We start from the raw sequence: 141,405 nt of genomic DNA, 5'->3' as shown, positions 1-141,405 counted from the left end.
TATGCCAGACGATTGTAAAGTAATTGTACAGAACACTCAGACCGTTGAGCCATTCGGCGAATTGTTCCATGCCCCAGTGATGATCAATGGCGCAGCTCAGCTGAGAGGATTGCTGGATACGGGGTCAATGGCCTGCACGATCAGTGAAGAAGCAGAGCGGAGACTCGTATCAGAGAACGTTTTAACTCAGCTGCAAGCACCAACTGAGCGCATCATCCTTGTAGGCTGTGGGGGAGTACAGGTGAGCCCCAAAGGCATGTACGACATGGAACTGAGTCTGTATGGTGTGAAGTGCACAGTCCCGGTCCTGGTAGTGCCTGGCCAGAAAGATGAGATCATCGTGGGGACTAACATGTTAAAGTATGTGCTGCACCAGCTTAAAAATGACAACAACTACTGGACGCTTCTCTCACGTAACACACAGGAGTCTGCTGAGTGTGAGTCGTTTTTGGAGATGTTGGCCGGCCTCACGAGGTGGAGGGGTGCAGATGTGCCTGAAAAAGTGGGTACCGTGAAGCTGACCCAAGCCGTGACTCTCCTCCCCAGACAAGAGTACCTTCTGTGGGGCAGGCTGCCCAGTAACGTGCCGATGTCACCCGGGAGCACAGTCATAGTGGAGTCATCTACATCCAGGTGTGTACCTCGAGGCATTATGGTCGGCAGAGTGATCACGCCTTTGTGGGGGGATGGCTGGATTCCAATGAAAGTGACCAACATCACCGACAAACCACTTACCCTGAGAAAGAACGCCAAGGTGGCCGATGTCTCCCCATGTGTAGCAGTTGAAGATGTCTCACTATTTCAGGGCAATTGCCAGAGAGAGAATGACCCCGTTAAGATCACTCAAGCCAAACACCGCAACGACTCAAATCTCAAACAGCGACTTCAGAACTGTGGTTTGACAGATGTTGATGTTGACCGCTGTGAGACGAGCCCTTCCACAAAGGCCCAGCTGGTTACGTTGCTTGAACAGTATCACGACGTCTTCTCAAAGCACCACCTGGATTGTGGTGAAGCCAAAGACTTTGTGCACCGGATCCGACTCACAGACGACCGCCCCTTCCGTCTTCCATATCGCAGAGTGCCACCAGCACACTACCAAAAGTTGCGGCAAGTTCTCACTGAGATGGAAGAGCAGGGACTAATTCGCAAGTCTATGAGTGAGTACGCTTCCCCCCTCGTAATGGTCTGGAAGAAAAATGGTGACCTTCGCCTATGCACAGATTTCAGATGGCTGAATGCAAGGACCATCAAGGACGCTCACCCTCTGCCTCACCAGTCCGACTGCTTGGCAGCCCTGGGTGGAAATACGGTCTTCAGCACCATGGACCTCACCTCAGGTTTTTATAACCTACCCATGCACGAAGACGACAAAAAATACACAGCCTTCACAACACCCCTAGGCCTCCATGAATACAACAGAATGCCACAGGGCCTTTGCAACAGCCCAGCCTCGTTCATGAGGATGATGTTGAGCATCTTCGGCGATTTAAACTTCAGTAGTCTGCTGTGCTACCTGGATGATCTGTTGGTCTTTGCCCAGTCCGAACAAGAGGCCCTCGAAAGACTGGAGATTGTCTTCCAGCGGCTCAGAGAGCACAACTTGAAGTTGAGTCCCAAAAAGTGCCATCTCTTGCGGCGTTCTGTGAAGTTCCTTGGGCACATCATTGACGGTGAGGGTGTTGCTGTTGACCCAGAGAAAGTGGAAGTCATTGTTAAGATGTCGAAGACGGACCTGATGGAAGATGACGGCTGCACTCCTTCAGTCCGCAGGATCAAGTCCTTTCTGGGGATGGTATTTTATTACCAGCATTTCATACCTCAGTGTTCTGCCATAGCCAAGCCACTGTTTGCCCTAACAGCTGGTCAGAAACGTAAGGGGAAGACAAGCAAGTTTGGTCAGAATCCTGGCGTCTTCAGAAAGCTCAGGCCTGCGGACTGGACAGAGGACTGTGACGCCGCCTTCTTCAGTCTCAAGGAGAAGCTTCTGAACTGCGCAGTCCTCACTCACCCAGACTTCTCTAAGCCACTGGTCTTGTCCATTGATGCCTCTCTTGACGGCCTCGGGGCAGTGTTATCTCAGGTGCCAGAAGGAGAGAGTAAGGCACGTCCAATCGCCTTCGCAAGTAAGACTCTGGCCGGTTCACAGAAGAGATACCCTGCCCACCGTCTCGAATTCTTAGCACTGAAATGGAGTGTGTGCGAAAAATTCACTCACTGGCTGAAAGGTCACTCTTTTACGGTGTGGACCGACAATAATCCTTTAACTTATATTATGACAAAACCAAAACTTGATGCTTGCGAACAACGGTGGGTTGCGAAGCTGTCCCCATACACGTTCAGTCTTAAGCACATTCCAGGGCCAAAAAACGTGGTGGCAGATGCCCTAAGCAGAGACCCTTTCGCGAGGTCAGTGAGTCAGAGGTTGATCAGTGAACCCTATGAGAGTCTATTGGCAGAGGCAGATGGAACAAAAGAGGATGGGGTGCAGGACGTTTTCCGCTGCAAGGTCCAGTGTCTTCAGGCCTGCCGTGCGGCCACAGGCGCTTCTCAGGACATGCCATCTCACTGCCATGACTCTTCTGAGGTGAAGTCTGCCTGTGACTCTCATACCGAGTGGGAATGTGGTGCACAGTTGAGAGCAATGCAGTATCTGAAGGCTCTACCTCAGGCCGCACTTTCAGAGCAAGATGTACCTGCGGCTTTCTCCACTGATGAGCTGCGACGGAGCCAAGAGGAAGACCAGGTCATTCGGAGTGTCTTGCCATTTGTCCTGGGTGACCGGCCGCCACCTAGACGGGAGAGAAGCAAGTTAGCTCCAACCGCCCAGATACTTTGCAAGCAGTGGCATCAGTTGAAAGTCCTGGATGGAGTCCTCTATCGGGTCACCAAAGATCCCTCAAGCCGTGAGAAGAGGTTCCAACTTGTTTTGCCTGCCAGCCTGAAAGCAAAGGCCCTCTCCGGTGTCCATGATCTCGCTGGGCATCAGGGGCAAGCCAGAACAGTGCACCTTGCCAAACAGCGCTTTTTCTGGCCGCAGATGGAAAGAGACATCAAGGACTATGTTAAGTGCTGTCAAAGATGTATCCTTGCAAAGACACCTGAACCAGCTGCCCGAGCACCTTTAGAGAGCATCCGCACTTCTTCTCCCATGGAGTTGGTGTGTATTGACTTCTGAAGTGCTGAGGACAGTAAGCAGAGATCAGTTGATGTTTTGGTCATAACCGACCACTTCACAAAGTTAGCTCACGCATTTCCCTGTGTCAACCAAACGGCAAAGCAAGTCGCAAAGAAACTATGGGACAATGTGTTTTGCATATACGGCTTTCCAGAACGAATACATTCAGATCAAGGAGCCAACTTCGAAAGTAAACTCATCGCCGAACTCCTCAGCCTTGCCGGGGTCAAAAAGTCACACACAACTGCATATCACCCCATGGGAAATGGGCAAACCGAAAGGTTCAATAGGACGCTCGGAAGCATGTTGCGCGCTCTCCCTCTGGCAGCAAAACAACACTGGGCTCAGCAGATACAGACTCTGACGTTTGCATACAATGCCACCATTCATGAAACGACTGGTTACGCCCCGTTTTATTTGATGTACGGTCGAGTCCCCAGACTCCCAGTAGACATGGTCTTTAAACAAGTCTTGAAGGACCCAGTTGTTACTGACTTCAATACTTACGCCGACAAGCTGATGGCAAACCTCCACGCAGCAGCCACCATTGCTCAACAACATACAAGGAAACAGCAACAGCATCAAGCCGATGGATACAACAAAAAAGTCCGTGGCACTCACCTGAACGTTGGAGACAGAATCCTACTGGCTAACAAAGCAGAAAGAGGGAAACGTAAACTCGCAGATAAGTGGGAACCCACCATGTATACTGTCATCGGACGTAATCCTCAGACTCATGTTTACCAAGTCAGGGATGAGAGCGGGAGAACTAAAGTTGTCCACCGTAACCTGATGCTGGATGTCAGCTTCTTGCCCATCGTCCAACCAGACAGTGAAGAGTTAGAGGCAGGTGCCTCGGATGCGGTCAGTGAGTGCGACCCCTTGTCCCTTGATGCTGTGAGCAACCTGGCCGTGGACACCTCTGAGGACCGTACCTGCTCATGGATAAATGAGACGCCCGATGCCAACTCTCTTTCTGGTGAAGATGATGTTGACGAGATGGAGGATGAGTTGCCACACTCGTTGCCTGGTGCCCCTGATCAGTTGACAAATCCCCCGTCTTCAAGAGACGTGCCCAGTCCCTCAGGCCCAACTGACACTGACCCTCACCCTGTTGACACTACTGACTTAGACAACACAGGGTCCCCCAACATCATTTCACCCACCCCAGTTACTGATAGTCAGAGCACCACACAACACGTAGGACCTGAGAGACGTACCCGCACAGGCAGAGTTGTTAGAGCAGTTAACCGTCTGATTGAGAATATGGCTCAAAAACCTTTAACAAGAGAGCTTATGGGGTCTAATAGGTCAATGTCCTTACTTTCATTATTTTAAACAGTAGGAAATAGCAACAGGACTGTTGTAGTGTATCGTTCTGAATGTTGAGTTACATTCCAAGGTTTGGTATGGTGTAGAAAGGCACCTTACTTACTAGAAGGAATAATAGTCTGATCACCTATTGTTTACTTCGAACTTATATCAAGTAGCTATATATGCTGTAAACGGGGAATACGGTCCCGTGGTTACCTTGGGTAGGGAGAACATGAACGTGGTACACTTATGTTGGGTTATTTCACTGGGCCACCCTCTTAGTATCCAGGATTTGGTGAAATTAAAGAGGGGTGAATGTAGCAGTGAAGATAAAGCCTGCATATATATTTCTATTTTCTTATTTTCATGTCATGTAAGATGCCACATTTCCTTTTATGTTGGTGTTTATTTCACCAAAATCCTATCCCTTGGATGTAGTTTTGTTCATTTGCTGGTATTGGGAGTTTTGCTGTCTTTTTTTTTGTTATAGTGCCCTCTGGTGGCGTGCGTGACCTATGTCTTGTTTTACTCGCGTCCCCTCTCCAGTCACTAGCAAGCTGAGCTGGGAGAGGTACGTATTTCACGGAGCTCCAAAGTGTATTAATTAATCCGTGAGTTGCAATGCCACTTCAATTGCATTTTTCGTTTCTCAATGTAATATAATCATAAGTTGTATGTAAAAACTGTTGTCATGAGTGTTTTGTTTTGTTTGGAAAGTGAACTTTGAGAGCACAAGTTAGCTATCAAGCTAACCACCTCGTTTTAGGCACTGACTAGCCTTTTGTCCTCGGACTTGGCGCCTGTATATTTACCGTGCTGTGTTTTTATGTTAGGCGGGTTGGACAACGTGTGACATGTGCCTTATCTCCCATGTGTGCTCTCTCCTTTCTTTTTGAAGGTATGTGTACTCCCAATGCCGGTGAAGTGTTTTAAATATATGTTTATATGTTTATGTTGTAATGAAAGGCTGCATTTTGGTTATTATTATGAAGTAGCTTTACTATAGGAGTTTTGTTATAAGGCATGTTTCAGCCTATGAATATATATATTGTGATCGAAGTGCATTATTTTAATGCAGGAGTTTTATTTTTCTGTATACAGTAGTTTTACACTGTTGTATTTTGTTTTATCGAGTCACTAGCAAGCTGAGCTGGGAGAGGCGGGTTGGACAACGTGTGACATGTGCCTTATCTCCCATGTGTGCTCTCTCCTTTCTTTTTGAAGGAAAATAAAGAAAATTGCTGAGGAATAGTACAACATTAGTGTCTCTTCTTTGGCACCGGAACACAACGCAGGGGATAGCCGGGACAGCAGTGTGTTCCGGCTACATCAACACCAATAAAACACTTCTTTCTGTGGTAAATTAATAAAGAAAAGAAACCTTATATACACTTACTATATCAACTTTTACCATGTACAGTATATCAACATCAGTATGTTATTCATGGGCCCCACTCACACACGCATTCACTCACTCACTCAGAGTTACCACGTGGCTGAAAGCGTTGCAGGCCTGATCTTTCTCCGCAGTGCTTTGCAACAAATCCTGGTTGCTCCAAACCGAAACAATTAACTGCGCTGCAACTGAATACTTCCCGGCTGGTTATTCCTCATTGGCTAACAGGAACACAGCTGTGCAGAAGGTCTTTCGGTGTCGTCCTCACCCACATGTAACTACGGAGCCCCTTGAGTCTTAAGGTGAAATATATTGGGGTGTCGAGAAAGCGTGCACCCGTTTTAAAAAGCGCGCTCTCATTTAACCAAACCGTGCTCTCCTTAAAATATAGCAAGCGCACGTTTACCTAAATCGTGTGCTCGAATTACTAATGTCGTGTACTCGCTGTAATACAGTCGTACTCACGTTATATCCCTCGTGAGCACAATTTACTGAAACGTGTCTTCACTTTGCAAAGTGCGCTCTCATTTAACCAAAACGTGCTCTCGTTGAAATACAACATGTGCACGTTTACCTAAATCGTGCGCTCGATTTAGTAGTTTCTTGCTCTCGTTGTAGTAACAAAGTTATATACCTCGTGACCACAATTTACTAAAGCGTGGTCATGATTCACAAAACGTGTTAACGTTGTTTAAGAAATGTATAGCCTAATTAAAATTGGCACAAGTAAGCAAAGCGTGGCCACGATTCCACACTCTCATAACATCATGAGCCAAATTTACCAGCAGGATATGATTCTTCACCATTTTGAAATGGACTTAATCAGGGTTTACCATGGGCTAGGTATGGAATACAAGAATATTCTTTCAACCTTGGCGTCCAGTCATGGCATCATCATGAGCCTAGTTGACTCAAAGTACTTCACACACCCTCACCTGTTCTCAAGGCTGCCTTGTAAGGCGCCCAAGTCAGGACTGTAGCCAAATGAAAATCCTAAAATATTTATTTGCATTCGTTAATTTTTTCCCAGGATGAATTGAACAGCATCCAAGACACATGGAATGCACATTGCATCCGTCCGTCCAGAAACCCAGGTGTTCCGGCTGGAATACCGGATATAATGCACCTGGCTCCGCATCTGTGGGGGGCTGAAGATCATCTCTTTCCTCTCGATGAAGCCAATCTGACCGTCTGCAAGTGGAAATGCACCTTCCTCGACTCCATACCATGCGACATTGATGTATTTGATTTTTGCACAGGCATAATGCAAGAACGAGGGTTACAGTTGACAAACAGTCCAGACCAAGCACTTGAATTATACATTACATTAAGGGACACTGTTCGTCCCATAATACTTGCTTAGGCATACATTCGCCATAGCACAATGCACTTACTGTTCCATTCCAAGCAACTTCCAAATAGATTAAAAAGGTGAGATGCTCACACTGTAATGGTAACAGATTTCGTGGCCACAATTAATACAACGTGCGAACGTTTCAAGCAATTTGGATTTATTGTTGCCATACAGAATGTCGTGGGCACGTCTTACAGATCGTGGGCACACTTTTGTTTATTGTGCTCACAAGGTATATAATGTGGGCACGACTGAGGGGCAGTGAGCGCACGGTTTTAGTAAGACGAGCGCACGGTTTATGTATACGCGCGCACGCTTTATTTAGACGAGCGCACGATTTAATAAAGCGAGGGCACACTTTGAAAAGTGAGAGAACGCTTTCTTGAAACCCCCTGAAAAAGATATTGTTTGATCTCCACCGGGCTCCGTATGTAACAGATGGCCAGGCAGTTACGGTTGCTAACCGTCTCGTTGAAGCACCTTCTGTCCTTCACTGACGTCCGCAAACTCCGGCTCACCTTAATGCGCTGAATGGTGTGATTGACTTAGCTTCACAGCTCACTTTACTTGGTTATTTCAGTTGTCTTCAACCTCTCGTTGCTGACTCAACCGATTCTCTTTCCTTCTTCGTCTCCTTCTCTCTCTTATCTTCCTCCTTCTCTCATGTCCAACCAATTAATACAGGTGATACTCGATGACCAAACTTTGAACCAATTAAAACCGAGTTAACAGAGAATGGAGTTTAAAGCCCTATTCGGACGGGACTAGTTTAATGGGGGGACCTGGGGTAAAGTAATAATAACCGGGAAATCTAGTCCCGTCCGAACGCGCCATGTCAGTAAAGATAGCGGAGTATGTCGGTAAACTTTGCCGAGAATTCTACCTCCTGTGAAACGGTCCGGAGTATCTACCATAGGTAATACTAATCCCATGCGAATGCGACCTTCGGTAATAAGTACGGAATATATCGTCTCATCCTTTTAAAGAGAGAAACAATTAGGTGTAAAATAGAAAATGACACTTAAGTTTCGTTGTGCAATCCTTTTTTTTAAACTATACTTTACATTCAGGTAAAATAAGTATCCTGAGCAAAACTTTTGGTGAACAGTACTTTACATTAAGGTCAAAAATGAATAAATCTTCTTTTCTATTATACTGTACAATACATTTTAGTAATACTTATAATTCAGGTAAACAAACAAAAAAGTCCTCTGCGTTTGTATACAATAATTTTGGAGCAGAATGCTTTACATTCAAGAAAACTCCTCCCATGTTAGATGAATATTACAGGGATTTCTTGTCCCGTCCGAATTGGTCATTTCTTCTCCCTGGCGTCGTCTGGTTAACCAACATTACCATACGTGCCCCCATTGAACTAGTCCCGTCCGAATAGGGCTTTAGGGTGTACTGTGCATTTCTCACCCAGCTACTAGGAATGATTCACAAGATTGTACGTTCAGTCCACTCAATGGGTACACACAAAGCTCACATGCATACATATATACATACATATTTCTTACACAAGATCACAACTTAACTTACTTAACCATGTTATAAGTCTGTGTTAATAAACAGACTTTTCATTCCCCCTTAATTTCCATCTCTTCTTTGCAAAAAATGAATATATTGTATTTCTTTTAGATAATTCAACTAATTACCTTGTTACCAGGGTTACATCAGTCTAAATATCAGTAAAACGCTCTTGTAAAGGTCTGACTGGTCTGACTGCAGGAACAGCTTCATTATGTTGGTGTTTACTGCAATAAATCACTCAGCAGATGTTCAGCTGTTGGTGAGGAGCAGCTGCTGACCTCACTGAAAACAGACTGGTAACAAAGAGGAGTGAAAACAGGCTGAGACAGAGAGCCGCTGAGCTTAAACCAAGGTGTTTGGACCAAAGTCTGCCTGGAAGATCCCACTCAGAGCTCAGAATTCGCCACCTTTAAGGTGAAGAAAACACTTTGATCTGCGCTGACCTGCACACAGAGTCCTCCCGTTAAGGATCAGCTTGATGTGCTTCAGACTGAACTCCTCCCCGATCCTGCGGCACACAAACATACTTAGCACACCGCCTGCAGGTTGCTGTGGAAATGTGACGCCTGGAGCTGATTACCTGTCCACCACCTGCTGCACCGGAACGTGCAGCCTGGTCTCCAGGAAGTTCTTCATCTTCGGGTCATGAAAATGAAAAACCTGCTTCATGCCTGCTGTTTTCTGGATTGTGACGGAACAACAAATAAAACATCATTATTTAGGAATAATGGATTCTAAATCTTCTGCTGTTTAACCATCGATCCCTTCAGATTCCTCTGAGAGTTCCCCACGCCTCGGTGTCAGCGTCCCCAGCTGGCTAACGTGCTAAATGGCAGGTTTCCAGGTCACTGCCAGCTGCTAAATGTTGATATCGGTTGCTGTCGGTGTTAAAACTGTTTGATAGTTAGTAGAGAGCAGGCTGGTCCACTTCAGAGAGACTGGGCCAAGGATGACTGGAGCACACAGGATACGTTTTACTATTATTTTATTGTGCAAGCATGACTAACGTTTCGACGCCGTGCGTCTTCATCAGAGTCAAACCATACTGGTATCAAAGCATAGAATATAAAGACATTATTCCCTCCTTCTTTTCACGCATCGGTTAGTAGTGAGGGGTGGGTCTCAAGCAATTGTCCAGTAAGGGCACTCATGAATAGGTAACTTCATCAATTGCAATTTGCATTGTGAATAAAAAACCAGAACACCATGAACCAAAGTGCAAAAAACATAATAAAATAAAATAAAATAAAATAAAAATATATACATGACAGACTCAGAGAAAACTGGATAGGCATAGTTCCTCATTTAGGCCATGTGGCTCAACAGTATTGATGGTATAGATCCAAAATGCTTCCCTTTTTAATAGCATCTTGATTAGGTCCCCTCCTCTTTGGGGAGGTATGATTTTTTCGATTCCCCAAAATTTCAAAGATGCGCATGAGCCGTGATTTGCCTGGATGTAGTGGCGCGCTATCGCATAATCCAAGTTTTTGTTGCGTATAGCAGCTTTGTGTTCAGCGATTCTCAACTTGAGAGGGCGTTTGGTTTGGCCCACATATAGTAGTCCACACGGGCATTTCAGAATATAGACAACGTGTGTGGTGTTGCAATTAATGAAGTTGTTGATATTAAAACGTTTGCCCGTGTGTGGATGAGAGAAGTGTTTTGTGTCGGAGGAGTTGGAGCAATGTGTACAGCGACCACATCTGTAGAACCCTAAAGGTGGAGTTGACAACCACGTCAGCTGTTTGGGGGTGGTGGTTGATGTCGTGTGTACTAGTCTGTCTCTTAAGGAACGAGGGCGCCTGAATGAGACTAGCGGGGGTTCAGCGCAGATGTCTTTTAAAGCAGGGTCAGACTGTAGGACATGCCAGTGTTTGTGCACGATGCTTTTTACTTCCCCACCCAAATTGGAGAATTCAGTGGAAAAACAGAGCCTTTGTGCAGAGGCGCGCTTCGTTTTTGACAGGAGGCTTGATCTGTCAGTTGTTCTAGCCCTCTGATAGGCTGAGGCAATGTCATTCTCCGCATATCCGCGCTCACGGAAGCGGTGCGTCATTTCCCCTGCTTTCCTGTCAAACTCAGTTTCAGTAGTACAGTTTCTTTTTAGCCGTAGGAATTGTCCAATCAGGATGTTTTTGAGCAGTCTTTTGGGGTGATGGCTATCTGCTCTAAGGAGCGTATTCCTGCTAAGAGGTTTTCTGTAGATGGTACTTTCGAGGTCTCCGTTGGCGGTTTTGAGAATCGTTAAGTCCAGGAAGTGAATCTTGTCGGCTGAATGTTCGCTGGTGAACCTAAGAAAGGGGGTCGTGCTATTGATGTAGTCCATGAATTTGTTGAGTTGGATTTCATTACCTGTCCACAAGAACAGACAATCATCTATGTACCTTTTGAACAGAGGGATGTAAGGCAGAAATATGTTGTTTTCAGAGTTAAAAATAAATCTCTCTTCCCACAGTCCCATTACCAAACAAGCATACGATGGTGCAAAGCAACTCCCCATACTCACTCCCTGTTCCTGTAAGTAATACGCACCAGCGTATTGGAAGTAATTTTTTGTCAAAATGATTTCAGCCAGTGTCAAAAGGAATGAATTGGGGGGTACCGTATTTGGGGATCGGGTGTTGAAGTAGTGTGAAAGAGCCTCGATGCCAGCTGTGTGGGGAATGCAAGTATATAGGCTCTGCACGTCAATGGTTACCAGTCTGTATTCATCCTGGCATTTAAACAAATCCAGAATACGCAAAACATCGGTCGTGTCACCCAGGTAAGAAGGAAGTTCAGTTACATACTTTTTGAGGAAGAAGTCCAAGTATTGGGAGAGTGGTTCAGTGAGACAGCCGATGCTGGAAACAATAGGTCTTAAGGGGGGGTTTTTGGGGGCCCTCACCAGAGCCATCCCGTCGCTCCCCACGCACCATGTACCAGTCTCAACATTACAGACCGTAATCAACATCTCAGGACTAGAGATCAACGAAGCTGAGATTGAAGTATTGAGTAAGGGCTTATCATTTTGTCCCACTAACACTATAAATCCCTTTAAACTCAAAGTGGACACATTTAAGTTTATTCGTTCACTGCACCTTAAACACTTTTTCTCTAGTAAACCAAACGCACTAACAAACCCCATTACAGTAATGCGCAATTCTGAGTCTGCGCCAGCAGCCATCACTAGAGAAGTTACACCATTCAGAGCAAAATCCACTTTTACACCTTACTCCAACCAGAACCCCTCCATTATTGCCTATAGAAACCTAATTGAAAAGGACTTTTCCAAAATCTGCAACAAGACACAACGACTAAGAGGGAACTTGTCTGCTATGGAAATAAAATGCCTTAATCAGTTGGAAAAGAGGGACGACATAATCATCAGGCCAGCCGACAAAGGAGGCTCCATAGTAGTAATGGCCAAAGAACAGTGCAACAAAGGGATAATGTCACAGCTGAATGAAGCGACACATTACACACGACTCTCTGCGAATCCACTGGACCAGCACAAAAGCGCGATTGACCAACTAGTGGCAACAGCACACTCTAGGGGTTGGATTACGGAAAATGAAAAAGACTTTCTGACAGTGAAACACCCTATATGCCCGGTCTTCTATGGGCTACCCAAGATCCACAAGTCTCTGGAAAACCCCCCCTTAAGACCTATTGTTTCCAGCATCGGCTGTCTCACTGAACCACTCTCCCAATACTTGGACTTCTTCCTCAAAAAGTATGTAACTGAACTTCCTTCTTACCTGGGTGACACGACCGATGTTTTGCGTATTCTGGATTCGTTTAAATGCCAGGATGAATACAGACTGGTAACCATTGACGTGCAGAGCCTATATACTTGCATTCCCCACACAGCTGGCATCGAGGCTCTTTCACACTACTTCAACACCCGATCCCCAAATACGGTACCCCCCAATTCATTCCTTTTGACACTGGCTGAAATCATTTTGACAAAAAATTACTTCCAATACGCTGGTGCGTATTATTTACAGGAACAGGGAGTGAGTATGGGGAGTTGCTTTGCACCATCGTATGCTTGTTTGGTAATGGGACTGTGGGAAGAGAGATTTATTTTTAACTCTGAAAACAACATATTTCTGCCTTGCATCCCTCTGTTCAAAAGGTACATAGATGATTGTCTGTTCTTGTGGACAGGTAATGAAATCCAACTCAACAAATTCATGGACTACATCAATAGCACGACCCCCTTTCTTAGGTTCACCAGCGAACATTCAGCCGACAAGATTCACTTCCTGGACTTAACGATTCTCAAAACCGCCAACGGAGACCTCGAAAGTACCATCTACAGAAAACCTCTTAGCAGGAATACGCTCCTTAGAGCAGATAGCCATCACCCCAAAAGACTGCTCAAAAACATCCTGATTGGACAATTCCTACGGCTAAAAAGAAACTGTACTACTGAAACTGAGTTTGACAGGAAAGCAGGGGAAATGACGCACCGCTTCCGTGAGCGCGGATATGCGGAGAATGACATTGCCTCAGCCTATCAGAGGGCTAGAACAACTGACAGATCAAGCCTCCTGTCAAAAACGAAGCGCGCCTCTGCACAAAGGCTCTGTTTTTCCACCGAATTCTCCAATTTGGGTGGGGAAATAAAAAGCATCGTGCACAAACACTGGCATGTCCTACAGTCTGACCCTGCTTTAAAAGACATCTGCGCTGAACCCCCGCTAGTCTCATTCAGGCGCCCTCGTTCCTTAAGAGACAGACTAGTACACACGACATCAACCACCACCCCCAAACAGCTGACGTGGTTGTCAACTCCACCTTTAGGGTTCTACAGATGTGGTCGCTGTACACATTGCTCCAACTCCTCCGACACAAAACACTTCTCTCATCCACACACGGGCAAACGTTTTAATATCAACAACTTCATTAATTGCAACACCACACACGTTGTCTATATTCTGAAATGCCCGTGTGGACTACTATATGTGGGCCAAACCAAACGCCCTCTCAAGTTGAGAATCGCTGAACACAAAGCTGCTATACGCAACAAAAACTTGGATTATGCGATAGCGCGCCACTACATCCAGGCAAATCACGGCTCATGCGCATCTTTGAAATTCTGGGGAATCGAAAAAATCATACCTCCCCAAAGAGGAGGGGACCTAATCAAGATGCTATTAAAAAGGGAAGCATTTTGGATCTATACCCTCAATACTGTTGAGCCACATGGCCTAAATGAGGAACTATGCCTATCCAGTTTTCTCTGAGTCTGTCATGTATATATTTTTATTTTATTTTATTTTATTTTATTATGTTTTTTGCACTTTGGTTCATGGTGTTCTGGTTTTTTATTCACAATGCAAATTGCAATTGATGAAGTTACCTATTCATGAGTGCCCTTACTGGACAATTGCTTGAGACCCACCCCTCACTACTAACCGATGCGTGAAAAGAAGGAGGGAATAATGTCTTTATATTCTATGCTTTGATACCAGTACGGTTTGACTCTGATGAAGACGCACGGCGTCGAAACGTTAGTCATGCTTGCACAATAAAATAACAGTAAAACGTATCCTGTGTGCTCCAGTCATCCTTGGCCCAGTCTCTCTGAAGTGGACCAGCCTGCTCTCTACTGACTACAGTCCTAGACTGTGAGCACCAAAACGGCTAGAGCGCAAGTGACCTCCTTTCCTGTTTGATAGTTACCTTGATGTGATACAACTCAATGACCAAGAGCTGCGTGGTGATAAATGTCCTTAAATATCCGTTAAAGACTCTGTGTCTGCAGCTCGATGATGTTGTTTTCATGAATCAGGCGTTTCTGAAGGAGGTGATGAAGAGGTCTCACTGAGTTATTTTCACGATCCGAGGAACGGAAGCTTGTCTGAACCAGGCAGAACCGTCAATATAAAGACATCCTTCTACAAATACACCATCTTTGCTGCAAGATGGTGCCTTACGAGGGTCAAAAGTCACGTGGGTCCTCATTGAAAAAGATATGGCGAAGAGGAGGAAAGAATGACATGAAATAATGTAAAATTTTAAATATTTATGAATATAAAAAGACAGTTATTCAAAGTTTATGAAATAAAAAGAAAATTGAAAAGAAAAGAATAAAATGTAATATAATGGACTAAAATTTCTGAAAATAAAAGACAACCTGATGCTGGGATAGAACAAAGAAATAAAAATCATGACCAGAAAAAGGAATGAAATTAAAATAAATCAAAGGGAAATAAACAGAAATGTATTAAAATGAAGACGATCTGACAACAAAATATTAAAATGCATCAACTTAAAAATCATCAAATAGTCAGACTAAATAAAGATAAATACAAATAAAAAGGACAAAAATGGTGTCATCCAGTAAAAAACTTCTATCATTGTATGGATGTATTTACAGTAGATTTTATCATTAATATTGTTTCTAAATGTCATGGTGAGACTGTTTAGACTTTGAAGACAAAAAGATTTTTTCCAGCCATCACACACGCCCATGATGCACAGCGGTGGGTATTTAAAGCAAAAACTATTTAATTAGTATACTATGACAAAATGAATAAGAAATAAAAGCAGAAAACAAACTCTTTGCCACTATCCTGGTGAACTTATTTCATGTTAAATCCTGTCAACTTCTTTAGGTTTCTGCTCCATCACATCTGTGGACCTCTGCTCTGATCCATGCAGTCGAGTTTTTACCTGGTCCACCATCACAGTCTCACTAAAGCACCCCAAGACTTACGGGGACCTCATCAGACCAAAAAATACAAAGACCATCAAAGACAGCACTTCAAATGTGACCATGTGAGCTGAGAAACCTTCAGGTAACATTGAACTACTGCCACCTAGTGGTCAGAGCTGGAGATAGCAGTCATCTCACTGGAACTCCAAACTGCATCTGTATACATTGTGTAATACGACCGTTCTGCTGGGAAGAAGTCAGAAATGCTTCTTCCTACAGTAATAAAACCATTTCTGTTCATCCAGCAAAGCTTCCAGATACAAATAGAAACAGTCTCTCACAGATTCTTGTTATTGTTACACATTACAACTTTCAGAGGAAATGAGTTCTGAACTGTGGCTTTTAAAGTTTGAAGTTTGGACCAGAAGAGGCTCTCTCTGTCCGTTCAGACGCAGCGAGTGCGTTGCAGCCCTTTCATGTTGGGAATTATTCCTGCTCTTGGTGATCCTGCTGATGTTTAGACAGAGCAGATGCTGAGACGAACACTGCAGCACACGGGTAACAGTGGAACAGTTCATATTCAGGGTGGGAGGGCTTCTGAGCAGCGGACCAACTGGTGTCGCGGCCGAGCTGCTCCTCAGTGTGAACACGCTCATGAAGCGTGCGCTGACCTGTTGATGGGAAGCTTTTCTCACAGTGTCCACAGCTGAATGATTTCTGTCTGCGCTGGATTGTTTGCTGTCTTCTGAGGTCCGCTGCAGTGGTGAATGATGAGCCACCCTGCTGACAGCAGTCCTGTTCACCACTGGGACAGTGTCCACAGGGCTCAGAACTGGCTCCATCTGAGCCGCTCTGCTTCTGAAACAACAAAGACACAAAGACAGGGAAGGTCAGGGTTTCCTGCTGCTTTTTACAATGAACACACCGGCTCTGAACTTAACCAATACCACCAAAGAAGAAGATAGAAATCTGCCAATGTTGTAGGAAACTGAAAGCTAAGAGTTTTATTTCAGTCTAATATCTGGAGGTTAAAACTAGAAGTTGGGAGCATTCAGTTAGAAAACAGATCCCAGTTTGATGCCTGGTGAAGTCAAATTCCTTCTTAGCACAAAGAACAAATACTTTCCACAATTTTTCTGAGAAAATGTCCTGATTTCTGCAGTTTGGGCTGTGTTTACTTTACTGATTTAGCTAAATGAAAACAAACTGTGGTGCTTCTGCTCTGTTAGTGCCAATAATCTGGCATCGAAATCCTAAACCAAACCAAACAAGCAAACAGAGACCGCTTGTAGAGGTGTTTTAGTCGAGATCGAGATATGAAAGCAGCACGGTCCAAAGACGTCCAGGAATTTAGATACATCTCTAGGATGCGCTGGGATGCATCATCAGTGATCTTCCTGGGGTCACAGTTAGCTCCGACACGATCACCCGCTTGGTGGCGTCTGAGTGAATCAGCAAGTCTGTCTGTCTGCCTCGTCTTGTCTGGGTGATGTGTTCAGGGACCTTTATCTGTTTTCCAAGGTCCACTTTCAGCTGCCAATACATAACCCAAAGAGAGGCCAAGAGGAGATGAAATTGAGCACCCCGAAAGACAGATAAGCAGGCAACAACCCATGCGATCACACAAATTACATCAAAACAACTTAATGTACGTGGCAAGATCTCCAAACACTCCCAAAGCCTGAAATCCACCAGGCTGAGATTAAATTGCAGGGAAAGGTGACATGAGGAGCCGTGCCGGGAATCTCGCTAGAAAAGCAAGAACCCCCAAGCCCTGAAAACTCAAGCAAAAGGTGCTTTAAAACACCAGCCATGGTTGAAGGGGCTTCCAGGAGGCAAAGGGAAGGAAGGGCACAAATTTGATGATCTGGATGGTATTCTGGAAGCTACCAAGAAGGACATGGCAGACAGAAAATTCCAGGGAACGGCAATCACGACTGTCAGCATTGCCACAAAAAGGTTTGGTTTGGTAGAGGAGGGATCAAAAGACAGAATTCAAAAACAAATACTGAAGATGAGAAATCCGAACTACAAGGCATCCTGAGGAATAAACTCCTGACCCTCCAACGAGCAGGCTGTCATAAGAACCGGACAATGGAAAAAATAAAAACAAATCGGGCTGCTTTTGGATTTACCAAACAAGTGCTATGTCAGTGACATGGGGGTACATCGCCTCACCAGAATAGGGGATGGACAACGATCTCAACACCACCTACAGAAATGAAACTAGGGAGAAAGACCTCAGAGAATACAAAGTCCTGATCAGTCCACCTGCACCAACCACAGATTTTAATATCAAAGGAGTTAACTGAAAGCAAATCCAATCAGTGGCCAAGACTGTTAGAACAAGTTCAATGCCAGGACCCTATGGACTGCTATACCAGATGTATAAGAGGTGTTCTAAACTATAAGTGGATGATTGGGAGGAGGGGAAAGGTGGTTCTTCAGTGGGTAGTCAAGCAGAGGCCATGTCAACGAAGACCTGGAGGGATAACCAGAAGCAGTCAAAAGTTCTGGCCTTCCAGGAAAATTTAAAGCCTGGATATAGCAACATGACATCCTATTCAGGAAATTGTGCCCACTGCTGGTATGACTTTGCACTGTGGATTAACTAAAGAGTGGTACGAGTATGGCCTTATACGGCAACAAAAGCAAGCTGATGCTCCCCCTCAGCAGTCAGGTGGGAGCTGGTCCTTCAAAGAAGAGTTCAATATCAGCAGAAAAAAGGAGGCGCTCCAGTACAAGAAGTCCAGCGATCACAAAGTTTAAAAACCTTCCATATAAGTGAGGCCCAGGAGAAAGGGGAGGGCACAGAAGGCAGTGGGCCATTCAGAGTCAAGACTATAGCCGCACTCGGACAGAGCAGTTCTAAAAACGGTCCACCTCGAATTTCGTTCTAAAAACTGCCCTTCCCCAGGGGAACTGTTTCATTTTGCATTCGCACATGAGTCGGGACCCTGATAGGGACTGATGCGACGCAACCGTCTGTGACAGTGACGTCTTACTTTAGCGCCACCCTCAAAAAAACAAAACCCGGTAAAAGTAAGGAAAGAAGAAAAAAACACCTCCAAGAAGCTAACATGGAGAGCGGGGAGGCCACCGTGTTCATGGTTTGCATGATGGTGACATTAATCATGGACGATCACATCGGGCATTTAACATCGAGGCTGGAAGAGCTCACAGAGAGAGTCAGGAGACGAAGGATCGAACGCAGACCATACTTCTTGGTTTCACGAAGGAAGGAGAGTAGAGTGCCGCAGACAAAGGAGACCACGTGTCAGTTTAACTTATTAAACACGCGCCGGTTGTGTCCGTGTCATATGAGGAAACATTTCAGCCGTGACAACATGACAAGGGGCGGAGCTACCAACCACCAAACACCTCCGTCAGATGTGTTCCTATGGAACCCAGAACAGACCCAGCTGAGGAGAAGGAGCTAAAATGGTTACAGGAACTGAGGGTTAGTTAAATAAAAAGACAGAGAGAGGTGGGATGTGGTCCAGAATATACAAGAGCTGGGGTTAACTCCTGGACCCGTTTGTTCTGTGACCCGACCTCGGATAAGTGGATGAAAATGGATGGATGGTTTGGATTGGCTATTTATGCTCCCTAACAAATGAATTAGTGGTTTTATTTAGACAACACAGCTGTTTGGTCCCAACATGTTGAATTCTCTCCGCCCAGTATCTGATAATGCTCTTCCTTTCACAATTAAACATGACCTTACTTATACTGTTGATTCCCTTTGGTTTTGATTTCACCAAACATTAAAATGACATTGAACACTTTTGACATAGCTGTTTAAGGAGAAACAACTCACTGGATATGTTAGGACTAAAAAACTCCAACATCGCTGTCCTTCTCCAATGGGAGCCTCTTGCCTACCTGCTCAATTAAATCCTAAACTCACCAGGAGATGGGAAAATAAGTGTTTGATGTACATACCTCACAGTGATTCTTCTTGGATCGTCTCTTTCTGCCGTGGCTTTGTTGGTGACTCTGAAAGCCACGTGGAGTCGTTAAATTTTCATCACACTGGGAATCACTGCATGCTTGTGCTCCATTGCAGACAAGCTGATGTGTTTTTAAAGTAGGGAAGTAACGAAAGGACTTCCCACACTGGCCACAACTGAAAGGTTTAACTCCACTGTGGATACGTTGATGTGTCATTAAGGAACTTTTATCAGTAAAAGCCTTCCCACACTGTCCACAACTGAATGGTTTAACTCCACTGTGGATACGTTGATGTGTCATTAAGGAACTTTTATCAGTAAAAGCCTTCCCACACTGTCCACAACTGAATGGTTTAACTCCACTGTGGATACATTGATGTTTCATTAAAATACTTTTATCAGTAAACGCCTTCCCACACTGTCCACAACTGAAAGGTTTAACTCCACTGTGGATACGTTGATGTGATATTAAGGCACTTTTATGAGTAAAAGCCTTCCCACACTGTCCACAAATGAAAGGTTTAACTCCACTGTGGATATGTTGATGTATTATTAAGGAACTTTTCCAACTAAAAGCCTTCCCACACTGTCCACAACTGAAAGGTTTAACTCCACTGTGGATACGTTGATGTTTTGTTAAGGTACTTTTATGAGTAAAAGCCTTCCCACACTGTCCACAACTGAAAGGTTTAACTCCACTGTGGATACGTTGATGTGTTATTAAGGTACTTTTATGAGTAAAAGCCTTCCCACACTGTCCACAACTGAAAGGTTTAACTCCACTGTGGATATGTTGATGTCTTATTAAGAAACTTTTCCGACTAAAAGCATTCCCACACTGTCCACAACTGAAAGGTTTAACTCCACTGTGGATACGTTGATGTGTCATTAAATGACTTCTCTGATTAAAAGCCTTCCCACACTGGCCACAACTGAAAGGTTTAACTCCACTGTGGATACGTTGATGTGTTATTAAGGCACTTTTCTTAGTAAAAGCATTCCCACACTGTCCACAACTGAAAGGTTTAACTCCACTGTGGATACGTTGATGTGATATTAAGGCACTTTTCCGACTAAAAGCCTTCCCACACTGTCCACAACTGAAAGGTTTAACTTCACTGTGGATACATTGATGTTTTATTAAGGAACTTTTCCGACTAAAAGCCTTTTCACAATGTCCACAACTGAAAGGTTTAACTCCACTGTGGATACGTTGATGCATTATTAAATGAGGTTTATGAGTAAAAGCCTTCCCACACTGGTCACAACTGAACGGTTTAACTCCACTGTGGATACGTCGATGCGTTACTAAGGTTCTTTTATGAGAAAAACCTTTCCCACACTGGTCACAACCGAACGGTTTGACTTGACTATGTATATGTTGATGTCTTATTAATTCATTTTTCTGATTAAAAGACTTCCCACACTCGTCACAGCTGTGTGGTTTCTCTCCGTTTAATGTGGTTGACAGATCTTCATCATTATCCTGAAGGGAATTAGGTTCCACTGTGCTTGGGCTTTTAAACTCCTAAAGAGACAAAAAAAAGAGACCATGAAGAACAAAGTTTATATATGTATTTAGCATCTCAGTCACATGAGCCAACTCCTTCTCACTGCTATTAGAAATAAACACCTCTGTAATAACAGAACTATGACACAAAATGACTGAAACTGACCAGACAAAAATGGAAATATCCTGAGTTCATATATCTTTGGTAATATCTTTATATAGATTATTAACTGATCCTGTAACAGAGTCAAACTGAATACTGAATGAATTTGTAGTTATACAGTGGGATACTGCACAGATCTCTATTCAGATCTGCCATCAGGAGGACTCTGATGGAACATACAACACTGAGGCAGGTAAACAACCTGTTAAATATTGATAACTGAAGATCATCCGATCAGAAACAGGGATATCAGAGCATCATGGGTTCATCCTCAACTCCGAAACCTAAACATTCTCCCTTATCATAGGTCCGTAGCACTAACACAGGTGACCAATATGTAATCGACCAGAATATATTTTTGGGAACTATATCGTAATGAAACCGTCTCACCTCTTCTGAAGAAGCCATTTTCCATCCGTAGTGGTTGAGTTAAGAAAACAAAATGTCTGCCAACGTTCCTCCTTCGTCTTCTGTTAATCCCACCGAGCACCTGTAGCATCAGATATTCATTAGCCCCCATCATTGTTTCATATTCATCAGCCAAAACAGTATGTTTGACAAAGACAGTCTGGGAGAGGACCTTTAAGTTCAAGACCCTTTGGGACAGATAAGATAAAAGTGAAAAAGCACACTCTCCTTATTTTAAGGATAAAGTACATAAATCCATTACATTCCACTCAGTGGAGGTCAGGTTGTGGAGGGAACATGTCCAGTTGGGACCTCATTATCAAATGATCTATCCACTCCCTTTATTGAGCTGTTAGTGTTCCCCTGATGGACACACAGTTTTCCATATAACACTGGTGTTAAGATCTACTGGTGAAACTAGAGTATCTGAGAAAGATGTTTCATAGGGGTCGTTTTTTGGGGATCAAAGGTCAAAGAAGCAGAAAATAAACAAAGTTAGTCCTTAGAATCATAAAAGTCCTCTTTCTGAACCGTAACAACACAACAATCTCGTGTCAAATTAACTTTAGCCTGAAAAAAGTTATACATTAAACAAATTCTTATTTTGACAATTATTAACTGATATTTCAGATTCATTAGTTCTCTGTTCAGAAGAAGGAGACGGAGGATGTGCTCATCCTGCCCCAACCCCCCTTCCTGCCTGGGGTTGTTCAATGGCTTCTTCAACATGACAACAGCTGAGCAAACAGCAAGTGTTTTAAAAAAAACAGAGCATCTGTATCAGTTTGAACCAGTCAGACCCTGAAGAAGAAAGAGATCCTGCAGAGGTTCAACCGTCAGAGCTTCAACAGGTCGCTCATTTCCGCCTGGCGCGCAGCTTGAAAAGGTGGCGCGGCGTCGTGCACCAGTCGAAATTTTTAACTTGGCGCACGCTGAGAACGACAAACCGGATGGACCAAATGGAAAACAGGCTCACGGCTGACAGTTGTGTCATGTAAATACTTTGTGCAATTATTTGAAAAGAAATTATGTCGTTAGGAATTTGCTGTCGTTTCATTCACTGGAAGCGGCGTTGAGTATTAAGCGCTATATAAAACCGATCTTTTATTATGGGTTTCAATGCCAAAGGCATTAGACACACATATTACTCCTGTGCTGGACTATTATTCTTCTGTTTCCGTCATGAATTTCGGTTCACTACTAGTCTAGCAGCAAGCTCAACGAGCGCCAAAATGGCCTTTTTTAGAGGCCTTATAACTCAGCCATAAACCATAACACAGGCCTCATTCAAAGTTTATATGTGACAGGAGACTCTCGGCTTTAACTGAACCAAAGGTTTTGTTGATACATTATACTGTCTATCTGGAGGACAGGAAATATTTTGTTGAAATTGGTAACTGTGTCTCAGACCAAATGGCTATGACCTTTGGGGTGCCCCAGGGGTCAATCCTGGGACTCGTATTGTTCAATCTGTACATGCTTCCATTAGGCCAGCTAATACGCAACTATAATGTGTCCTACCACAACTATGCAGATGACACTCAGATCCAGTGGTTGCGCTAGACTTTGTCACTGTCCTTCATTTTGACGGACAGGGTCGTAAAAATTCCGTCATTGTCCATTATTATCATCCGTCATTTTATTTTAAATGGTAATATACAGGCTTTTAAATGGTAGGCTAATATACAGGCTATATCCTAATGCTTATATTTAAAAACTCGTGTTTTATTGACTTATTTTCATTTAAAAAATAATTCACAGAACAAGCGTGTATTATCTAATATTTTTTTTATTTATGCATTTCTTCAGAGATTGACGTTCGGTCACTTGTGAACTCGTTTTTTTCGCTGCTAAAAACATTGCGGCTGTTGGGCATATGAACATGTTATTTTATAACGTAGTCGAACGAAGAAAATTGTAGTGAAAATACGAACAGTCCACTTAGAACAATTGAAGTGAAATATGAACAGTCCACTTAGAATGGTTGCAGTGGTAATCTGCAATTGACCTGTTGTAGCTCAAACCTTCCTTCTGGCCCGCATTGATTTGAATAGGGAGCTCGCTTGTGTGTAATCGAACGCGTCAATTGAGACTGCTGCCGAGGCGATTGTCATTAAATTTTGCGTCCTTGCCTCCGACAGACGACTTCCCATTGAGGTTTTAATTTTATTCTGAAAGCTGAACCCACGCTCAGCTGCGACGCTGGAGACTGGAATGACCAGCGCCACCTCAGCCAAAGCTCTGAAGTCGGGGAACATGTCTCCCAATGAAACGATAAGAAGCCGGCAAGAGCCTCTGAACGTGGGATTTCCCGACCCTGCCAGTATCCTGGAGCATGCGGTCTTTCTGTACGAGAGGTGCAGCTGCATCCCGCGGTGTCCCGTAGTGGTCACAGACGCGTTCCAATGCATCCAGTCCATGCGTTTTCAACGCGCTGTCAGCAGTCGGATAGCGCGAAGCGTTCAGTACAGTGTCGAGGTCTGTGATGATTCCTAGATGCTCTGCAGGGAATCTTTTTTTGATCGATTTTGTGATCTCCGCTAGATACTGGGTGCGCAAATTGGAGAAGGCCTGCGCGTCTGGCTGTGTCAGGGCAGGGAACGTGTACTTCTGGAGCTGCTTCCTCAGGCCCTTAGCTACCGGACAGCCTCTCGCGGCTTCCTCCTCTTCCAGCTCCAGCACCAGAGCAACCCAGTTTGCCCGTACGCCCTTAACTGCCCTCTCCACGGACAGCCAGCGCGTAGCAGATGGCTGCTTGAGATTCAGCAAGTCGTGTTCATCCATTTCATTTTGCAGTTCCTTTAGTCTGTGTGTTCGAATCGGGGAATTCTTGTAGAATGTGTAGATGTTATTAATGGTGGTGACATATGCATCTATTTCACGCACAGCCTTTGATGCGTCTCGGGCTGCCAGTGCCGTCCTGTGCGCACCACAGTGAATGTTTATGAGGTAGGGAAAGTCATTCTGGCGCAACTGTTGTGCGACTCCGGCCTTTTCATCCCACCATCACATTCGCTCCATCACTTCCCAACCCAACGACCCGAGACATCGCTACACCACGACCCGATAGCACATCTTTTATTTTACTTGTGATGCATTCGGCGGTACCAGAGGGAATTACATAGTTGCCAATGAACACGGTTTCAGGCTCCCCGTTCTGTTGAATTGTTAGGTATGTGATCAGCATTTTCTCAACAGTTATATTAGTGGTTTCATCCATTATCACCCCGACATATCTGCTGTTTGCGATGCTGTCATCGATGGCGGTGGTTACATTCGCTGCAATCGCTTCCTCCATCTGATTGACTGTGTCATGGTGAGTGTATGTGTGTGCACTGTACAAGTTGGGACAACCAGCAGACTGTAAAAGGTGTATCAGTTTGGGGTATTGATGGCCAGGTGTGTTTCTATTTGCCATGTGTAACACAACCTTAAGTTGTGTTTTTAGTGCCTCGTTACAGGCAACCTGCGATTTCTCAACGTGCTTTTCCATCTGCACACTCTGTCTTGTCACTGCGCAGGCTTCTATGTGGCTGTAGCTGTTTTTGTGGTCATTTAGGGCCGATTTCTGCATAGTCGTGCAGCCCTTAACAAACCCATTGCTTACTTTAGCCCTCCTGCAGACGTCACAGAACATTTTGCCCCCTTCTGCCCTAAACCAACTGAACTCCGTCTCCCACTGAACCCTGTACTCTCGCCTGACCTCCTTCCCGCCCGTTGCTTTCCCCGTAGTACTCGCTGCTGGTGCCGCTGGCAGAACAGCCTGCCCTTCTTCCTCCTCCATCGCATCGCTCCCTCTCTTCTCTCCTCTCCTCTCTCAACAAGACCACTGGAGTTGGGCGTTTTAAAAAATCCCTTTACACTGAGCTGCCTTGACATCTTGCTACATTGAATGGTAATGCTGCTGTGCTGATCGTAACTCGTAATGCTGACCGTATGCTCGAGCCAGATAGACAACAAATGCACGTGCGATGAACGAGATGACAGCTAATCAATCGCTAATAAATTGCTAATTAATATGCACGCGCTCGCCACCACCAGGTCGGGCGTGAGGTTACCGGTAGGCTACTTTTATGATTCATTATCTGTCAAAGTTACAGACGGGCGGCTATCAGAACACCCTCGCGCAGCTGGCTACAATGTATCGGCCCACTGAACACCCAAGCTGCGGCTCAGATTGAAAGTTGGTGACGGCAATGAAACTTATGTAGAGTAAGAAAAATGTCATAACTTGCCTATGATTTCAATTGTGTGTTTTATTGTTATTTTTTTATTATTGGTAATGGTAATGGTCAAATCCGTCAAAATGACGGAAGGCCTTCAAATTTTTCCGTCATAGCTGAAAAAAATCCGTCAATGACGGACAATTGTCGGTTAACGCGACCTCCGCTCAGATCTACGTGTCACTGACGGCAGGAGAACACGGGCCTGTAGATACGTTCTGTCGCTGCATCGAACAGATCAGTGTGTGGATGCTAAACTATTTTCTCCAGTTAAACTCAGACAAAACTGAAATCATTGTCTGTGGCCCACAGAAACAAAGAGAAAGTGTTATCAGTCACCTTGAGACTTTCTCTCTAAAACCTAACTATCAAGTTAGAAATCTCAGAGTAATATTGGACTCAGACCTGAATTTTAAAAGCCACATTAAATCAGTAACATCAGCAGCTTTTTACCATCTAAAAAACATTGCCAGAATCAAAGGAATTCAAATTCAATTCAAATTCAAAAATACTTTATTTATCCCAGAGGGAAATTAAATGTTGATGTAGCTCAATTAAATCAAGGAGTTATTATAGATGCTGATGGCTGTGGGCAGGAATGATTTCCTGTAGCGGTCCGTTTTGCATCCAAACTGAAGAAGCCTTTGACTGAAGAGACTCTGTTTTCCAATAACAGTCTCATGGAGAGGATGTTCAGGGTTGTCCATAATTCTCTTGATTTTATGCAAAATCCTTCTTTGCATTATTGTCTCCAGAGGTTCCACAGTCGTCCCCAGAACAGAACCAGCCTTCTTTATCAGGTTGTTGAGTCTTTTTAGGTCCCTGGTTCTGATGCTGCTGCCCCAACAGATGACGCAAGAGGAAATGACGCTCTCAACAACAGACTTGTAGAATATCTGCAACATCTTGTTGCAAACCTTGAAGGACCTTACCTTCCTCAAGAAGTACAGTCTGCTCTGTCCTTTCTTGTAGATGGCTTCACTGTTGTGTCTCCAGTCCAGTCTGTTGTCCAGGTGAACACCAAGGTATTTATATTCCTCAACCACCTCCACTTCTTCTCCCATGATGGAAACAGGGTTTGATCTGACCCTGTTTCTCCTGAAATCTACAATCATCTCCTTTGTTTTGTTAACATTCAAGATGAGATGATTGTTCCCACACCATGCCACAAAGCGGTCCACCAGCTCTCTGTACTCAGCTTCTTGTCCATCTCTGATACACCCGACAAATGCAAAACTGCTGTAGCCACATTGGTTCATATGTACTGGTTCTGCCCCGCTCTTGGTCAGTTCTGGACTGATGTTTTCCGTACGATGTCCAGGTTGGCCTGGGTCGCAGTAACACCTGGCCCTCTCTTGGCTCTTTTTGGCTTCAGTGATGAGGGGTTGCCTTTACCAGCCTCTAAAAGACAGGCACTGGCATTTTGCTCATGGTTAGCGAGGCGTACAGTTACAGTTAGCTAAATGGGATTACTTTGTAGGGATTCATTTTCTGTATATCATTTTATGTCTGTGCCAGATAAACACTTCTTTGTATTCACAAACTGTATGCATAAAAGGAAAAAAACTTAATAAAAAGACAGTGATTAAAAAAAGACGGATATGCAGTTATCGAGGGCCGTCAAGTTACTGAATAAAAAACATTTAATGATCAAAAAGGTATAACTACATTGAAGTAGCACAAATTTGGTTTACAGTTGGTACAAGATGACCTTATTGATATTTGGCATAAACTTAATCCTGGGAAACTTTCTTACACCTGGAGTAATCTAGAACTTTCTCACAAGTCAAGATTAGATTATTGGTTGATTCCCAGTAATCTGCTCCCCCTAATATCCAGATGCAACATTCTTCACTCTCCTCTTACCGACCACTGTGCTATAACACTTTCAGTCTCCCCAGATAATACATTACCAGAATCAAGAACATTACTCTGGAAATTTAATAACAACCTTTTTAAAAAATATTTTTTTTGTAGTAAGATAAAGTCACTTATTACAGAAATAAAAACTATGAATGACTTTTCTCCTTCCAGTAAATGGGAATGGTTCAAATTTAATATCAGGAAAATTGCCATTGAGGAAGGAAAACTAATGGATATTAAAAGGAGACAATATCAGGTTGAAATCATTTCCAAATGAAACTCATTGTGCAACTTATGTCATTTAAATGAGGAAAAACTCACTTGAATTAAACCGACTCCAATCCTGCCTCGATGAATTTTACACAGAGAAAGCAAAACATGCCTTTTTAAAAACTTGAAAAGGTTTTCCTTGATAATAAAGGGTGTGGAAAGTACACAATGAGTTCACGAACACATCAGAAGTTGTTTGGTGTTGATATCTTTAAAAACAAGAGCTATTACAAAATAAAAGTCTAAAATGGAATTAATTATGCTCAGAGTACATGTTCTACCTAAAATGATTTTCTGGAAACTAAAAGCTGTGAAAGCTTTATAGTGAGTTCACAAACACATCAGAAGTGGTTTGGTGTTCATTGGTTGAATTTCCAGTGAGTTATTAAAAAAATAAAAACAAGGCGTTGCACTTTTGCGATGGTCCCTAAGCGCTCCGGCTGCCGTAGTTCACTTAGAAGTATATTCAGCGCGGTTCCTCTGATCTTTCGCCTGACTTGCTTATTTTGGTGAGCTGATAAAGCCTGTGGACTGTTAGTCTTAGTTTTCTGTACAAAATAATACCATCCTGAGGCTAATTGGTGCGGTTTTTGTGACGCTACTACAGTTACACCGCCGGGAAATGTGGAACATAAAACCAACTTCACCCCGGTACCGGAGCGGTACACAGCGGAACTCGTAGTAATGCATGTGTACCGTTAATTACTGCCTTTAAACATTTTGGATATATTAACCTCATTAAACACTTGTACTCGGAGACCTCCATCTTTCTCAGAAACATACCGATAATGGAAGGTTAACACAGCGCATTTATTGGCTTTGGCGGTGTTTTTAACACTGCTTCGTGTGGACCGTGTCGGTCCAAACAGGAAGACTGAACCGGAGCCGAACCGTCCTAACGATGAAGATGGAAAACTTACCTGCGTCGCCGACTTCCGTCGCTGCTTCAAAGCTCCATAAAAACCAAGAAGACAAAAGTCTCTGGTGGTCTTCTGCTCTTTAGACCAGAGGGGTGTAAAACAGAGAGCAGCGACCCCCCACAGACTTCTAAAGAAAGGAAGGAATGCGGACGTCACGTGGCTCACGGAGCCGCACAAGAGAGTCTGGCCACAGATTCTATAATAGTATATTCGTTATAATGGCTGTGGTCTGGCTGCAGACCCGCACTGAGGACCGGAAGTTGATTCGAAGCCTTTCAAAATAAAAGCGAGTGTACCGGAAGCACGTATTTTGAGAGGGGTCTGGCTGCAGACCTGCACTGTCAGGACCCATGACCTGCACTGTCAGGACCCTTAGTTGCAGACATGCACTGTGACGTCACCTGCACTGTGAGGACCCGAAGCGACAAGTGAGGAGCACGTATTTTTCGTTCCCCATTTGAACTGTGGAGACGACGAGGTGAGTAAAAGTCGAGTGAAAACTACTCTTTCTTTCATACGAAGAAACAGAAACAGTCTTTATTCACTGGAACGTTACGTTGCACACTATATACTCTAAAGTTATATTAATTTGAAAGAATCAGGGTTTTTTTTAAACTTTTGGCTAGTCTTCAGCGTTGTTATCCTATCGATAGTGCTCACTTAAATGTGCCATTTTTCGTATAGATAGTGCTGACTTGTATAATTTTGTTTGACTTATTACGACATTATTTGTCTCTTACAGATGCACATTTCAATAACTATATACTGTAAAGTTATATTAATTTTAAAGAATCAGGTTTATTTACTTTTGGCTAGTCTTTAGCGTTGTTATCGTATCGATAGTGCTCACTTAAATGCGCCATTTATATATATATATATAATTTAGTTTTACTTATTACGACATTATTTGTCTCTTACAGATGCATATTTCAATAACAACCGCCGGCACTACGCCAAAAATCGAACGCTGCACGTCATGTTGCAAACTGTTTCACTGCCCTCTGTGCCTACAATTTAAACCAGCAAAAGCTGCAGAGCCACTTAGAGGCACATACAAAAGGTGGTATTTTATTTAAAGGTAAGCATAATGTATTTGTCTGTTTGTTTGTACTCATAAGTATTAGCCAACGCTTCTAACTTCTGGCAGGTTGTGGTTTGGTTTGTAAAAGGGTAAAAGGAAAATGAAGGGAATGTAGGTTGCAGTGAAGAACATCTGACACCTCACTTTCTGTCTTTTAGAAACCTATCCCAGTCACTAAATCCTGGCAACTGGACAGAGAAAACTGGACTACAAATTCAGGTAAGAGTATAAAGTATGTATTATGCATGTATTCATATTAATAGTTGAGTACTCAGGAAGAAGAGCAGCAGGCAGAGGTCTCCAAGAGAGCCAGACTTGCTGATGTGGACACACCAGTGGAAGGCGTAAGCTTTTGCACAGTATCTATTGGTCAGATACTGTTGGTGTGGCAGCTATAGGACAGACATCTTTCTTTCTGTCTTTTCCATAGGACTCGGTTGAAGATCGCATTCTTCAAAATTGCAGACATGCAGCAGAGTGGGCTGAGGCCAACAAACCACTGTTGTCTGCCAGAGTGGACCTGCCTGACGTTCTGGGCATGGGGGAAGAGGAACAGGCAGAGGCTGCTCTACAGTATGGGAGGTTGTGGAACGAAGAACTGGACGAAGATGAAAGAGAAGCGATCCTGGAGCCTTTCAAAATGATATTTCACAATATTAACGACATGTTGATATTTTGTGAACAGGTAGACGACAAAAACAAAGATTTTTTGTCATATTGTGAATGTTTGACTGAATAAACACTACAGAACATTTGATCATGTTGTGACTTGGTGTGCTTTTTATGTTTTCTCATTGATCCCTTAATAATTTGACTAAGATTATACTGTAGATATCAAGAGTTAGGGTACTATTTAGTGGTACTAAGGTGTTCCAGCAGCACAAGAACATAATTGGCATAGACATAGAACCAAACATGAAATTTATGGTGGTTAAGGATAAAAATACAGAATAATACAACAGAAAAACTAATTGAAACAAATACATATATATATATAAAGAGCAGTGCGATAAAGTCAAAATGAAATGATAATGAAATAGTAGTGACTTACTCTATAGTATACAATAAAATGTACAGTATAGGCCTATGGCATCTTGTGAGATGTTGGCTTATGAATATGAGCCTCAGAGAAAATGTGTGCAGTGACCAAACAAAAGTTTACAATACAAATAAAAACAATAGACCGGGAATACTGTTAACTAATTAATTCATTTGTGAGGACCTCTTGAAAAATATAGCGTTTAAAATAGTTTAAAAATACGTGCTTCCGATACACACGCTTTTATTTTGAAAGGCTTCGAATCAACTTCCGGTCCTCACAGTGCACTTCCGGTCCTCACAGTGCAGGTGACGGTCTGCAAGAGGGTCCTGACAGTGCAGGTCTGTGACTCTCTTGGGTATTTTTAAACGTTACGACCACTTATAGGTTTATTCTACAGATAATCAATAGAGACTAGATGTACAGCTGTTATGATCCCCTTAAAACATTATTGGCCTACTCAAAACATGCATTATTTTACTCCAGTGTTTTGTTTTAACCCTTGTGTGGTGTTCATATTGTTGTTACTCAGCCAGTGTTTGTGGGTCTGGTTGACCCGTAGCATTTTGTGGTTTTTAATCCCTCACAATCAAGTATTTTATGCTAAAAAACTCAACAGATGTTTACTTCATCCCAATTACAAGCTGTATAAACAGTATATATGGTTAATATTTGCCCTTTACCTTTGTTAGATCACATTTATAACTTATTATTTAAAACGTAATAAAGAAAATCAATTAAAATCAAGATATGAGTGGAAACAAATTCACAAGTGAAGCAAGGTTTTTCAAAGCTACTGACTTTTATTTCTTTGAACTCAGAAATTTAACCCATTCAGGTGCACAACACAACCTGAACACATAGAGTAAACACATCAGTCAAGACAACACATGAGCCCCATTGAACACATGGCCTTTAGCCACTAGCCTATACAACACATGAGGGGCAAAGTTTTACTGTGTTTGTGTTGCAGATATACTTTTTGCACTTGATGCATGCATATTGTGTTTTTCTGTCCATCTTGGGTCCGCACACTTGGCACCGCGTCTTCTTGTTGCTGGTGTTAACCTAGAATAATGAAAAGATCAGGAATTTTTCTAACACCTCTCTCTCTCACACAAGACATGAGTGCCAGACATGTACTGCAACAGCATAACACACTTACTGCAGCTTCTGCAGATTGTGGTTCTGTAGGTTGGGTGGACAGGGCACCAGCATTCTCCTCCTGAATCCTCCTCACGATGGCTGCAGAGGCTGGGGTTCTGGGGACATGTTGTCTTTCCTCAATTTGTGGTCTCACCCATGCTTTTCCCAGATCCTCGAGAAAGAGGCGTCTCTTCTGGAGCTTCCCTCTGTTCCACTCTGGGTTAAGTGCCATCCAAATGACAAAGGCGTTGTTTGCTGAGATGTCCAACATGTCAAAGAATATCACCAGTGGCCAGCGTAGAGTCCTCCGTTTGCAGCTGTAGGCCGTCACCAGCTTGTCCATGTTGTCTACCTCTCCTTTTGAGGCATTATAATCCATGATGATCTCTGGTTTGTGATGTTCCTGGTCACAGATTCTTCCATCCCCGTGCAGTGTACTCATGAGTACCACATTCTTGTCTTTCTTTGGCACATAGGATACCAGGGATGTGTCAGCCGTGTAGGCAAACATGGAAGACTTGACAGGCCTGTTCTTTGTAGTCAGCAGTTGAGGTGGGAGCTCTGACTTGTTTTTCTGTATTGTTCCCACCATGGTCAGCTTCCTCTTTAGGAGCTCCTGTCCCAGCTTGTGCGAGGTAAAAAAATTGTCGCATGTGATGTTGTGTCCACTGAGTCCCTGAGACATGTCCAGGACAACTCTCATTCCTTGGTTTTTCTCGGGGGCTCCTCCATCAGGTTTCCCTGTGTAGACTTGTAAGTTCCAAGCATAGGAGGAAGTGGAAACCTCTTCTTGGGAATCCTCTCCCTCTACATCATCATCAAAACCTTCTCCATCTTACAAAATAACTTCCAAGGCCCTCTGCGCAGAGATCCTTTTGGCCATCTTTATCGGTTGTGATAAGAAACCACACTGGCAAAGCTATATTTATAGTGTCCCGCCTCCAATTTGTAGCAGATAGAGTGGGAGAAAATAAAGATTCCCGCAAGACAGAGGGTCAAATGTGCGGGTAAACAAGAGTAAATGCTTGATGTGTTGAATTTTGCAAAAATGTTGCAAACTTGTGTGGGAACCGCAGGTGCAGAAACTCTCTCTGTCACACACACACACACACAGACACACACACACTAATAGCAGGCCCAGACAGGAGGAGGACAGAGTGTATGTACACAGAACATCAATTTCCACACTTCTTTTAGCCCTGGGTCCAGTGGACCCGAACATCTTATATGTAATAGAAATGTGTAGAGGGTGTGTACGGTGTGTGGTCATTAAAAATTTATTCTGATATATGTTCTTCACAGAAAATGAGCCAAGGCCAGTGAGTCTGAGTTTGAAAAATTAATCAATTGTATCATTTTTCTATCAACAAAAAATGAAAACGGGTCCCACAGACCCGAACACCACACAAGGGTTAATTTAATTTGCAAAAACAACAGCTGTTAATTTAATTTGCTCTACAAATTCATTTTGAAACAATAAATCTCTGTAAGTACACCTTAATGTATAATGCTTCTACTGTTGGGCCCATTTACATATTGATTTACTCAATTCTTTTATATAGGCATATTTTATGTGTGTTTACAAGTCTAATATTATATTATTTATATTATATTATTATATATTGTAATAATATTCTATTAATATTGTTTGTGCTGTGTTCTTACCTTGTGCTGTCGGACCACATTGAGGGTGTATGATTTTAAATCAACTTAGCTTTGTGTATTCAAAGTGAAAATACTGAATACCTAGTTACATGACCCAGATAGCCAATAACCTCTGTTACAGGAGAAAACAGTAGACACAATACAAACTTTCAATCGTCTTTTTTGTAAGTGTTTTAACTAACAAGAACTTTTCTCCACCATTGATGCACAATGATGCATCGATGATGCATCTCGGACCACCGCACTGGTCTAAAGAAAAAAAAAAAAAGCTTTTTTGTCAGAGCATGAAAGGTCATTTCACAAAATTTAACAACATGGAATGGAGATGATGGAGATCAAGCCTACCTCTTCTTAAGTTTTCCCCACCTCCTGCACAACTGGAGCAGCAGTTTGCTGCCACTTATTCTGCTTCTCTTCAGCCTAAATAAGTATTATTTTGCCTTAAATACAAGCAAACGTCACAAAGTCAGTTCTCAAACCATGTCCTGGGAGGGAAAACTTGACATAAGATTTACTGAAAACAACTAATAAAGATTGAGAAAAAAGGAGTGCAAACTGACCTCAGTCATGTCATCAAGCTTTGGCTTCTTCAGTCTAAAAACTGGTGGCACCTCACCTGCCAGAAGGGCTTTTGAAGCCTTGGTCCAATGGGCAAACATTTAGCCATGGCTATAGTAATTGGTAAAAAGGGTAAAACAATTCAAATTACAGCTGCTGCTGCGGTACAGCTGTACAAATGTTTCTTTTCAGGGCTACATTTAGAGAGTTAGAGACCAATGACAAATAAGTAAGTACACACTATAAATACTGTTTATACTCTCTTTCTGGGCGTGAGTGCACACACACACACACTCTAAAGTTTTCAACTTTTCACTTAACTTTTCATTTTCTGCTATTGATTTGTCTCACATAGCTCATACATTTTGACTTGCAGAGCAGAGAATCTGATTCTAAACTTTTTCTTTTTTGAAAGTGACTGTCTAAAACTGTACATCATAAACATCATTTCAGAACAGTAAGACACACAGAAAAGTGAGGTGTCAGATGTTCTTCACTGCAACCTACATTCCCTTCATTTTCCTTTTACCCTACTACTAACCAAACCACAACCTGCAGAAGTTAGTAGCGTTGGCTCATACTTATGTACAAACAAACAGACAAATACATTATGCTTACCTTTAAATAAAATGCCACCTTTTCTATGTGCCTCTAAGTGGCTCTGCAGCTTGGACAACTTTGCTGCTTTAAATTGTCGGCACAGAGGGCAGTGAAACAGTTTGCAACAAGACGTGCAACGTTCGATTTTGGGCGTAGTGCCGGCGGTTGTTATTGAAATATGCATCTGTAAGAGACAAATAATGTCGTAATAAGTAAAACAAAATTATATATATATATATATATATTATATATATATACTACTATCGATGCGATAACAACGCTAAAGACTAGCCAAAAGTAAAAAACCTGATTCTTTAAAGTTAATATAACTTAACAGTAAATAGTGCAACGTAATGTTCTAGTGAATAAGACTGTTTCTGTATCTTCGTATAAAAGAAAGTTGTTTTCACTCGACTTTTACTCACCTCGTCGTCTCCACAGTTCAAATGGGGAACGAAAAATACGTGTTTCCGGTACACTCGCTCGTCGCTTCCGGTCCTCACAGAGCAGGTCTACAGCCAGACCCCTCTCCACAGACTCGAAAGAAAGAAAGGAATGAAAATAACATCATCATCATCACTAAATATTATTTTTTTTTTTATTATTTTTCACTTCACCTTGTTTTTTATTAGTGAAGTGAAATTAACATTTATAACGAGTGCACAGACAGACACAGAGCGAACTGCGGTGGCGGGCTCTGTTTGCTGCAGCTCATCATCACAGGGCAACCTCACAACTTCAGATTTAGGAGCCAGATTCCACCATTCATCCATCACATGCTCTCTGCTCTCCTCAAACTCTACAAGTGCATTCTCAATCTCCTCAGTGTGTTTCTCATATTAGTCTCTGTGTGTTTGTATAATGTTTTTCACGCTCTCAGGACGGTTTGAGCCTGGGAGCTGCACCCAGCCAGAGTTGTACAAAGACTCGTAGGTTGGAAGATGGGCACTTGGTATTTCATACTCGGATCGGTGAGGAAGGTACAGTCTCAGTAATCTGGCATAAAACTGCTCGGGCTGTTTCTCCTTGGAACATTGGTAATATCTGATGACAGAGGGCTTATCATTTTTCCGCCTTTGGACAAATCCCAGCTCATTCAGAAGTGGTGAAACACCATCCCGCTTTGAGTGGTCTGCACTGACAAACCTGCAGCCAGCAGCAAAATCAGCCGAGCACATCTCCTCATACTCTGGGGTCTCGGGTCTGGCTTTGTATTTGTCACTCAAACTCGTCATCCAGACATTACGACACTCTGACGGGGTGTCCTCCAAGAATGACATGGGGCGACTCATTTTCACTGGACTGTCATCAGTAGGAATGAACACAGCACTGCGTGAGCACTTCTTCATCTTTATTCCACATGCACGAGTCACACACTCCTGAGCACTGATCTCTCTCTTTCTGGAGTAAGCCTGCATGACAGCTCTCATCTCATCACACTCATTAACTCTGTCCATGTTGGAATTCTCCATGACAGTTTGCAGGTACTCTGACAGACCACTTTCCTTCTTTGGGATGTATTTAGTCAGATACTGTACACACGAGTAAGCAGCTGCCCTGCAGTGAACATCATGTGCTGATTGGCTGCTTTATCTGTCAATTACTGACACTGCCCACAGGAACAGGACAGTATATTCAGCAATAAGGTAATACTTTCTGCTGACATGGCAGACTTGCTTTAACTGGAAACACTTGAGATATTTATATTACATTTACATTATATTACAACAACAGATATTTAGATATAAATATAAATGTATGTTTATCCGTCAAGTTAAGCAGTTATAGAAGTTTGTTGAAATTTTGTTAATAGTACAAAAAAAAATTGTGTCTTACAATGAAATCAAGTGACAGGTTTAGGATTATTACAACTTCCATCTTTCAAAGTGTTTTTCAGCTGAAATCCTGTCAGTTTTAGCCCTGTTATATGTGTAACCTGGACGTCTTGTAGCTGTTGTACTGTTATTTAAGAGTCGTAACCTTTAATTTTATCACAATAACATGGTGTGTTAGACTTAAATGTTATAAAATGTAATCTCAGCAAGAGACATTATTAAAACTTTAATCAGAGTTCCCCAAAATGACTAATACGGTGCATGATTCTATCATAAGTTCAATGGATACAGTCATATTTGCATGAGCTATGTACTGACCGAGGGATCGGACCTGTCCTGCATAATGTTAATCTCCCCCTTTTGTGTAAATGGCAGAGCAGAGCCTTCCGTTATCAGGCCCCTCTCTGTGGAACCAGCTGCCAGTTTGGCTTCAGGAAGCAGACACCCTCTCTACTTTTAAGATCAGGCTTAAAACTTTCCTTTCTGATGAAGCTTATAGTTAGGGATGGCTCAGCTGAGCCTGAAACATCCCATAGTTCTGCTGCTGTAGGCCCAGCCTGCTGGGGGAGCTCCCATGATGCACCTCTCCTCTCCATGTACATGTGACATCATTGTTGTCATTAACTTGTTCCTCTCTCTCAGCAGGTGTCCCTGGCCTGGTGTTCCGCTGCTTGTTGTCCCCTCTTTTCTGTCCTCTCAGCCCCAGCTGCTCCAGGCAGATGGCCGCCCTTCCTGGTTCTGGTTCTGATGGAGCTTTCTTCCTGTTAAAACTCAGTTTTTTCTTCCCACACTTCTGTGCGTGCTCGGGATTGAACAGAAGTTACGGTGCATTTTGTAGGATTCCTTAGCTAAGCTACTTCTTTTAATTGTGTCTGTGTTAATAAAACTGAACTGAAATGACAAATAAATGAACATGTACATCTGTACTGTTATATGTTACGTTAAAACAGAGTACTGAAATATATCTTTATTGAATAGATGAATAAATCTGAAGTCTGATTCTGTCCAGGGTTTCTTCCAGGTGTCCTCCCTCTGTCACCATCTCACATCTGAAATTCCTCTCAGTAGTATTTCAGAGCTGAGCCTTGGTTGGGAGAGTTTTTATCTTCACTTCATCTTCACAGACTATATTACCACAGCAATACAACTGAGCCAAATGCTGGATTTAAATTCATTTTTATTAGATTTTCAAAGAAACTTCATTAATAAAAATAGAACATAAAACAATATTAACTATGTGTAAACTATATACATATATATGAAATGTATTCTGCCAGAGGGCAGGGTCTTTCCAATGCCTCAATGTTAATGATTTTGTTCCCAATATATTTTATATTTAGAAAGACTTTACCCTTTTCCAGGGCTCCCACAAGTCCTGGGAAATATAAAAGACTTCGGTGCTGGACATGAGGAGCTCCAGCACCCCCCTGTGCTGCTCTCCATCACGCCCATCACCTCCACTCCAGCTGCCTCATCAGTCACAATCAGCACCTGCCAAAACAAACAGCACCTATGTCCCATAATACCTTGCAGCTAGATATTAAACCCCTTTCTTACTCCTTGTTTATTTCTTTAATCTCTTTCTCAATTGTGTCAGATCATTTGCCATTTTATGTCTGTATAATATTCACTAGATTGCCAAAAGTATTCACTCACTCATCCAGATAATTAAATTCAGGTGTTCCCATCACTTCCATGGCCACAGGTGTAGAAATGCAAGCCCCTCGGCATGCAGACTGCTTCTACAAGCATCTGTGAAAGAATGGCTCGCTCTCAGGAGCTCAGTGGGTTCCAGCGTGGTGCCATGATAGGATGCCACCTGTGCAACAAGTCCAGTGGAGACATTTCCTCGCTCCTAAATGTCCCACAGTCAGCTGTCAGTGGTGTTAGAACAAAGTGGAAGCGACTGGGAACGCCAGCAGCTCAGCCACCAAGTGGTCGGCCACGTAAAATGACAGAGCGGGTTTGGAGGTCTGTAGCAATGGACTCTGCAGAAGGTTGGCGACCTTTCTGCAGAGTCCATTGCTGCAGACCTCCAAACTTCATGTGGCCTTTTACATGTTTAAACCATAATTCAATTCAATTCATTTTTATTTATATAGCGCCAAAAACAACAAATGTCATCTCAAGGCACTTATATAGTAAGTCCAATTCAAGCCAATTGGAATTCAATTAATTAATAATAATCATAATTCATAAAATAATCCAATTCGTTCATATAGAGCCAATTCAAAAACAATTTCCTAGCTAAGAAAACCAACAGATTGCACTGAAAACTTTTTGTTTTTCGGTCCAATCTCCCGGCCTGAGCGGCGTGCCTGAGGCGACTGTGGAGAGAAACGACTCCCTTTTAACAGGAAGAAACCTCTGGCAGAACCAGACTCAGGAAGGGTGGCCATCCGCCTCGACCAGCTGGGGTTTGAGAAGACAGAAAGGGGGGGGAGGGCCGCAGCGGCGGCGGCACTGTAACACCATTCAAAGGATATCTGTTGGAACAGGGAAACACGAGTTAATGACCACAATAATATCACATATACATAAAGAGAGTAAAGTGAGGAAAGGTGTGTCAGATGAGGCCCCCCAGCAGTCTAGGCCTATAGCAGCTTAACTATGGGATGTTTCAGGATCACCTGAGCCATCCCTAACTATAAGCTTTATCAAAAAGGAAAGTTTTAAGCTTGGTCTTAAAAGTGGAAAGGGTGTCTGCTTCCCGGACATTTACTGGCAGCTTATTCCACAATAGAGGGGCCTGATAACTGAAGGCTCTGCCTCCCATTCTACTTTTAGAAACTCTGGGAACCTCAAGTAAACCTGCAGTTTGGGAACGAAGTGCTCTGTTAGGAAAATATCTTACAATGAGATCTTTAAGATATGATGGAGCTCGGTCATTAAGAGCTTTATATGTAAGGAGAAGAATCTTAAATTCTATTCTGAATTTAACAGGGAGCCAATGAAGAGAAGCTAAAACTGGAGAAATATGATCTCTCCTGTTAGTTCTCATCAGAACTCTGGCTGCAGCATTTTGGATCAACTGAAGGCTTTTCAGAGAATATGTGGGACAGCCCAATAATAAAGAATTACAGTAGTCCAATCTTGAAGTAACAAATGCATGAATTAGTTTTTCTGCATCACTCTGAGACAGGATGTTCCTGATTTTAACAATATTACGAAGGTGAAAGAAGGCAGTCCTAGAAACCTGTTTTATATGCGAGTCAAATGATAAGTTCTGGTCAAAAATAACTCCAAGGTTCCTCACTGTAGAACTAGAAGCCAAGGAAATACCATCTAGAGTAACTGTATAGCTAGACAATTTCTCCCTGAAACGCTCAGGTCCAAAGATAACGACTTCAGTTTTGTCTGAATTTAGCAGCAGACAGTTCTGAGTCATCCAGGTCTTTATGTCTTTAAGACATGCTTGTAGTCTGACCAACCTATTGGTTTCATCTGGTTTTATAGATAAGTACAGCTGAGTATCATCAGCATAGCAATGGAAATTTATGCCATGCTGTCTAATAATGTTACCTAATGGAAGCATGTATAAAGTAAAAAGAATCGGTCCAAGCACAGAACCCTGGGGAACTCCATGACTTACTCTGGTGTGTGAGGAAGATTCTTCATTTACAAGAACAAACTGAAATCTATCAGATAAATATGACTTAAACCAGCCTAATGCAGTTCCTTTAATCCCAATAACATGTTCAAGTCTGTGTAATAAGATACTGTGATCGACCGTATCAAATGCAGCACTGAGATCCAACAGGACAAGCACAGACACAAGTCCGCTATCAGAGGCTAAGAGGAGATCATTGGTAACTTTCAGCAGTGCAGTTTCTGTGCTATGATGCACTCTGAATCCTGACTGAAACTCTTCAAACAGATTATTACTGTGTAAATGATCACAAAGCTGAGCTGCAACTATTTTTTCAAGAACTTTAGACATAAAAGGGAGATTGGATATAGGTCTATAATGAGCCAACACTTCTGAATCAAGAGTAGGTTTTTTAAGTAAAGGTTTAATTACAGCAACCTTAAAAGTCTGAGGTACATATCCTGTCAACAAAGACAGATTGATCAAATCCAATATGGAAGTGTCAATTAATGGGAAAACCTCCTTGAACAGTCTGGTTGGGATTGGGTCTAAAACACAAGTTGATGGTTTAGAAGAGACTATTGCTGTTGTTAGTTCAGAGAGATCAACTGGGCAGAAGCCGTCTAAATACAAATCAGGTTCTAAAGATACTTCTAAAGCTGCTGTACTTGATGATACATCACTAATAATAGTGGGAAGGACTCCATCAATCTTCTCTCTGATAGAAACAATTTTATTAATAAAGAAGCTCATGAAATCATCACTGCTGAGAGTTAAAGGAATAACTGGCTCAGCAGAGCTCGGACTCTTAGTCAGACTGGCTACAGTGCTGAAAAGAAACCTGGGATTGTTCTTATTCTCTTCTATCAATGATGAATAATAAGCAGTTCTAGCTTTACGAAGGGCTTTCTTATACATTGTTAAACTATCTTTCCAGACTAACTGAGACTCTTCTAAATTAGAGGAACGCCACTGTCTCTCCAGCTTTCTTGCGGTCTGCTTTAAAGCACGCAGCTGTGAATTATACCAAGGAGCCAGCCTCTTCTGACTGATTACCTTCCTTTTCAGAGGGGCAACATTGTCCAGTGCTGTACGCATTGAAACTATAGTGCTGTCAACAAGAGAGTCAAGTGCTGCTGGAGTAAAGTTTATGTAGTCGTCCTCTGTCATATCTGCACATGGCAGTGAAGAAAAGGATGATGGAATTAATTCTTTAAATCTGGTTACAGCATCCTCTGATAGACACCTTCTATACGTAAATTTCTTCTCAGAAACTGTATAGTCAAGTAATGTAAACTCAAAGGTTATCAGAAAATGGTCAGATAAGACAGGGTTATGAGGGAACACTGTTAACTGTTCACTCTCAATGCCATAAGTCAGAACAAGATCAAGGGTGTGATTAAGGCAGTGAGTCGGTCTGTGTACACTCTGAGAAAATCCAATAGAGTCCAATATAGAATTAAAGTTCATATTCAGGCAGTCATTTTCAACATCTACATGAATATTAAAGTCACCCACTACAATGACTTTATCTGTACTCAGCACTAACTGGGATAAAAACTCTGAGAATTCAGACAGAAACTCAGAATAAGGGCCAGGTGGACGATACACAACAACAAACACAAGAGGTTTCTGGGATTTCCACTTTGCGTGGGAAAAACTGAGAATCAGATATTCAAAAGAGCTAAAACTAATCTTGGGTCTGGGACTGATGAGTAACCCTGATCTGAAAATAGCTGCCACTCCTCCTCCTCTGCCTGTGGTTCGAGGAACGTGAACATTTAAACAGTCAGAGGGAGTTGATTCATTAATGCTAACATGATCCTCCTGCTGCAGCCAGGTTTCTGTAAGACAAAATATATCAATATGATGATCACAAATCAACTCATTCACTAACAGAGACTTCGAAAGGAGAGATCTGATATTCAGCAAAGCACATTTAATAGTTTGATGTTTTTGTTCAGTTAAAGTTTTTGTTTTAATAATTTCTTTTTGCACAAGAGGATTTGCTCCTTTTGTGTTCATTGATTGGGTGGGTAGCAGCAGGTGGGAAGCTGCAGAGAAGTGTGTAAGACTACAACTCTGCATCCTGGTCTGAACCCTGGGTTGTCATGTTTTAGGGTGGCAAATAAATTTGTCCATATTTCTAGAAATGAGAGCAGCTCCTTCCAAAGTGGGATGGATGCCGTCTCTCCTCATCAGACCAGGTTTTCTCCAGAAAGATTGCCAATTATCTATGTAGCCCACGTTGTTTGCTGGACACCATCTAGACAACCAGCGATTGTAGGACGACATGCGGCTAAACATGTCATCGCTGGTCAGATTTGGCAGGGGTCCAGAGAAAACTACAGAGTCCGACATTGTTTTGGCAAAATCACACACCGATGCAACATTAATTTTAGTGACCTCCGATTGGCGTAACCGGGTGTCATTAACGCCGACGTGAATAACTATTTTACCATATTTACGTTTATCCTTAGCCAGCAGTTTTAAATAGGATTCTATGTCGCCCGCTCTGGCCCCTGGAATGCATTTGACTATGGCCGCTGGTGCCTCTAATGCCACGTTTCTGACTATAGAGCTGCCAGTTACCAGGGTTTTTTCCTCAGCGGGTGTGTCGCTGAGTGGGGAAAATCTGTTTGAAGCGTGAACAGGTCGATGGTGAACAACGGGCTTGACTTTAGAGCTATGCCTCTTCCTGACAGTCACCCAGCCACGATGTAATCCTGGCTGCTCAGGTTCTGCTAGGGGGAGGCTAATGGAGCTAGCTACGCTAGGTGGCTCCACACTGGCTAAAGGGACCTGGCTCGCTATCGGTTGATTTTCAACAGTGCAGAGCCGAGCTTCCAATTCAGATAACCTCGCCTCCAAAACTACAAAAAGACTACATTTGTTACATGTACCATTATCGCTAAAGGAGGCAGAGGAGTAACTAAACATCTGACACACGGAGCAGGTGAAAGCAGGAGAAGGAGGAAGAGAACCGGTAGCCATGCTAAGCTAGAGAACCAGACACACCGCTAAAAAGTGAGAATAAAGATTAAAGATCTGTAGGAGTGTGTTAGAACAGAACGGTAAGCTATAGAGTTTAACTATGCAAAATTGTGTAAGTTATAGATCGAAATAAAGTGATTATCAGTTCTCCAAGCGGAGCAAGAAATTCCACAGTGCACAAGCAAGGTAACAGGAAGTGATGCAACACGTCTTACCGCAAAGCGTCACAGCGTCCAGAAGCATCCACTGTCTCCAAGAACAAGAATTCAGGAGAAAACAACTCCTTGTATGTGCCTACCGACTTGGCAAATAAAGCTCATTCTGATTCTGATTAGAATGTGTTTTTAGATTAGATGAATTAGAATGCTTTTTACTTCTACATTGCTGTAGGGTGTTGTGTGCAGGAAGTCCCCTCCTGCATCCATGTTGGACTTTAAGTGGGTAATCCTGCACTGGCTGCCGAGGTCCAGCTCCTGGACTGCAGCTTCCCGCCACAGCGTGAGGGAGGCAGAAGCTTTATCCTGTACAGAACACAGTATGAGATGTCAGAACTATAAAGGCACCAGAGATTACTCTGTAATGTGCAGCCTACAAGTGACCACAGTGAACATATAAACAACCAGCGCCGCAGAAAGAGACAGTTAGCACACTCCCATAGACTACTAAGGTACTCACAGAATATGAAAGTTATCTCATTTTATCTTCCCTTATCTAGAAACTACAGAGGTTGTCCCTCCTCTCCAATCCTCCCGTTCTCTGGTCTTACCTGCTGCAGCTTCACCTCACGCAGCGGGACCTCCTCTCTCCCACTGCGGACCTTTTTCACAGCTGAGAGCTAAATAAGAACAAGTTCAATCACTTAGTGATCTAATTAGACCTAAACATGTCATTGCAACAGCTTTTCTGTAATAAAACATTTCAAATACTGGTAGGCATTACTTTGTCTACCTAAAATGTTTGTATCTCTGAATTACAATTAAGCACGGTCATTTATCTGAGTGTATTAGTGTGTTCTTCTGATGAAGACAAATCAACATACCTGAACAACTTTGCCCTCCAGTGTGAGGAGGCCCTTTGTCCCCTTCACATTCTTTATAGTTGTGTGTCGGGACGGGGGACAGAGGAGGGCTTTCCTGCAAAGGGGTCCATCCTGCAAACCTTGCAGCACCAACCCCGCTCCATGCTGTCAGAGGTGGAGAAGATCATTAGGCTTTCCCTGGCCCTGCCCATATCTGTCAAAGCATCTGAGCGCTCTGTCTCAGCCTGAAAACCTGGCTGCGCAGCACCATGACGCAGGAGAGACTAACACATTTGGCCATTATGAACACTCACAGTGACCTTATGGATAAATTGGCTTAAACAATTTATCAAGAACACATCTTCAATTTGGAACTTCATACCGAATTTAATTTTCTCTAAATTAGGAGGCCTAAATTTCTTTTTACTTTGTAATTATAATGTTGAAAAAATCCCCTCAAAACTATCCTACTCTCATAAACAGATGCTTCTTTCTTGGTCATTGATCTGCAAACATAATTTTCCCCCACATAGATACTACATATGGAACAATATTGGTATGAAGTTCCAAATTTAAAATGGGTTCTTGATAAATTGTTGCCAATTGCCAATTTATTTTGAAAATATTAATACCACCTCAAACCAACTGGGTTATGTGTCGCACACGGAGCAAGACACCTGAGCTCAGCCACTCTGCAGGGAAATAATATGGGCACGGAGCGCAAAAAGAGCGAGATGAGGAGGTAACTGGGCTATGTAGTCCATCCCACCTGCAGTCAATGGCTATTTACCCTTATTGCGTGTGCAATTAGGGCCGTCATGACTCATAGGGTGCTAAAGCATCTATGCTACTACACCAGCCTTCACCATTTCCCCAAGGAAAGACAGCGCCAGTGCATTATGAACCTCATTTATCCTCCTCTCTGCATCAAACACATTCATGCTGCCTTAACTGAAAACTGTCATTTCCACCTTGCAAATTTGAAAGTCAGGCCAAAATGCCATCGCTGTCAATTTGGGGAAAACGGAAAACTCATGCTACAACATTTCAAATGTGAGACTTTCAAAGTAATTAGGCTTTGGAACTTTTCAAAGGCTTTAAGATAATCACAGGACTATGGTGGGAAACCGCCCAAACTCGCCTTAACCATGGCCTGAACAGGCTAACGTTATGCCTGTTTGGTTCGTTAGCTAGCTAACTAATGCTAACGTTAGCTAGTGAACGCTAACAGTCAGAGCAGTAATTAAAACATATTAACAAACATACTTGCTTGATAACTTACCTTATTTATTCTTCTTCAAAAGAATTAAAAAAAGTGGACTCAGCAGGCTGCCCTCAGTGCCCCGGCCTGTGTGCTGGACTGCTGCGTTGCTGACATAGACCTAATATACTTTGCTGAGCGGGAGAGACTGAATGTTGCACCATGCACACTTCTTCTTCTTTGAATGCGCAGTGGGAGTGAGACTGTGTTGCTACTTATTGTTGAATGAGCTTCACTCTAAATAAAGTCATCTTCACTCTAAACACTAAGTTTTTTGCATTTTTCACCATGCAACTAACTTTTACTTCATAAAAATCAGTCATAAGTGCATATGGTAATTAACCTAGTAAAGTTAACGAATGTATGTATGTCAGGGCAGCTATTGGACTTTACAGTGAAGATGTATTGTATATAGATAATCCATGAGCCTAGTCAAGCGGTGAAGTTGTAAAGCAATGAGATTGCTGAGATTTTCTCATGAGAATGAGAAAAAAGTGATCAGAGCTTCATCCTCTGTGGCTGGTTGACTGTTAGAGCTTCCAGCTGCCTCTAACTCCCACACCTCAAAAAACAAATGTCCCTCACAGGGTAAACATCTCAGGTGATGGTCTGACTGGGGTGGTTTATATAATCTATGTGTAGAAGTGTTTGTGTTCTACCACCCAGGTATAGACAATAGTGATCCCTCAGCTACTATTTATAACACTCTCATGCTCTCTCCTTCACAGTGACGGTGCTGCTGTAAACACAAATAATTATTAACTTCCGTCACAGAAATGGATGTTAATGACATGATTGTTATCCACAAGGACAATTCTTTCCAATTCTTCAAAAAAATACAGTTATATTTACTTCTGCGTCCTGCATGTCTTGTGCTGAAAAATTTGCCGATCACCCTGTGACACACACACACAGACACACAGACACACAGACACACAGACACGAGGAAGTTAACCAGCTTCGGCTGCTGCTGATTTGTTGGTAGACACCTCTGTTTCTATTGGCCCTCAGTCTCCATGTTTCTGATCCTGGACCTGCTGAGATGTCCCAGGCAATTGTTGGTTTTGATCCTCATACATTTAACTTTGTCCTGAGCGGGCGGGAGTGCAAAGTTGTACCATCTGAAACGGCTGAAGAGTGCTCACTGCAGCGGGTGGGCGGAGGTGCAAAGTGACGCTTTGTAGGCAAAAAAAGAGCACCGCCACAAGTGCGCATTGTGCCAGGAAGGGCGCTCGGACGTGAAACAGTGGAGGGTTATCGCTTCTCGGCCTTTTGGCTAAGACTGCGATCGCCTCCTTTGGGTGGACTATTTTATGCTTTTTTGGCATTAAATTTTCTCGCTTTGGAGGTTCCTTTTTGCGTTCGATCAAAGTATTCCAAGTCGTTTGTATTTGGAGTTCTTTGCATTTAAATTTTCCTGTATTACCCTTTTTTTTCCCAGTTTTTTGGTTTTTGAACGAGTTTCAGCTGAAAAAGGGTCAGTGTCGGTGTTCCGTTTTTTAGAGGAAGGTAAGTATCCCTTTTTAGTACCTTTTTATCCACTTCTTACTCTTTTATTGGCTTTTAGTGTGATATTTATTATTGTTCTTTTAAGCATTTTATTTAAAAACTGTTTGTGGTGCCTCCATCATGTCGGCAAACTATGCTGGCATGAGGAGGCACCACAGCGCTAGATTTTTATTTAAAGAAAAAGAAGGAAAGCTTATAGAGATGTCCAGATTGGACTTCTCTCGGAAGCTAATTCAAAACATATTGAACTTCAAGCCAGACGATTTGAATTGCATCCTGTCATTGCCTTTTAACAAAGGTTTCGATGTAAGTTTTCGCACTGCAGCTTTGCTGCAGGAGTTTTGGATGAGATTTGGTAATGTGCAAGCCCAGTTTTCTGCGTTTACTGTTGAGAAACTTACTGACAATACTCTGAAGAATTGTCAGAATGTTCAATGAAATGGTGAACGCAGAAGATATCTGTATATGGTTGGGAAGATTCTGCACTGTTAAAGGCCAGGCAATGAAGGTGAGGGATGTCGATGGCATCTGGAACTGCGCCTGGAGGGTCCCCATCCAACAATGGCAAGACCCCCAGGGCTTCCAGGGCCTGAAACATCTCCCATCCATGATTGTATTGGGAGAAAACAGAGGCTACATCCACTACCAGGGACAGCCCAAACTCTGCCGCAAGTGTGGGGAGCACGGGCACCTGGTGGAGGCCTGCACGAAGGTGTTTTGTGGCAAATGTAGAGGAATCGGTCACACCTTCGAAGAGTGTACGAATGGCAGAAAGTGCAATCTCTGTGGAGAATCAAACCACCTCTTCAGAGATTGCCCAAAATCCTTTGCCAACAAATTGAAATCCAAAAAAACGCGAGAAGGAAATGGAGGGCAGACCGAGGCAGTTAACGAGCTACTTGAAACAGCTGGGCTGGAAAATTCAAACTTCCCGCCAAAATCCCTGAATGGTGGACAGCAGTCAGGTGAGGCCGAGGAGGGGGAGGGGCCTGCTACACCCCCACCAATGGAGAGTTCTGGAGAGGAGGAGGTGATGCAGGCAGAAGGCGGAGCTAGTTCAGAATGTGAAGAAGTCCAATCACAGGATGATAGCGAGGATGCCTCCCTCCCAGATGCCCAGCAAACAAAGAGGCTTGCATCAGAATTGTCCTCTGATTCTCCTATAGTCTCAGAGAAGAGGGGAAGAGCTGGGACTACCTCAGACAGTTCATCTGTGGAGGAGCCCAGAGTCTTCCCCTCCAATTCACCAAATGAGGTCTCTTTTTTAAATGTAGTTCTGCAATCAACCCCTAGAGACTCAAAGTTTAACAAAACCTTGCAACAGAGGCCAACCCCCAGAGTCCGACCGGGGAATAGAGCTCAACACCCTCGCCTCTCACCTGTAGAAGTGAAGGAAGAGCTCCATTCACAAGAAATTACATAACTGCTTTTAAGACATTTGAAATGTTTTAACCCTCATTTAGTCTTTTAAGATGTCATACCTGTTGTTTTTAACCATACTCATGACACTCACTCTCTCAACTATTAATGTGAGAAGTGTAAAGTCGAAAGTTAGAGCCCAGAGTGTTCTATCCTTTCTTAGTTCTTTTAAGTCAGATGTTCTTTTAATACAGGAATGCGGCCTACCGTTTTTAAAGCACTACAGACAGTGGGAGGAGATGTGGCCACAGACATCATTGTGGAGTGGATCCAACCAAAACAAAAATGATGGAGTAGCCATTTTGATCAAAAACCCTCAGGTTCTGGTGAAGGGCAGCACTGTGGTGAGAGACGGACGGGCACTTTTAGCACATTTGACTTTTATGGGACAAGATTTTAACCTCTTAAATATTTATGGCTTTAACGAAAAAAATGACCGGTATGACCTTTTAGAAGACCTGCAGTCCCACATGCTAGGTAGGGCACCACTAGTTTTAGGGGGTGATTTTAACTGTATTTTAAGCAGGAGTGACAGAAAAAGAGCAGGGGAATTTTTTAAAGTTGACAAAACATCGGTTTTATTACAGGGCATATGCAAGGATTTTAAACTTCAGGACTGTTTTAAAACCATGCATCCCAGAGAGGAGGGCTTCACCTGGTTCAGTGGTGATGGCACCAGAGCCTCTCGTATAGACTACCTTTTTACACGGGACTGCCCACCAACCGATGCTAGATTGACCCCCGTTTTCTTTTCCGATAACCTAATGCTTTCCTGCACCCTATCACTCTCTTCGGGTGTGACTTCCGGAAGTGGTCTGTGGAAACTAAACTGCTCCCTTTTAAAAGAAGATGAAATAGTTAGTCAGTACCGGGAGCAGTACCACGAGTGGCAGACCCTTCAAGACTTTTACGATACACGTGCACACTGGTGGGAAATGGTGAAGGAAAAGACCCAGACTTTCTTTAGACAGGCAGGTAGGAGAAAAAAGAATAGGAAAAACAGACGCATGATGGGACTGCAGAAGCGACTACAGCGCTATTTTAAATTAAACCAACAAGGGATGGATTTTAATGATGAAATTAAACAAGTGAAAACAGAGATGTCGATTTTAGCAGATATTAAAAGTAAGGGTGTCATTTTAAGAAGCAGGGAACGAGAAATAGAGGAAGGAGAGAAGTGCACAAGGTATTTTTTTAAGAAAATTGTGAATAAAGGGGGGGCCATTTTAAAGCTAAGAAAAGAGAACGGGTGCACAGTTGATTCAATGGAAGAAATTAAACAAGCTGTTGAACAATTTTATCGTGAACTGTACGAACAAAAATCTGTTGAAATGGACACCATGACAGAAGTTTTAAATTTCATAGAAAAAAACAGTAAAAGACAGTGTGCTTTTAACCCAAGATTTTACAATTTCAGAGTTAAATAAATGTTTTACAAATTTTAAGAAAGGGAAGTCCCCAGGACAAGATGGACTTCCCTTGGAATTTTATTTGACCTTTTGGGATATTTTAGCACCTGACTTGTTTACTGTTTTTATGGAATTTGAGCAACTTGAGCGACTTCCTGACAGTTTTAGAGCAGGGATAGTGACTCTTCTTCACAAAAAAAAAGACAAGACTGACTTGAAGAATTGGAGACCGATTACACTTTTAAACTTTGACTGTAAACTTTTTAGTAAACTTTTAGCCTCACGTATGTCCTTGTTTTTAGAAGACCTGATTCACCCGGATCAAGCCTGTGCCATCCCGGGGAGGAAGATAACCGACAGCCTCGTACTGATCCGAGACACCATCTGTTATGCGAGAGACAGAAACATTCGGCTAGCAGTCCTAAATTTAGACTTTGAGAAAGCCTTTGATCGGGTCTCGCACCAGTACCTTTTCCAGGTACTGCAAAAAATGGGGTTCCCAGAAAGGTTTATAGCTTGGGTGGGTCTGCTGTACCGGGGCATTACCAGCAAATTCCTTGTTAACGGGCATCTGACAAAAGCAGTAAACATCCACTGCGGTGTCCGTCAGGGTTGTCCGTTATCTGCCCTCCTCTACATCATCTGTGTGGAACCACTGGCACAGAGCTTGAGAAGGGACCACCGAATCAATGGGGTGAGAGTCCCGGGGAGCGGGGGACTATCGACAAAGTGTGTTTTATATATGGACGACGTGAACATTTTATGTACAGACCTAATATCCATCAATAGGACTCTGGACTTGACTGACTGGTATGGACGGGCCTCTGGGGCAAAACTAAACAGAAACAAGACCCAAGCCCAATTTTACGGGCCATGGACAGCGACTGAGACTGCAGGACTCCCCGTGACTATAACCCAGACAAAACAGAAAATACTGGGGATTAATTTTGACAAGGAAGGGGGAGGGACATCAAACTGGCCAGACGTGGTAGGGAAAGTAAAGCAAAGACTAGGATACTGGGGACTTAGAGGACTGACCATTGAAGGAAAGGTTTTAATCATCAAAGCCGTGATTTTACCTTTGCTTTTACTAATCAGTTCTGTTTTTATCCCACCTAGAAAAGTGCTTTTAGACCTGGACCGAGCCATTTTTTATTTTCTGTGGGGCTCCAAGTGGGAAAGACTGAGGAGAGATGTAATGAAGAAACAAAAAGAGAAAGGAGGAAAAGGAGTGCCTGATTTTTATTTGTTTTTAGGAAGCAGATACACTACACTGCACATCCTACAGAACACAGACCCATCCGGAAACCCCAAAACTAAAGCAATGACACGATTCTGGATGGGTTCTTACCTCAGAAGACTGAAGATTTTACCCACCGACCTAAAAGTGCCTGTGTCTTTTAGCCTGCCACCATCCTATGCTTTTATCCAGACGTTCTTAAAGCATTTTAACTTGGAGGCAGAGGAGTTGCATGTTTTAACAAACCACCGCTCTTTGATTTCTGTTGTGCAGGAGCGGGAACCAGTGAGTCCGGTGCGTGGGCTCGCGTTCGGCGAGCCCTCAACAGTTTGGTGCAACGTCAACCATTCCGCTCTCCCAAACAGACTTCGGGACCTGTCGTGGATGGTGGCTCATGAGATCCTGCCAGTCAGGTCCGTTATGCACTCCCGGGGCATGTCAGCGATCTCAACCTGCCCGCGACCTGGTTGTGGCGCGCCCGAGTCGGTGAGGCACCTGCTCTGGGAGTGCAGCGCTGCTGCAGACCAGTGGGCAACAGCCGGCTCCTTGCAATTCCCGTACTTGCCAGCAAGGGAGGTCCTCACAGCACAACTCGTGCTCTATGGGGTGAGCCAAACAAAAATAAAAAAGAATGACTTTGCCAAGCAGTGGCTCACCCTAGCCGCCATCAAAGACGCCATGTGGACCTCCAGGAACTTGCTGGTGAGGAAGCGCATGCAGATCCCCCCCGTGGCTGTGATCCGGATGGCCGCAGCAGCGGCTCAAGCGGCCGGAGCTGCAGGCGGTGGGCCTAGGACACATCCACAAAGAAGAATCGCCTCTGTGCCCATTCGGATGAAGGAGCCGGAGCTACACACAAAAAGGTCAAAGCAGCGACGGCCTGGCTCTCCGGGTGAGGCAGGTGGGAAGGAGCAACAGGGTGGGGATCTCCTCTGAGCACCACGAGAGGATCCCGAGAGACCTACTGTTTGGGGGAGCGAAATGAGTTTCCCTGGGTAGGGACTCACTGCGCTCCTGCACAAAAAATGTACTTGGAAGAGAGCATTTTAACTAATGCACTCCTTTTTAAAGACACTCAATACAAACTGCTACTCGCATGAGAACTACTTCACATGTAGCTTTTACATTAGACGACATTGACTTTATCTGTAATATCCCATGAAAAACTTGTTTTATTGTTGTTGTTTTAAATGTGGTTATACAGATTACACTTATTTATTGATGTTTTTATTCATAGGTTAAACAAATGTCTTAAATATGAAGTTTTTGTGAAAATAGGATGTATTAGTGTCAATAAATTTTTTCAAAACAAAAATCTGTTCTTATCAGTTTAATATCTGATACGTCCTCTATATGAGGACTACATATTAAATGGATTTTTAGGCACAGGGGTTGAAAAAGGGGCTTGCTCCGTTCACTCCACGCATCGACCCGGTACTGCAGTGCCGCCGGGAATGGTGCACTCTTCCCAACTCTTGTGAAATAACAAAACCAGCGGTACATGGTGGTAGTTTCAGGGAGCCATTGAGGGAGTATTCTGACTTCTAAAATGGAACTATAATCTTTAGAAAAGACGCAGTTTATGAGCACGTCGTGGGATTGAGCTTCCCTGGTTTCTCTGTATGACCATGAACACCAAACTACACACAGAGAAAAGAGGAGCTTGACAGACACACACTAAGTTATCTGAGAGTCCCATTTTCAGCTGCAGAGAACAATCACATCAGGGAAGTCGACGTGCAGGCTCAACATCAGCCTCTCAAGCCAACTCTCTGGTAAAATAGGGGAAACGTATGGTTCCAGCACCTATGTAACACATATTTGTCACGGGGACTGTGGCTTACGGCCACACCGCCCTGAACACGCCCGATCTCGTACGAACTCGGAAGCCAAGCAGGGTCGGGCCTGGTTAGTACTTGGATGGGAGACCGCTTGGGAATACCAGGTGCTGTAAGCATTTTTCTCTCTTCTCTTCTCTCTGCATGTCTTTTGTTGAAACATCTGTTGATCACCCTGTGATCCATCTTGCTGATCCTGGATCTGCTAAGATGTCCCAGGTCATTGTTGCCTTTGATCCTCATACATTTAACTTTGTCCTGACAAAGGAGCAGTTCCAAAACGTCAAACAGGGACTGCCTTTGCATTTGACGCAGTCAAACTGCATGCGCCTGGAGAAGCCAAAAGGCTTACAGCACCTGGTATTCCCAGGCGGTCTCCCCATCCAAATACTAACCAGGCCCGACTCTGCTTAGCTTCTGAGATAAAACTCTGGCTTTTAGTCTGCGAAAAAAGAGAGCGAAAGTGAACTCCACTTTGAGATGGCTCTGGGATTGGGCCGACTGGGAGAATTGCTTGAAAAAAACCTCTACACCCAATGAGCGGTCAGAACAAAGCCTCAAGACCCCTAGTCTTTTGCACAGAGTAAAAGACAAAGCAGCCATTGAATAGGGCCCGATTGTTCCTACCTGGTCGGCCGAGGAGCCAGCGTCTCAACCAAGCAAAGCTCACCGTGGGGAAGGTGGCTATGCCAACTAGCCTGATGCACTGCTCCCGCAGTGTCAAATACTCGTACTCTGGTTTCTCTTCATAACGTACAAGTCTTTCGCCTTTTACTAAAGACTTCCGTGGAGAGCAACATTAATGAGTTGTTTCTATTTTTGGAAGGCTTTACCTTTGCGGGTGAAGCCCATTCTGTCTGTGCAAAGGAAATCTTCTTGCTGTGCCAAGTGACTTCTCGGAGTAGAGTCACCTTATTTGTTGAGACCGTGCCCATGTTCAAAGCTGGAGCGCTAAAGTGTTGTTGTTTGAATGGTGCTCAGTGGAGCGGGCGGGAGTGCAAAGTTGTACCATCTGAAACGGCTGAAGAGTGCTCACTGCAGCGGGTGGGCGGAGGTGCAAAGTGACGCTTTGTAGGCAAAAAAAGAGCACCGCCACAAGTGCGCATTGTGCCAGGAAGGGCGCTCGGACGTGAAACAGTGGAGGGTTATCGCTTCTCGGCCTTTTGGCTAAGACTGCGATCGTCTCCTTTGGGTGGACTATTTTATGCCTTTTCGGCATTAAATTCTCACGCTTTGGAGGTTCTTTTTTGTGCGTGGTCAAAGTATTCCAACTCTTTTGTAGTTGCAGTTCTTTGTCAAATTTTCCTTTATTACCCCCTTTTTTTCAGGTTTTTGCTTTTTGAACGAGTTTCAGCTGAAACAGGGTCGGTGTCGTTGTTCCGTTTTTTTTTTTTTTTTTTGGAGGAAGGTAAGTATCCCTTTTTAGTACCCTTTTATCCACTTTTTACTCTTTTATTGGGTTTTAGTGAGATATTTATTATTGTTCTTTTAAGCATTTTATTTAAAAACTGTTTGTGGTGCCTCCATCATGTCGGCAAACTATGCTGGCATGAGGAGGCACCACAGCGCTAGATTTTTGTTTAAAGAAAAAGAAGGAAAGCTCATAGAGATGTCCAGATTGGACTTCTCTCGGAAGCTAATTCAAAATATATTGAACTTCAAGCCAGACGATTTGAATTGCATCCTGTCATTGCCTTTTAACAAAGGTTTCGATGTAAGTTTTCGCACTGCAGCTTTGCTGCAGGAGTTTTGGACAAGATTTGAAAATGTACAAGCCCAGTTTTCTGCGTTTACTGTTGAGAAACTTACTGACAATACTCTGAAGACAGTAATTGTCAGAATGTTCAATGAAATGGTGAACGCAGAAGATATCTGTATATGGTTGGGAAGATTCTGCACTGTTAAAGGCCAGGCAATGAAGGTGAGGGATGTTGACTGCATCTGGAACTGCGCCTGGAGGGTCCCCATCCAACAATGGCAAGACCCCCAGGGCTTCCAGGGCCTGAAACATCTCCCATCCATGATTGTCTTGGGAGAAAACAGAGGCTACATCCACTACCAGGGACAGCCCAAACTCTGCCGCAAGTGTGGGGAGCACGGGCACCTGGTGGAGGCCTGCACGAAGGTGTTTTGTGGCAAATGTAGAGGAATCGGTCACACCTTCGAAGAGTGTACGAATGGCAGAAAGTGCAATCTCTGTGGAGAATCAAACCACCTCTTCAGAGATTGCCCAAAATCCTTTGCCAACAAATTGAAATCCAAAAAAACGCGGGAAGGAAATGGAGGGCAGACCGAGGCAGTTAACGAGCTACTTGAAACAGCTGGGCTGGAAAATTCAAACTTCCCGCCAAAATCCCTGAATGGTGGACAGCAGTCAGGTGAGGCCGAGGAGGGGGAGGGGCCTGCTACACCCCCACCAATGGAGAGTTCTGGAGAGGAGGAGGTGATGCAGGCAGAAGGCGGAGCTAGTTCAGAATGTGAAGAAGTCCAATCACAGGATGATAGCGAGGATGCCTCCCTCCCAGATGCCCAGCAAACAAAGAGGCTTGCATCAGAATTGTCCTCTGATTCTCCTATAGTCTCAGAGAAGAGGGGAAGAGCTGGGACTACCTCAGACAGTTCATCTGTGGGGGAGCCCAGAGTCTTCCCCTCCAATTCACCAAATGAGGTCTCTTTTTTAAATGTAGTTCTGCAATCAACCCCTAGAGACTCAAAGTTTGACAAAACCTTGCAACAGAGGCCAACCCCCAGAGTCCGACCGGGGAATAGAGCTCAACACCCTCGCCTCTCACCTGTAGAAGTGAAGGAAGAGCTCCATTCACAAGAAATTACATAACTGCTTTTAAGACATTTGAAATGTTTTAACCCTCATTTAGTCTTTTAAGATGTCATACCTGTTGTTTTTAACCATACTCATGACACTCACTCTCTCAACTATTAATGTGAGAAGTGTAAAGTCGAAAGTTAGAGCCCAGAGTGTTTTATCCTTTCTTAGTTCTTTTAAGTCAGATGTTCTTTTAATACAGGAATGCGGCCTACCGTTTTTAAAGCACTACAGACAGTGGGAGGAGATGTGGCCACAGACATCATTGTGGAGTGGATCCAACCAAAACAAAAATGATGGAGTGGCCATTTTAATCAAAAACCCTCAGGTTCTGGTGAAGGGCAGCACTGTGGTGAGAGACGGACGGGCACTTTTAGCACATTTGACTTTTATGGGACAAGATTTTAACCTCTTAAATATTTATGGCTTTAACGAAAAAAATGACCGGTATGACCTTTTAGAAGACCTGCAGTCCCACATGCTAGGTAGGGCACCACTAGTTTTAGGGGGTGATTTTAACTGTATTTTAAGCAGGAGTGACAGAAAAAGAGCAGGGGAATTTTTTAAAGTTGACAAAACATCGGTTTTATTACAGGGCATATGCAAGGATTTTAAACTTCAGGACTGTTTTAAAACCATGCATCCCAGAGAGGAGGGCTTCACCTGGTTCAGTGGTGATGGCACCAGAGCCTCTCGTATAGACTACCTTTTTACACGGGACTGCCCACCAACCGATGCTAGATTGACCCCCGTTTTCTTTTCCGATAACCTAATGCTTTCCTGCACCCTATCACTCTCTTCGGGTGTGACTTCCGGAAGTGGTCTGTGGAAACTAAACTGCTCCCTTTTAAAAGAAGATGAAATAGTTAGTCAGTACCGGGAGCAGTACCACGAGTGGCAGACCCTTCAAGACTTTTACGATACACGTGCACACTGGTGGAAAATGGTGAAGGAAAAGACCCAGACTTTCTTTAGACAGGCAGGTAGGAGAAAAAAGAATAGGGAAAACAGACGCATGATGGGACTGCAGAAGCGACTACAGCGCTATTTTAAATTAAACCAACAAGGGATGGATTTTAATGATGAAATTAAACAAGTGAAAACAGAGATGTCGGTTTTAGCAGATATTAAAAGTAAGGGTGTCATTTTAAGAAGCAGGGAACGAGAAATAGAGGAAGGAGAGAAGTGCACAAGGTATTTTTTTAAGAAAATTGTGAATAAAGGGGGGGCCATTTTAAAGCTAAGAAAAGAGAACGGGTGCACAGTTGATTCAATGGAAGAAATTAAACAAGCTGTTGAACAATTTTATCGTGAACTGTACGAACAAAAACCTGTTGAAATTGACACCATGACAGAAGTTTTAAATTTCATAGAAAAAACAGTAAAAGACAGTGTGCTTTTAACCCAAGATTTTACCATTTCAGAGTTAAATAAATGTTTTACAAATTTTAAGAAAGGTAAGTCCCCAGGACAAGATGGACTTCCCTTGGAATTTTATTTGACCTTTTGGGATATTTTAGCACCTGACTTGTTTACTGTTTTTATGGAATTTGAGCAACTTGAGCGACTTCCTGACAGTTTTAGAGCAGGGATAGTGACTCTTCTTCACAAAAAAAAAGACAAGACTGACTTGAAGAATTGGAGACCGATTACACTTTTAAACTTTGACTGTAAACTTTTTAGTAAACTTTTAGCCTCACGTATGTCCTTGTTTTTAGAAGACCTGATTCACCCGGATCAAGCCTGTGCCATCCCGGGGAGGAAGATAACCGACAGCCTCGTACTGATCCGAGACACCATCTGTTATGCGAGAGACAGAAACATTCGGCTAGCAGTCCTAAATTTAGACTTTGAGAAAGCCTTTGATCGGGTCTCGCACCAGTACCTTTTCCAGGTACTGCAAAAAATGGGGTTCCCAGAAAGGTTTATAGCTTGGGTGGGTCTGCTGTACCGGGGCATTACCAGCAAATTCCTTGTTAACGGGCATCTGACAAAAGCAGTAAACATCCACTGCGGTGTCCGTCAGGGTTGTCCGTTATCTGCCCTCCTCTACATCATCTGTGTGGAACCACTGGCACAGAGCTTGAGAAGGGACCACCGAATCAATGGGGTGAGAGTCCCGGGGAGCGGGGGACAATCGACAAAGTGTGTTTTATATATGGACGACGTGAACATTTTATGTACAGACCTATTATCTATCAATAGGACTCTGGACTTGACCGACTGGTATGGACGGGCCTCTGGGGCAAAACTAAACAGAAACAAGACCCAAGCCCAATTTTACGGGCCATGGACAGCGACTGAGACTGCAGGACTCCCCGTGACTATAACCCAGACAAAACAGAAAATACTGGGGATTAATTTTGACAAGGAAGGGGGAGGGACATCAAACTGGCCAGACGTGGTAGGGAAAGTAAAGCAAAGACTAGGATACTGGGGACTTAGAGGACTGACCATTGAAGGAAAGGTTTTAATCATCAAAGCCGTGATTTTACCTTTGCTTTTACTAATCAGTTCTGTTTTTATCCCACCTAGAAAAGTGCTTTTAGACCTGGACCGAGCCATTTTTTATTTTCTGTGGGGCTCCAAGTGGGAAAGACTGAGGAGAGATGTAATGAAGAAACAAAAAGAGAAAGGAGGAAAAGGAGTGCCTGATTTTTATTTGTTTTTAGGAAGCAGATACACTACACTGCACATCCTACAGGCCACAGACCCATCCGGAAACCCCAAAACTAAAGCAATGACACGATTCTGGATGGGTTCTTACCTCAGAAGACTGAAGATTTTACCCACCGACCTAAAAGTGCCTGTGTCTTTTAGCCTGCCACCATCCTATGCTTTTATCCAGACGTTCTTAAAGCATTTTAACTTGGAGGCAGAGGAGTTGCATGTTTTAACAAACCACCGCTCTTTGATTTCTGTTGTGCAGGAGCGGGAACCAGTGAGTCCGGTGCGTGGGCTCGCGTTCGGCGAGCCCTCAACAGTTTGGTGCAACGTCAGCCATTCCGCTCTCCCAAACAGACTTCGGGACCTGTCGTGGATGGTGGCTCATGAGATCCTGCCAGTCAGGTCCGTTATGCACTCCCGGGGCATGTCAGCGATCTCAACCTGCCCGCGACCTGGTTGTGGCGCGCCCGAGTCGGTGAGGCACCTGCTCTGGGAGTGCAGCGCTGCTGCAGACCAGTGGGCAACAGCCGGCTCCTTGCAATTCCCGTACTTGCCAGCAAGGGAGGTCCTCACAGCACAACTCGTGCTCTATGGGGTGAGCCAAACAAAAATAAAAAAGAATGACTTTGCCAAGCAGTGGCTCACCCTAGCCGCCATCAAAGACGCCATGTGGACCTCCAGGAACTTGCTGGTGAGGAAGCGCATGCAGATCCCCCCCGTGGCTGTGATCCGGATGGCCGCAGCAGCGGCTCAAGCGGCCGGAGCTGCAGGCGGTGGGCCTAGGACACATCCACAAAGAAGAATCGCCTCTGTGCCCATTCGGATGAAGGAGCCGGAGCTACACACAAAAAGGTCAAAGCAGCGACGGCCCGGCTCTCCGGGTGAGGCAGGTGAGAAGGAGCAACAGGGTGGGGATCTCCTCTGAGCACCACGAGAGGATCCCGAGAGACCTACTGTTTGGGGGAGCGAAATGAGTTTCCCTGGGTAGGGACTCACTGCGCTCCTGCACAAAAAATGTACTTGGAAGAGAGCATTTTAACTAATGCACTCCTTTTTAAAGACACTCAATACAAACTGCTACTCGCATGAGAACTACTTCACATGTAGCTTTTACATTAGACGACATTGACTTTATCTGTAATATCCCATGGAAAACTTGTTTTATTGTTGTTGTTTTAAATGTGGTTATACAGATTACACTTATTTATTGATGTTTTTATTCATAGGTAAAACATATGTCTTAAATATGAAGTTTTTGTGAAAATAGGATGTATTAGTGTCAATAAATTTTTTCAAAACAAAAATCTGTTCTTATCAGTTTAATATCTGATACGTCCTCTATATGAGGACTACATATTAAATGGATTTTTAGGCACAGGGGTTGAAAAAGGGGCTTGCTCCGTTCACTCCACGCATCGACCCGGTACTGCAGTGCCGCCGGGAATGGTGCACTCTTCCCAACTCTTGTGAAATAACAAAACCAGCGGTACATGGTGGTAGTTTCAGGGAGCCATTGAGGGAGTATTCTGACTTCTAAAATGGAACTATAATCTTTAGAAAAGACGCAGTTTATGAGCACGTCGTGGGATTGAGCTTCCCTGGTTTCTCTGTATGACCATGAACACCAAACTACACACAGAGAAAAGAGGAGCTTGACAGACACACACTAAGTTATCTGAGAGTCCCATTTTCAGCTGCAGAGAACAATCACATCAGGGAAGTCGACGTGCAGGCTCTACATCAGCCTCTCAAGCCAACTCTCTGGTGAAATAGGGGAAACGTATGGTTCCAGCACCTATGTAACACATATTTGTCACGGGGACTGTGGCTTACGGCCACACCGCCCTGAACACGCCCGATCTCGTACGAACTCGGAAGCCAAGCTGGGTCGGGACTGGGTAGTACTTGGATGGGAGACCGCTTGGGAATACCAGGTGCTGTAAGCATTTTTCTCTCTTCTCTTCTCTCTGCATGTCTTTTGTTGAAACATCTGTTGATCACCCTGTGATCCATCTTGCTGATCCTGGATCTGCTAAGGTGTCCCAGGTCACGGTTGCCTTTGATCCTCATACATTTAACTTTGTCCTGACAAAGGAGCAGTTCCAAAACGTCAAACAGGGACTGCCTTTGCATTTGACGCAGTCAAACTGCATGCGCCTGGAGAAGCCAAAAGGCTTACAGCACCTGGTATTCCCAGGCGGTCTCCCCATCCAAATACTAACCAGGCCCGACTCTGCTTAGCTTCTGAGATAAAACTCTGGCTTTTTAGTCTGCGAAAAAAGAGAGCGAAAGTGAACTCCACTTTGAGATGGCTCTGGGATTGGGCCGACTGGGAGAATTGCTTGAAAAAAACCTCTACACCCAATGAGCGGTCAGAACAAAGCCTCAAGACCCCTAGTCTTTTGCACAGAGTAAAAGACAAAGCAGCCATTGAATAGGGCCCGATTGTTCCTACCTGGTCGGCCGAGGAGCCAGCGTCTCAACCAAGCAAAGCTCACCGTGGGGAAGGTGGCTATGCCAACTAGCCTGATGCGCTGCTCCCGCAGTGTCAAATACTCGTACTCTGGTTTCTCTTCATAACGTACAAGTCTTTCGCCTTTTACTAAAGACTTCCGTGGAGAGCAACATTAATGAGTTGTTTCTATTTTTGGAAGGCTTTACCTTTGCGGGTGAAGCCCATTCTGTCTGTGCAAAGGAAATCTTCTTGCTGTGCCAAGTGACTTCTCGGAGTAGAGTCACCTTATTTCTTGAGACCGTGCCCATGTTCAAAGCTGGAGCGCTAAAGTGTTGTTGTTTGAATGGTGCTCAGTGGAGCGGGCGGGAGTGCAAAGTTGTACCATCTGAAACGGCTGAAGAGTGCTCACTGCAGCGGGTGGGCGGAGGTGCAAAGTGACGCTTTGTAGGCAAAAAAAGAGCACCGCCACAAGTGCGCATTGTGCCAGGAAGGGCGCTCGGACGTGAAACAGTGGAGGGTTATCGCTTCTCGGCCTTTTGGCTAAGACTGCGATCGTCTCCTTTGGGTGGACTATTTTATGCCTTTTCGGCATTAAATTCTCACGCTTTGGAGGTTCTTTTTTGTGCGTGGTCAAAGTATTCCAACTCTTTTGTAGTTGCAGTTCTTTGTCAAATTTTCCTTTATTACCCCCTTTTTTTCAGGTTTTTGCTTTTTGAACGAGTTTCAGCTGAAACAGGGTCGGTGTCGTTGTTCCGTTTTTTTTTTTTTTTTTTTGGAGGAAGGTAAGTATCCCTTTTTAGTACCCTTTTATCCACTTTTTACTCTTTTATTGGGTTTTAGTGAGATATTTATTATTGTTCTTTTAAGCATTTTATTTAAAAACTGTTTGTGGTGCCTCCATCATGTCGGCAAACTATGCTGGCATGAGGAGGCACCACAGCGCTAGATTTTTGTTTAAAGAAAAAGAAGGAAAGCTCATAGAGATGTCCAGATTGGACTTCTCTCGAAAGCTAATTCAAAATATATTGAACTTCAAGCCAGACGATTTGAATTGCATCCTGTCATTGCCTTTTAACAAAGGTTTCGATGTAAGTTTTCGCACTGCAGCTTTGCTGCAGGAGTTTTGGACAAGATTTGAAAATGTACAAGCCCAGTTTTCTGCGTTTACTGTTGAGAAACTTACTGACAATACTCTGAAGACAGTAATTGTCAGAATGTTCAATGAAATGGTGAACGCAGAAGATATCTGTATATGGTTGGGAAGATTCTGCACTGTTAAAGGCCAGGCAATGAAGGTGAGGGATGTTGACGGCATCTGGAACTGCGCCTGGAGGGTCCCCATCCAACAATGGCAAGACCCCCAGGGCTTCCAGGGCCTGAAACATCTCCCATCCATGATTGTCTTGGGAGAAAACAGAGGCTACATCCACTACCAGGGACAGCCCAAACTCTGCCGCAAATGTGGGGAGCACGGGCACCTGGTGGAGGCCTGCACGAAGGTGTTTTGTGGCAAATGTAGAGGAATCGGTCACACCTTCGAAGAGTGTACGAATGGCAGAAAGTGCAATCTCTGTGGAGAATCAAACCACCTCTTCAGAGATTGCCCAAAATCCTTTGCCAACAAATTGAAATCCAAAAAAACGCGGGAAGGAAATGGAGGGCAGACCGAGGCAGTTAACGAGCTACTTGAAACAGCTGGGCTGGAAAATTCAAACTTCCCGCCAAAATCCCTGAATGGTGGACAGCAGTCAGGTGAGGCCGAGGAGGGGGAGGGGCCTGCTACACCCCCACCAATGGAGAGTTCTGGAGAGGAGGAGGTGATGCAGGCAGAAGGCGGAGCTAGTTCAGAATGTGAAGAAGTCCAATCACAGGATGATAGCGAGGATGCCTCCCTCCCAGATGCCCAGCAAACAAAGAGGCTTGCATCAGAATTGTCCTCTGATTCTCCTATAGTCTCAGAGAAGAGGGGAAGAGCTGGGACTACCTCAGACAGTTCATCTGTGGAGGAGCCCAGAGTCTTCCCCTCCAATTCACCAAATGAGGTCTCTTTTTTAAATGTTCTTTTAATACAGGAATGCGGCCTACCGTTTTTAAAGCACTACAGACAGTGGGAGGAGATGTGGCCACAGACATCATTGTGGAGTGGATCCAACCAAAACAAAAATGACGGAGTGGCCATTTTGATCAAAAACCCTCAGGTTCTGGTGAAGGGCAGCACTGTGGTGAGAGACGGACGGGCACTTTTAGCACATTTGACTTTTATGGGACAAGATTTTAACCTCTTAAATATTTATGGCTTTAACGAAAAAAATGACCGGTATGACCTTTCAGAAGACCTGCAGTCCCACATGCTAGGTAGGGCACCACTAGTTTTAGGGGGTGATTTTAACTGTATTTTAAGCAGGAGTGACAGAAAAAGAGCTGGGGAATTTTTTAAAGTTGACAAAACATCGGTTTTATTACAGGGCATTTGCAAGGATTTTAAACTTCAGGACTGTTTTAAAACCATGCATCCCAGAGAGGAGGGCTTCACCTGGTTCAGTGGTGATGGCACCAGAGCCTCTCGTATAGACTACCTTTTTACACGGGACTGCCCACCAACCGATGCTAGATTGACCCCCGTTTTCTTTTCCGATAACCTAATGCTTTCCTGCACCCTATCACTCTCTTCGGGTGTGACTTCCGGAAGTGGTCTGTGGAAACTAAACTGCTCCCTTTTAAAAGAAGATGAAATAGTTAGTCAGTACCGGGAGCAGTACCACGAGTGGCAGACCCTTCAAGACTTTTACGATACACGTGCACACTGGTGGGAAATGGTGAAGGAAAAGACCCAGATTTTCTTTAGACAGGCAGGTAGGAGAAAAAAGAATAGGGAAAACAGACGCATGATGGGACTGCAGAAGCGACTACAACGCTATTTTAAATTAAACCAACAAGGGATGGATTTTAATGATGAAATTAAACAAGTGAAAACAGAGATGTCGGTTTTAGCAGATATTAAAAGTAAGGGTGTCATTTTAAGAAGCAGGGAACGAGAAATAGAGGAAGGAGAGAAGTGCACAAGGTATTTTTTTAAGAAAATTGTGAATAAAGGGGGGGCCATTTTAAAGCTAAGAAAAGAGAACGGGTGCACAGTTGATTCAATGGAAGAAATTAAACAAGCTGTTGAACAATTTTATCGTGAACTGTACGAACAAAAACCTGTTGAAATTGACACCATGACAGAAGTTTTAAATTTCATAGAAAAAACAGTAAAAGACAGTGTGCTTTTAACCCAAGATTTTACCATTTCAGAGTTAAATAAATGTTTTACAAATTTTAAGAAAGGTAAGTCCCCAGGACAAGATGGACTTCCCTTTTTAGCACCTGACTTGTTTACTGTTTTTATGGAATTTGAGCAACTTGAGCGACTTCCTGACAGTTTTAGAGCAGGGATAGTGACTCTTCTTCACAAAAAAAAAGACAAGACTGACTTGAAGAATTGGAGACCGATTACACTTTTAAACTTTGACTGTAAACTTTTTAGTAAACTTTTAGCCTCACGTATGTCCTTGTTTTTAGAAGACCTGATTCACCCGGATCAAGCCTGTGCCATCCCGGGGAGGAAGATAACCGACAGCCTCGTACTGATCCGAGACACCATCTGTTATGCGAGAGACAGAAACATTCGGCTAGCAGTCCTAAATTTAGACTTTGAGAAAGCCTTTGATCGGGTCTCGCACCAGTACCTTTTCCAGGTACTGCCAAAAATGGGGTTCCCAGAAAGGTTTATAGCTTGGGTGGGTCTGCTGTACCGGGGCATTACCAGCAAATTCCTTGTTAACGGGCATCTGACAAAAGCAGTAAACATCCACTGCGGTGTCCGTCAGGGTTGTCCGTTATCTGCCCTCCTCTACATCATCTGTGTGGAACCACTGGCACAGAGCTTGAGAAGGGACCACCGAATCAATGGGGTGAGAGTCCCGGGGAGCGGGGGACAATTGACAAAGTGTGTTTTATATATGGACGACGTGAACATTTTATGTACAGACCTATTATCTATCAACAGGACTCTGGACTTGACCGACTGGTATGGACGGGCCTCTGGGGCAAAACTAAACAGAAACAAGACCCAAGCCCAATTTTATGGGCCATGGACAGCGACTGAGACAACAGGACTCCCCGTGACTATAACCCAGACAAAACAGAAAATACTGGGGATTAATTTTGACAAGGAAGGGGGAGGGACATCAAACTGGCCAGACGTGGTAGGGAAAGTAAAGCAAAGACTAGGATACTGGGGACTTAGAGGACTGACCATTGAAGGAAAGGTTTTAATCATCAAAGCCGTGATTTTACCTTTGCTTTTACTAATCAGTTCTGTTTTTATCCCACCTAGAAAAGTACTTTTAGACCTGGACCGAGCCATTTTTTATTTTCTGTGGGGCTCCAAGTGGGAAAGACTGAGGAGAGATGTAATGAAGAAACAAAAAGAGAAAGGAGGAAAAGGAGTGCCTGATTTTTATTTGTTTTTAGGAAGCAGATACACTACACTGCACATCCTACAGGCCACAGACCCATCCGGAAACCCCAAAACTAAAGCAATGACACGATTCTGGATGGGTTCTTACCTCAGAAGACTGAAGATTTTACCCACCGACCTAAAAGTGCCTGTGTCTTTTAGCCTGCCACCATCCTATGCTTTTATCCAGACGTTCTTAAAGCATTTTAACTTGGAGGCAGAGGAGTTGCATGTTTTAACAAACCACCGCTCTTTGATTTCTGTTGTGCAGGAGCGGGAACCAGTGAGTCCAGTGCGTGGGCTCGCGTTCGGCGAGCCCTCAACAGTTTGGTGCAACGTCAACCATTCCGCTCTCCCAAACAGACTCCGGGACCTGTCGTGGATGGTGGCTCATGAGATCCTGCCAGTCAGGTCCGTTATGCACTCCCGGGGCATGTCAGCGATCTCAACCTGCCCGCGACCTGGTTGTGGCGCGCCCGAGTCGGTGAGGCACCTGCTCTGGGAGTGCAGCGCTGCTGCAGACCAGTGGGCAACAGCCGGCTCCTTGCAATTCCCGTACTTGCCAGCAAGGGAGGTCCTCACAGCACAACTCGTGCTCTATGGGGTGAGCCAAACAAAAATAAAAAAGAATGACTTTGCCAAGCAGTGGCTCACCCTAGCCACTATGAAAGACGCCATGTGGACCTCCAGGAACTTGCTGGTGTGCCTTTGATCCTCATACATTTAACTTTGTCCTCACAAAGGAGCAGTTCCAAAACGTCAAACAGGGACTGCCTTTGCATTTGACGCAGTCAAACTGCATGCGCCTGGAGAAGCCAAAAGGCTTATAGCACCTGGTATTCCCAGGCGGTCTCCCCATCCAAGTACTAACCAGGCCCAACTCTGCTTAGCTTCTGAGATAAAACTCTGGCTTTTAGTCTGCGAAAAGAGAGTGAAAGTGAACTCCACTTTGAGATGGCTCTGGGATTGGGCCGACTGGGAGAATTGCTTGAAAAAAACCTCTATACCCAATGAGCGGTCAGAACAAAGCCTCAACACCCCTAGTCTTTTGCACAGAGTAAAAGACAAAGCAGCCATTGGAATAGGGCCCGATTGTTCCTGCCTGGTCGGCCGGGGAGCTAGCGTCTCAACCAAGCAAAGCTCACCGTGGGGAAGGTGGCTATGCCAACTAGCCTGATGCACTGCTCCCGCAGTGTCAAATACTCGTACTCTGGTTTCTCTTCATAACGTACAAGTCTTTCGCCTTTTACTAAAGACTTCCGTGGAGAGCAGCATTAATGAGTTGTTTCTATTTTTGGAAGGCTTTACCTTTGCGGCTGAAGCCCATTCTGTCTGTGCAAAGGAAATCTTCTTGCTGTGCCAAGTGACTTCTCGGAGTAGAGTCACCTTATTTGTTGAGACCGTGCCCATGTTCAAAGCTGGAGCGCTAAATTGTTGTTTGAATGGTGCTCAGTGGAGCGGGCGGGAGTGCAAAGTTGTACCATCTGAAACGGCTGAAGAGTGCTCACTGCAACGCCAGGACAAAAACCAAGGTAGAGTTGCCCAGGGATATTTACGTTATACAGTCAAATCAGGGGAGAGCGCGAACGCAGTCCCCCACTACCAGAAATTATGCAGTCCAGATTCCCTCATTTGGGGAATTCGCAAGGGTCAGTACAGCCGGTGTGCAATGGCTGAGCCTCGTCCTGGGTGAACCACCTTCTTGATCATGGTATCTCCGCTGCCAGGTAAGTATGAGTTGGAACTGTCAGAGGCTGACACCTCTTTTCCAGGTGCCTCACTCGGCCGGACGGTGCAGCAAATTCAACTGTCTGCAGTGCCATGCCAGCAGCTAACCTGAATCTGAAAAGCTTGCAGATTAAAACAGTCCGGCTTTTCTTCATCTTTCTGATCAGTTCTTGTTTCAATAACCAAGGAACTTGGAGCACAAATTGATTTAGTTTTTCCACTCTACCCATCTCTAGAGCCACACCCACCCACACTTGGAAAATTCTTAGTTGAGGCAAACCCTCACGGCTTAATATCTCCAGTGCAGAAATGCTGCCGTATTCTCATCTCGTTGTTGCCATCACTAAGGCAACGCCCACCTGCCTGGGGTGACTGCACTGTATGACCTCACCTGACAACTGTGCAGCTGCATATCAGCTGTGCAGACCTGCCGCAGCATTCAGCAAACCTTGCAAAACATGGGTTTTAAAGATGGACAGGTGTCGTTAAAGCAGCAACACCAGGACAAAAACCAAGGTAGAGTTGCCCAGGGATATTTACGTTATACAGTCAAATCAGGGGAGAGCGCGAATGCAGTCCCCCACTACCAGAAATTATGCAGTCGAGATTCCCACATTTGGGGAATTCGCAAGGGTCAGTACAGCCGGTGTGCAATGGCTGAGCCTCGTCCTGGGTGAACCACCTTCTTGATCATGGTGTCTCCCCTGCCAGGTAAGTATGAGTTGGAACTGTCAGAGGCTGACACCTCTTTTCCAGGTGCCTCACTCGGCCGGACGGTGCAGCAAATTCAACTGTCTGCAGTGCCATGCCAGCAGCTAAACTGAATCTGAAAAGCTTGCAGATTAAAACAGTCCGGCTTTTCTTCATCTTTCTGATCAGTTCTTGTTTCAACAACCAAGGAACTTGGAGCACAAATTGATTTAGTTTTTCCACTCTCCCCGTCTCTAGAGCCACACCCACCCACACTGGGAAAATTCTTAGTTGAGGCAAACCCTCACGGCTTAATATCTCCAGTGCAGAAATGCTGCCGTATTCTCATCTCGTTGTTGCCATCACTAAGGCAACGCCCACCTGCCTGGGGTGACTGCACCGTATGACCTCACCTGACAACAGCGCAGCTGCATATCAGCTGTGCAGACCTGCCGCAGCATTCAGCAAACCTTGCAAAACATGGGTTTTAAAGATGGAGAGGTGTCGTTAAAGCAGCAACGCCAGGACAAAAACCAAGGTAGAGTTGCCCAGGGATATTTACGTTATACAGTCAAATCAGGGGAGAGCGCGAACGCAGTCCCCCACTACCAGAAATTATGCAGTCGAGATTCCCACATTTGGGGAATTCGCAAGGGTCAGTACAGCCGGTGTGCAATGGCTGAGCCTCATCCTGGGTGAACCACCTTCTTGATCATGGTGTCTCCCCTGCCAGGTAAGTATGAGTTGGAACTGTCAGAGGCTGACACCTCTTTTCCAGGTGCCTCACTCGGCCGGACGGTGCAGCAAATTCAACTGTCTGCAGTGCCATGCCAGCAGCTAACCTGAATCTGAAAAGCTTGCAGATTAAAACAGTCTGGCTTTTCTTCATCTTTCTGATCAGTTCTTGTTTCAACAACCAAGGAACTTGGAGCACAAATTGATTTAGTTTTTCCACTCTCCCCATCTCTAGAGCCACACCCACCCACACTGGGAAAATTCTTAGTTGAGGCAAAACCTCACGGCTTAATATCTCCAGTGCAGAAATGCTGCCGTATTCTCATCTCGTTGTTGCCATCACTAAGGCAACGCCCACCTGCCTGGGGTGACTGCACTGTATGACCTCACCTGACAACTGCGCAGCTGCATATCAGCTGTGCAGACCTGCCGCAGCATTCAGCAAACCTTGCAAAACATGGGTTTTAAAGATGGAAAGGTGTCGTTAAAGCAGCAACGCCAGGACAAAAACCAAGGTAGAGTTGCCCAGGGATATTCACGTTATACAGTCAAATCAGGGGAGAGCGCAAATGCAGTCCCCCACTACCAGAAATTATGCAGTCGAGATTCCCACATTTGGGGAATTTGCAAGGGTCAGTACAGCCGGTGTGCAATGGCTGAGCCTCGTCCTGGGTGAACCACCTTCTTGATCATGGTATCTCCCCTGCCAGGTAAGTATGAGTTGGAACTGTCAGAGGCTGACACCTCTTTTCCAGGTGCCTCACTCGGCCGGACGGTGCAGCAAATTCAACTGTCTGCAGTGCCATGCCAGCAGCTAACCTGAATCTGAAAAGCTTGCAGATTAAAACAGTCCGGCTTTTCTTCATCTTTCTGATCAGTTCTTGTTTCAACAACCAAGGAACTTGGAGCACAAATTGATTTAGTTTTTCCACTCTCCCCGTCTCTAGAGCCACACCCACCCACACTGGGAAAATTCTTAGTTGAGGCAAACCCTCACGGCTTAATATCTCCAGTGCAGAAATGCTGCCGTATTCTCATCTCGTTGTTGCCATCACTAAGGCAACGCCCACCTGCCTGGGGTGACTGCACCGTATGACCTCACCTGACAACTGCGCAGCTGCATATCAGCTGTGCAGACCTGCCGCAGCATTCAGCAAACCTTGCAAAACATGGGTTTTAAAGATGGAAAGGTGTCGTTAAAGCAGCAACGCCAGGACAAAAACCAAGGTAGAGTTGCCCAGGGATATTTACGTTATACAGTCAAGTCTGGGGAGAGCGCGAACGCAGTCCCCCACTACCAGAAATTATGCAGTCGAGATTCCCACATTTGGGGAATTCGCAAGGGTCAGTACAGCCGGTGTGCAATGGCTGAGCCTCGTCCTGGGTGAACCACCTTCTTGATCATGGTGTCTCCCCTGCCAGGTAAGTATGAGTTGGAACTGTCAGAGGCTGACACCTCTTTTCCAGGTGCCTCACTCGGCCGGACGGTGCAGCAAATTCAACTGTCTGCAGTGCCATGCCAGCAGCTAACCTGAATCTGAAAAGCTTGCAGATTAAAACAGTCCGGCTTTTCTTCATCTTTCTTTCTTCTTGTTTCAACAACCAAGGAACTTGGAGCACAAATTGATTTAGTTTTTCCACTCTCCCCGTCTCTAGAGCCACACCCACCCACACTGGGTAAATTCTTAGTTGAGGCAAACCCTCACGGCTTAATATCTCCAGTGCAGAAATGCTGCCGTATTCTCATCTCTTTGTTGCCATCACTAAGGCAACGCCCACCTGCCTGGGGTGACTGCACCGTATGACCTCACCTGACAACTGCGCAGCTGCATATCAGCTGTGCAGACCTGCCGCAGCATTCAGCAAACCTTGCAAAACATGGGTTTTAAAGATAGAAAGGTGTTGTTAAAGCAGCAACGCCAGGACAAAAACAAAGGTAGAGTTGCCCAGGGATATTTACGTTATACAGTCAAATCAGGGGAGAGCGCGAACGCAGTCCCCCACTACCAGAAATTATGCAGTCGAGATTCCCACATTTGGGGAATTCGCAAGGGTCAGTACAGCCGGTGTGCAATGGCTGAGCCTCGTCCTGGGTGAACCACCTTCTTGATCATGGTATCTCCCCTGCCAGGTAAGTATGAGTTGGAACTGTCAGAGGCTGACACCTATTTTCCAGGTGCCTCACTCGGCCGGACGGTGCAGCAAATTCAACTGTCTGCAGTGCCATGCCAGCAGCTAACCTGAATCTGAAAAGCTTGCAGATTAAAACATTCCGGCTTTTCTTCATCTTTCTGATCAGTTCTTGTTTCAACAACCAAGGAACTTGGAGCACAAATTGATTTAGTTTTTCCACTCTCCCCGTCTCTAGAGCCACACCCACCCACACTGGGTAAATTCTTAGTTGAGGCAAACCCTCACGGCTTAATATCTCCAGTGCAGAAATGCTGCCGTATTCTCATCTCGTTGTTGCCATCACTAAGGCAACGCCCACCTGCCTGGGGTGACTGCACCGTATGACCTCACCTGACAACTGCGCAGCTGCATATCAGCTGTGCAGACCTGCCGCAGCATTCAGCAAACCTTGCAAAACATGGGTTTTAAAGATAGAAAGGTGTTGTTAAAGCAGCAACGCCAGGACAAAAACAAAGGTAGAGTTGCCCAGGGATATTTACGTTATACAGTCAAATCAGGGGAGAGCGCGAACGCAGTCCCCCACTACCAGAAATTATGCAGTCGAGATTCCCACATTTGGGGAATTCGCAAGGGTCAGTACAGCCGGTGTGCAATGGCTGAGCCTCGTCCTGGGTGAACCACCTTCTTGATCATGGTATCTCCCCTGCCAGGTAAGTATGAGTTGGAACTGTCAGAGGCTGACACCTATTTTCCAGGTGCCTCACTCGGCCGGACGGTGCAGCAAATTCAACTGTCTGCAGTGCCATGCCAGCAGCTAACCTGAATCTGAAAAGCTTGCAGATTAAAACATTCCGGCTTTTCTTCATCTTTCTGATCAGTTCTTGTTTCAACAACCAAGGAACTTGGAGCACAAATTGATTTAGTTTTTCCACTCTCCCCATCTCTAGAGCCACACCCACCCACACTGGGAAAATTCTTAGTTGAGGCAAACCCTCACGGCTTAATATCTCCAGTGCAGAAATGCTGCCGTATTCTCATCTCGTTATTGCCATCACTAAGGCAATGCCCACCTGCCTGGGGTGACTGCACTGTATGACCTCACCTGACAACTGCGCAGCTGCATATCAGCTGTGCAGACCTGCCGCAGCATTCAGCAAACCTTGCAAAACATGGGTTTTAAAGATGGAAAGGTGTCGTTAAAGCAGCAACGCCAGGACAAAAACCAAGGTAGAGTTGCCGAGGGATATTCACGTCATACAGTCAAATCAGGGGAGAGCGCGAACGCAGTCCCCCACTACCAGAAATTATGCAGTCGAGATTCCCACATTTGGGGAATTTGCAAGGGTCAGTACAGCCGGTGTGCAATGGCTGAGCCTCGTCCTGGGTGAACCACCTTCTTGATCATGGTATCTCCCCTGCCAGGTAAGTATGAGTTTGAACTGTCAGAGGCTGACACCTCTTTTCCAGGTGCCTCACTCGGCCGGACGGTGCAGCAAATTCAACTGTCTGCAGTGCCATGCCAGCAGCTAACCTGAATCTGAAAAGCTTGCAGATTAAAACACTCCGGCTTTTTTTCATCTTTCTGATCAGTTCTTGTTTCAACAACCAAGGAACTTGGAGCACAAATTGATTTAGTTTTTCCACTCTCCCCATCTCTAGAGCCACACCCACCCACACTGGGAAAATTCTTAGTTGAGAGGCAAAACCTCACGGCTTAATATCTCCAGTGCAGAAATGCTGCCGTATTCTCATCTTGTTGTTGCCATCACTAAGGCAACGCCCACCTGCCTGGGGTGACTGCACCGTATGACCTCACCTGACAACTGCGCAGCTGCATATCAGCTGTGCAGACCTGCCGCAGCATTCAGCAAACCTTGCAAAACATGGGTTTTAAAGATGGAAAGGTGTCGTTAAAGCAGCATCGCCAGGACAAAAACCAAGGTAGAGTTGCCCAGGGATATTCACGTTATACAGTCAAATCAGGGGAGAGCGCGAACGCAGTCCCCCACTACCAGAAATTATGCAGTCGAGATTCCCACATTTGGGGAATTCGCAAGGGTCAGTACAGCCGGTGTGCAATGGCTGAGCCTCGTCCTGGGTGAACCACCTTCTTGATCATGGTATCTCCCCTGCCAGGTAAGTATGAGTTGGAATTGTCAGAGGCTGACACCTCTTTTCCAGGTGCCTCACTCGGCCGGACGGTGCAGCAAATTCAACTGTCTGCAGTGCCATGCCAGCAGCTAACCTGAATCTGAAAAGCTTGCAGATTAAAACAGTCTGGCTTTTCTTCATCTTTCTGATCAGTTCTTGTTTCAACAACCAAGGAACTTGGAGCACAAATTGATTTAGTTTTTCCACTCTCCCCATCTCTAGAGCCACACCCACCCACACTGGGAAAATTCTTAGTTGAGCCAAACCCTCACGGCTTAATATCTCCAGTGCAGAAATGCTGCCGTATTCTCATCTCGTTGTTGCCATCACTAAGGCAACGCCCACCTGCCTGGGGTGACTGCACTGTATGACCTCACCTGACAACTGCGCAGCTGCATATCAGCTGTGCAGACCTGCCGCATCATTCAGCAAACCTTGCAAAACATGGGTTTTAAAGATGGAAAGGTGTCGTTAAAGCAGCAACGCCAGGACAAAAACCAAGGTAGAGTTGCCCAGGGATATTCACATTATACAGTCAAATCAGGGTAGAGCGCGAACGCAGTCCCCCACTACCAGAAATTATGCAGTCGAGATTCCCACATTTGGGGAATTCGCAAGGGTCAGTACAGCCGGTGTGCAATGGCTGAGCCTCGTCCTGGGTGAACCACCTTCTTGATCATGGTATCTCCCCTGCCAGGTAAGTATGAGTTGGAATTGTCAGAGGCTGACACCTCTTTTCCAGGTGCCTCACTCGGCCGGACGGTGCAGCAAATTCAACTGTCTGCAGTGCCATGCCAGCAGCTAACCTGAATCTGAAAAGCTTGCAGATTAAAACAGTCTGTCTTTTCTTCATCTTTCTGATCAGTTCTTGTTTCAACAACCAAGGAACTTGGAGCACAAATTGATTTAGTTTTTCCACTCTCCCCATCTCTAGAGCCACACCCACCCACACTGGGAAAATTCTTAGTTGAGGCAAAACCTCACGGCTTAATATCTCCAGTGCAGAAATGCTGCCGTATTCTCATCTCGTTGTTGCCATCACTAAGGCAACGCCCACCTTCCTGGGGTGACTGCACTGTATGACCTCACCTGACAACTACGCAGCTGCATATCAGCTGTGCAGACCTGCCGCAGCATTCAGCAAACCTTGCAAAACATGGGTTTTAAAGATGGAAAGGTGTCGTTAAAGCAGCATCGCCAGGACAAAAACCAAGGTAGAGTTACCCAGGGATATTCACGTTATACAGTCAAATCAGGGGAGAGCGCGAACGCAGTCCCCCACTACCAGATATTATGCAGTCGAGATTCCCACATGTGGGGAATTCGCAAGGGTCAGTACAGCCGGTGTGCAATGGCTGAGCCTTGTCCTGGGTGAACCACCTTCTTGATCATGGTATCTCCCCTGCCAGGTAAGTATGAGTTGGAATTGTCAGAGGCTGACACCTCTTTTCCAGGTGCCTCACTCGGCCGGACACATGCCAACTAACAAGTAAGCCCAATCAGACTCTAAAACCTGCTCCTCTATTACCAATTCCAGCAGTCAATCAACCTTTTGAGCATGTGATCGTGGACTGTTTGGGCCCCCTCCCTCGCTTGAAATCCGGTACTATCTATCTTCTCACTGTAATGTGCCAAGCCACTCGCTATCCAGCAGCATACCCGTTGCGTACCATCACTGCTAGGTCGGTGGTGAGAGCGTTGTCACAATTCATCTCTATATTTGGCATTCCAAAAATCATTCAAAGTGACCAGGGTTCGAATTTCTCCTCACACCTTTTCTCTCAAGTGTTGAAGCAGCTTAACATCAAGCATAACAAAGCATCTGCGTATCATGCACAAAGTCACGGAGCATTAGAACGTTTCCATCAAACGTTGAAGTCGTTGCTACGTTCAAATTGCATTCAAATGGAAGGTGACTGGGAGGAGGGTTTGCCCTGGTTAATGCTTGCGGCTAGGGAAGTAGTTCAAGAGAGTACAGGGTTTAGCCCAAATGACTTGGTGTTCGGCCATACTGTACGAGGTCCGTTAGCCATTTTGAGGGACCAGTGGATGGGGGAGGACCCTCCCCGGAACCTGTTAGACTATGTGAATGGTTTTCGGCGTAGACTTTAGGCAGCTGGCGAACTGGCCAGGGAGAAAATGGAGCATGTGCAGGGAAAAATGAAAAAGCTCTATGATAGACGTACGGAACGGTGGGTTTTCAGTCCTGGTGATCGAGTACTGGCGCTGTTGCCCATCATAGGCTCGCCATTTCAAGCCAAATTTAATGGCCCACACACAGTTTTAAGGAAGCTTTCCGATTTAAATATTTGATTTCGACTCCAGAGCGCAGGAAAACCACCCAATTGTGTCATGTGAACCTGTTAAAACCATATTATGAGCGTGCGTCAAAATCACCTGGGTATGGTGCACAGGTTATCGCGGCGAATTCTCATCCAGCATGTTTAGCAACTAGAGCATCAGAAGTCACTACACCTTTGTTGGTGAGTGAGGTGGAGGCGGATGGGTTACCAGCTGTTGATCAAGCATTAACACATGGGCGGCTGAAAAACTCTGAGGCTCTCTGTAACCTTGAGGCATTGTTGCAACATCTGCCAGAGTTAGAAAGGGCAGAGTTGGCAGAGTTGATTAGGTCTTTACCATGTTTGTTTGGTGATACGCCTACTCAGACCCTCCTTATTGAACACGATATTGAGGTGGGAGATGTTCAGCCTATTCGTCAACGTTTTTTTCGTGTCAATGCTGAAAAACCCAGGTATCTGGATGCCGAAATTAAGTATATGTTGGAGAATGGAATAGCTGAGCCATCCTCCTCAAGCTGGGCATCGCCTTGCATCACGGTACCCAAAGCAGACGGCACACCAAGGTTTTGCACTGACTTCAGGAAAGTTAATGCTGTCACCAGACCTGACTCGTTCCCACTTCCTCGTATGGAAGATTGTGTAGATGAGGTTGGTCATGCTAAGTTTGTAAGTAAGTTTGATATATTGAAAGGGTACTGACAGGTCCCTTTAACTCAGCGGGCCCATGAAATTTCTGCATTTGTGACACCGCACAGTTTGTTTTCTTACAAGGTTATGCCTTTTGGCTTGAGAAATGCGCCAGCGACATTTCAACGCCTTATGACTCGTGTTCTGGGGGACCTGGAGGGTTGCGCTGTCTATTTGGATGACGTGGTGGTGTTTTCTGACTCTTGGCGTCAGCATGTCGAGCGCATCAGGGCGCTGTTCGGTCGCTTGGCTGAGGCCTGTCTCACCGTGAACCTCTCAAAATTTGAGTTTGCCAAGGCGACAGTGACTTATCTTGGCCGAGTTGTGGGTCAGGGGTGCGTCCGTCCTGTGGCTGCTAAAGTGAGCGTGGTTGAAAATTATCCGGTACCAACCACGAAAAAGGAACTGTTGCGGTTTCTTGGATTAGTGGGTTACTACAGGTGTTTTTATCGCAATTTTTCCACTGTTACATCGCCACTCACTAACCTTTTGAAGGCAAAGGCAGTGTATATATGGACCCCTGAATGTCAACAGGCTTTTGAGAACATTAAAGCCTTGTTATGTACAGCTCCTGTTCTTGAGGCACCACGGTTTGACCGCCCTTTTTCACTGCAGGTAGATGCGAGTCACGTGGGTGCAGGTGCTGTTCTATTGCAAGCTGATGATCTGGGTGTTGATAAGCCAGTGAGTTTTTTTTCCCCAAAAAGTTTAACTCCTACCAACTAAATTATTCAATCATCGAAAAGGAGGCACTAGCTTTGATATGGGCTTTGAAACATTTTGACGTGTATGTAGTTTCAGGCACTACACCCGTGGTGGTCTACACGGATCACAATCCACTAACCTTTTTGAACTCCTTGCAGTGTCCAAACCAGAGACTGATACGATGGTCTGTGATGTTGCAGTCTTATGGGTTGGACATCCGATTCATAAAAGGATCAGAGAATGTGGTGGCGGATGCCCTCTCTCGGGCCATTAGAAGTATGGGTTGGCGAGGGACCTGGTGTGTTAGGACAACTTTGATCGGTTGATGTCCCCTTCCAGTTCCGCTTGCGGTGTCTGTTCCTGCCTCCTGTCTTTCTCCTCTTAAATGCTCACAGAAATCCTAGGCAAATCTCTGTTGCTGAGGAGCAAGAGTTTGGTGTGCTGGGGGCAGATGGCAGTGGTTGGACTTTAAACTGCTAATGGGGCAAGTGTTTTTTCTCTGATTTGTTTTTTTTGATAACTTTTCATTGAGCATTTAATAGTGCTGGTTGTGTGTTGTACCTACTAGGTTTTTTACATATTTCGGTTCCCTATATTGAACCTCTTTTTAGGGGGACATGTGCTGGGCATGTCTCTCTCCTCCCTCTTTCTTTGGCTGTGTTCGAAACCGCCTACTACATACTTGAAAATGGCATACTCATCGATCTGACAGTATGCAGAGCGTTTACACACAGTGCACTTCACTCCTGCCCGAGCCGAAATCAGCCGGCCTGAAAAGCTGATTTCGCTTAAGCTATAAACTCTGTAAATATATAACTTTAGCAACATTTGAAACATTTTCAGATGAGAAAGTAGTCATTTAGACCCCCAAGGTGTTAAAAATCTGACAAAATACTGGCTATTTACAATTTTGTTCCCATGAATTCGGCGCTACAAAAGCTAGCCGCAGTGAGCAACGCACTTCCGGTTTCGCCGTTTTGACTGCTCTCGTCCCGTTAACGGAATTTGACTGTTCAAATGGCGATGGCTCACATTACGTTGCATCTTGGGTATTTTGAGTGTGACAAGTAACCTCATGATGAATACTCAACATTTCGGCGAATCTAGTATATATCTAGTGTACATCCGGGAACTTAAAAAAGTATGACTAGTAGGAATAGTAGGAAAAGTAGGTGGTTTCGAACACAGCCTTTGTCTCCTCCCTCAGACCAGGAAGCTGATTGGAGTGTGCAGCAGTGATTGCGGCAGCTCGTACACCTGGCCGTCTGTGGGAGTGGATTTAAGCCGCCTTATTTTGTTAATTCTTCCCTTTTGGTTCCTGGCTGGGTTTGTGAGAACAGCATTGTGTTTTGGGATTGTTTGCTTTATCCTTTTGTTATGTTTCGCACCATACAACACCTTTGCCGCACATTTATGCTCCATAACACCACTACACTACTGATGACTGATTGCCACATCCCATTGTTTTACTTTTGTTGAATTCGTAGCTTAAGTTCGAATTGTTTTAAATAAATTTGATTTCCTTATAACTTACAAACCGTGTGCTTCCTCCTTTTTGATATGGCTTTTGAGCCAGGTCGCGTCATTAGTAAAAGCAAAGGTAAAATCACAGCTTTGATGATTAAAACCTTTCCTTCAATGGTCAGTCCTCTAAGTCCCCAGTACCCTAGTCTTTGCTTGACTTTCCCTACCACGTCTGGCCAATTTGATGACCCTCCTCCTTCCCTGTCAAATTTAATCCCCAGTACCCCGGGACTCTCACCCCATTGATTCGGTGGTCCCTTCTCAAGCTCTGTGCCAGTGGTTCCACACAGATGATGTAGAGGAGGGCAGATAACGGACAACCCTGACGGACACCGCAGTGGATGTTTACTGCTTTCGTCAGATGCCCATTAACTAGGAATTTGCTGGTAATGCCCCGGTACAGCAGACCCACCCAAGCTATAAACCTTTCTGGGAACCCCATTTTTTGCAGTACCTGGAAAAGGTACTGGTGCGAGACCCGATCAAAGGCTTTCTCAAAGTCTAAATTTAGGACTGCTAGCCGAATGTTTCTGTCTCTCGCATAACAGATGGTGTCTCGGATCAGTACGAGGCTGTCGGTTATCTTCCTCCCCGGGATGGCACAGGCTTGATCCGGGTGAATTAGGTCTTCTAAAAACAAGGACATACGTGAGGCTAAAAGTTTACTAAAAAGTTTACAGTCAAAGTTTAAAAGTGTAATCGGTCTCCAATTCTTCAAGTCAGTCTTGTCTTTTTTTTTGTGAAGAAGAGTCACTATCCCTGCTCTAAAACTGTCAGGAAGTCGCTCAAGTTGCTCAAATTCCATAAAAACAGTAAACAAGTCAGGTGCTAAAATATCCCAAAAGGTCAAATAAAATTCCAAGGGAAGTCCATCTTGTCCTGGGGACTTCCCTTTCTTAAAATTTGTAAAACATTTATTTAACTCTGAAATTGTAAAATCTTGGGTTAAAAGCACACTGTCTTTTACTGTTTTTTCTGTGACATTTAAAACTTCTGTCATGGTGTCCATTTCAACAGGTTTTTGTTCGTACAATTCACGATAAAATTGTTCAACAGCTTGTTTAATTTCTTCCATTGAATCAACTGTGCACCCGTTCTCTTTTGTTAGCTTTAAAATGCCCCCCCCTTTATTCACAATTTTCTTAAAAAAATACCTTGTGCACTTCTCTCCTTCCTCTATTTCTCGTTCCCTGCTTCTTAAAATGACACCCTTACTTTTAATATCTGCTAAAACCGACATGTCTGTTTTCACTTGTTTAATTTCATCATTAAAATCCATCCCTTGTTGGTTTAATTTAAAATAGCGCTGTAGTCGCTTCTGCAGTCCCATCATGCGTCTGTTTTCCCTATTCTTTTTTCTCCTACCTGCCTGTCTAAAGAAAGTCTGGGTCTTTTCCTTCACCATTTCCCACCAGTGTGCACGTGTATCGTAAAAGTCTTGAATGGTCTGCCACTCGTGGTACTGCTCCCGGTACTGACTAACTATTTCATCTTCTTTTAAAAGGGAGCAGTTTAGTTTCCACAGACCACTTCCGGAAGTCACACCCGAAGATAGTGATAGGGTGCAGGAAAGCATCAGGTGATCAGAAAAGAAAACGGGGGTCAATCTAGCATCGGTTGGTGGGCAGTCCCGTGTAAAAAGGTAATCTATACGAGAGGCTCTGGTGCCATCACCACTGAACCAGGTGAAGCCCTCCTCTCTGGGATGCATGGTTTTAAAACAGTCCTGAAGTTTAAAATCCTTGCATATGCCCTGTAATAAAACCGATGTTTTGTCAACGTTAAAAAATTCCCCTGCTCTTTTTCTGTCACTCCTGCTTAAAATACAGTTAAAATCACCCCCTAAAACTAGTGGTGCCCTACCTAGCATGTGGGACTGCAGGTCTTCTAAAAGGTCATACCGGTCATTTTTTTCGTTAAAGCCATAAATATTTAAGAGGTTAAAATCTTGAAATCTTAAAATGTCTTAAAAGCAGTTATGTAATTTCTTGTGAACGGAGCTCTTCCTTCACTTCTACAGGTGAGAGGCGAGGGTGTTGAGCTCTATTCCCCGGTCGGACTCTGGGGGTTGGCCTCTGTTGCAAGGTTTTGTTAAACTTTGAGTCTCTAGGGGTTGATTGCAGAACTACATTTAAAAAAGAGACCTCATTTGGTGAATTGGAGGGGAAGACTCTGGGCTCCTCCACAGATGAACTGTCTGAGGTAGTCCCAGCTCTTCCCCTCTTCTCTGAGACTATAGGACAGGGGTGTCGAATTCATTTTCACCGAGGGCCACATCAGCATAATTGTTGCCCTCAAAGGGCCAGATGTAACTTATAAATGTAACTACTCCTAAATGTTAAATAACTCTGAATTTATTACTTATTCAAGTTACAAATATTACATATATATTTGCATAGATGTAAAAAAAATACATGTTTGCTTGTTGTTCTGTTATTATATCATAAATCCTTTTAATTTGTCAGGTGATGAAACCCACATCAACTCCATCCGTCAATGATCAAACTATCCAAGTGAATAAAGAAAAGTTATGACATTTGCTTTGTTCCAAACTTGAAATAGCAAACAAAGCTAGCTTTTACTGCCGCATTGTTTCCAGTTTTAGCGAACACATTCTGCTGCGATTGCAGTTTTCCTTTTAATTCTTTGGCAGTTTGGTGTTTTTCTTGATGCCTAATGTTGGCTCTGAGCTCCGTGTTTGGTCTCAGAATGCGGACGTAGATCGTACTCTTTGACAACAGGCACCGCCTCACAACACAAAAGACATACCGTTTCTTCTCCTTGAAGCAAAAACATGTATTTGCCTTCCAATCTTTCTTGAAACAGAAAAATTGATGCAGATGGAAGGGCATCTGCATCAATATTTCTCTTCCTGGACATTTTGGGAACATTATTTGTATTTCTCAATTCAGCTTGTTGGGAAAATCACATCGATTTAGAAACATTGCAGTCCAGTTCGCGCGTAACATAATCAGCATGCATTGTGTGGAAATGTAGCTTTTGGTCACTGCACGTATTTGACTTTATTTTGATTTTATTTTTAGACAATCAGACCTTTTAAGCTCTCGCAGGCCACATTTGGCCCGCGGGCCTTGAGTTTGACACTATATGCTATAGGAGAATCAGTGGACAATTCTGATGCAAGCCTCTTTGTTTGCTGGGCATCTGGGAGGGAGGCATCCTCGCTATCATCCTGTGATTGGACTTCTTCACATTCTGAACTAGCTCCGCCTTCTGCCTGCACCACCTCCTCCTCTCCAGAGCTCTCCATTGGTGGGGGTGTAGCAGGCCCCTCCCCCTCCTCGGCCTCACCTGACTGCTGTCCACCATTCAGAGGTTTTGGCGGGAAGTTTGAATTTTCCAGCTACTGTTTCAAGTAGCTCGTTAACTGCCTTGTCTGCCCTCCATTTCCTTCCCGCGTTTTTTTGGATTTCAATTTGTTGGCAAAGGATTTTGGGCAATCTCTGAAGAGGTGGTTTAATTCTCCACAGAGATTGCACTTTCTGCCATTAGTACACCAGGTGCCTGTGCTCCCCATATTTGCAGCAGAGTTTGGGCTGTCCCTGGTTGTGGATGTAGCCTCTGTTTTCTCCCAAGACAATCATTGATGGGAGATGTTTCAGGCCCTGGAAGCCCTGGGGGTCTTGCCATTGTTGGATGGGGACCCTCCAGGCGCAGTTCCAGATGCCATCGACATCCCTCACCTTCATTGCTTGGCCTTTAACAGTGCAGAATCTTCCCAACCATATACAGATATCTTCTGCGTTCAACATTTCATTGAACATTCTGACAATTACTGTCTTCAGAGTATTGTCAGTAAACGCAGAAAACTGGGCTTGCACATTTACAAATCTCGTCCAAAACTCCTGCAGCAAAGCTGCAGTGCGAAAACCAAATTCCTTGTTAAAAGGCAATTACAGGATGCAATTCAAATCGTCTGGCTTGAAGTTCAATGTTTTTTGGATTAGCTTCCGGGAGAAGTCCAATCTGGAAATCTCTATAAGCTTTCCTTCCTTTTCTTTAAATAAAAATCTAGCGCTGTGGTGCCTCCTGATGCCAGCATAGTTAGCCGACATGATGGAGGCACCACAAACAGTTTTAAACAAAAAGCTTAAAAGAACAATAATAAATATCACACTAAAAACCCAATAAAAGAGTAAAAATTGGATAAAAAAGTACTAAAAGGGATACTTACCTTCCTCTCCTAAAAAAACGGGACACCGACCTTGTTTCAGCTGAAACTCCTTGGACGAGTTCAAAAAAGTAAAAACTTGAAAAAAGGGGGTAATACAGGAACATTTTTTGATAAAGAACACCAAATACAAAGAGTTGGAATAATTTGACCAAACACAAAATTAACCTCCAAAGCGTGAGAATTTAATGCTGAAATGCATAAAATCATCCACCCAAAGGTGGCGATCGCAGTCTTAGCCAAAAAGCCGAGAAGCGATTTTAGAAGTCAGGAAACAATGGCTCCCTGAAACTACCACCATGTACCGCTGGTTTTGTTATTTCACAAGAGTTGGGAATAGTGCACCGTTCCCGGCGGCACTGCAGTACCGGGTCGATGCGTGGAGTGAACGGAGCAAGCCCCTTTTTCAACCCCTGTGCCTAAAAATCCATTTAATATGTAGTCCTCATATAGAGGACGTATCAGATATTAAACTGATAAGAACAGATTTTTTTTTTCTTTTGAAAAAATTTATTGACACTAATACATTGAAACAAAAAGAGAAGGGAGGAAAAGGAGTGCCTGATTTTTATTTGTTTTTAGCAAGCAGATACACTACACTGCACATCCTACAGGCCACAGACCCATCCGGAAACCCCAAAACTAAAGCAATGACATGATTCTGGATGGGTTCTTACCTCAGAAGACTGAAGATTTTACCCACCGACCTAAAAGTGCCTGTGTCTTTTAGCCTGCCACCATCCTATGCTTTTATCCAGACGTTCTTAAAGCATTTTAACTTGGAGGCAGAGGAGTTGCATGTTTTAACAAACCACCGCTCTTTGATTTCTGTTGTGCAGGAGCGGGAACCAGTGAGTCCAGTGCGTGGGCTCGCGTTCGGCGAGCCCTCAACAGTTTGGTGCAACGTCAACCATTCCGCTCTCCCAAACAGACTCCGGGACCTGTCGTGGATGGTGGCTCATGAGATCCTGCCAGTCAGGTCCGTTATGCACTCCCGGGGATTGTCAGCGATCTCAACCTGCGCATGCTGCGCATGCAGATCCCCCCCGTGGCTGTGATCCGGATGGCCGCAGCGGCGGCTAAAGCGGCCGGAGCTGCAGGCGGCGGGCCTAGGACACATCCACAAAGAAGAATCGCCTCTGTGCCCATTCGGATGAAGGAGCCGGAGCTACACACAAAAAGGTCAAAGCAGCGACGGCCTGGCTCTCCGGGTGTGGCAGGTGGGAAGGAGCAACAGGGTGGGGATCTCCTCTGAGCACCACGACAGGATCCCGAGAGACCTACTGTTTGGGGGAGCGAAATGAGTTTCCCTGGGTAGGGACTCACTGCGCTCCTGCACAAAAAATGGACTTGGAAGAGAGCATTTTAACTAATGCACTCCTTTTTAAAGAAACTCAATACAAACTGCTACTCGCATGAGAACTACTTCACATGTAACTTTTACCTTAGACAACATTGACCTTATCTATAACATCCCATGAAAAACTTGTTTTATTGTTGTTGTTTTAAATGTGGTTATACAGATTACACTTATTTATTGATGTTTTTATTCATAGGTAAAACATATGTCTTAAATATGAAGTTTTTATGAAAATGTGATGTATTATTGCCAATAAATTTTTTCAAAAGAAAAAAAAAATCTGTTCTTATCAGTTTAATATCTGATACGTCCTCTATATGAGGACTACATATTAAATGGATTTTTAGGCACAGGGGTTGAAAAAGGGGCTTGCTCCGTTCACTCCACGCATCGACCCGGTACTGCAGTGCCGCCGGGAACGGTGCACTCTTCCCAACTCTTGTGAAATAACAAAACCAGCGGTACATGGTGGTAGTTTCAGGGAGCCGTTGTATTCTGACTTCTAAAATAGAACTATAATGTTTAGAAAAGACGCAGCTTATGAGCACGTCGTGGGATTGAGCTTCCCTGGTTTCTCTGTATGACCATGAACACAAAACTACACACAGAGAACAGAGGAGCTTGACAGACACACACTAAGTTATCTGAGAGTCCCATTTTCAGCTGCAGAGAACAATCACATCAGGGAAGTCGACGTGCAGGCTCAACATCAGCCTTTCTAGCCAACTCTCTGGTAAAATAGGGGCAACGTATGGTTCCAGCACCTATGTAACACATATTTGTCACGGGGACTGTGGCTTACGGCCACACCGCCCTGAACACGCCCGATCTCGTCCGAACTCGGAAGCCTAGCAGGGTCGGGCCTGGTTAGTACTTGGATGGGAGACCGCTTGGGAATACCAGGTGCTGTAAGCATTTTTCTCTTCTCTCTGCATGTCTTTTGTTGAAACATCTGTTGATCACCCTGTGATCCATCTTGCTGATCCTGGATCTGCTAAGATGTCCCAGGTCATTGTTGCCTTTGATCCTCAGACATTTAACTTTGTCCTGACAAAGGAGCAGTTCCAAAAAGTCAAACAGGGACTGCCTTTGCATTTGACGCAGTCAAACTGCATGCGCCTGGAGAAGCCAAAAGGCTTACAGCACCTGGTATTCCCAGGCGGTCTCCCCATCGAAGTACTAACCAGGCCCGACTCTGCTTAGCTTCTGAGATAAAACTCTGGCTTTTAGTCTGCGAAAAGAGAGTGAAAGTGAACTCCACTTTGAGATGGCTCTGGGATTGGGCCGACTGGGAGAATTGCTTGAAAAAAAGCTCTACACCCAATGAGCGGTCAGAACAAAGCCTCAAGACCCCTAGTCTTTTGCACAGAGTAAAAGACAAAGCAGCCATTGAATAGGGCCCGATTGTTCCTACCATGTCGGCCGAGGAGCGAGCGTCTCAACCAAGCAAAGCTCACCGTGGGGAAGGTGGCTATGCCAACTAGCCTGATGCACTGCTCCCGCAGTGTCAAATACTCGTACTCTGGTTTCTCTTCATAACGTACAAGTCTTTCGCCTTTTACTAAAGACTTCCGTGGAGAGCAACATTAATGAGTTGTTTCTATTTTTGGAAGGCTTTACCTTTGCGGGTGAAGTACTTGAGGTGGTTTAATCCACCTCAAGTACTTCATTTTATCAACTAAACCACCTGAAATGCCTAATTATATCAACTAAACCACCTGAAATGCTTAATTTTATCAACTAAACCACCTGAAATGCTTAATTTTATCAACTAAACCACCTGAAATGCTAAACTTTCTGAACTAAACCGCCTGAAATGCTTCATTTTATCAACTAAACCACCTGAAATGTTTCATTTTCATGATCTAAACCACCTCAAATGTTTCATTTTCATGATCTAAACCACCTCAAATGTTTCATTTTCATGATCTAAACCACGTCAAATACTTAACGAGCCAAAAATGCTAAAAAAAAAAAAAGCCCTGTTTTGGAGGCCTCATAACTCAGTCATACGACATCACAGAGACCTCATTCAAAGTTTATATGTGACAGGAGACTCTCAACTTTATAGGGGTTGTTCAAGATATTTCTATCAGGATTAATACCCATGGTTATAGGAGTGAAAAAGAAGGCACTTTTGCCTAAATGCCAGAAACTGCCCTATTTTGGAGTTGCCATAACTCAGCCATCCGACATCACAGAGACCTCATTCAAAGTTTATGTGACAAGAGACTCTCGACTTTAACTAAACTAAAAAAAATTTTTATTGGGCGGGCAGTAGATTGGCACCCATCAAATTTCTTTAGGAATTTTCTAGAAGATCAGAAAGATGAAGAAAAGCCGGATTGTCTCAACCAAGCAAAGCTCATCATGGGGAAGGTGGCTATGCCAACTAGCCTGATGCACTGCTCCCGCAGTGTCAACTACTCGTACTCTGGTTTCTCTTCATAACGTACAAGTCTTTTGCCTTTTACTAAAGACTTCCGTGGAGAGCAACATTAATGAGTTGTTTCTATTTTTGGAAGGCTTTACCTTTGCGGGTGAAGTACTTGAGGTGGTTTAATCCACCTCAAGTACTTCATTTTATCAACTAAACCACCTGAAATGCCTAATTTGATCAACTAAACCACCTGAAATGCTTTATTTTATCAACAAAACCACATCAAATGTTTCATTTTCATGGATTTAACCATCTCAAGTACTTCATTTTATCAACTAAACCACCTTAAAGCGGCAGTCGGCAACTTTTTTTTAAGTCATATTAGCTTGAACTGTCATGGGATTCTGGAAGTAGAATATTAAATAGTCTGTTTAGGAAAAATAACGAAATCTGTAGCTCCCTCTGAAGCCTGTAATCATGCTTACAAAAACCGAGCGCTCCCGGCTGTTTTTTAACCAATCAAGTTAGGGTGGAGGAATCCTACCTGTCAATCACAGCTTGTGCACACGCTGCTGAGCGTGAGTCTGCCCCAGCTTGTGTGCGCTCAAACTGGTGTGAACTCACGTGCACAACCTCGTCCACAGAGGGGGAGGGGTTTGGGGGGCGATTCGGAGCTTGTTAGAGGTTGGGGGAGGGACCTGAAAGTTGTATCAGTTCAAATTTTCCGACTTTAGACTCGGAATTTTGAAAACTTGCCGACTGCAGCTTTAAATGCTTAATTTTATTAACTAAACCACCTGAAATGCTTTATTTTATCATCTAGAAGATCAGAAAGATGAAGAAAAGCCGGACTGTTTTAATCTGCAAGCTTTTCAGATTCAGGTTAGCTGCTGGCATGGCACTGCAGACAGTTGAATTTGCTGCACCGTCCGGCCGAGTGAGGCACCTGGAAAAGAGGTGTCAGCCTCTGACAGTTCCAACTCATACTTACCTGGCAGGGGAGACACCATGATCAAGAAGGTGGTTCACCCAGGACGAGGCTCAGCCATTGCACACCGGCTGTACTGACCCTTGCGAATTCCCCAAATGTGGGAATCTCGACTGCATAATTTCTGGTAGTGGGGGACTGCGTTCGCGCTCTCCCCTGATTTGACTGTATAATGTGAATATCCCTTGGCAAGGCCCTCAGCTCGTACAAAGTGCAAAATCGGATTTAGACTTTAGGACAAATAAGGCATATTATTGGGTAAAAGATTTGTCAATCAAATCCATGGAGAGGGAGGGATGGGAAATCATGGGCATGCTGTACTATTGGTCAATTAGCTGTCAAAAGCTGCCAGGCCATGTGGTGAAGTTTTGTTTCAGGGTGAATCTAGGGAAATGTACAAAATACGACTTAAATGATCGTTTTATACAAGTGTTTTGTCTAATTGGGAGTGTTGGACATAGAATCGTGTTTTAATGCTTGCATTGCTGTCTATTGATCACTTCATTTGAGTGATTTATTAATTTTCACCCACCAGCTGGTACTTGGTATTGTATGAAAAAAAGAAAAAGGTGGTTAAAAAAAGACATGAGACTAATTGGTGTGGCTATTTTCAGAAACATGTGGATGTGAATGTAAACAAAACCTCTAAAGCTCTTATTTTTGTCTTTCCATACGTCGACCCGCTGGTTTGAGGCCTACATGGTGATGGAGACATTGATTATGGGGGAAATGACACACTGTTACCTCTGCAACATTGTCTATTAAGTCAATAAACTTTTTTTATTTCTTCACAGTTGTATGCTGTTCATGTGTTTATTATTACAGATGATGGTATATCATGAATGATTATAATTACTGGTAGGTTACATTATAATGAATAGATTGAAGGAGAACATTGAAAGTGTTGACTTGGAAATGACACAACACACTGCTACTGCGATTCAAGGCACTTTAAGGGCTGAAGTGCATTTATTCAAGTGCATTCTCATTTAGTAAACAAAGTTAAGACATGTATAGTGCACATTTTTCATGACAAGACATTTGAAATTAAGTGTGTGAGGGGGAGAGAGAGAGAGAGAGAGAGAGAGAGAGAGAGAGGGGGGGTGACGTGGAGGTGGAGGTGGAGGGAGAGTGTGTGTGTGTGAGACAGAGACAGACTGACTGACCAGGAGCAGTGGGCAGACAGGAGACAGAGCCATGTGCAACAGCAGATATGGGAACAAACAAGAAATCAAGTGTAAGTGAACAATAAAAATGAGAACTATATACATGTGCATGTAGGAGTGCAATCAGGAAACTATATACACAAACAACAACATAGGGACATCAAAGATAAGAGAAAAAAAAAGTTCAGACAAGTCAAGATCAGTCACTGGGCCTCAGTATCAGTCATTTACCAGCCGTTGATGTCACAGATGGGCCTCACCTTGTTGCCGTAGCCACAGCGGTACAGGAAAGCCTTCGGGTTGTCCTTGGCAGGGCAGCCGGGCTCGGTGCAGCGGACGCTGTAGCGCCACACACCAACTGGCCTCCAGAAGAAGACGCGGTGTCGGAAGAAACTGTCTGCCACGGGGACCGTGCTGCCATCCACCACACCGGGCATCTCGGGAGGGTGGAACCACATCTTTTCACTCTTCAGGATCTTCCTCCACCTCTTCCTGCCGTACATGTCAGAGAAGGGCCGCGGCTTCAGAAAGAGCCCCCTCTCCTCATCCTCCTTCAGCCACTTAATGTCTTGCTCGGGCAGCCCGCTGTCCTCAGCCTCCCAGGATTTGTGCCATCCTTCAAACAGGATGGCGTCTTCACCACCAACTGCCTCCTGTGACTGGCTCTCTGTAAATACAAAAAAACCCAAAACACATTGATTATAGTATATCCACACTGTGGAATGAGGCTTTTCATTACAGCAGCCCACTGGATGTGACATGCACGATCTGTGTGCTATTAGCCAGTAAACTAATACAACTTGTGTTAAATGAATATGTACCTTGTGTTTCGTAGGTGGACAGAGCCTCCACAAGCAGAGCGTCGTCTTCCCAGCTGGGGTCTGCTGAGCTGGCAGTGGTGGCTGATGGACGGGGCGCAAAGAAGGAGGGTACCGGTGAAGAGGTGGGCACAGCTGCACGGGGTGTTGGGGCAGCCGACTTGGAGGAGGCCTTCTTCTTCGGCTTCGTGGTGGAGGTGGGGGATGCTGCTGCTGCTGCTGGTGCTGAAGGGGGCTTTGTGGTGGAGGTAGGTGTGGCTGATGGACGAGCCTTGCTGGTGATGGAGGGAGGTGCAGGAGGAGGAGGTGATGGAGGGGCCTTGCTGGTGGTGGGTGGTGCTGCTGCTGCAGATGCTGCTGGGGGCTTGCTGGAGGAAGCAGACGCGGTGGAAGGAGTGGCTACACCCTGCTGAGGTATTAGGAGGAATATTACATTTCAGTTTTGCTGAATACATGAATCAGCACCTCCAAATCCGAGACCATGGTCTTCGACCGGAAAAGGGTGGAATGCCCTCTCCGGGTCGGGAATGAGATCCTTCCCCAAGTGGAGGAGTTCAAGTATCTCGGGGTCTTGTTCACGAGTGAGGGACGAATGGAACAGGAGATTGACAGACGGATCGGTGCGGCGTCTGCAGTGATGCGGGCTCTGCACCGGCCCGTCGTGGTGAAGAAGGAGCTGAGCCAGAAGGCGAAGCTCTCGATTTACCGGTCAATCTATGTTCCTACCCTCACCTATGGTCACGAGCTGTGGGTAGTGACCGAAAGAACGAGATCGCGAATACAAGCGGCCGAAATGAGTTTCCTCCGCAGGGTGTCTGGGCTCTCCCTTAGAGATAGGGTGAGAAGCTCGGTCATCCGGGAGAGGCTCGGAGTAGAACCGCTGCTCCTCCGCATCGAGAGGAGTCAGATGAGGTGGCTCGGGCATCTAGTGAGAATGCCTCCTGGACGCCTCCCCGGTGAGGTGTTCCGGGCCCGTCCCACTGGGAGGAGGCCCCGGGGAAGACCCAGGACACGTTGGAGAGACTATGTCTCTCGGCTGGCCTGGGAACGCCTCGGGGTCCCCCCAGAAGAGCTGGAGGAAGTGGCCGGGGACAGGGACGTCTGGGTCTCTTTGCTCAAGCTGCTGCCCCCGCGACCCGATCCCCGGACCAGCGGAAGATGATGGATGGATGGATGGATGGATGAATACATTTGTTATGTTATTCCTTTATACACATGTTCACCTGCACACATACCTCCTTGTCCAGAATGTACTTTCTGAACCTCTTGAGGGCCTTTGAATTGATGTCATCTTCCTTCATGATGAGCCACTGTGTCACCGACGTGTAGGCCTCCTGCGCCCTCTTCCTCTCAGCGTCGCTGCCAGCCTGAGGATCCGCCAGGAGCCTCTTGTGCAGGCTGTACCACTGCCACATCTCCAGGTAGGTGAACGACTTGAACCTCCCCTGTCCATAGATGGCCCGGTCCACATTCACCTCCAGGTGGCACGAGACGGTGGTGAAGAGGTGCGCGTACTTGACCAGCTGCTCCTTCAGCCACTCGTCGTTGATGGTCTTCTTCTTCTCAGGGTGCCTCATCTCCTTCATGTGGCGGTCGACGATGCTGAAATGGCATAGTAATGTAACATAGTGATACAGTACTATTAACTTATAACACTATTCACATGGCGATCACTTACTATTTGCAGTAGCCGACATCATTCTCGACCAGCCACTTGAAGCTCTTGCTGGTGTACTGGCCAAAGGTCATCACCAGCTGCCCCAGGACTTGCGCCTCAGTTGGAGAGGGTGTGACGATCTGGCATTTCTTCAAAGCTGTAGACAGATAAATAAGGGGGAACAAAATTAAAGTAATCATGTCTAGACAGTAGTGCAGTTGTAAGCACAGGGTTGTGCATGCACTCTTCTCACCTTCTTTGTAAGCCTTGTCTGAGTCTCTCAGCCTACTGTCCACTGTCTCACGGTCCCGTGCATGTGCCTTAAGGAAGTCCTTGGCCTCCTTGGTCATCCCAAGCACACACTGCTGCCTGTCCTTAGGGAAGCTTGTGTCCAGGATGGACAGCACAGGCATCAGAGGATCCATTTGCTTCTGTAAACACACACAGACAGACACACACACACACACACACACACACACAAACACACACACACACACAAAGCCTGCCTGTATAGTATAACCAGTTGTTTAGTTTACAAGTTATAGAGGGGAAAAAAGCACAGAGGCTGACAAGATTGCATTACTATAGTTATAAATCTGTATAACTATAGGATATTAATAGTAAATTGTTCCATGTAGTAATGGCATGAGACTAGTATAAAAGCTTTGTATTAGAATAGGATGCAAATTATTCAGAAATCTGTGTCACAACAGATGTTTCAACAAAAGACATGCAGAGAGAAAAATGCTTACAGCACCTGGTATTCCCAAGCGGTCTCCCATCCAAGTACTAACCAGGCCCGACCCTGCTTGGCTTCCGAGATCGGACGAGATCTGGCGTGTTCAGGGCGGTGTGGCCGTAAGCCACAGTCCTCGTGACAAATATGTGTTACATAGGTGCTGGAACCATACATGTTCTCTGTGTGTAGTTTGGTGTTCATGGTCATACAGAGAAACCAGGGAAGCTCAATCCCACGACGTGCTCATAAACTGCGTCTTTTCTAAAGATTATAGTTCCATTTTAGAAGTCAGAATACAATGGCTCCCTGAAACTACCACCATGTACAGCTGGTTTTGTTATTTCACAAGAGTTGGGAAGAGTGCACCGTTCCCGGCGGCACTGCAGTACCGGGTCGATGCGTGGAGTGAACGGAGCAAGCCCCTTTTTCAACCCCTGTGCCTAAAAATCCATTTAATATGTAGTCCTCATATAGAGGACGTATCAGATATTAAACTGATAAGAACAGATACTACACTTGATCTTAGCCAAAAGGCCGAGAAGCGATAACCCTCCACTGTTTCACGTCCGAGCGCCCTTCCTGGCACAATGCGCACTAGTGGCGGTGCTCTTTTTTTGCCTACAAAGCGTCACTTTGCACCTCCGCCCACCCGCTGCAGTGAGCACTCTTCAGCCGTTTCAGATGGTACAACTTTGCACTCCCGCCCGCTCCACTGAGCACCATTCAAACAACAACAATTTAGCGCTCCAGGCTTTGAACATGGGCACGGTCTCAAGAAATAAGGTGACTCTACTCCGAGAAGTCACTTGGCACAGCAAGAAGATTTCCTTTGCACAGACAGAATGGGCTTCAGCCGCAAAGGTAAAGCCTTCCAAAAATAGAAACAACTCATTAATGCTGCTCTCCACGGAAGTCTTTAGTAAAAGGCGAAAGACTTGTACGTTATGAAGAGAAACCAGAGTACGAGAATTTGACACTGCGGGAGCAGTGCATCAGGCTAGTTGGTATAGCCACCTTCCCCACGGTGAGCTTTGCTTGGTTGAGACGCTGGCTCCTCGGCCGACCAGGTAGGAACAATCGGGCCCTATTCAATGGCTGCTTTGTCTTTTACTCTGTGCAAAAGACTAGGGGTCTTGAGGCTTTGTTCTGACCGCCCATTGGGTGTAGAGGTTTTTTTCAAGCAATTCTCCCAGTCGGCCCAATCCCAGAGCCATCTCAAAGTGGAGTTCACTTTCACTCTCTTTCGCAGACTAAAAAGCCAGAGTTTTATCTCAGAAGCTAAGCAGAGTCGGGCCTGGTTAGTACTTGGATGGGGAGACCGCCTGGGAATACCAGGTGCTGTAAGCCTTTTGGCTTCTCCAGGCGCATGCAGTTTGACTGCGTCAAATGCAAAGGCAGTCCCTGTTTGACTTTTTGGAACTGCTCCTTTGTCAGGACAAAGTTAAATGTATGAGGATCAAAGGCAACCATGACCTGGGACACCTTAGCAGATCCAGGATCAGCAAGATGGATCACAGGGTGATCAACAGATGTTTCAACAAAAGACATGCAGAGAGAAGAGAAGAGAGAAAAATGCTTACAGCACCTGGTATTCCCAAGCGGTCTCCCATCCAAGTACTAACCAGGCCCGACCCTGCTTGGCTTCCGAGTTCGGACGAGATCGGGCGTGTTCAGGGCGGTGTGGCCGTAAGCCACAGTCCCCGTGACAAATATGTGTTACATAGGTGCTGGAACCATACGTTTCCCCTATTTTACCAGAGAGTTGGCTTGAGAGGCTGATGTTGAGCCTGCACGTCGACTTCCCTGATGTGATTGTTCTCTGCAGCTGAAAATGGGACTCTCAGATAACTTAGTGTGTGTCTGTCAAGCTCCTCTGTTCTCTGTGTGTAGTTTGGTGTTCATGGTCATACAGAGAAACCAGGGAAGCTCAATCCCACGACGTGCTCATAAACTGCGTCTTTTCTAAAGATTATAGTTCCATTTTAGAAGTCAGAATACAATGGCTCCCTGAAACTACCACCATGTACCGCTGGTTTTGTTATTTCACAAGAGTTGGGAAGAGTGCACCGTTCCCGGCGGCACTGCAGTACCGGGTCGATGCGTGGAGTGAACGGAGCAAGCCCCTTTTTCAACCCCTGTGCCTAAAAATCCATTTAATATGTAGTCCTCATATAGAGGACGTATCAGATATTAAACTGATAAGAACAGATTTTTTTTTTCTTTTGAAAAAATTTATTGACACTAATACATCACATTTTCATAAAAACTTCATTTTTAAGACATTTGTTTTACCTATGAATAAAAACATCAATAAATAAGTGTAATCTGTATAACCAGATTTAAAACAACAACAATAAAACGAGTTTTTCATGGGATATTACAGATAAAGTCAATGTCGTCTAATGTAAAAGCTACATGTGAATTAGTTCTCATGCGAGTAGCAGTTTGTATTGAGTGTCTTTAAAAAGGAGTGCATTAGTTAAAATGCTCTCTTCCAAGTCCATTTTTTGAGCAGGAGCGCAGTGAGTCCCTACCCAGGGAAACTCATTTCGCTCCCCCAAACAGTAGGTCTCTCGGGATCCTGTCGTGGAGCTCAGCGGAGATCCCCACCCTGTTGCTCCTTCCCACCTGCCACACCCGGAGAGCCAGGCCGTCGCTGCTTTGACCTTTTTGTGTGTAGCTCCGACTCCTTCATCCGAATGGGCACAGAGGCGATTCTTCTTTGTGGATGTGTCCTAGGCCCGCCGCCTGCAGCTCCGGCCGCTTTAGCCGCCGCTGCGGCCATCCGGATCACAGCCACGGGGGGGATCTGCATGCGCTTCCTCACCAGCAAGTTTCTGGAGGTCCACATGGCGTCTTTGATGGCGGCTAGAGTGAGCCACTGCTTGGCAAAGTCATTCTTTTTCATTTTTGTTTGGCTCACCCCATAGAGCACGAGTTGTGCTGTGAGGACCTCCCTTGCTGGCAAGTACGGGAATTGTAAGGAGCCGGCTGTTGCCCACTGGTCTGCAGCAGCGCTGCACTCCCAGAACAGGTGCCTCACCGACTCGGGCGCGCCACAACCAGGTCGCGGGCAGGTTGAGATCGCTGACATGCCCCGGGAGTGCATAACGGACCTGACTGGGAGGATCTCATGAGCCACCATCCACGACAGGTCCCGGAGTCTGTTTGGGAGAGCGGAATGGTTGACGTTGCACCAAACTGTTGAGGGCTCGCCGAACGCGAGCCCACGCACTGGACTCACTGGTTCCCGCTCCTGCACAACAGAAATCAAAGAGCGGTGGTTTGTTAAAACATGCAACTCCTCTGCCTCCAAGTTAAAATGCTTTAAGAACGTCTGGATAAAAGCATAGGATGGTGGCAGGCTAAAAGACACGGGCACTTTTAGGTCGGTGGGTAAAATCTTCAGTCTTCTGAGGTAAGAACCCATCCAGAATCGTGTCATTGCTTTAGTTTTGGGGTTTCCGGATGGGTCTGTGGCCTGTAGGATGTGCAGTGTAGTGTATCTGCTTCCTAAAAACAAATAAAAATCAGGCACTCCTTTTCCTCCTTTCTCTTTTTGTTTCTTCATTACATCTCTCCTCAGTCTTTCCCACTTGGAGCCCCATAGAAAGTAAAAAATGGCTCGGTCCAGGTCTAAAAGCACTTTTCTAGGTGGGATAAAAACAGAACTGATTAGTAAAAGCAAAGGTAAAATCACGGCTTTGATGATTAAAACCTTTCCTTCAATGGTCAGTCCTCTAAGTCCCCAGTATCCTAGTCTTTGCTTTACTTTCCCTACCACGTCTGGCCAGTTTGATGTCCCTCCCCCTTCCTTGTCAAAATTAATCCCCAGTATTTTCTGTTTTGTCTGGGTTATAGTCACGGGGAGTCCTGCAGTCTCAGTCGCTGTCCATGGTCCGTAAAATTGGGCTTGGGTCTTGTTTCTGTTTAGTTTTGCCCCAGAGGCCCGTCCATACCAGTCAGTCAAGTCCAGAGTCCTGTTGATGGATATTAGGTCTGTACATAAAATGTTTACGTCGTCCATATATAAAACACACTTTGTCGATAGTCCCCCGCTCCCCGGGACTCTCACCCCATTGATTCGGTGGTCCCTTCTCAAGCTCTGTGCCAGTGGTTCCACACAGATGATGTAGAGGAGGGCAGATAACGGACAACCCTGACGGACACCGCAGTGGATGTTTACTGCTTTTGTCAGATGCCCGTTAACAAGGAATTTGCTGGTAATGCCCCGGTACAGCAGACCCACCCAAGCTATAAACCTTTCTGGGAACCCCATTTTTTGCAGTACCTGGAAAAGTTACTGGTGCGAGACCCGATCAAAGGCTTTCTCAAAGTCTAAATTTAGGACTGCTAGCCGAATGTTTCTGTCTCTCGCATAACAGATGGTGTCTCGGATCAGTACGAGGCTGTCGGTTATCTTCCTCCCCGGGATGGCACAGGCTTGATCCGGGTGAATCAGGTCTTCTAAAAACAAGGACATACGTGAGGCTAAAAGTTTACTAAAAAGTTTACAGTCAAAGTTTAAAAGTGTAATCGGTCTCCAATTCTTCAAGTCAGTCTTGTCTTTTTTTTTGTGAAGAAGAGTCACTATCCCTGCTCTAAAACTGTCAGGAAGTCGCTCAAGTTGCTCAAATTCCATAAAAACAGTAAACAAGTCAGGTGCTAAAATATTCCAAAAGGTCAAATAAAATTCCAAGGGAAGTCCATCTTGTCCTGGGGACTTCCCTTTCTTAAAATTTGTAAAACATTTATTTAACTCTGAAATTGTGAAATCTTGGGTTAAAAGCACACTGTCTTTTACTGTTTTTTCTATGAAATTTAAAACTTCTGTCATGGTGTCCATTTCAACAGGTTTTTGTTCGTACAGTTCACGATAAAATTGTTCAACAGCTTGTTTAATTTCTTCCATTGAATCAACTGTGCACCCGTTCTCTTTTGTTAGCTTTAAAATGGCCCCCCCTTTATTCACAATTTTCTTAAAAAAATACCTTGTGCACTTCTCTCCTTCCTCTATTTCTCGTTCCCTGCTTCTTAAAATGACACCCTTACTTTTAATATCTGCTAAAATCGACATCTCTGTTTTCACTTGTTTGATTTCATCATTAAAATCCATCCCTTGTTGGTTTAATTTAAAATAGCGCTGTAGTCGCTTCTGCAGTCCCATCATGCGTCTGTTTTCCCTATTCTTTTTTCTCCTACCTGCCTGTCTAAAGAAAGTCTGGGTCTTTTCCTTCACCATTTCCCACCAGTGTGCACGTGTATCGTAAAAGTCTTGAAGGGTCTGCCACTCGTGGTACTGCTCCCGGTACTGACTAACTATTTCATTTTCTTCTAAAAGGGAGCAGTTTAGTTTCCACAGACCACTTCCGGAAGTCACACCCGAAGAGAGTGATAGGGTGCAGGAAAGCATCAGGTGATCAGAAAAGAAAACGGGGGTCAATCTAGCATCGGTTGGTGGGCAGTCCCGTGTAAAAAGGTAGTCTATACGAGAGGCTCTGGTGCCATCACCACTGAACCAGGTGAAGCCCTCCTCTCTGGGATGCATGGTCCTAAAACAGTCCTGAAGTTTAAAATCCTTGCATATGCCCTGTAATAAAACCGATGTTTTGTCAACTTTAAAAAATTCCCCTGCTCTTTTTCTGTCACTCCTGCTTAAAATACAGTTAAAAATCACCCCCTAAAACTAGTGGTGCCCTACCTAGCATGTGGGACTGCAGGTCTTCTAAAAGGTCATACCGGTCATTTTTTTCGTTAAAGCCATAAATATTTAAGAGGTTAAAATCTTGTCCCAGAAAAGTCAAATGTGCTAAAAGTGCCCGTCCGTCTCTCACCACAGTGCTGCCCTTCACCAGAACCTGAGGGTTTTTGATCAAAATGGCCACTCCGTCATTTTTGTTTTGGTTGGATCCACTCCACAATGATGTCTGTGGCCACATCTCCTCCCACTGTCTGTAGTGCTTTAAAAACGGTAGGCCGCATTCCTGTATTAAAAGAACATCTGACTTAAAAGAACTAAGAAAGGATAAAACACTCTGGGCTCTAACTTTCGACTTTACACTTCTCACATTAATAGTTGAGAGAGTGAGTGTCATGAGTATGGTTAAAAACAACAGGTATGACATCTTAAAAGACTAAATGAGGGTTAAAACATTTAAAATGTCTTAAAAGCAGTTATGTTATTTCTTGTGAACGGAGCTCTTCCTTCACTTCTACAGGTGAGAGGCGAGGGTGTTGAGCTCTATTCCCCGGTCGGACTCTGGGGGTTGGCCTCTGTTGCAAGGTTTTGTTAAACTTTGAGTCTCGAGGGGTTGATTGCAGAACTACATTTAAAAAAGAGACCTCATTTGGTGAATTGGAGGGGGAAGACTCTGGGCTCCTCCACAGATGAACTGTCTGAGGTAGTCCCAGCTCTTCCCCTCTTCTCTGAGACTATAGGAGAATCAGAGGACAATTCTGATGCAAGCCTCTTTGTTTGCTGGGCATCTGGGAGGGAGGCATCCTCGCTATCATCCTGTGATTGGACTTCTTCACATTCTGAACTAGCTCCGCCTTCTGCCTGCACCACCTCCTCCTCCTCCTCCTCTCCAGAACTCTCCATTGGTGGGGGTGTAGCAGGCCCCTCCCCCTCCTCGGCCTCACCTGACTGCTGTCCACCATTCAGGGATTTTGGCGGGAAGTTTGAATTTTCCAGCCCAGCTGTTTCAAGTAGCTTGTTAACTGCCTCGGTCTGCCCTCCATTTCCTTCTCGCGTTTTTTTGGATTTCAATTTGTTGGCAAAAGATTTTGGGCAATCTCTGAAGAGGTGGTTTGATTCTCCACAGAGATTGCACTTTCTGCCATTCGTACACTCTTCGAAGGTGTGACCGATTCCTCTACATTTGCCACAGAACACCTTCGTGCAGGCCTCCACCAGGTGCCCGTGCTCCCCACACTTGCGGCAGAGTTTGGGCTGTCCCTGGTAGTGGATGTAGCCTCTGTTTTCTCCCAAGACAATCATTTATGGGAGATGTCTCAGGCCCTGGAAGCCCTGGGGGTCTTGCCATTGTTGGATGGGGACCCTCCAGGCGCAGTTCCAGATGCCGTCGACATCCCTCACCTTCATTGCCTGGCCTTTAACAGTGCAGAATCTTCCCAACCATATACAGATATCTTCTGCGTTCACCATTTCATTGAACATTCTGACAATTACTGTCTTCAGAGTATTGTCAGTAAGTTTCTCAACAGTAAACGCAGAAAACTGGGCTTGCACATTACCAAATCTCATCCAAAACTCCTGCAGCAAAGCTGCAGTGCGAAAACTTACATCAAAACCTTTGTTAAAAGGCAATGACAGGATGCAATTCAAATCATCTGGCTTAAAGTTCAATATGTTTTGAATTAGCTTCCGAGAGAAGTCCAATCTGGACATCTCTATAAGCTTTCCTTCTTTTTCTTTAAATAAAAATCTAGCGCTGTGGTGCCTCCTCATGCCAGCATAGTTTGCCGACATGATGGAGGCACCACAAACAGTTTTTAAATAAAATGCTTAAAAGAACAATAATAAATATCACACTAAAAGCCCAATAAAAGAGTAAAAAGTGGATGAAAAGGTACTAAAAATGGATACTTACCTTCCTCTAAAAAAAACGGAACACCGACAATGACCCTGTTTCAGCTGAAACTCGTTCAAAAAGCAAAAACCTGAAAAAAAAAAAAAAAGGGTAATACAAGAAAATTTAAATACAAAGAACTCCAACTACAAAAGACTTGGAACACTTTGATCGAACGCAAAAAAGAACCTCCAAAGCGAGAAAATTTGATGCCAAAAAGGCATAAAATAGTCCACCCAAAGGAGGCGATCGCAGTCTTAGCCAAAAGGCCGAGAAGCGATAACCCTCCACTGTTTCACGTCCGAGCGCCCTTCCTGGCACAATGCGCACTTGTGGCGGTGCTCTTTTTTTGCCTACAAAGCGTCACTTTGCACCTCCGCCCACCCGCTGCAGTGAGCACTCTTCAGCCGTTTCAGATGGTACAACTTTGCACTCCCGCCCGCTCCACTGAGCACCATTCAAACAACAACAACAATTTAGCGCTCCAGCTTTGAACATGGGCACGGTCTCAAGAAATAAGGTGACTCTACTCCGAGAAGTCACTTGGCACAGCAAGAAGATTTCCTTTGCACAGACAGAATGGGCTTCACCCGCAAAGGTAAAGCCTTCCAAAAATGGAAACAACTCATTAATGCTGCTCTCCACGGAAGTCTTTAGTAAAAGGCGAAAGACTTGTACGTTATGAAGAGAAACCAGAGTACGAGAATTTGACACTGCGGGAGCAGTGCATCAGGCTAGTTGGTATAGCCACCTTCCCCACGGTGAGCTTTGCTTGGTTGAGACGCTCGCTCCTCGGCCGACCAGGTAGGAACAATCGGGCCCTATTCAATGGCTGCTTTGTCTTTTACTCTGTGCAAAAGACTAGGGGTCTTGAGGCTTTGTTCTGACCGCTCATTGGGTGTAGAGCTTTTTTTCAAGCAATTCTCCCAGTCGGCCCAATCCCAGAGCCATCTCAAAGTGGAGTTCACTTTCACTCTCTTTTCGCAGACTAAAAAGCCAGAGTTTTATCTCAGAAGCTAAGCAGAGTCGGGCCTGGTTAGTACTTGGATGGGGAGACCGCCTGGGAATACCAGGTGCTGTAAGCCTTTTGGCTTCTCCAGGCGCATGCAGTTTGACTGCGTCAAATGCAAAGGCAGTCCCTGTTTGACTTTTTGGAACTGCTCCTTTGTCAGGACAAAGTTAAATGTATGAGGATCAAAGGCAACCATGACCTGGGACACCTTAGCAGATCCAGGATCAGCAAGATGGATCACAGGGTGATCATCAGATGTTTCAACAAAAGACATGCAGAGAGAAGAGAGAAAAAAGCTTACAGCACCTGGTATTCCCAAGCGGTCTCCCATCCAAGTACTAACCTGGCCCGACCCTGCTTGGCTTCCGAGTTCGGACGAGATCGGGCGCGTTCAGGGCGGTGTGGCCGTAAGCCACAGTCCCCGTGACAAATATGTGTTACATAGGTGCTGGAACCATACGTTTCCCCTATTTCACCAGAGAGTTGGCTTGAGAGGCTGATGTTGAGCCTGCACGTCGACTTCCCTGATGTGATTGTTCTCTGCAGCTGAAAATGGGACTCTCAGATAACTTAGTGTGTGTCTGTCAAGCTCCTCTGTTCTCTGTGTGTAGTTTGGTGTTCATGGTCATACAGGGAAACCAGGGAAGCTCAGTCCCACGACGTGCTCATAAACTGCGTCTTTTCTAAAGATTATAGTCCTGTTTTAGAAGTCAGAATACAACGGCTCCCTGAAACTACCACCATGTACCGCTGGTTTTGTTATTTCACAAGAGTTGGGAAGAGTGCACCGTTCCCGGCGGCACTGCAGTACCGGGTCGATGCGTGGAGTGAACGGAGCAAGCCCCTTTTTCAACCCCTGTGCCTAAAAATCCATTTAATATGTAGTCCTCATATAGAGGACGTATCAGATATTAAACTGATAAGAACAGATTTTTTTTCTTTTGAAAAAAATTTATTGACACTAATACATCACATTTTCATAAAAACTTCATATTTAAGACATATGTTTTACCTATGAATAAAAACATCAATAAATAAGTGTAATCTGTATAACCACATTTAAAAACAACAACAATAAAACAAGTTTTCCATGGGATATTACAGATAAGGTCAATGTTGTCTAAGGTAAAAAGTTACATGTGAAGTAGTTCTCATGCGAGTAGCAGTTTGTATTGAGTGTCTTTAAAAAGGAGTGCATTAGTTAAAATGCTCTCTTCCAAGTCCATTTTTTGTGCAGGAGCGCAGTGAGTCCCTACCCAGGGAAACTCATTTCGCTCCCCCAAACAGTAGGTCTCTCGGGATCCTGTCGTGGAGCTCAGCGGAGATCCCCACCCTGTTGCTCCTTCCCACCTGCCTCACCCGGAGAGCCAGGCCGTCGCTGCTTTGACCTTTTTGTGTGTAGCTCCGGCTCCTTCATCCGAATGGGCACAGAGGCGATTCTTCTTTGTGGATGTGTCCTAGGCCCGCCGCCTGCAGCTCCGGCCGCTTGAGCCGCCACTGCGGCCATCCGGATCACAGCCACGGAGGGGATCTGCATGCGCTTCCTCACCAGCAAGTTCCTGGAGGTCCACATGGCGTCTTTCATAGCGGCTAGGGTGAGCCACTGCTTGGCAAAGTCATTCTTTTTTATTTTTGTTTGGCTCACCCCATAGAGCACGAGTTGTGCTGTGAGGACCTCCCTTGCTGGCAAGTACGGGAATTGCAAGGAGCCGGCTGTTGCCCACTGGTCTGCAGCAGCGCTGCACTCCCAGAGCAGGTGCCTCACCGACTCGGGCGCGCCACAACCAGGTCGCGGGCAGGTTGAGATCGCTGACATGCCCCGGGAGTGCATAACGGACCTGACTGGGAGGATCTCATGAGCCACCATCCACGACAGGTCCCGGAGTCTGTTTGGGAGAGCGGAATGGTTGACGTTGCACCAAACTGTTGAGGGCTCGCCGAACGCGAGCCCACGCACTGGACTCACTGGTTCCCGCTCCTGCACAACAGAAATCAAAGAGCGGTGGTTTGTTAAAACATGCAACTCCTCTGCCTCCAAGTTAAAATGCTTTAAGAACGTCTGGATAAAAGCATAGGATGGTGGCAGGCTAAAAGACACGGGCACTTTTAGGTCGGTGGGTAAAATCTTCAGTCTTCTGAGGTAAGAACCCATCCAGAATCGTGTCATTGCTTTAGTTTTGGGGTTTCCGGATGGGTCTGTGGCCTGTAGGATGTGCAGTGTAGTGTATCTGCTTCCTAAAAACAAATAAAAATCAGGCACTCCTTTTCCTCCTTTCTCTTTTTGTTTCTTCATTACATCTCTCCTCAGTCTTTCCCACTTGGAGCCCCACAGAAAATAAAAAATGGCTCGGTCCAGGTCTAAAAGCACTTTCCTAGGTGGGATAAAAACAGAACTGATTAGTAAAAGCAAAGGTAAAATCACGGCTTTGATGATTAAAACCTTTCCTTCAATGGTCAGTCCTCTAAGTCCCCAGTATCCTAGTCTTTGCTTTACTTTCCCTACCACGTCTGGCCAGTTTGATGTCCCTCCCCCTTCCTTGTCAAAATTAATCCCCAGTATTTTCTGTTTTGTCTGGGTTATAGTCACGGGGAGTCCTGCAGTCTCATTCGCTGTCCATGGCCCGTAAAATTGGGCTTGGGTCTTGTTTCTGTTTAGTTTTGCCCCAGAGGCCCTTCCATACCAGTCAGTCAAGTCCAGAGTCCTGTTGATGGATATTAGGTCTGTACATAAAATGTTCACGTCGTCCATATATAAAACACACTTTGTCGATAGTCCCCCGCTCCCCGGGACTCTCACCCCAATGATTCGGTGGTCCCTTCTCAAGCTCTGTGCCAGTGGTTCCACACAGATGATGTAGAGGAGGGCAGATAACCGACAACCCTGACGGACACCGCAGTGGATGTTTACTGCTTTTGTCAGATGCCCGTTAACAAGGAATTTGCTGGTAATGCCCCGGTACAGCAGACCCACCCAAGCTATAAACCTTTCTGGGAACCCCATTTTTTGCAGTACCTGGAAAAGGTACTGGTGCGAGACCCGATCAAAGGCTTTCTCAAAGTCTAAATTTAGGACTGCTAGCCGAATGTTTCTGTCTCTCGCATAACAGATGGTGTCTCGGATCAGTACGAGGCTGTCGGTTATCTTCCTCCCCGGGATGGCACAGGCTTGATCCGGGTGAATCAGGTCTTCTAAAAACAAGGACATACGTGAGGCTAAAAGTTTACTAAAAAGTTTACAGTCAAAGTTTAAAAGTGTAATCGGTCTCCAATTCTTCAAGTCAGTCTTGTCTTTTTTTTTGTGAAGAAGAGTCACTATCCCTGCTCTAAAACTGTCAGGAAGTCGGTCAAGTTGCTCAAATTCCATAAAAACAGTAAACAAGTCAGGTGCTAAAATATCCCAAAAGGTCAAATAAAATTCCAAGGGAAGTCCATCTTGTCCTGGGGACTTCCCTTTCTTAAAATTTGTAAAACATTTATTTAACTCTGAAATTGTAAAATCTTGGGTTAAAAGCACACTGTCTTTTACTGTTTTTTCTATGAAATTTAAAACTTCTGTCATGGTGTCCATTTCAACAGGTTTTTGTTCGTACAGTTCACGATAAAATTGTTCAACAGCTTGTTTAATTTCTTCCATTGAATCAACTGTGCACCCGTTCTCTTTTGTTAGCTTTAAAATGGCCCCCCCTTTATTCACAATTTTCTTAAAAAAATACCTTGTGCACTTCTCTCCTTCCTCTATTTCTCGTTCCCTGCTTCTTAAAATGACACCCTTACTTTTAATATCTGCTAAAATCGACATCTCTGTTTTCACTTGTTTGATTTCATCATTAAAATCCATCCCTTGTTGGTTTAATTTAAAATAGCGCTGTAGTCGCTTCTGCAGTCCCATCATGCGTCTGTTTTCCCTATTCTTTTTTCTCCTACCTGCCTGTCTAAAGAAAGTCTGGGTCTTTTCCTTCACCATTTCCCACCAGTGTGCACGTGTATCGTAAAAGTCTTGAAGGGTCTGCCACTCGTGGTACTGCTCCCGGTACTGACTAACTATTTCATTTTCTTCTAAAAGGGAGCAGTTTAGTTTCCACAGACCACTTCCGGAAGTCACACCCGAAGAGAGTGATAGGGTGCAGGAAAGCATCAGGTGATCAGAAAAGAAAACGGGGGTCAATCTAGCATCGGTTGGTGGGCAGTCCCGTGTAAAAAGGTAGTCTATACGAGAGGCTCTGGTGCCATCACCACTGAACCAGGTGAAGCCCTCCTCTCTGGGATGCATGGTCCTAAAACAGTCCTGAAGTTTAAAATCCTTGCATATGCCCTGTAATAAAACCGATGTTTTGTCAACTTTAAAAAATTCCCCTGCTCTTTTTCTGTCACTCCTGCTTAAAATACAGTTAAAATCACCCCCTAAAACTAGTGGTGCCCTACCTAGCATGTGGGACTGCAGGTCTTCTAAAAGGTCATACCGGTCATTTTTTTCGTTAAAGCCATAAATATTTAAGAGGTTAAAATCTTGTCCCATAAAAGTCAAATGTGCTAAAAGTGCCCGTCCGTCTCTCACCACAGTGCTGCCCTTCACCAGAACCTGAGGGTTTTTGATCAAAATGGCCACTCCGTCATTTTTGTTTTGGTTGGTTCCACTCCACAATGATGTCTGTGGCCACATCTCCTCCCACTGTCTGTAGTGCTTTAAAAATGGTAGGCCGCATTCCTGTATTAAAAGAACATCTGACTTAAAAGAACTAAGAAAGGATAAAACACTCTGGGCTCTAAATTTCGACTTTACACTTCTCACATTAATAGTTGAGAGAGTGAGTGTCATGAGTATGGTTAAAAACAACAGGTATGACATCTTAAAAGACTAAATGAGGGTTAAAACATTTAAAATGTCTTAAAAGCAGTTATGTAATTTCTTGTGAATGGAGCTCTTCCTTCACTTCTACAGGTGAGAGGCGAGGGTGTTGAGCTCTATTCCCCGGTCGGACTCTGGGGGTTGGCCTCTGTTGCAAGGTTTTGTTAAACTTTGAGTCTCTAGGGGTTGATTGCAGAACTACATTTAAAAAAGAGACCTCATTTGGTGAATTGGAGGGGAAGACTCTGGGCTCCTCCACAGATGAACTGTCTGAGGTAGTCCCAGCTCTTCCCCTCTTCTCTGAGACTATAGGAGAATCAGAGGACAATTCTGATGCAAGCCTCTTTGTTTGCTGGGCATCGGGGAGGGAGGCATCCTCGCTATCATCCTGTGATTGGACTTCTTCACATTCTGAACTAGCTCCGCCTTCTGCCTGCACCACCTCGTCCTCCTCTCCAGAGCTCTCCATTGGTGGGGGTGTAGCAGGCCCCTCCCCCTCCTCGGCCTCACCTGACTGCTGTCCACCATTCAGGGATTTTGGCGGGAAGTTTGAATTTTCCAGCCCAGCTGTTTCAAGTAGCTCGTTAACTGCCTCGGTCTGCCCTCCATTTCCTTCTCGCGTTTTTTTGGATTTCAATTTGTTGGCAAAAGATTTTGGGCAATCTCTGAAGAGGTGGTTTGATTCTCCACAGAGATTGCACTTTCTGCCATTTGTACACTCTTCGAAGGTGTGACCGATTCCTCTACATTTGCCACAAAACACCTTCGTGCAGGCCTCCACCAGGTGCCCGTGCTCCCCACATTTGCGGCAGAGTTTGGGCTGTCCCTGGTAGTGGATGTAGCCTCTGTTTTCTCCCAAGACAATCATTGATGGGAGATGTCTCAGGCCCTGGAAGCCCTGGGGGTCTTGCCATTGTTGGATGGGGACCCTCCAGGCGCAGTTCCAGATGCCGTCGACATCCCTCACCTTCATTGCCTGGCCTTTAACAGTGCAGAATCTTCCCAACCATATACAGATATCTTCTGCGTTCACCATTTCATTGAACATTCTGACAATTACTGTCTTCAGAGTATTGTCAGTAAGTTTCTCAACAGTAAACGCAGAAAACTGAGCTTGCACATTACCAAATCTCATCCAAAACTTCTGCAGCAAAGCTGCAGTGCGAAAACTTACATCAAAACCTTTGTTAAAAGGCAATGTCAGGATGCAATTCAAATCGTCTGGCTTAAAGTTCAATACATTTTGAAGTAGCTTCCGAGAGAAGTCCAATCTGGACATCTCTATAAGCTTTCCTTCTTTTTCTTTAAATAAAAATTAGTGATGTTACCTCCAACCCCGAAGCTCCGTAGCACGCTTCAAACTCGACAGGGTAGTTATAGTGAAGCAGTGGGCCGGAGCTTGCTTCTTGTGACGTCACTGATGACGTTTGAACCACTTCACTGCTTCATTCAGACCGAGTCAGCTGACTGCTTCGAGTTGATGTGCGGAGCTTTGAACATTTTCCGCGATTCAGTGTATTCAAGATGGCTGAAGCCCCGGTTCATGTCCCCGTTCTACACGTATTATACGTTACGAACAGCTCTCATTTTTTGATATTCGGAGTTTTGGATTATTCTCTCATGGAGCAACCATCGAAGAAGTCATGTCTAAAAACGGTTAAAAATGATTTCTTTGGGAGATTATCTCCATTTACAAGTTAGAAAAATTGTAAACTTGATGCAGCGATTGATACATGACATCATTTCATTCATGGTGATTTGATATGTGTTGAAGTTATTAAGTAATTTTATTTGTTGTTCTGCACAAAATGTGTAGACTGGTTTTTTTGAGACCCGTGATTGAGTGGAGTCTTCGATGGCGAGCCAGACCCATGGACGATACTCTGAAGATTCCTGTTAGTAGACTGGCCAGCTGCTACAGGGATTCATCTTGAATTCATCTTGGAACTCTCAGGATTTCCCAGCTGGAAATACACTTTCACTTATACCTACCCGGGTAGTGTACAAAAGAGATTTGAAATAACACAAGAAACACAAAGAACATTTACTAGAACAAGAACTGAACAACGGAACCAGGGTTTGGAAACAAATTATTCCCTGTTTTTTGGTACTTTTATTTTATTTTATTTTATTTTATTTGTAAGAAAAGAGCTCTATTTTATTTGGGTTATTTTTCCAGTCACTCAAATTGTGATATTCTATATATATTTTGTTTATGTGTATTGCTGCAATAAACCTGTCAGTTGTTTACTACAACCATACTCTTTATTACTCCTCAGAACCTAGGTCTTAGTAGCATAGACTGTAGTTCTAACGCAAAGGCTAACACGAGTGCTACACCTGTGACAGAGTATTTTCCAAAGTTGGAGAAATTGACTAAAAAAAAAAAAAGAAACCGTTTGAGTCCTTCCACTGTGCAAAAACTACTTTTCTTGAATTAAAATACCTGAAGTAACACAAGCACCCTCTTTATTACACCAAGCACACTCCCAAAGAAAATATGAATGACAAACCAAACATTTTCACATTGTTTTTAAATTATTATTCCATCCATCCATCCATCTTCTTCCGCTGGTCCGGGGGTCGGGTCGCGGGGGCAGCAGCTTAAGCAGAGAAACCCCGGCGTCCCTGTCCCCGGCCACTTCCTCCAGCTCTTCTGGGGGGACCCCGAGGCGTTCCCCTGCCAGAGATCCAACGTGTCCGGGGTCTTCCCCGGGGCCTCCTCCCAGTGGGACGTGTCTCACCAGGCGTCCAGGAGGCATCCTAACCAGATGCCCGAGCCACCTGATCTGACTCTTCTCGTTGCGGAGGAGCAGCGGTTCTAAAATCGAGAGCTTTGCCTTCTGGCTCAGCTCCTTCACCATGCCGGTGCAGAGCCCGCAGCACTGCTGATGGCGCACCGATCCGCCTGTCGACCTCCCTCTGCATTTGTCCCTCACTCGTGAACAAGACCCAGAGTTACTTGAACTCCTCCACTTGGGGAAGGATCTCATTCCCGACCCGGAGAGGGCAAATTATTATTTCATGGGTAAATTAATCAATCTTTAATAAGGTACTACAAACCTATGTACAAACCTACAAAATATATACAACACACATACATACATAAGTTTTATTATAGTGTTATTATATGCATCACATTCGCAGGGCTTCATATGGTGCAACAATCGCTACGCCAGTAGATGTCACCCAAGGGAATTGAATGAAGCTTCGGGTAGTGAACCACTTTATGACACAATGGTTCAAAATGATTCAATGCTTCAAAAAGCCTCGTTTTGCCATCACTAATAAAAATCTAGCGCTGTGGTGCCTCCTCATGCCAGCATAGTTTGCCGACATGATGGAGGCACCACAAACAGTTTTTAAATAAAATGCTTAAAAGAACAATAATAAATATCACACTAAAAGCCCAATAAAAGAGTAAAAATGATAAGAACAGATACTACACTTGATCTTAGCCAAAAGGCCGAGAAGCGATAACCCTCCACTGTTTCACGTCCGAGCGCCCTTCCTGGCACAATGCGCACTTGTGGCGGTGCTCTTTTTTTGCCTACAAAGCGTCACTTTGCACCTCCGCCCACCCGCTGGAGTGAGCACTCTTCAGCCGTTTCAGATGGTACAACTTTGCACTCCCGCCCGCTCCACTGAGCACCATTAAAACAACAAACAATTTAGCGCTCCAGCTTTGAACATGGGCACGGTCTCAACAAATAAGGTGACTCTACTCCGAGAAGTCACTTGGCACAGCAAGAAGATTTCCTTTGCACAGACAGAATGGGCTTCACCCGCAAAGGTAAAGCCTTCCAAAAATAGAAACAACTCATTAATGCTGCTCTCCACAGAAGTCTTTAGTAAAAGGCGAAAGACTTGTACGTTATGAAGAGAAACCAGAGTACGAGAATTTGACACTGCGGGAGCAGTGGATCAGGCTAGTTGGTATAGCCACCTTCCCCACGGTGAGCTTTGCTTGGTTGAGACGCTCGCTCCTCGGCCGACCAGGTAGGAACAATCGGGCCCTATTCAATGGCTGCTTTGTCTTTTACTCTGTGCAAAAGACTAGGGGTCTTGAGGCTTTGTTCTGACCGCTCATTGGGTGTAGAGCTTTTTTTCAAGCAATTCTCCCAGTCGGCCCAATCCCAGAGCCATCTCAAAGTGGAGTTCACTTTCACTCTCTTTTCGCAGACTAAAAAGCCAGAGTTTTATCTCAGAAGCTAAGCAGAGTCGGGCCTGGTTAGTACTGGGATGGGGAGACCGCCTGGGAATACCAGGTGCTGAAAGCCTTTTGGCTTCTCCAGGCGCATGCAGTTTGACTGCGTCAAATGCAAAGGCAGTCCCTGTTTGACTTTTTGGAACTGCTCCTTTGTCAGGACAAAGTTAAATGTATGAGGATCAAAGGCAACCGTGACCTGGGACACCTTAGCAGATCCAGGATCAGCAAGATGGATCACAGGGTGATCATCAGATGTTTCAACAAAAGACATGCAGAGAGAAGAGAGAAAAATGCTTACAGCACCTGGTATTCCCAAGCGGTCTCCCATCCAAGTACTAACCTGGCCCGACCCTGCTTGGCTTCCGAGTTCGGACGAGATCGGGCGTGTTCAGGGCGGTGTGGCCGTAAGCCACAATCCCTGTGACAAATATGTGTTACATAGGTGCTGGAACCATACGTTTCCCCTATTTCACCAGAGAGTTGGCTTGAGAGGCTGATGTTGAGCCTGCACGTCGACTTCCCTGATGTGATTGTTCTCTGCAGCTGAAAATGGGACTCTCAGATAACTTAGTGTGTGTCTGTCAAGCTCCTCTGTTCTCTGTGTGTAGTTTGGTGTTCATGGTCATACAGGGAAACCAGGGAAGCTCAATCCCACGACATGCTCATAAACTGCGTCTTTTCTAAAGATTATAGTCCTATTTTAGAAGTCAGAATGCAACGGCTCCCTGAAACTACCACCATGTACAGCTGGTTTTGTTATTTCACAAGAGTTGGGAAGAGTGCACCGTTCCCGGCGGCACTGCAGTACCGGGTCGATGCGTGGAGTGAACGGAGCAAGCCCCTTTTTCAACCCCTGTGCCTAAAAATCCATTTAATATGTAGTCCTCATATAGAGGACGTATCAGATATTAAACTGATAAGAACAGATTTTTTCTTTTGAAAAAAATTTATTGACACTAATACATCACATTTTCATAAAAACTTCATATTTAAGACATATGTTTTACCTATGAATAAAAACATCAATAAATAAGTGTAATCTGTATAACCACATTTAAAACAAACAACAATAAAACAAGTTTTCCATGGGATATTACAGATAAGGTCAATGTTGTCTAAGGTAAAAAGTTACATGTGAAGTAGTTCTCATGCGAGTAGCAGTTTGTATTGAGTGTCTTTAAAAAGGAGTGCATTAGTTAAAATGCTCTCTTCCAAGTCCATTTTTTGTGCAGGAGCGCAGTGAGTCCCTACCCAGGGAAACTCATTTCGCTCCCCCAAACAGTAGGTCTCTCGGGATCCTGTCGTGGAGCTCAGCGGAGATCCCCACCCTGTTGCTCCTTCCCACCTGCCTCACCCGGAGAGCCAGGCCGTCGCTGCTTTGACCTTTTTGTGTGTAGCTCCGGCTCCTTCATCCGAATGGGCACAGAGGCGATTCTTCTTTGTGGATGTGTCCTAGGCCCGCCGCCTGCAGCTCCGGCCGCTTGAGCCGCCGCTGCGGCCATCCGGATCACAGCCACGGGGGGGATCTGCATGCGCTTCCTCACCAGCAAGTTCCTGGAGGTCCACATGGCGTCTTTCATAGCGGCTAGGGTGAGCCACTGCTTGGCAAAGTCATTCTTTTTTATTTTTGTTTGGCTCACCCCATAGAGCACGAGTTGTGCTGTGAGGACCTCCCTTGCTGGCAAGTACGGGAATTGCAAGGAGCCGGCTGTTGCCCACTGGTCTGCAGCAGCGCTGCACTCCCAGAGCAGGTGCCTCACCGACTCGGGCGCGCCACAACCAGGTCGCGGGCAGGTTGAGATCGCTGACATGCCCCGGGAGTGCATAACGGACCTGACTGGGAGGATCTCATGAGCCACCATCCACGACAGGTCCCGGAGTCTGTTTGGGAAAGCGGAATGGTTGACGTTGCACCAAACTGTTGAGGGCTCACCGAACGCGAGCCCACGCACCGGACTCACTGGTTCCCGCTCCTGCACAACAGAAATCAAAGAGCGGTGGTTTGTTAAAACATGCAACTCCTCTGCCTCCAAGTTAAAATGCTTTAAGAACGTCTGGATAAAAGCATAGGATGGTGGCAGGCTAAAAGACACAGGCACTTTTAGGTCGGTGGGTAAAATCTTCAGTCTTCTGAGGTAAGAACCCATCCAGAATCGTGTCATTGCTTTAGTTTTGGGGTTTCCGGATGGGTCTGTGGCCTGTAGGATGTGCAGTGTAGTGTATCTGCTTCCTAAAAACAAATAAAAATCAGGCACTCCTTTTCCTCCTTTCTCTTTTTGTTTCTTCATTACATCTCTCCTCAGTCTTTCCCACTTGGAGCCCCACAGAAAATAAAAAATGGCTCGGTCCAGGTCTAAAAGCACTTTTCTAGGTGGGATAAAAACAGAACTGATTAGTAAAAGCAAAGGTAAAATCACGGCTTTGATGATTAAAACCTTTCCTTCAATGGTCAGTCCTCTAAGTCCCCAGTATCCTAGTCTTTGCTTTACTTTCCCTACCACGTCTGGCCAGTTTGATGTCCCTCCCCCTTCCTTGTCAAAATTAATCCCCAGTATTTTCTGTTTTGTCTGGGTTATAGTCACGGGGAGTCCTGCAGTCTCAGTCGCTGTCCATGGCCCGTAAAATTGGGCTTGGGTCTTGTTTCTGTTTAGTTTTGCCCCAGAGGCCCGTCCATACCAGTCAGTCAAGTCCAGAGTCCTATTGATGGATATTAGGTCTGTACATAAAATGTTCACGTCGTCCATATATAAAACACACTTTGTCGATAGTCCCCCGCTCCCCGGGACTCTCACCCCATTGATTCGGTGGTCCCTTCTCAAGCTCTGTGCCAGTGGTTCCACACAGATGATGTAGAGGAGGGCAGATAACGGACAACCCTGACGGACACCGCAGTGGATGTTTACTGCTTTTGTCAGATGCCCGTTAACAAGGAATTTGCTGGTAATGCCCCGGTACAGCAGACCCACCCAAGCTATAAACCTTTCTGGGAACCCCATTTTTGGCAGTACCTGGAAAAGGTACTGGTGCGAGACCCGATCAAAGGCTTTCTCAAAGTCTAAATTTAGGACTGCTAGCCAAATGTTTCTGTCTCTCGCATAACAGATGGTGTCTCGGATCAGTACGAGGCTGTCGGTTATCTTCCTCCCCGGGATGGCACAGGCTTGATCCGGGTGAATCAGGTCTTCTAAAAACAAGGACATACGTGAAGCTAAAAGTTTACTAAAAAGTTTACAGTCAAAGTTTAAAAGTGTAATCGGTCTCCAATTCTTCAAGTCAGTCTTGTCTTTTTTTTTGTGAAGAAGAGTCACTATCCCTGCTCTAAAACTGTCAGGAAGTCGCTCAAGTTGCTCAAATTCCATAAAAACAGTAAACAAGTCAGGTGCTAAAATATCCCAAAAGGTCAAATAAAATTCCAAGGGAAGTCCATCTTGTCCTGGGGACTTCCCTTTCTTAAAATTTGTAAAACATTTATTTAACTCTGAAATTGTAAAATCTTGGGTTAAAAGCACACTGTCTTTTACTGTTTTTTCTATGAAATTTAAAACTTCTGTCATGGTGTCCATTTCAACAGGTTTTTGTTCGTACAGTTCACGATAAAATTGTTCAACAGCTTCTTTAATTTCTTCCATTGAATCAACTGTGCAGCCGTTCTCTTTTCTTAGCTTTAAAATGGCCCCCCCTTTATTCACAATTTTCTTAAAAAAATACCTTGTGCACTTCTCTCCTTCCTCTATTTCTCGTTCCCTGCTTCTTAAAATGACACCCTTACTTTTAATATCTGCTAAAATCGACATCTCTGTTTTCACTTGTTTAATTTCATCATTAAAATCCATCCCTTGTTGGTTTAATTTAAAATAGCGCTGTAGTCGCTTCTGCAGTCCCATCATGCTTCTGTTTTCCCTATTCTTTTTTCTCCTACCTGCCTGTCTAAAGAAAGTCTGGGTCTTTTCCTTCACCATTTCCCACCAGTGTGCACGTGTATCGTAAAAGTCTTGAAGGGTCTGCCACTCGTGGTACTGCTCCCGGTACTGACTAACTATTTCATTTTCTTTTAAAAGGGAGCAGTTTAGTTTCCACAGACCACTTCCGGAAGTCACACCCGAAGAGAGTGATAGGGTGCAGGAAAGCATTAGGTGATCAGAAAAGAACACGGGGGTCAATCTAGCATCGGTTGGTGGGCAGTCCCGTGTAAAAAGGTAGTCTATACGAGAGGCTCTGGTGCCATCACCACTGAACCAGGTGAAGCCCTCCTTTCTGGGATGCATGGTCCTAAAACAGTCCTGAAGTTTAAAATCCTTGCATATGCCCTGTAATAAATCCAATGTTTTGTCAACTTTAAAAAATTCCCCTGCTCTTTTTCTGTCACTCCTGCTTAAAATACAGTTAAAATCACCCCCTAAAACTAGTGGTGCCCTACCTAGCATGTGGGACTGCAGGTCTTCTAAAAGGTCATACCGGTCATTTTTTTCGTTAAAGCCATAAATATTTAAGAGGTTAAAATCTTGTCCCATAAAAGTCAAATGTGCTAAAAGTGCCCGTCCGTCTCTCACCACAGTGCTGCCCTTCACCAGAACCTGAGGGTTTTTGATCAAAATGGCCACTCCGTCATTTTTGTTTTGGTTGGATCCACTCCACAATGATGTCTGTGGCCACATCTCCTCCCACTGTCTGTAGTGCTTTAAAAACGGTAGGCCGCATTCCTGTATTAAAAGAACATCTGACTTAAAAGAACTAAGAAAGGATAAAACACTCTGGGCTCTAAATTTCGACTTTACACTTCTCACATTAATAGTTGAGAGAGTGAGTGTCATGAGTATGGTTAAAAACAACAGGTATGACATCTTAAAAGACTAAATGAGGGTTAAAACATTTAAAATGTCTTAAAAGCAGTTATGTAATTTCTTGTGAACGGAGCTCTTCCTTCACTTCTACAGGTGAGAGGCGAGGGTGTTGAGCTCTATTCCCCGGTCGGACTCTGGGGGTTGGCCTCTGTTGCAAGGTTTTGTTAAACTTTGAGTCTCTAGGGGTTGATTGCAGAACTACATTTAAAAAAGAGACCTCATTTGGTGAATTGGAGGGGAAGACTCTGGGCTCCTCCACAGATGAACTGTCTGAGGTAGTCCCAGCTCTTCCCCTCTTCTCTGAGACTATAGGAGAATCAGAGGACAATTCTGATGCAAGCCTCTTTGTTTGCTGGGCATCTGGGAGGGAGGCATCCTCGCTATCATCCTGTGATTGGACTTCTTCACATTCTGAACTAGCTCCGCCTTCTGCCTGCACCACCTCCTCCTCCTCCTCTCCAGAACTCTCCATTGGTGGGGGTGTAGCAGGCCCCTCCCCCTCCTCGGCCTCACCTGACTGCTGTCCACCATTCAGGGATTTTGGCGGGAAGTTTGAATTTTCCAGCCCAGCTGTTTCAAGTAGCTCGTTAACTGCCTCGGTCTGCCCTCCATTTCCTTCCGTGTTTTTAAGGATTTCAGTTTGTTGGCAAAAGATTGTTTCAGGCCCTGGAAGCCCTGGGGGTCTTGCCATTGTTGGATGGGGACCCTCCAGGCGCAGTTCCAGATGCCATCGACATCCCTCACCTTCATTGCCTGGCCTTTAACAGTGCAGAATCTTCCCAACCATATACAGATATCTTCTGCGTTCACCATTTCATTGAACATTCTGACAATTACTGTCTTCAGAGTATTGTCAGTAAGTTTCTCAACAGTAAACGCAGAAAACTGGGCTTGCACATTACCAAATCTCATCCAAAACTCCTGCAGCAAAGCTGCAGTGCGAAAACTTACATCGAAACCTTTGTTAAAAGGCAACGACAGGATGCAATTCAAATCGTCTGGCTTGAAGTTCAATATGTTTTGAATTAGCTTCCGAGAGAAGTCCAATTAGGACATCTCTATAAGCTTTCCTTCTTTTTCTTTAAATAAAAATCTAGCGCTGTGGTGCCTCCTCATGCCAGCATAGTTTGCCGACATGATGGAGGCACCACAAACAGTTTTTAAATAAAATGCTTAAAAGAACAAAAATAAATATCACACTAAAAGCCCAATAAAAGAGTAAAAAGTGGATTAAAAGGTACTAAAAATGGATACTTACCTTCCTCTAAAAAAATGGAACACCAACACCGACCCTGTTTCAGCTGAAACTCGTTCAAAAAGCAAAAACCTGGAAAAAAAAAAAGGGTAATACAAGAAAATTTAAAGGCAAAGAACTCCAACTACAAACGACTTGGAATACTTTGATCGAACGCAAAAAAGAACCTCCAAAGCGAGAAAAATTTAATGCCGAAACGGCATAAAATAGTCCACCCAAAGGAGGCGATCGCAGTCTTAGCCAAAAGGCCGAGAAGCGATAACCCTCCACTGTTTCACGTCCGAGCGCCCTTCCTGGCACAATGCGCACTTGTGGCGGTGCTCTTTTTTTGCCTACAAAGCGTCACTTTGCACCTCCGCCCACCCGCTGCAGTGAGCACTCTTCAGCCGTTTCAGATGGTACAACTTTGCACTCCCGCCCGCTCCACTGAGCACCATTCAAACAACAAACAATTTAGCGCTCCAGCTTTGAACATGGGCACGGTCTCAACAAATAAGGTGACTCTACTCCGAGAAGTCACTTGGCACAGCAAGAAGATTTCCTTTGCACAGACAGAATGGGCTTCACCCGCAAAGGTAAAGCCTTCCAAAAATAGAAACAACTCATTAATGCTGCTCTCCACGGAAGTCTTTAGTAAAAGGCGAAAGACTTGTACGTTATGAAGAGAAACCAGAGTACGAGAATTTGACACTGCGGGAGCAGTGCATCAGGCTAGTTGGTATAGCCACCTTCCCCACGGTGAGCTTTGCTTGGTTGAGACGCTGGCTCCTCGGCCGACCAGGTAGGAACAATCGGGCCCTATTCAATGGCTGCTTTGTCTTTTACTCTGTGCAAAAGACTAGGGGTCTTGAGGCTTTGTTCTGACCGCTCATTGGGTGTAGAGCTTTTTTTCAAGCAATTCTCCCAGTCGGCCCAATCCCAGAGCCATCTCAAAGTGGAGTTCACTTTCACTCTCTTTTCGCAGACTAAAAAGCCAGAGTTTTATCTCAGAAGCTAAGCAGAGTCGGGCCTGGTTAGTACTTGGATGGGGAGACCGCCTGGGAATACCAGGTGCTGTAAGCCTTTTGGCTTCTCCAGGCGCATGCAGTTTGACTGCGTCAAATGCAAAGGCAGTCCCTGTTTGACTTTTTGGAACTGCTCCTTTGTCAGGACAAAGTTAAATGTATGAGGATCAAAGGCAACCGTGACCTGGGACACCTTAGCAGATCCAGGATCAGCAAGATGGATCACAGGGTGATCATCAGATGTTTCAACAAAAGACATGCAGAGAGAAGAGAGAAAAATGCTTACAGCACCTGGTATTCCCAAGCGGTCTCCCATCCAAGTACTAACCTGGCCCGACCCTGCTTGGCTTCCGAGTTCGGACGAGATCGGGCGTGTTCAGGGCGGTGTGGCCGTAAGCCACAATCCCTGTGACAAATATGTGTTACATAGGTGCTGGAACCATACGTTTCCCCTATTTCACCAGAGAGTTGGCTTGAGAGGCTGATGTTGAGCCTGCACGTCGACTTCCCTGATGTGATTGTTCTCTGCAGCTGAAAATGGGACTCTCAGATAACTTAGTGTGTGTCTGTCAAGCTCCTCTGTTCTCTGTGTGTAGTTTGGTGTTCATGGTCATACAGGGAAACCAGGGAAGCTCAGTCCCACGACGTGCTCATAAACTGCGTCTTTTCTAAAGATTATAGTCCTATTTTAGAAGTCAGAATACAACGGCTCCCTGAAACTACCACCATGTACCGCTGGTTTTGTTATTTCACAAGAGTTGGGAAGAGTGCACCGTTCCCGGCAGCACTGCAGTACCGGGTCGATGCGTGGAGTGAACGGAGCAAGCCCCTTTTTCAACCCCTGTGCCTAAAAATCCATTTAATATGTAGTCCTCATATAGAGGACATATCAGATATTAAACTGATAAGAACAGATACTACACTTGATCTTAGCCAAAAGGCCGAGAAGCCGCTGCACTCTTCAGCCGTTTCAGATGGTACAACTTTGCACTCCCGCCCGCTCAGGACAAAGTTAAACGTATGAGGATCAAAGCCAACAATGGCCTGGGACATCTCAGCAGGTCCAGGATCAGAAACATGGAGACTGAGAGCCAATAGAAACAGAGGTGTCTGCCAACCAATCAGCAGCAGCCCAAGCTGGTTAACTTCCTCGTGTGTGTGTGTGTGTGTGTGTGTGTGTCACAGGATGATTGTCAGATGTTTCAACAAAAGACATGCAGGACGCAGAAGTAAATATAACTGTATTTTTTTTTAGAATTGGAAAGAATTGTCCTTATGGATAAAAATCATGTCATTAACATCCATTTCTGTGACGGAAGTTAATAATTATTTGTGTTGACAGCAGCACCGTCACTGTGAAGGAGAGTGCATTAGAGTGTTATAAATAGAAATAGTAGTTGATGGATCACTATTGTCTATACCTGGGTGGTAGAACACAAACACTTCTACACATAGATTATATAAACCACCCCAGTCAGACCATCACCTGAGATGTCTACCCTGTGAGGGACATTTGATTTTTGAGGTGTGGGAGTTAGAGGCAGCTGGAAGCTCTAACAGTCAACCAGCCACAGAGGATGAAGCTCTGATCACTTTTTTCTCATTCTCATGAGAAAATCTCAGCAATCTCATTGCTTTACAACTTCACCGCTTGACTAGGCTCATGGATTATCTATATACAATACATCTTCACTGTAAAGTCCAATAGCTGCCCTGACATACATACATTCCTTAACTTTACTAGGTTAATTACCATATGCACTTATGACTGATTTTTATGAAGTAAAAGTTAGTTGCATGGTGAAAAATGCAAAAAACTTAGTGTTTACAGTGAAGATGACTTTATTTAGAGTGAAGCTCATTCAACAATAAGTAGCAACACAGTCTCACTCCCACTGCGCATTCAAAGAAGAAGAAGTGTGCATGGTGCGACATTCAGTCTCTCCCCCTCAGCAAAGTATATTAGGTCTATGTCAGCAACGCAGCAGTCCAGCACACAGGCCGGGGCACTGAGGGCAGCCTGCTGAGTCCACTTTTTTTTTATTCTTTTGAAGAAGAATAAATAAGGTAAGTTATCAAGCAAGTATGTTTGTTAATATGTTTTAATTACTGCTCTGACTGTTAGCGTTCACTAGCTAACGTTAGCATTAGTTAGCTAGTTAACGAACCAAACAGGCATAACGTTAGCCTGTTCAGGCCATGGTTAAGGCGAGTTTGGGCGGTTTCCCACCATAGTCCTGCAACGTGGAAATGACGGTTTTCAGTTAAGGCAGCATGAATGTGTTTGATGCAGAGAGGAGGATAAATGAGGTTCATAATGCACTGGCGCTGTCTTTCCTTGGGGAAATGGTGAAGGCTGGTGTAGTAGCATAGATGCTTTCGCATCCTATGATCATGACGGCCCTAATTGCACACGCAATAAGGGTAAATAGCCATTGACTGCTGGTGGGATGGACTATATAGCCCAGTTACCTCCTCATCTCGCTCTTTTTGCGCTCCGTGCCCATATTATTTCCCAGCAGAGTGGCTGAGCTCAGGTGTCTTGCTCCGTGTGCGACACATAACCCAGTTGGTTTGAGGTGGTATTACTATTTTCTAAATAAATTGGCAATTGGCAACAATTTATCAAGAACCCATTTTAAATTTGGAACTTCATACCAATATTGCTCCATATGTAGTATCTATGTGGGGGAAAATTATGTTTGCAGATCAATCACCAAGAAAGAAGCATCTGTTTATGAAAGTAGGATAGTTTTGAGGGGATTTTTTCAACATTATAATTACAAAGTAAAAAGAAATTTAGGCCTCCTAATTTAGAGAAAATTAAATTCGGTAAGAAGTTCCAAATTGAAGATGTATTCTTGATAAATTGTTTAAGCCAATTTATCCATAAGGTCACTGTGAGTGTTCATAATGGCCAAATGTGTGAGTCTCTCCTGCGTCATGGTGCTGCGCAGCCAGGTTTTCAGGCTGAGAAAGAGCGCTCAGATGCTGTGACAGATATGGGCAGGGCCAGGGAAAGCCTAATGATCTTCTCCACCTCTGACAGCATGGAGCGGGGTTGGTGCTGCAAGGTTTGCAGGATGGACCCCTTTGCAGGAAAGCCCTCCTCTGTCCCCCGTCCCGACACACAACTATAAAGAATGTGAAGGGGACAAAGGGCCTCCTCACACTGGAGGGCAAAGTTGTTCAGGTATGTTGATTTGTCTTCATCAGAAGAACACACTAATACACTCAGATAAATGACCGTGCTTAATTGTAATTCAGAGATACAAACATTTTAGGTAGACAAAGTAATGCCTACCAGTATTTGAAATGTTTTATTACAGAAAAGCTGTTGCAATGACATGTTTAGGTCTAATTAGATCACTAAGTGATTGAACTTGTTCTTATTTAGCTCTCAGCTGTGAAAAAGGTCCGCAGTGGGAGAGAGGAGGTCCCGCTGCGTGAGGTGAAGCTGCAGCAGGTAAGACCAGAGAACGGGAGGATTGGAGAGGAGGGACAACCTCTGTGGTTTCTAGATAAGGGAAGATAAAATAAGATAACTTTCATATTCTGTGAGTACCTTAGTAGTCTATGGGAGTGTCCTAACTGTCTCTTTCTGCGGCGTTGGTTGTTTATATGTTTACTGTGGTCACTTGTAGGCTGCACATTACAGAGTAATCTCTGGTGCCTTTATAGTTCTGACATCTCATACTGTGTTCTGTACAGGATAAAGCTTCTGCCTCCCTCACGCTGTGGCGGGAAGCTGCAGTCCAGGAGCTGGACCTCGGCAGCCAGTGCAGGATTACCCACTTAAAGTCCAACATGGATGCAGGAGGGGACTTCCTGCACACAACACCCTACAGCAATGTAGAAGTAAAAAGCATTCTAATTCATCTAATCTAAAAACACATTCTAATCAGAATCAGAATGAGCTTTATTTGCCAAGTCGGTAGGCACATACAAGGAGTTGTTTTCTCTGGTTAAACATGTAAAAGGCCACATGAAGTTTGGAGGTCTGCAGCAATGGACTCTGCAGAAAGGTCGCCAACCTTCTGCAGAGTCCATTGCTACAGACCTCCAAACCCGCTCTGTCATTTTACGTGGCCGACCACTTGGTGGCTGAGCTGCTGGCGTTCCCAGTCGCTCCCACTTTGTTCTAACACCACTGACAGCTGACTGTGGGACATTTAGGAGCGAGGAAATGTCTCCACTGGACTTGTTGCACAGGTGGCATCCTATCATGGCACCACGCTGGAACCCACTGAGCTCCTGAGAGCGAGCCATTCTTTCACAGATGTTTGTAGAAGCAGTCTGCATGCCGAGGGGCTTGCATTTCTACACCTGTGGCCATGGAAGTGATGGGAACACCTGAATTTAATTATCTGGATGAGTGAGTGAATACTTTTGGCAATCTAGTGTATATTATACAGACATAAAATGGCAAATGATCTGACACAATTGAGAAAGAGATTAAAGAAATAAACAAGGAGTAAGAAAGGGGTTTAATATCTAGCTGCAAGGTATTATGGGACATAAGTGCTGTTTGTTTTGGCAGGTGCTGATTGTGACTGATGAGGCAGCTGGAGTGGAGGTGATGGGCGTGATGGAGAGCAGCACAGGGGGGTGCTGGAGCTCCTCATGTCCAGCACCGAAGTCTTTTATATTTCCCAGGACTTGTGGGAGCCCTGGAAAAGGGTAAAGTCTTTCTAAATATAAAATATATTGGGAACAAAATCATTAACATTGAGGCATTGGAAAGACCCTGCCCTCTGGCAGAATAAATTTCATATATATGTATATAGTTTACACATAGTTAATATTGTTTTATGTTCTATTTTTATTAATGACGTTTCTTTGAAAATCTAATAAAAATGAATTTAAATCCAGCATTTGGCTCAGTTGTATTGCTGTGGTAATATAGTCTGTGAAGATGAAGTGAAGATAAAAACTCTCCCAACCAAGGCTCAGCTCTGAAATACTACTGACAGGAATTTCAGATGTGAGATGGTGACAGAGGGAGGACGCCTGGAAGAAACCCTGGACAGAATCAGACTTCAGATTTATTCATCTATTCAATAAAGATATATTTCAGTTCTCTGTTTTAACGTAACATATAACAGTACAGATGCACATGTTCATTTATTTGTCATTTCAGTTCAGTTTTATTAACACAGACACAATTAAAAGAAGTAGCTTAGCTAAGGAATCCTACAAAATGCACCGTAACTTCTGTTCAATCCCGAGCACGCACAGAAGTGTGGGAAGAAAAAACTGAGTTTTAACAGGAAGAAAGCTCCATCAGAACCAGAACCAGGAAGGGCGGCCATCTGCCTGGAGCAGCTGGGGCTGAGAGGACAGAAAAGAGGGGACAACAAGCAGCGTAACACCAGGCCAGGGACACCTGCTGAGAGAGGAACAAGTTAATGACAACAATGATGTCACATGTACATGGAGAGGAGAGGTGCATCATGGGAGCTCCCCCAGCAGGCTGGGCCTACAGCAGCAGAACTATGGGATGTTTCAGGCTCAGCTGAGCCATCCCTAACTATAAGCTTCATCAGAAAGGAAAGTTTTAAGCCTGATCTTAAAAGTAGAGAGGGTGTCTGCTTCCTGAAGCCAAACTGGCAGCTGGTTCCACAGAGAGGGGCCTGATAACGGAAGGCTCTGCTCTGCCATTTACACAAAAGGGGGAGATTAACATTATGCAGGACAGGTCCGATCCCTCGGTCAGTACATAGCTCATGCAAATTTGACTGTATCCATTGAACTTATGATAGAATCATGCACCGTATTAGTCATTTTGGGGAACTCTGATTAAAGTTTTAATAATGTCTCTTGCTGAGATTACATTTTATAACATTTAAGTCTAACACACCATGTTATTGTGATAAAATTAAAGGTTACGACTCTTAAATAACAGCTACAAGATGTCCAGGTTACACATATAACAGGGCTAAAACTGACAGGATTTCAGCTGAAAAACACTTTGAAAGATGGAAGTTGTAATAATCCTAAACCTGTCACTTGATTTCATTGTAAGACACAATTTTTTTTTGTACTATTAACAAAATTTCCACAAACTTCTATAACTGCTTACTTGACGGATAAACATACATTTATATTTATATCTAAATATCTGTTGTTGTAATATAATGTAAATGTAATATAAATATCTCAAGTGTTTCCAGTTAAAGCGAGTCTGCCATGTCAGCAGAAAGTATTACCTTATTGCTGAATATACTGTCCTGTTCCTGTGGGCAGTGTCAGTGATTGACAAATAAAGCAGCCAATCAGCACATGATGTTCACTGCAGGGCAGCTGCTTACTCGTGTGTACAGTATCTGACTAAATACATCCCAAAGAAGGAAAGTGGTCTGTCAGAGTACCTGCAAACTGTCATGGAGAATTCCAACATGGACAGAGTTAATGAGTGTGATGAGATGAGAGCTGGCATGCAGCTCACTCCAGAAAGAGCGAGATCAGTGCTCAGGAGTGTGTGACTCGTGCATGTGGAATAAAGATGAAGAAGTGCTCACGCAGTGTTGTGTTCATTCCTACTGATGACAGTCCAGTGAAAATGAGTCGCCCCATGTCATTCTTGGAGGACACCCCGTCAGAGTCTCGTAATGTCTGGATGACGAGTTTGAGTGACAAATACAAAGCCAGACCCGAGACCCCAGAGTATGAGGAGATGTGCTCGGCTGATTTTGCTGCTGGCTGCAGGTTTGTCAGTGCAGACCACTCAAAGCGTGATGGTGTTTCACCACTTCTGAATGAGCTGGGATTTGTCCAAAGGCGGAAAAATGATAAGCCCTCTGTCATCAGATATTACCAATGTTCCAAGGAGAAACACCCCGAGCAGTTTTATGCCAGATTACTGAGACTGTACCTTCCTCACCGATCCGAGTATGAAATACCAAGTGCCCATCTTCCAACCTACGAGTCTTTGTACAACTCTGGCTGGGTGCAGCTCCCAGGCTCAAACCGTCCTGAGAGCGTGAAAAACATTATACAAACACACAGAGACTAATATGAGAAACACACTGAGGAGATTGAGAATGCACTTGTAGAGTTTGAGGAGAGCAGAGAGCATGTGATGGATGAATGGTGGAATCTGGCTCCTGAATCTGAAGTTGTGATGATGAGCTGCAGCAAAGAGAGCCAGACGATGAGCAGGAACATGTGCCCGACTGTTGTCCTCAGTCTGCTGCTGTGACAGAAATGAGAGCCATCAGAGAACCCCCAGCTGTGGATCCAGCTGTGCTGCGGCAGATGTATCAGAACCTGAAGCAGAAGCAGGCCTGTGTGTTCCATGCTATCAGAGACTGCTGCATTAAACTTGTGTGTGGCCTAAATCCAGAGCAGTTTTTCTTTTATGCCAACGGTGGTGCAGGAACAGGAAAGTCCCACCTGATGAAATGCATTTACTCAGAGGCATCTAAGATACTGAGCAAACTGCAGCTACATGCAGAGGAGTTTGCCATATCAAAGCCAACTGTTTTACTCTCTTCTTTCACTGGAACTGCAGCTTTCAGCATCTGTGGCACAACACTGCACTCTCTGCTGAAGCTTCCACGCAGTCTGAAAGCACCAATCCAAGGACTCGCTAACCAACTGGATGAACTCACATCTGAACCTTTTAATGCTCAAATCATCACTATCGCTGAGATCTCCATGGTTTCAAAGCCTCTTTTTGCTTATGTGGACGCAGGACTGAAACAGATCAAAGGCAATCAGAGAGCGTTTGGTGGAATGTCAGTTTTAGCTGTTGGAGATTTCTATCAGCTGCCGCCTGTGCGCCAGTCTAAACCTCTGTGTGTACACGACCCAGCAGATACTGACCTGTGGCAGGAACATTTTCAGATGATCACTCTGACTGAGATCATGAGACAGAAGGATGATGTTGCCTTTGCAGACGTGCTGAACAGGATTGGGGTGAAACCAAAGGCAGACGAGCTGTCTCAGGCTGACAGAGATTTGTTGTCACAGGCCATCACTGAACCAGCTCTTTGTCCCACTGAGCTTCTGCACATTTTCCCACCAATAAGTTGGTTGATGAACACAACTCAGCGACACTGGCTTTGTTCCATTCCAACATTATCACGATGGATGCAGATGACTTCCAGAAAGATCCCGAACAGGCAGAATGGCCCGTAAAGACACACCATGTAAGGGAGGCCGAAATGATTTAGCCCACACTCTGAAAGCTGCTGAAGGGGCTCGTGTCATGCTCACCAGAAACTTTGACATTCAGAACGGTCTGGTTAACGGTGCTTCTGCCACACTGATGTGCATAGTGACTTCTGAGGATGATCAACACATCACTAAGCTGGGCCTGAGGATGGATAATCAGACAGGTGTAGCAAGAATCCAGAGTGGAGCTCCAGAATCTGCCAATCTGGTTTACATGGAGAGAGCAGAGGAGAAGCTGAAACAGAACGGAGTGCTACGCAGACAGTTTCCTGTGAGGCTGGCGTTCTCCTGCACTGTCCATAAAACCCAGGGCCTCACCACACATGCAGCCGTGGTGTCCCTGCAGAAAGTCTCTGAAGCAGGTATGGCTTATGTAGCTCTCAGCCGGGGGACGTCTCTCAGTGGGCTGGATTTACTGGATTTGGATGAAAAGAAAATATACGCCAATGCTGAAGTGAGCGCAGCGCTCCAGACCATGAGACAAGCCGATGTGGATCACATGATGCGTCTTCTTCAGGTGAGAGAAACAGTACACAGGCCCGACACTCTGAGCCTTGTTCAGCACAACACAGAGGGACTGCCATCTCACATCGGTGACATCAGGAGACATCATGAGCTGTGCCTGGCAGATGTCCTGTGTCTGACAGAAACTCACCTGCAGGGCTCCTTTGTTGCAGACAGGCTGCATCTGGACGGCTACAACATGTTCAGGTCAACAAAGCCAGTTGTAGATGTGTTTCAGTCTAAGGGATATGTACAGCTGATCACCTCTGCCACCACAGACAGGAACACGCTGCTTGACCTTATTTTCATTTCCCAGCCACAGCGATGTCTCCACTCAGGTGTCATGAGAACGTATTACAGCTATCACAACCCAGTGTTCTGTGTCCTGTCCACCAGGGAACCATGAAGAGGTCGCTGAGTCTTAAAAATCATGACAAATGTAAACAATTACTGCCTGAAGTTCGTAGTTTTGGTGAAGAGATAATAATGTTTTCTTCAGAAAAGTATAAGAAAAGTTTTATCACAAAATCTGAAGAGCTGAAATATGCTATTGATATTTAACTGAATCGGATAATGACTTTTTCCAAATACTTTATTTTTTCTCAATATTGGACGTTTCTCCTCATAAAATATTATTGACAGCTAATATAATACTTATAATATAAGCCTCATACCTGATTTAAAACACAACTTAATTTCTGAAAAGGGACATTTTTGTCCACTTTTAAAACCACCTAAAAACATCATATTCATATTTTTTTCCACTTTTATTTTTCATAAATCTTTTATTCCACTTCAGTTCTAATCATAACTATAAAGTTTGCAATTATTTAAAGAAAATTAACCCTTTAGATGCCAATTGGAACTTTTTAGCCCAAATTTTCAGCCTTTAGGTGCCAGTATTTTCAAAATATGGAATGCAAAGTGGAATTAATGAGTAGGGATAATTATGGTCTGGGATATAGCTAAAGCGGAACAAGACAAATATTCTCTCTGCCTTCTGCTTCTGCACAAGAGAAACAACAAAGAAAGCAGAGCGCTGCTGAGATAACAGCAGCTGAGTCCAGAACTCATTAACACAACATGAATAACAGGAAAGTCTCTGAGGACATTAAACAGCTTTGGCTTGTTGTCAGATTCTGATCCATTCATGAAGCTAAACTGGTGGTTTGGTGCAGCAAACTGGTCCCAGCAGCTGGACATCAGTGGTTGGACTGGTGGACTACCTCAGTGAAGAGTAGAGGACATCTGGCTCTGCTGGAGACTCTGAAAACAAACACACACAGTTCCAGCTGCAGGAAACACAACTCCAGGAGAAAGGATTGAAGCTGATTATCTCTGGGACGTTGAGGATCAGAGGCTCCCGCATACCTGCAGCTCCCCCTTTCATCCAGGCAGGAAAAGCCAAAGGCCTGAGGCCAAATACATCAGATGTTGCTGCATACTTGAAATGAAAGTGTTTCTGCAGCCAAAGACATTTGTACTATATTTGCACTTTATATAACTGGATGAGAATCGATAAGCGACATCAATAATGGAACCGGAATTGGTCAATTTCTAACATTTCCCATCCCAAGTCCTGGGAACCTGGTGAGTGTGAAAATGATGCACTGATGGTGGATAAAGCAGTGGGACACGTCCAGCAGTGGAGCTGCAGCAGAGCTGGAGTCCGGTTGGGTTATCTGAGCATAGAGGCTGGAAGCAGAGTGAACAGCTGAGCTGCTTCTGTGCAGAGTTGGGAATAAAGAGCAGCTGTACCTCTGGTCCTGTTGGATCTGATGACTGTTTGTCCAGAAGTGAGCTGGTCTGTCCTGACTGCAGAGTAGACTGCAGCTGTGAGAAGTCTCAGCATCAGAGAACAGACGGGCATCTGCAGGAGGAAGCTGCAGCTGTGCTTTCACATGCACACTTTCTAACTCCACAGGACTATTCTGGCAAAGTTCAGAATCCAACTTTAAGCAATACAGTAACATTTGCTTGTTGTGTGGAAATAAACCGTCTAACATGGTCCCAAACCAGCTCAAACTTCATCTCCAAACTAAACATCCGTCACTTCAGAACAAGAACACCAAGTATTTGGTTTGCCTGCATCAACACGCTGAGGAACAGGCAACTTTCATGAGAAAAACCTCTGAGGTTTCTCTGAATGTTTGCTACGTGGAAGCTGAACTCAAAGCAAATAAAAGCAGCCACACAGGAGCAGAGGCGTGAATACTACCTGCCTGCAGAGCCTTTGTAATGAGATGCTCGGGCCTAACGCTGCTTAACAAGCAGCTAAAGTTCCTCCGTCAGAGAACACAGTTTCAGACATATTGATGATGGAGTTTTAGAGCATCTGAATGAACTGAACACTGACATGAAAACCCGCTCACAAGCACGACAATGGATTCTGCCCAAAGATGCACCTCTGGAAACAACACCTGGAACGGGCCAACCTTGACATGTTCCCCCTCTGAAATGACTGAAATGAAGTGTTGCAGCACTTTGGGGGATAATCAGGTCAGGCCTAGAGAAGGAGCTCACCTCCCAGGAAGGTTTACTCCAGGAGCCTCCAGCCCACTGTTGATCCTGCGGTTCAGAGGAACAACGGACCAGATATTCATCAACGCAGTTACTGAAGGGGTCGTGGGAGTTTGAACACACAGTCCACATGTTTTTGTTGACTTAGAGAAGGCGTATAACCACGTCCCCCGAGGGATCCTGTGAGAGGTGCTGAGTGTGACGTCATGAGGGCGAGTAGAAAGCATGATTTACAGACTAAGACGTGCTGTGTGAGTGTGGCTGAATGTGGCAGGTAGTGTTGAAGCTCTGAGTGCTCATTAAGATCAGAAAAGTGCTGTACAGGAACAGTCCATTTCTACTTTCTGATAAGGTTCTGTGTGGGCGTGGCCTAAAGCCCATCTCTATCTGACACCACCGTCTCTTAGAGTTCCTCAAACATTTCCTGCTGTCGACTTTAGCAGAAAACACCTGAGCTGAAACAAGGTGGGGCGAGCAGTGGTAAAGCCCTGCTGCCCCCCCCCCCCACAGACCACTCACACCGTTTATTCTTTACACGCTCAGCTGCAGGAGTTTGGATCAAACTGAGCATTTATTTTGCATTCTTTTCACTTAGTTTCTGTCCGCTCTGAGTTGTGTAAAGTTCCTCCTGAAGCAGCTCATCATCATGTGTTTTCCATCCGACCTCAGCCTGAGCTGTTTTAATGTCCCCTCCACTATCAGAAGTTCTCCACAGAGCAGGAACAGTTAAAGGATTTCAGCTGAAGCAGAAAAACACAGCTTCTCTACTTACAGAGCAGCTGCTGAACACTTGTTTCCAGCGTTGTGTCTCTCACTCATTTGGCCAGTTTGAGCTGGTTGTTGAAGCCCCAAATAAAGCCCGCCCTCTTCCTGAGTGGGTCCCTGTGGTTTCTTCTTCTCTTCATACACCAGGGGGCAAAGTTTTTAAAGATACAAGCCATAAACCATTAATTCCAGAAATATGTCCAAAGTTGAATGAACATGTTGTAAATAATCAGATCAGATAAATCATCTACCTTTAACTGATGTATGACTGAGCATCTGGACGCACGGCTTGGGCTGCGAGCTGAAAGACAGCTGTGACTCAGAGCATCTGAGGGAACTGAACCCATGATTAGTCCAACCCCAGGCAGCGTCCCATCATCCTGAGCTGCTCCTTGTGAGCAGCGTTGTTGAACTTTAAAAGTCGTCTGGTCGTAGTTTCCACGTTCTCTGAGGCTCAGAGCTTTCAGCCGACAGCCTGAGCTGTTCAAGGGTTGAATCCTAAAGTTTCTCTTTTCATTTTGGCTTGATAAATCCCAGCCTGCTCTGAGCTGAACAACCTGCCCTTCCTTTCCTAACAGCCATCAGCATCCACAGGAGCTGAAGCCCCTCCCTCTGCTTCCAGAAGCTGCTCTGCATCTGCCTGAACCACCCAATCACAGCTTCAGCCTCCTTTCTGAGCTGCTTCCATTCTTCTGTTGGGATGCTGAACTAAAGACTTTATTTCTTTAGGAGCTTTCATCCCTCATCCTGACAAACTAAAAGCTGCTCAGGTACCAGTTTGAGTAATTAAATCAGAGGATGAAACTTTCCACCTTAAAGCTTTTCACTCTTTGCTTTGGCCTCTAAAACCTGGAGACATTTAAACTCTTTGAGCAGCTCTCACAGGACTTGAACATATGATCTCCGAGTCCCAAAGCAGTTTATTGACCCTCTGAGCGATGCCTCTGCTGCTTTGTGCTGCTTTCTTGGCACTTTTTACCTGAGACTGATGACCACAGACACTATCTTTTAGTCTTCCAACATGTTTCCTGTGAAGCAGCTTTGCTCATCAACTGTCTCTGGTTTGTTCAGTTGCTTGGTGTTCTGTCTCATGCTCTGTATCCCAATAAAGTCTCCGACTTGTTGGTTTCAAACTTTGAAGACTGAGAAAAATTGAGTGGAACCTGGAAAAGGCTTGAACTCAGTCCCTATGAAAAGAAAATGAAAATAGAAAGTTTAGGATTCAACCTTTCAGTGTGTAGTTGATCCATGTAGTTGTCTTATCCACCAGTGACCTCACATTTCCCCTGATGATCGAGGTAAGAAATGCTTTAAACTTCCTCCTTTTCCTCCAGTTTGTTCCTGCTCTGCATCCTAAACGTCTCCTCTTCAGCTCATCCAGGTTTGGGGTATTTTTCCAGGCAGTTCTTGGGCTTTTGTGAAGCTCAGTTAGCTGCACCAACAGGTGAACAACTTTCCCGTTGCTACGGTTACACATCATAACAGATGTGAAAAACTACCTGAGTGACCAGCAGAAGTCCTTCCAGCAGCATCCACACCAGCTCAGAAACATGTTTTAGAAGTCTCTGTTTTCACAGAGAAAATCTGAAGAAGATGCAAAGAATTCTGGAATAATGGTGCTGACCTGGTTCGGTTCCACCTGAACCCAAAACATTTCATCCAGAGTCAAAAGCTTCCATCCAATATGCATCATCAATCTACATTTATAAATAACTAAAGCTGACATATGAGTTTATTATTTTATTTTTTTAACTAGAATTATATTACGGTGGAATTCTGCAGTTAAAGAAAGAGAAAAACCTCCATTTAACCACGAGTTACAGCAGATTAAATCTATAAGTTAGTGTAAATATAAATATATATGGAGAAAAATACTTACTTTATGGTCGCACTGGAGGAAACTCAGGTATTCTGCAGAAGCACAGGAGTTCATCCCCTTCAGATCGTGAATATCTGACATTGATTCCTGCTTTTAAAAGAATCAATGAGAAATCCCCAGTGAGACGACACTGCCACCAGGAGGTCAGATTGGAACATTACACTATTGTTTGGATCCAGCACTGTGTTCTTCAACAACCTTCAGTTTTACAGATCATTACGGAGGTGGAAAAAGTGAACACAACCTACTGAAAAACACTGAAGCACAGAAGCAGCGCTCAGTGTGCTTTGGGAGCAGGAACCCCAGAAAGACTTCTGGGGACTGAGGGTATTTTCCTCATTTGTATGTCCCTTCATTCATTTGCCTTTTTCAAGCACTTGTTATTACTTCTTTGAATTGGCTGATGTGACAATTCTTCTTGCTGCTTCCTGATTTTGATTAGTTTCAGGTGTAGTCTGAGTAAGAGGAGAGAATAATGCAAAACAAGAAACTGCAGCACTGATCAGACACGGCTGGATCTCAACAGGAAACACTCGCTGAGAACCAGATCTAACGTGTGACTTCCACTGTGAGTCAGCTCAGTTACAAACTGGGTTTAACTTCTGAGGTTCGTCTCTGACTGAGGGACTGTCTCTGTCCCGCTAACAGCCCCCCGGCTGGCTCGCCATGTTTTGCCACATATACACAACATGACGGGGTTCATTCGGGGGAGGTGACTTCACTGATGACCGTCTGCATACAGGAAGACAGTCCTGCGTAACATTCAGTCGCTACAGCGACTGTCTTGCATTTCTGGCGGCTACTTCCTGTTCAGCCAGGACCGTAGCGCCAGTCGCTAACAGAGTTGTGGACTAAAACAATGTGAGCAGCGCGACTGAGAGCATCTGAGATTACAGCAGAATGTCTGTTTGGTAAATCTGCTCAGTACCTGATTGTGTGAGTAACTGAGCAGTTGTAGAAGCAACAAACAGATCAGTTCAGCTTTCTCGTGTTAAACGGTTCAATTCAAAGTACCGTTAGCTTGCTTAGCTGCCTTTTCCCTCAGTGCAGCCATGGCGTTTGGACTAAAATCTGTTCACACGTCTGATTCCAACACAACAGACATTTGAAAGAGTTTCACAGCTTGAAGTTGAGCCTCGTGCCCTTTTAGTGTTGGAGCAGACTTAACTTTCAGCTTCAGTCATGAGCATCATACAGCTGTCTGGGAAGTACAGGGAACAACTCCAAACCTTTTTCAGACTGAGTTAAAGATTCCTGGGTCTTTGGGGAAGATGATAAGGGTCAACTTTCCCTCGTAACCAAACACACATTTTCTTCAAAAATATCTGTGTAGCAAGAACAGGAAAAGCATGAGAAAAGTTAACATCTGATCTTTAATGAACTGCAGAACAATGAAATACAGAGGATACATAAGATTTTTAATCTGAACAAATGCAAGGCTTCTGATTGGTAGTTCCTGTAGCTGCTCTCAGGTGAATGTTTGCTTATCTGCCATAAAAATTGTTGTTGATTTAAGCCAATCATTTCTCTGCAGTGTGACTACGTTGGTGTCTCTTTAGACGACCTAATCCAGTGAAAGCTGCCCCACACTGACCACAGATGAAAGGTTTCTCTCCTGTGTGAATATGTTGGTGTGTCGTTAGATTACCTAATCTAGTGAAAGCTGCCCCACACTGACCACAGCTGAAAGGCTTCTCTCCTGTGTGTATACGTTGGTGTGTCTTTAGATTACCAAACTGAGTGAAAGCTGCCCCACACTGACCACAGCTGAACGGCTTCTCTCCTGTATGAATATGTTGGTGTGTCTTTAGATTACCTAATGCAGTGAAAGCTGCCCCACACTGACCACAGCTGTATGGCTTCTCTCCTGTATGAATATGTTGGTGTGTCGTTAGATTACCTAATCTAGTGAAAGCTGCCCCACACTGGTCACAGCTGAACGGCTTCTCACCTGTGTGTATACGTTGGTGTGTCTTTAGATTACCAAACTGAGTGAAAGCTGCCCCACACTGACCACAGCTGAACGGCTTCTCTCCTGTATGAATATGTTGGTGTGTCTTTAGATTACCTAATGCAGTGAAAACTGCCCCACACTGGTCACAGCTGAACGGCTTCTCTCCTGTATGAATATGTTGGTGTGTCTTTAGATTACCTAATGCAGTGAAAACTGCCCCACACTGGTCACAGCTGAACGGCTTCTCTCCTGTGTGAATACGTTGGTGTCTCTTTAGATTACCTAATCTAGTGAAAGCTGCCCCACACTGACCACAGCTGAACGGTTTCTCTCCTGTGTGTATACGTTGGTGTGTCTTTAGATTACCTAATTGAGTGAAAGCTGCCCCACACTGACCACAGCTGAAAGGTTTCTCTCCTGTGTGTATACGTTGGTGTCTCTTTAGATTACCTAATGAAGTGAAAGCTGCCCCACACTGACCACAGCTGAACGGTTTCTCTCCTGTGTGACTACGTTGGTGTTTCTTTAGATCAGGTAATCTAGTGAAAGCTGCCCCACACTGACCACAGCTGAACGGTTTCTCTCCTGTGTGACTACGTTGGTGTTTCTTTAGATCAGATAATCTAGTGAAAGCTGCCCCACACTGACCACAGCTGTATGGCTTCTCTCCTGTATGAAGCCTCTGATGATACCTCAGATTTGATCGTTTGATAACTTTCCCACAGTCCTTACAGCAGTGGCATCTGGATCCCTCTTGGGCTCCATGTTTCTGCAATGACAGAGAGGAAGAAGACTTAGATCCTTTTGAAGTTCACACAAGATTTATCTAAGCTAACCTACGCTAACCAACATATTCTAACTGGACCTGGACAGACCGAGCCACACAGGTCTCAATATCACAGATCAAACGTGAACGCTGAGGGTGCGTTTATAAGTGCCCTCAGCTATCAGCACTGTGCTCTGATGTGTTCTGCACACGTTCAGCTTTTTAAGCAGTAAACTCTTGCTTTTTGCTCTTTCACTAATTCTTTTTGTCATGATGAAACTCTGAAAAGGAACCTGAGCTACAATATTTCTAAATGGTGGAAGGAACCAGAGTCTTGTCCAAGTTGTTCACTTAAACACCATGTAGAGGTTGGGCTGAAAAAGGTTGATGACCGCTGGTTTAAAGGAATAAAAGTCACAGTGGTGGTAATACATGACATTCTTTACACTTAACCTACTTGATGTGGTTCAACACTTTAAGTACCTCGGGCTAATCTTTGATTCTAATCTTAATTTTAAGCAACACGTTAAAAAAGTCACAAATCCAATTAAATTTAACTTATCAAATTTCAAACATGCGAGACCCTTCCTGACTATGGAGTCAGCGAAGACTTCTACGCATGCAGTGATACTTCCTCGTATTTCCTGCTGTTATACAACATGGTCACATACATCAGAGTGCAAAATCTTGGACTTTGATAGCTATCAGCTGTTTTTGGATGTCTGTCTCATCTTTCAGGTTTCCAAAGGATTAGCCCCTCCCCTATTACAGGATTTCATAAAGACAGAATCCTCTACAGTAAACACCAGAGCACTAGAGGAGACTGATGTGCAATGATGCAGGACTAAGTTTGGCCAAGTGGTGGAGTCCATCAGAGGAACAGTGCTGGAACACACTGCCAACTCGTGTTAGAAACTGGGACAATTCCACCACCTTTAAAAAGACCCTTAAACAGTGGTTGAAAACAGCCAGAGCTGCTCTCATGGGTCACCTCTCCGTCTTTTCTCTTTTGTGTACGGACTCTTAACTTTGATGTGAATCTTTCAAAAGATTCCCTGGAAGCGTTGAAGCTTGCTAGCTTCAGCGTCGCGTTAGATTAGCTCAACCGAAAGAAGACGGCTGGCGAAATTCACGAAAGGTTGGTACCATGTGCGCCTCTATAAAATCACACATTAAAAAGTCCTATAAAAATATTTTATATTTTTAATACAATGTTGTCCCGTCCCAACCCGACCCATAGCAAACAAGCGATTACGCCTTCTTTATAAAGTTAACTAGTCGCAAGTTTGCCGTAAAAAAATAAAAAAAGTAGTTGGGTTGTCTAGGTCAGAACACTAGCAGCTGTGAATCAAATGAAGTAGGTTTTTTAAACTCTTACACTGAATGTTTGCTGCTTCAATCCAGATGAGTATTGAGTATGAGTATTGCTGCCCGATTTTTAACGGACACTTCAAGGCGCGAACACATTACTCCTGTGCTATCGTCTCTTCATTGGCTTCCAGTACGATTCAGAATCGATTTTAAACTCCTGTTGTTTGTTTTTTACGCCACTAATGGCTTGGCACCTTCTTATCTGTCAGACATTTTAACTTTTCGCAACTGTGGTAGAACCCTGCGCTCTTCAGGTCAGCTTCTTTTAGAGGTCCCAAGGTCGAGATCTAAGCAGTGGGGTGATCGTTCCTTTGCCATTGCTGCTCCTAGACTGTGGAACAAACTGCCCCCTGATATCCGCACCATCACTGATCTCGGCCTTTTTAAATCGAAGCTTAAGACCCACCTTTTTAGACTGGCGTTCCAACTCTGATTAGGGCCACTATGCTCATTCTTTCTGCTCTAATTATCTTAATTTTATACAAATTTTATTCAATTAATTTTTATTGCACTTGTGGAAGGCTTTTAATGCCCTGCATCACTTTTAGCACTTTTAGCACTTCTACCATTTTTGCATCGTGTTTTATGTTTTGTTTTACGTATTGTTGTTTTTTTATCCTGTTGTAAAGCACTTTGAGTACCAGTTGGTGATTGTAAAGGGCTATATAAATTAAATTTGATTGATTTGATTTGATTGATTGAAAAATATTTTCCGCGACTGAAAAAGAGACGTGCGTGTTGAGGATGAGGAGCAGCCTGAACCGGAGGTATCAGTCTGAAACAGCTGAACAGTCCGACCTGTGTAATTAGCTATGTTATTCATTTGTTTACAATGAAGATGTGAATATTAATACAATAAAGTTCTGTGTGACCAATTATTAACAAAGGAATTATTTTGAAGAATTGTTATTTCTAAACCCCCCCGTGGCCCACCACCACACATTGCCTTCACATCTGTGGGAAACACTGAGTGTCCTAACCAGTGGCGGCTCCTGACATTTTTTTTAGGTAGTGCAATTTCCAGTCTGTGAAAGCTGCATCAGAGTGAGCTGTGCGAAGCTGAACCGATTGCACTGATGCAAACCTGTTATGTTCCCACACAGGAAATAAAATGTCCAATCGTCCAGAAACTCCTTGTCTTCCTTAAATAAACACAACGCAGAGTCGAGGGGTTATTTGGTCTGCCAAATAACCAAAGTGACTGCAATTTCCCCCGTTATGTCCATAAGTACCATCAAAGTCCATAGGACTGAGGTATATTTGTCTAGGTAGCATAATTTTTTGTAATCATTTTTAGTTATTTTTTGCATAATTTTCCAATCAGTTAATATTACACCTTAACCATTATTTATTTATTTTCCTCATATTGTTCCAGGATTCTATGAAATAGGTAAACACACAAGCTCTTAATGATAAGATTCATTCAATTTTCATTCTAAAGAATGTAATTAAAATGACAGCATATAAATCCAAGTCAAGTGTTTATTGAAGTTTTGGAAAATATGACTTAGAAAAGCATAACCAGTTGTCAAACATGGTTAAGTGCAGCTTACTTATGTGAGATTTCTCTCTTTTTTAAATGTAATACTGCACCATTAACAATGAATGTGTCATTATACATTCTGCTATCATTGTCAACATTATATAAAAGATTTAAATCATTACAAGTCAATGACTGAGCACAAAAGTTATTTAGCTACATCAAATACTACCTGGAAAAATAGCAGGGTTGGTGCAGCCCTCTGTTTCATCTTTGCTTCGCAAGGCGAGCTCGAAAATCCCGCAAAATTCTTCCAAACTTCTTCGTAGAATGTTTTTTTTTTTCTTTATTGAAAACCACAACGTTACAACAACAACGTAGTAGGGCTGGCACGGTATATGTATTCGTACCGAACCGTCACGGTACGGGGGTCACGGTTCGGTACGCGCATTTCCACGCAGAATACACACGGTACGGAAGTTTTCTGAACGCGGAACTGTTATTTTGCAAGAGTTTCCTTCAGGACCCATTTAAACACTGCCACATGCAAGCTCTGATTGGTCCGTAGAGATATACGCTTTCGGACAGAGTAGTTATAAGAACGCAGTTATCAGAACTGTCCTACTCGAATTTCGTTCTGATAACTGTCCTTCCCCAGCGGAGCTGTTTCAGTCTTCATTCGCACATGAGTCGGGACTGATGCGGCGCGCGCAGCCGTCTGCGTCAGTGACGTGTTAGCCGTTAGCCGTTTAGCGCTACATTAAAAAACAAAACAAAACCGGTAAAAGTAGAAAAAACACCACCAAGAAGCTAATATGGAGAGCGGGGAGGCCACCGTGTTCATGGTCTGCATGATGGTGATATTAATCATGGACAATCACATCAGGCGTCTAATATCGAGGCTGGAAGAGCTCACAGAGTCTCAGGATCAAGCGCAGGCGATACTTCTTCGTTTCACGAAGGAAGAAAGGAGAGCAGCGCGCCGCAGACAAAGGAGACCAGAGTAAGTTTAACTTATTAAACACGCGCCGCTTCTGTCTGTGTGGTATGATGAAACATTTCAGCCGTGATAGCATGACATGGGGCGTAGCTACCGACCACCACACACCTACGTCAGATGTGTATGTGTTCTATAGAACCATGAAAAGACCCGACCAATTACATCTCCCAAATGTATTACAGTAACCCCTGGATAGAATACATGCAGAGCAAAAAAATTACAGAAGCAATTGGAATTTACATCTTATCTGCTATGCGCCCATATTCCACTGTAGAAGAGGCAGGATTCAGATATCTATTACATGTGCTCGAACCTCGCTACACGCCTCATTCGGCACTGTACCGAAAATGTACCGAACCGTAGGGTCCGTACCGAGGTACGTACCGAACCGTGAGTTTTTTGTACCGTTCCACCCCTACAACGTAGAATGTTTTTTTTTTCAACGTAGAATGTTCATGGTCCCGCGCAACAGACATATGACGAAAGCACGTTGTGCGTCGTTTGTGCGAGCACATAAACCCTCATAGAAAATGCATTGGGAGCAGGATTTTCGGAAAAAACTGACGGACCATTCATGTCAATGGGAACTTCCTGGTGCAAATTCGACCCTGACAGAAATCGCACAAAATGGGCGTAGTAACACCAGGCGGGACCTTAATCTGATTGGACAATGACATATACAACCAGTTTGCCTACAGTAGATCAGTCCCGCCTTAGCAACTAGATTAAAAAAAAACAAAAAACTCCGTGTTTGGTAGTGCGTCGCACAAATCGCCCCTATGGAGGAGCCGCCACTGGTCCTAACCAAATAAATAAGAAATAAAATAAAAACGTCCTCCACACTGACCTGTGGCCCGGCGGACCCAGAGGATGAGCCGGCTCTGTTCCTGGTGGAGGGGTTCAGCTCCTGGTTCAGCTCCTGGTTCAGCTCCTGGTTCAGCGCCTGGTTCTGCTCCTGGTTCTGCTCCTGGTTCTGCTCCTGGTTCTGGATCAGCTCCTGGTACAGCTCTTGGTTCTGCTCCTGGTTCTGCTCCTGCTTCAGCTCCTGCTTCAGCTCCTGCTTCTGCATCAGCTCCTGGTTCTGGATCAGCTCCTGGTTCTGCTCCTGCTTCAGCTCCTGCTTCAGCTCCTGGTTCTGCTCCTGGTTCTGGATCAGCTCCTGGTACAGCTCTTGGTTCTGCTCCTGGTTCTGCTCCTGCTTCTGCTCCTGCATCAGCTCCTGGTTCTGGATCAGCTCCTGGTTCTGCTCCTGCTTCAGCTCCTGCTTCAGCTCCTGGTTCTGCTCCTGGTTCTGCTCCTGGTTCTGCTCCTGGTTCTGCTGCTCCATTCTGGTTCTCCGACTGATGGACTCTGCAACAGTCAGCACATACGATAAAATCCAGCTGTGGCGTGCAGCGTGTTAAACCACACCCACTTTTCTTCTTCTCTTGATAACCTTTCTGCACAGTTTTTAACCATCCAGTCACATTCCATTAAACTCATTATTTTGGTTTTTATTTAAATCCCTGTTAACTTTAAGATGCTTCTTTAAAGACCCACTAAGGTCACAGTTCAAAATATTTGTAGCTTTTTGATCAAATTCAGAAAAAAAATGTAATGATATATTCTGTAAACTGACACCCACTGTGTGCAATATCCCATAAATCTCATCTGAGTCAGTGGAACACCATCAACTTAAAACATTTTACTACATTAAGACAATGATCCTGTTTGAGGAAAGGGTCCCAATATCATCCCAAAGACTGAGGTTCAGATTCTCTCCGTTTCTAAACCTGTTCTCATTTCCAGAACCTTTTCATCATGTGCTCAGTCCTTGTTGATTCGTGGATAAAAGAAAATATTGGATATGTAAAGGAAAGTGAATAATGAAGCTTTCATGAGACACTTCTGAAGAGGACAGCCAGACTGTCTTTTAATGGGCTTCTGAGTGTAAATCTGAGAAATCACACACTGATACTGAGGAGAACTGGATTTCTACTGCTCCTGTGATACTTTCCTGGATCACCCACAAGTCTTTATAATAATGCTATGACTCCTCTTCACACAACTTAAACTCTTAATGTAATTAAAGGATTTATATTGACCATAATTAAGTCATTTTAAGATCTAATCATGAAATATGGCATATTGTGTACGTTAAACACATCAAACACATCGCTGCACACTTCTATCCAAAAGCCAAATGATACTCAGATAAGTCTGGAAAGAACCATTCTACATTTGACATTGATCATCAAACTTTTTAAATCACAAAAGATTTCAGCAAAACTACAGAAAGAAGTTAAGAAAACTGCAGCTTTAGTGGAAAATGTGACAGGATGGTCAAAAACTGACCCAAAAGGTTAGAAAAGAGGAAGAAAAGAGCCCAGAAGTATGTTTCACACACAGCTAAAAGGATAAAGCTCCATCTTATTTGGCGGTTAACGGTAACGATCGTTAGCATTAGCATTAGCGGGATGTGCTAACTGTGAATAGCAGCTAGGTTATTTGAACTTTTTACTCTCTGCTGCATGTTCTGACTGCCCGTGTCCAGGAGCAGGAATCAAACCAATGACACAGAGCAATTTGAAGACATTTCTGCTAACGTCTAACCACTAAATTCATCCTTTTTCTGGACTCACCTGCTTGTAGCTTTCTGTTGCTATTTTCATAGGTATAGAATGGCTAGATGTCTCATCCGCGTTGCTGGGCAACGGAGTGGAACGTCTGCAGATGGCCGCCATCTTACCACTGACAACATTGTGTTGATGGTGAAACATTCAAACGTTCAAGACATAACTTGCTTAATTCTCAAATGTTTAGGTTATTATGAACATCAAAGTAGTAAGCTAATTATCACACTGCAGACAAAGTCCATATATTTTTTTTTAATAAAAAGTAAATATTTCATGTTTATTTGCCCCATGACTCAACTTTATTTATCCCTTGGGATGACTCCCTCAGGGAAATTCAAGTCCCCAGAAGCTCCAAACACACACATATGATCTCTGTAAATCTAAATTACAGTATAATATAGAATAATTAATATAATATATAATTAAAAATATAATTAATATAGACTAATCTAAAACAAAGTGTAAAAAAGAATATAGGCTATGCATGATATACAAAGTAAAGAGAGTTAAATAAAATAAGTTATAGCACTATGTTTGAGTTATTGCCCAAATTGCACTACACTTGTGTTAATTACACATTGTATGCACATAGTCTGACCATAAATTGATAACCCAGATAGCAAGCTGACATTGAAATGATATTGTTTTTCCATCTGAATCATCAGAATGGTTGACATTAAAATCTTGATGCAAAATAAATATTGAATCACTATTGGCAAACTGATGAAAACCCGACACAACATAATGTTGACCTCAGTGATATTGAAACAACATTGATACATAGTCATCCTTAGTATGATTGATGCATCATTGATATTTGGTTTACTGGGTGATAATGGTAATGTTGAAAAGTCATTGATTTTGAGTTGATCGGGAAATCAGGAAATGTCGAAAAGCCATCGACTTATAGTTGACCGGGAAAGATGATCGAAAAGTCATGGATTTATAGTTGACCGGGAGACCATCATGTGGTAGACCGGCGGTACTGCACCCCATCCCATTTATTTCGGAATCAATTTCAGGTAAGAAAGCACTTTGATTTAATCTTTTGAATGCTGAACTGCACTACACAGTTAAATGTATAGTTTACATGGTGCATAGGCTAGATACTATCATAGCATTCTGTTATAAATCAAGCAGAATTCCTCCGATCAACAACACTGCAAGTTGTCAAAAGCAAGTTAACTGCAGGCTTCATAAACACCCTGACGAAATAGTCAGTTAGCTAGCAATGCTTTATTCACCGGTTTATTTCCCAGCAAGGGGTGTTACAGTATATCTGCATATCCTTGCCCTACCTTTAGCTAGGATCAGCGATCAAAGAGGCAAGGTGTCTAAAAAAACGATTGAATAGGCTACACAACTATCAGAAGATTGACGTGAATTCAACGTTGTCTGGATGAATAAGTTAGCGTGCGCTAGCAACACGTCAGCTTGCGTGATGCCTGGATAGTGGCTGTCACTATCTTCTTGTCGTTTTTTTTATTAATTAGTGGTTTTAAATTGCTGTTTACTGACACTGTGATTTACTTTTTCTCTTTTTTCAGATCATTAATCCACATCGTCAAGTAAGCAAGTCCTCAGTTTAATAAGCTTCATCTTAAAATATGGATAGGATATTCTATGTCTATGTTTGAGGGAAAGATAGCTACCACACACACATAATGTTTCTGTCTACATGGCCTATATGCTTATATCCTTCACAGGCAGAAGTCTGCTATGCTAAACTGAAATGTATTTTTTGCTTTTTTTTTTTTTTATTTTAGATGCCCTGACTCAACGACTGAGTACAGTGAACCCTCGTTTTTCGCGGGGGTTACGTTCCAAAAAGAACCCGTGATAGGCGAAATCCGTGAAGTAGAAACCTTTTTTTTTTTACAATTTTTATACAATGAAATACTGCATAATGCATTGAAACAAAATAACAAAACCTTTTTACAGGCCCAAGCATTTGTTTAACAAATAAAAGTACTGTATAAACGTAGCCATATAACTATAATGTAGCCTACTGTAAAATAATAATTTTCATCATCAATACGAACTGAAGGCTTCAAATTGCGGAGATCAGCGCCGCCTCACCGCAACCCGAGTCATTGGATTAGAACGGGAGAAAATGAAAAATGATTTTGAAAAAAAATACAAAGTACAGTGGGACAAATAGTGTCTCACGTGTATTTCACTGCTCTTCTGACTGAGCCGCTGCATCCTGACCCCGCTCTGTAGCGTTTTTTTGTTCTAAAGCCCGTGGTGCAGGTGTGTTTTTTCGAGAGAA

General features: G+C 44.4%; 1 protein-coding gene, 31 non-coding genes and 8 pseudogenes across 32 annotated transcripts; 12 read left to right on the top strand and 28 right to left on the bottom strand.

The window, feature by feature from the left end:
* Positions 1-19,534: 19,534 nt before the first annotated feature.
* LOC142387954 (uncharacterized) lies at positions 19,535-25,245 on the bottom strand (the record flags this gene model as incomplete). The annotated part of the gene is made up of 4 exons (XM_075472735.1): positions 25,154-25,245; positions 23,778-24,381; positions 20,767-20,908; positions 19,535-20,430 (listed from the first exon to the last, which is right to left on the bottom strand). Coding segments are annotated over exons 1-4 (1,734 nt in total), but the record flags the coding sequence as incomplete, so codon positions are not given.
* Positions 25,246-52,393: 27,148 nt separating this feature from the next.
* Positions 52,394-52,568, top strand: LOC142370263 (U2 spliceosomal RNA; annotated as a pseudogene).
* Positions 52,569-52,938: 370 nt separating this feature from the next.
* Positions 52,939-53,057, top strand: LOC142375213 (5S ribosomal RNA). Its single transcript, XR_012768900.1, has one exon. It is a non-coding gene; the product is annotated as a 5S ribosomal RNA (ribosomal RNA).
* Positions 53,058-53,668: 611 nt separating this feature from the next.
* On the top strand, positions 53,669-53,781 carry LOC142371017 (U5 spliceosomal RNA). The gene has a single exon (XR_012767949.1). It is a non-coding gene; the product is annotated as a U5 spliceosomal RNA (small nuclear RNA).
* A 5,930-nt stretch (positions 53,782-59,711) lies between these two features.
* LOC142370259 (U2 spliceosomal RNA) lies at positions 59,712-59,886 on the top strand (annotated as a pseudogene).
* Positions 59,887-60,256: 370 nt separating this feature from the next.
* Positions 60,257-60,375, top strand: LOC142401166 (5S ribosomal RNA). The gene has a single exon (XR_012773088.1). It is a non-coding gene; the product is annotated as a 5S ribosomal RNA (ribosomal RNA).
* Positions 60,376-60,987: 612 nt separating this feature from the next.
* Positions 60,988-61,100, top strand: LOC142371010 (U5 spliceosomal RNA). Its single transcript, XR_012767948.1, has one exon. It is a non-coding gene; the product is annotated as a U5 spliceosomal RNA (small nuclear RNA).
* A 5,490-nt stretch (positions 61,101-66,590) lies between these two features.
* Positions 66,591-66,703, top strand: LOC142370778 (U5 spliceosomal RNA). The gene has a single exon (XR_012767880.1). It is a non-coding gene; the product is annotated as a U5 spliceosomal RNA (small nuclear RNA).
* A 253-nt stretch (positions 66,704-66,956) lies between these two features.
* LOC142366439 (U1 spliceosomal RNA) lies at positions 66,957-67,120 on the bottom strand. Its single transcript, XR_012766816.1, has one exon. It is a non-coding gene; the product is annotated as a U1 spliceosomal RNA (small nuclear RNA).
* A 548-nt stretch (positions 67,121-67,668) lies between these two features.
* Positions 67,669-67,832, bottom strand: LOC142366188 (U1 spliceosomal RNA). Its single transcript, XR_012766739.1, has one exon. It is a non-coding gene; the product is annotated as a U1 spliceosomal RNA (small nuclear RNA).
* Positions 67,833-68,380: 548 nt separating this feature from the next.
* Positions 68,381-68,544, bottom strand: LOC142402474 (U1 spliceosomal RNA). Its single transcript, XR_012773370.1, has one exon. It is a non-coding gene; the product is annotated as a U1 spliceosomal RNA (small nuclear RNA).
* Positions 68,545-69,092: 548 nt separating this feature from the next.
* Positions 69,093-69,256, bottom strand: LOC142366400 (U1 spliceosomal RNA). The gene has a single exon (XR_012766807.1). It is a non-coding gene; the product is annotated as a U1 spliceosomal RNA (small nuclear RNA).
* Positions 69,257-69,804: 548 nt separating this feature from the next.
* On the bottom strand, positions 69,805-69,968 carry LOC142402546 (U1 spliceosomal RNA). Its single transcript, XR_012773390.1, has one exon. It is a non-coding gene; the product is annotated as a U1 spliceosomal RNA (small nuclear RNA).
* Positions 69,969-70,513: 545 nt separating this feature from the next.
* Positions 70,514-70,677, bottom strand: LOC142402265 (U1 spliceosomal RNA). Its single transcript, XR_012773327.1, has one exon. It is a non-coding gene; the product is annotated as a U1 spliceosomal RNA (small nuclear RNA).
* Positions 70,678-71,225: 548 nt separating this feature from the next.
* On the bottom strand, positions 71,226-71,389 carry LOC142402258 (U1 spliceosomal RNA). The gene has a single exon (XR_012773326.1). It is a non-coding gene; the product is annotated as a U1 spliceosomal RNA (small nuclear RNA).
* A 548-nt stretch (positions 71,390-71,937) lies between these two features.
* LOC142366109 (U1 spliceosomal RNA) lies at positions 71,938-72,101 on the bottom strand. Its single transcript, XR_012766720.1, has one exon. It is a non-coding gene; the product is annotated as a U1 spliceosomal RNA (small nuclear RNA).
* A 550-nt stretch (positions 72,102-72,651) lies between these two features.
* LOC142402252 (U1 spliceosomal RNA) lies at positions 72,652-72,815 on the bottom strand. Its single transcript, XR_012773325.1, has one exon. It is a non-coding gene; the product is annotated as a U1 spliceosomal RNA (small nuclear RNA).
* A 548-nt stretch (positions 72,816-73,363) lies between these two features.
* Positions 73,364-73,527, bottom strand: LOC142366246 (U1 spliceosomal RNA). The gene has a single exon (XR_012766764.1). It is a non-coding gene; the product is annotated as a U1 spliceosomal RNA (small nuclear RNA).
* A 548-nt stretch (positions 73,528-74,075) lies between these two features.
* On the bottom strand, positions 74,076-74,239 carry LOC142366366 (U1 spliceosomal RNA). Its single transcript, XR_012766798.1, has one exon. It is a non-coding gene; the product is annotated as a U1 spliceosomal RNA (small nuclear RNA).
* An 8,328-nt stretch (positions 74,240-82,567) lies between these two features.
* Positions 82,568-82,747, bottom strand: LOC142370430 (U2 spliceosomal RNA; annotated as a pseudogene).
* A 1,098-nt stretch (positions 82,748-83,845) lies between these two features.
* Positions 83,846-84,025, top strand: LOC142370328 (U2 spliceosomal RNA; annotated as a pseudogene).
* Positions 84,026-84,389: 364 nt separating this feature from the next.
* Positions 84,390-84,508, top strand: LOC142400928 (5S ribosomal RNA). The gene has a single exon (XR_012773001.1). It is a non-coding gene; the product is annotated as a 5S ribosomal RNA (ribosomal RNA).
* Positions 84,509-85,110: 602 nt separating this feature from the next.
* On the top strand, positions 85,111-85,223 carry LOC142371001 (U5 spliceosomal RNA). Its single transcript, XR_012767946.1, has one exon. It is a non-coding gene; the product is annotated as a U5 spliceosomal RNA (small nuclear RNA).
* A 799-nt stretch (positions 85,224-86,022) lies between these two features.
* Positions 86,023-86,135, top strand: LOC142372025 (U5 spliceosomal RNA). Its single transcript, XR_012768174.1, has one exon. It is a non-coding gene; the product is annotated as a U5 spliceosomal RNA (small nuclear RNA).
* Positions 86,136-86,956: 821 nt separating this feature from the next.
* LOC142402490 (U1 spliceosomal RNA) lies at positions 86,957-87,120 on the top strand. Its single transcript, XR_012773375.1, has one exon. It is a non-coding gene; the product is annotated as a U1 spliceosomal RNA (small nuclear RNA).
* A 4,227-nt stretch (positions 87,121-91,347) lies between these two features.
* On the bottom strand, positions 91,348-91,466 carry LOC142400942 (5S ribosomal RNA). The gene has a single exon (XR_012773010.1). It is a non-coding gene; the product is annotated as a 5S ribosomal RNA (ribosomal RNA).
* A 230-nt stretch (positions 91,467-91,696) lies between these two features.
* On the bottom strand, positions 91,697-91,887 carry LOC142367796 (U2 spliceosomal RNA). The gene has a single exon (XR_012767178.1). It is a non-coding gene; the product is annotated as a U2 spliceosomal RNA (small nuclear RNA).
* Positions 91,888-92,192: 305 nt separating this feature from the next.
* LOC142370768 (U5 spliceosomal RNA) lies at positions 92,193-92,305 on the bottom strand. The gene has a single exon (XR_012767878.1). It is a non-coding gene; the product is annotated as a U5 spliceosomal RNA (small nuclear RNA).
* Positions 92,306-92,914: 609 nt separating this feature from the next.
* LOC142372568 (5S ribosomal RNA) lies at positions 92,915-93,033 on the bottom strand. Its single transcript, XR_012768273.1, has one exon. It is a non-coding gene; the product is annotated as a 5S ribosomal RNA (ribosomal RNA).
* A 364-nt stretch (positions 93,034-93,397) lies between these two features.
* Positions 93,398-93,577, bottom strand: LOC142370342 (U2 spliceosomal RNA; annotated as a pseudogene).
* Positions 93,578-99,521: 5,944 nt separating this feature from the next.
* Positions 99,522-99,634, bottom strand: LOC142372080 (U5 spliceosomal RNA). The gene has a single exon (XR_012768186.1). It is a non-coding gene; the product is annotated as a U5 spliceosomal RNA (small nuclear RNA).
* Positions 99,635-100,239: 605 nt separating this feature from the next.
* LOC142366883 (5S ribosomal RNA) lies at positions 100,240-100,358 on the bottom strand. Its single transcript, XR_012766899.1, has one exon. It is a non-coding gene; the product is annotated as a 5S ribosomal RNA (ribosomal RNA).
* A 364-nt stretch (positions 100,359-100,722) lies between these two features.
* LOC142370275 (U2 spliceosomal RNA) lies at positions 100,723-100,901 on the bottom strand (annotated as a pseudogene).
* Positions 100,902-108,092: 7,191 nt separating this feature from the next.
* Positions 108,093-108,269, bottom strand: LOC142370689 (U2 spliceosomal RNA; annotated as a pseudogene).
* A 305-nt stretch (positions 108,270-108,574) lies between these two features.
* Positions 108,575-108,687, bottom strand: LOC142374259 (U5 spliceosomal RNA). The gene has a single exon (XR_012768677.1). It is a non-coding gene; the product is annotated as a U5 spliceosomal RNA (small nuclear RNA).
* A 605-nt stretch (positions 108,688-109,292) lies between these two features.
* LOC142375447 (5S ribosomal RNA) lies at positions 109,293-109,411 on the bottom strand. Its single transcript, XR_012768958.1, has one exon. It is a non-coding gene; the product is annotated as a 5S ribosomal RNA (ribosomal RNA).
* Positions 109,412-109,775: 364 nt separating this feature from the next.
* LOC142370313 (U2 spliceosomal RNA) lies at positions 109,776-109,952 on the bottom strand (annotated as a pseudogene).
* A 5,710-nt stretch (positions 109,953-115,662) lies between these two features.
* Positions 115,663-115,775, bottom strand: LOC142373234 (U5 spliceosomal RNA). Its single transcript, XR_012768434.1, has one exon. It is a non-coding gene; the product is annotated as a U5 spliceosomal RNA (small nuclear RNA).
* A 605-nt stretch (positions 115,776-116,380) lies between these two features.
* On the bottom strand, positions 116,381-116,499 carry LOC142375380 (5S ribosomal RNA). Its single transcript, XR_012768945.1, has one exon. It is a non-coding gene; the product is annotated as a 5S ribosomal RNA (ribosomal RNA).
* A 364-nt stretch (positions 116,500-116,863) lies between these two features.
* Positions 116,864-117,054, bottom strand: LOC142370070 (U2 spliceosomal RNA). The gene has a single exon (XR_012767784.1). It is a non-coding gene; the product is annotated as a U2 spliceosomal RNA (small nuclear RNA).
* Positions 117,055-141,405: the final 24,351 nt, after the last annotated feature.

The sequence above is a fragment of the Odontesthes bonariensis genome, chromosome 2 (genome assembly GCF_027942865.1).
Source record: "Odontesthes bonariensis isolate fOdoBon6 chromosome 2, fOdoBon6.hap1, whole genome shotgun sequence".
Classification (NCBI taxonomy): domain Eukaryota; kingdom Metazoa; phylum Chordata; class Actinopteri; order Atheriniformes; family Atherinopsidae; genus Odontesthes; species Odontesthes bonariensis.
Note: the sequence above shows the minus strand (reverse complement) of the source record. Positions and strands in the feature narration are given on the sequence as shown.